The sequence below is a fragment of the Xiphophorus hellerii genome, chromosome 13 (assembly GCF_003331165.1).
Source record: "Xiphophorus hellerii strain 12219 chromosome 13, Xiphophorus_hellerii-4.1, whole genome shotgun sequence".
Classification (NCBI taxonomy): domain Eukaryota; kingdom Metazoa; phylum Chordata; class Actinopteri; order Cyprinodontiformes; family Poeciliidae; genus Xiphophorus; species Xiphophorus hellerii.
Window position 1 is genome coordinate 28,618,502 of NC_045684.1, and position 144,179 is coordinate 28,762,680.

General features: G+C 40.4%; 5 protein-coding genes across 8 annotated transcripts; 3 read left to right on the forward strand and 2 right to left on the reverse strand.

The window, feature by feature from the left end:
• Nucleotides 1-5,504: 5,504 nt before the first annotated feature.
• On the reverse strand, nucleotides 5,505-25,187 carry LOC116731750 (palmitoyltransferase ZDHHC18-like). Of its 2 annotated transcripts, XM_032581583.1 has the most exons (9): nucleotides 24,688-25,187; nucleotides 21,038-21,198; nucleotides 19,438-19,587; nucleotides 19,109-19,246; nucleotides 17,826-17,877; nucleotides 17,451-17,553; nucleotides 16,510-16,619; nucleotides 14,878-14,980; nucleotides 5,505-8,316 (listed from the first exon to the last, which is right to left on the reverse strand). In XM_032581583.1, the coding sequence occupies exons 1-9, from the start codon at nucleotides 24,942-24,944 to the stop codon at nucleotides 7,957-7,959; spliced, it is 1,434 nt and encodes a 477-aa protein (XP_032437474.1). In that variant the 5' UTR covers nucleotides 24,945-25,187; the 3' UTR covers nucleotides 5,505-7,956. The 2 variants fall into 2 exon arrangements, with proteins under 2 accessions (XP_032437474.1, XP_032437475.1); XM_032581584.1 differs by lacking the exon at nucleotides 19,109-19,246.
• A 1,227-nt stretch (nucleotides 25,188-26,414) lies between these two features.
• On the forward strand, nucleotides 26,415-34,255 carry kdf1b (keratinocyte differentiation factor 1b). Of its 3 annotated transcripts, none has more exons than XM_032581685.1 (4): nucleotides 26,415-26,624; nucleotides 28,202-29,097; nucleotides 29,189-29,275; nucleotides 33,346-34,255. In XM_032581685.1, the coding sequence occupies exons 2-4, from the start codon at nucleotides 28,212-28,214 to the stop codon at nucleotides 33,438-33,440; spliced, it is 1,068 nt and encodes a 355-aa protein (XP_032437576.1). In that variant the 5' UTR covers nucleotides 26,415-26,624; nucleotides 28,202-28,211; the 3' UTR covers nucleotides 33,441-34,255. The 3 variants fall into 3 exon arrangements, with proteins under 3 accessions (XP_032437576.1, XP_032437578.1, XP_032437577.1); XM_032581687.1 differs by having other exon boundaries at nucleotides 28,206-29,097; XM_032581686.1 differs by lacking the exon at nucleotides 26,415-26,624 and adding an exon at nucleotides 26,638-26,902.
• Nucleotides 34,256-47,501: 13,246 nt separating this feature from the next.
• Nucleotides 47,502-80,711, forward strand: LOC116731986 (uncharacterized). The gene is made up of 25 exons (XM_032581934.1): nucleotides 47,502-47,566; nucleotides 47,677-47,806; nucleotides 48,890-49,048; nucleotides 50,000-50,137; nucleotides 53,304-53,455; nucleotides 54,236-54,339; nucleotides 56,078-56,267; nucleotides 60,050-60,181; nucleotides 60,251-60,394; nucleotides 63,451-63,586; nucleotides 63,885-64,035; nucleotides 64,157-64,293; nucleotides 64,446-64,557; nucleotides 66,620-66,683; nucleotides 69,243-69,446; nucleotides 69,531-69,676; nucleotides 70,979-71,097; nucleotides 71,675-71,796; nucleotides 71,875-71,972; nucleotides 74,622-74,758; nucleotides 75,052-75,176; nucleotides 75,296-75,441; nucleotides 76,995-77,097; nucleotides 78,045-78,181; nucleotides 78,817-80,711. The coding sequence occupies exons 2-25, from the start codon at nucleotides 47,677-47,679 to the stop codon at nucleotides 78,938-78,940; spliced, it is 3,210 nt and encodes a 1,069-aa protein (XP_032437825.1). The 5' UTR covers nucleotides 47,502-47,566; the 3' UTR covers nucleotides 78,941-80,711.
• Nucleotides 80,712-83,525: 2,814 nt separating this feature from the next.
• Nucleotides 83,526-89,236, forward strand: nudc (nudC nuclear distribution protein). Its single transcript, XM_032581632.1, has 8 exons — nucleotides 83,526-83,724; nucleotides 84,833-84,910; nucleotides 85,616-85,828; nucleotides 85,921-85,998; nucleotides 87,230-87,343; nucleotides 87,506-87,784; nucleotides 87,896-88,014; nucleotides 88,949-89,236. Exons 1-8 carry the CDS (start codon nucleotides 83,650-83,652, stop codon nucleotides 88,998-89,000), a joined length of 1,008 nt encoding a protein of 335 aa, XP_032437523.1. The 5' UTR covers nucleotides 83,526-83,649; the 3' UTR covers nucleotides 89,001-89,236.
• An 8,187-nt stretch (nucleotides 89,237-97,423) lies between these two features.
• On the reverse strand, nucleotides 97,424-100,906 carry tbxta (T-box transcription factor Ta). The gene is made up of 8 exons (XM_032580116.1): nucleotides 100,601-100,906; nucleotides 100,139-100,403; nucleotides 99,435-99,569; nucleotides 99,279-99,340; nucleotides 98,985-99,046; nucleotides 98,696-98,869; nucleotides 98,467-98,590; nucleotides 97,424-98,369 (listed from the first exon to the last, which is right to left on the reverse strand). Exons 1-8 carry the CDS (start codon nucleotides 100,783-100,785, stop codon nucleotides 98,111-98,113), a joined length of 1,266 nt encoding a protein of 421 aa, XP_032436007.1. The 5' UTR covers nucleotides 100,786-100,906; the 3' UTR covers nucleotides 97,424-98,110.
• Between the last annotated feature and the right edge of the window lie 43,273 nt (nucleotides 100,907-144,179).

Consider the following 144,179-nt stretch of genomic DNA (forward strand, 5'->3'; position numbering starts at 1 on the left):
AGACTGAAATAAGAAAATACTAACAACAAACACAAAACAGCACATTCAGGCAGAGGAAACACTTTTTCACATCAGTTTTTCTGTTTTAAATTTGACATAAATACATTATTCCATACTGACAATATAGGTAATATGTACAGTATAACACGACAGCATACATGCAATGACAATAAATAGTGTTTTCTGTGTTTTAATGATCTTCAAACGGTCCAACAGTTGTTTGTTTCTAACAACATTAGAAACAAGAAGTCCCACTCAGACGTAAACTGTAGGTGTGTGTCTGTGTCTCATCTGGTTTTTGGTTAAAATATGTTTATTTTTCTTTATTATATTGGATAAAGTGTCCAGAAATTTTAACTCATGTAAAAGTAGCAATGCCTCATAATAATATTACTCAGGCAAAAGTAAAATTACCCATGAAAGTTATTCAAGTAAATCTAATCGAGCAAATGTAACATCTCTGGACACAAGCTAACTAACTGAGTTAGTTGAATTATGACTTCTTTCTAATTTCCTCCTAAATAAATCTGGTTTCATTACATTCACAGATCTTTGCATCTTTCTTGTTCTATATTTTCATTGTTTTACTTATTTATTTGTTTGAGCAGTTTATTGGTTTCATATTTCTTTCATCTTTTACTTTGTAGTTCAATTGGGTGTTACTTAGCTTAGTGAGTTTGTTGATTAAAGTAAACTGTAAGGCTGAATTGTTAAACTCATACACTGGAGAGAAGTTGAGTTTATTCCACACGTATATAATGTCTTGGGCTTATACCTTCATCTGTTGTTATTTTAACACCTAAGCCTTATCAGGTATGTATTATAAACAATAACTGAGACTGAATGTTTTATGATTTTTCTGATAATGTGGCGGTACTCCGACTTGGTCAGATGGGTTTTACGCCAGTGGGTCAGCGAGGGAACATGTTCTGCTCAGCAATGTTAGAATCATGGCAGCAAACTGACCAGAAACAAAAACTGCAGGTTTTTTTTCTAAACAAACCAAGTAAGTTGCATAATGTTGCATGTTGGATGCATCTAATCTTAGCTAAGTGATGGTTAGGGTGGACAAGAACGTGTTGTTTAGTTTTGCTCACACAGCAAAACCAAAAACATTCAATAGTCCATAAAATGATCAACAGTAACATCACAGTCCTGTATGAAAATGCATAATATTGCCAAGGCATTAATGACACATGTGCACTTCTAAGACCTTGTGACTATGCTGGTATGAAATAATGAATACATGAATGAATCTACCCGTATGCGCACCATTTAACCCGAGAACAATCCTCACAGTAACTCAAAACCCTCAAAGGTCAGCAAACCTGTTACAGTGTAGAAAAGTTATGGTTATTAATACCAAAGATCGTCTGAGAAACAATCTAGAGCACAGGTGTCAAACTCCAGTTCTCAAGGGCCGCTGTCCTGCAACTTTTAGATGTGCCTCTGCTGCACCACACCTGAACAGGATAACTAGGTCATTAGCAAGGCTCTGGAGAACTGATCTACACAAGGAGGAGGTAATTAAGCCATTTCATTCCAGTGTTTTGTACCTGTGGCACATCTAAAAACTGCAGGACTGCGGCCCTTGAGTTTGACAACCCTGGTCTAGAGAATTCTTTGTCATGGGATTAAAAACAGTCACCAGTGACCCGAAGTGAAGGAGAAGAACGAGTCTCTCCAGTTTCAATGCTCTTTAGCGACCCAGTAATACCTTCATCGTCACTTACTGTAATGTGAGAATGTTACACCGCATTACAAAAGAAAATGTTCTTCAGATGACAAAGCAGAATAGCTGTGTAAGGCTATTCCAGGAAGGTATCGTTCGCACAGGAATACACACTACGGGAAAACAGAACGTTTCTCATGATGTTGTTGCAGTTCGATCACGCACAACATTTACACTCTTGCTCATTTTTCAAGTGATCGTAAGATTCATTGTGCAGTCACTGTGAGAGGTTTTGCTAGAGACAAGTTTTGCTCTGCCAGCTTCTCATTTCCTCGTAGGTGTTAAAGTATTACGGGATGGATCGAAGGACACCCAAAACCTTTTTGTCACAATACAGTGTTGAATGTTGTAAACTGAACCCTCCACACTCCCACCTCCACCAATGAACTATGGCATCAACACAGTTAACCTACTGCCTCAGGTTAACTCAGAGAAAGATGAGGCATTCAGACGTATTTCCCGTTTGGACTCGGTGTGCCAGAGCCAGAGGTGACTGGCTGTGGTTCAAGGCCAGCTTCCTCTCAGTTTGTCAACTCTTCTCTCTGCTTATTTGTGATTGATGTTTGAAATTTTGATCTCTGTGAGAGCTAAAAAGACACCAGCTATGCAAACTAGACGAAGTAAAGACATTAAAATCTATGTCCGTCAAGTATCGTCTGTTAAGATTGGAAATCTTTAAACCCGTCTGTAAATTTACCTTTGATGTTCCAAAAAACCCAAGTGCTCAATGCCTCTGATTCTAAATGAGTGTAAGTCACATTGATTATATGTTATCAGTGCCATAGAATGAACGCTGAATGTAGGGTGATGAAAAGTTTCAACCTGAAGCCCAGACAAATGTCCCACTTATTAGGGGGAGAGTAGGGATCCTCCCTGACAACAGCACACTGTTTTCTGACCTCTGACCTCATCAACAAAGTATTTTTGTTGAATGTGTTTTTCCTTTTCTCTGACCAAAACCTAAAAGAGAGTTGTGTGTACAAATCCTGCAGTTTCTGAAAAACTCCAAACAACTATGCTTCAACTATATGCGGTGCATCTGGAAAGTATTCACAGCACTTCTTTTTTTTTTTTTTCACATTTTGTTACAATACAGCTTTATTCCAAAATGCAGCAAAACAATCGTTCTACTAAGTTCTACACACAAATACCCTGTTACTATGACAGCATGAAAAGATTTTTGGAAATTTATAAAAAATTGGCACGGTCTCCAGACTTCCCATTAACATAAAGTATTCACACCCTTTATTGAATTCCAGTAATTCCAGCCTCAACATCATCTTGAATATGATGCCACAAACCTTGATAGCCAGCAGTGTCAATGGTCTATGGAGGATGGCAACAACAGAGGAGCTTGGAGACTGTAGATCTGTGGCACTGGTGCTGGAACCTCGGTGACCAGCGACAAAGGAATTCTGAGTCTGAAGTTTGACGGCGCAGCATGGAGACTGCTGGCTGGCTATTCAGGTTGTCTGAAGGCCAGCTGGGGAGAAAGTCAGATGGCCACTGGTGGAAGACGATGAATTCAGGTGATGACTATCCATGGAGGGAGAAGGGACCCTCCTAGAGGTCAACAGTGGAGGACGAATACGATGGTGTTGAGGACATCGGTGAAGGAAGCCTTGAGACCAATCTAGGCAGTGATTGAGGAAGCCTGGAGACTATGTTGACGACTGAGGAATCTTGAAGGCCAGCCAAGTGGAGAGTAGGTCTCCAAGTGTAGCCTAGGATCTGAGGACCCGCAATGGAGCTCAGGAGCCCTGGAGATGAGGAAAGCCTTGGAGGGGCCCTAGAGAACGGAAACTACAAGGAAGTTTTACATGCTGGAACCTGTGTAGGCTCTAAAGAGGCTAAGGTCCACCAGGAAGTTCTGCAGTTTAGGGCCCCTGGTAGAGCTCCTCAAAGACTGCTGAGCTGCTGCCAGTTGAGAGGCTGCTGGTTCTACTGCCACCTGCGTTGGGCAGCTGAGCAGCCACTTTGGGCGGCTGAAATCCTGCTGCTGCAGCTGAAGGAAAAGAAACGGGGACCGAAGTACCTTGATACCAATGTGGCGAAGATTTAAGACAGAGGAGGACGTCGGGTCAAGGAGTGGAGAAGTTGGATGGTATTCTGATGGTAATAGTAAGGATGGATCACGGAGTGGAAGTTGTCCTATAGGATGCCATTGGCCAGTATTAAAAAGTTAAAAAAAATCTGTCCTGTCCCCATAGAAAGTGCTCCAGATTGCACTCATTTAGCTGGGGAGGAGCTTCTACTGTTTCTGGGGCTGACAGCTGAACTGCAGCTGTTTCTGGAAGCTGAGGAACCATAATCTGGAGGCGTAGCGAGGGCTTAATAGGCCTGAGGTGGGTGGATAAGTATTTTCTTCTGATTAAATCTAAAAGCTACATTTTAAACATTGTCCTGGCAGCTGGTGGCAGCCGTGGACGGTGTAGTCAGGAATGGTATGCCGCTGATTAGTAGCTCAGCTTGCACAGACTTGAGGCCAGTAGTCTTGGCTATTGCTTCTGAGGTTTAGGAGGCGTTTTGTTTGGTACCTGGATGGTTAGCCACCCATCACCAGGGAAGGGTTCTACCTGACAGAGAAGGACAGGAGAGAAGAGGTGCACACAGCGCGCTCCTGAGTCAAACTGCCTGCTCTGCGTTCACACTGAAAGAGGCACATCATGCGTGTGTGTTTGGGACATGGGGGCAGAGAGAGGAGTGTTGTCACGAAAAATTTAAAAAATTTGCGGCACCAGTAATATAGGCTTTTGTATCCAGAAATTGACCTCACATTATACACTGTAAAAAAAATAATTTAAAAAAGGGGCCATTTTATTTCCTAAAAGGGAACAATGGCAGGTGCTCTTGCACCACCTAGTGTCTATTTGTGCATCTCACTGGTTGTGACACCTGAGTGTAATTCTGCACGATGGATGCATTGGTGCTGATACAAAATTTTGCAAATGGGAGAATCAGGAGGGAATGTGATTTCAGGGATGACAAAGATCTTCTGGCTCAAGATGATGAGCACTGAGCTATATGCTGACTCAGACTTCCTAGAGCAGGGGTCCCCAAATCCAGGCCTTGAGGGCTGGTGTCCAGAAACTTTTGGATGTGTCCCCAGTTCAACAAGCTTCAATCAAATAATTGAATTACAACCTCAGTGCAGTCAAGCTCTCTAGAGTCCTGCTAACGACCTGATTATTTGACTCAGCTGTGTGGAAGCGGAGACACGTCTCAATCCTGCAGGGCACCACACCTCTGAGGAAGATCCCTGTTCTAGAACATTCCTCTTGGATCTATTATTATGATTGGAAACACAGCTCTTTTGCACAATATTTTTACTTTTATATGTTTTTACAGCATAAGAAACACCTAACTTTGTTCAACCATCATCAATTTGTGCAATCCAATAAAGTTTGTGTTGGTGGACGCTGCCACTCGTTGCCTGGTTTCATACAGTCCATCCTGCAATCAAGGTCAGACTCTCACTTTTCTTCTGAGCCATCCAAGATAAGACCCATGTTCTCTAACTGGGTACAGTTAGAACTCCAGACAGTGTTTTGTTGAGACTTATTGTACAGGTTCCTGGAACAGGAGAAAAAAATGATGATCTATTTTATTTTAAAAATCAAACAGAAAGGTTCAAACATCTGGATGCCCAGAGGTTTAAATGCCTTAACAATCTACATGTTCCATGCCTGTTCCCTTACAGGATTGGTTTACTGCTGCCATCTGGTGGTAAATATTTAGTACTATGCTAACATAAAAGGCAGATTCATTGAACTGCAGTTTGCTTTCCTTGCTTTTATTGGAAGAGGAACATTGGCTTAAATAAGCCCACAGTTCATACAAAAAGGAAACATTACATTTCTACTTCTGAATGCGTTGCTTTCATTCACACTGAAGGTGCTGAGATGGGGCTTTCAACACAGACGAAGAGAGAAGTTCATGCATGTGTCTCAACAGCTTATTGTGCCAACATGACCAATGGGGTCATTGCATTTTTGTGCAGCTATTGCCATCGTACAGTGTCGCATAAAACTTGCTTTTCAAGAGAGCAAAAGTACAATTTTACAACCTGAGAACCAATCTCTCCGGGAAAACATAAAACAGATCTGTTAAAAGACACAAAATCAAATTATTTAAGAGATAAGTGTCAGGAACAGGTTTTGTTTTTGATAGACCAGAGTTGAAAGTGCAAGCAGGTATTTGTAAAAGGGGATGATAACAAATTGATGGGTCTGAGCTGCTTTGGCTCTACTTAAAAGGTGCTTTCATGTTTTAAGAGATGTAAATAAAGACGTTCTTATACAATAAAATACATGTTTAGTTATGACCATGCAGTTGCATTCTCTGTCATTTGTGTAGCACTGAAGGGGTCCAGTGCAGCTGATAAGACACATCTAACCCAGCAAGCTTAAAGGGAAAATCCACAAAAAACTCACGTCGTGCTATATTCACAATTTTCAACAAAACAGCCAGGTAGCATCAAAATGAACTATGACTGACATTATTCTGACTCGCAGACCTCTATAAGCCAGCTGGATGTTTATCATAGGTACGAGGAGATTAATGGTGGTCAACATAAAACCTGAAAACGAAGGAAAGAAATCAGAGCAGAGGTTAGCAGATCAATTCCAAGCTAATTTCCAATTCAGCTGTCATCAGTTACCATTTAAGTTGGAACCCAAAGAAAATGACACTATGGCAGGTTTGGTTCTATAGCATAAAATCAGGTTTGTCTGACTATCAATAATTACACCCCAGATGTCTAAAAATGCCTTTTGACTACACACAACTACATTTTAATTATCCCCAATTTACGACATCTGCCTAATAAGAATAATATTTCAAGATATCTTTAATTTTGGTTTGACGAGTCAAAATACCTTTCACAATATCTCAAATGTCACGCATCCGTAAAGTAGCTGTAAGGGATTACAGTCAAATGACTGTTTGACTGTAATTCAGTCAGAATTACATTTTTAGATTTCTTAATCAATTTTGAATTAATTTAGAAAACCCCCTTGTGGTGCCATTGAGCTGTCCAAAAAGGTGCCGGCAGAAAATTGGCAGAAAATACCATAACACAGAAAGGGTTCAGTGGTATTCAGTTCAGTTCAAAAATATTTACAGGATATGCGGAAAACGCAACAACAACAAAAATTGTTAACTTGAAGACTGCTTCAGAAATCTGCAAAGAATTTTCTATATTCTCCTCCAAGTAACACAATGCACGCAAAAATGGCTTTGAACAGAAAAACGTGCTTCTGTCAACCTTTTTTTTTCATTGTAATATTGAAATGTCAAAATGCTACATAAATCTGTCATTTTGACTGTAAAAAATGCTAATTCAAGGTATCTGAATTAGAAAAGCTGTCCAATTAAAGACATCTCTGATTCATTTGGAAATATCTTAAAAGGAATTTTAACTAGTCGAAATTATAGTTCTAGATATTTAAAATGTATTTTTGTCTTATTATTATTTGCTTTCAAAATACCTGGAATTTAAATTGCACTAGTGAATTTTTATATCTAAAACTACATTTAAGATATCTGGAATTATGTTGTCATTCAAAAATATCTTTAATTACAATTATGACTGGTCAGAACAAAAAGTGAGACAGCTTAAATTTATTTTTGGACTAGTAATAATTTAATTGTTCATATCTGAAATATATGTTTCAGATGTCAATCATTTAAAAAGATTACTTTTAGTTATCTTGAATTAAAGCTCCTTTACAAATTAATTGTATACACTAGTCAGGATGTAATTAGAGATGTCTCAAAAAGGTATTTCATCTAAAAAAAAAAAACCCAAAGAAGATAATTAGCGATATCATGATTTAAAAATATGTCTGGTCATAAAAAGAATTTCAGATATCTGGAATCAAACAGATTTTATGTTAAAACGGTTTGCCATGACGGTGGGGGCATTTTGAAGGGAGGTTCACTTAAAAGGTTGTAAGCAGTTCATTTCTTACTGGCAGTAGATAACTCTTGTTGCATTCATTTAGAATAAATCCACGTTTGTTGGTCCTAGAAGGGGCAAAGGTCAAAACAGGTTCAATCACTCCTCTGAGAAACGCCTTGAACATAGAACCACCCTTCTGCTAGATATGCAGCTTAACCTAAGAGCCATTAAAACCCCAGACATGCCTCCATTTCTGCTCTTGTGACATCTTAAAGCTTAAGTGTATAATATGCTTTCTGAACCCATATATAATCGGAGTCAGTCACTGCAGTGTGGCAAACTTGGCTCCTCGGTGGCCCCTGGCGGCAGAGCGATGGTTCCCGTCATGGGAGGAAGGGGTAAAGTGGTCGTCAAAGGTGGGGCTGGGAGTATGTGAAGAGGCTCGTTTGTGCTTGTGCAAGCGACTCTTGGTGGGGAGCGGAGGAGAAGTGCTCCCATAGGTCTTGGAGTTGTGGTGGGTGCCGCCACATCTCTGGGAGAGCTCCAGGGAGGGGTCGGAGTTCAGAGCCGAGATGCTTTCTGGGCAAGGAAGAGCTGTCTGAGGTTTCCCCTGAGGACACGAGGTGGCCAGAAGAGGAGTGAGAGCCGCCGACTCCAGCAAACCTTTAGGTCCCTGTACGCACTGTGGAGGGGGATGGAAACAAAAGTTAAGAATGAAGGCAAAAGCCAGCAAAACTTACAGGACAAACAACATAGCAATAAATTAGTTTGCAGAAAATAGAGACCTAATTTTAACCCTCTGATGCATGAATTATGAATCCCTGAGTCAAGATTTTTTTTAAATGTGTTTTTACTCTTCTTAGGGCATGAAAAAACAAATGTAAACTTTTTTTTTCAAAAATGTTATTTTTCCAGGAAGTTACAGAAATGTCCACTACAGTGGACTACATGCGATTCAGCACTCAACATAGAACAGTATGAACTTAACTGAAGAATAATTTCATCTGAGTTTGATCATAAATCCATGACCTCATATTCCATTGTGGGCTTTGAAAAGCACTTGAACATGCTTTCATACACTCTAACATTCTATAGCCCTTCTGTTAATCCAAACCAAGAGAACAATCTTCATCAAACAACTCCTCTTCTAACTTCTCTCCTAACTCATTTTCCTAACTCCTAGGCTATATGAAAATTGGCAAAGCATCCAGGGCACAGTGCCACATGGCACTGCATGCAGATGTATTTGGTCTTCCTTGTGCATGCAGCATCGTGGCATCTGTTTGCATTTTTGACTTGAGTGAGCTCGGGCCAGTGATTTCCTGCGCTGAACCTGACTTCACTGGGTACTTTGGTCACTGCTCTGCACTTTGCTGGAGGTGGGGCTCCACTGGGTCTTCCTTTTCTTTTTTGCTGACCAGAGCCAGAATTGATCAGTGCACGGGCCACAGAAGCTTTGAAGATAAGGAGATTCATCTTTTCCAACCCAGACATCAGGTAGAGTCGCCAGGCATTTACAACCGTCACATCCAAAAAATGAAAGAACACTCTGATGTACCACCGCTTGTTTCTACGTCTGTGGGGATACATTGCCACACACTGGTCAACGAGATCCACCCCACCCATGTGTTGGTTATAAAGGGCCACCGAGTAGGGTCTTTGGACACTGATCTTGGCTTGTTCTTTCTTCAGCCATCTTTGGGCCGTGTCTTCAGGGGACTGACCTGCACAGGTCGATGCCATGTGGATGACTGAGCTGTCAAGCCAACGTGTGACAGTGATGTTACTGTTTGTGCTGACAACAGAGCAGGCTCCTCTGCCTTCTTTTTTCAGTTGTTTTTCACTCTTAAGTTTCTGACTTGCTCCTTTCAATCTGTTTGTTCTGCATGTACCTGTGCCATAGATGCCAAGGTCTTGCAAGGCCTCAAGGAGTGGAATGCTGCAGAAGAAGTTGTCAAAAAACACCTTGTGGTTTTTGTGCTTTATGTCATCACAAAGGCGCATCACAACATCTCCAGCCATTCCCAAACTACTGCTCTGACCCCTAATTGCTGAGCCCTGGTATATTTCAAATTTGTACATATAACCTGAGGACCCTGCCCTGACCCACACTTTCACACCCCAGGGTTTGGGCTTTTTGGGTATGTATTGCTTGATTGACAGTTGGCCTTTGAAGGGAATGATTTGCTCATCAATTGATTGGAATTCTTCAGGGTTTGCTGCCATCAGGAATGTTTTCTGAAGTGTACTTAGCACTGGTGCTAATTTAAAGAGCCTGTCTGTGTTTGCTGGCTGGTGGGTATAGTTATCCACAAAGTGCAGATGACGCAGAATTTGCTCATATCTGTTTACAGACATAGCATCTGCAATTATTCCAAGACGAAGGCCTTCCTCACTGGACCAGTACATCCGTGTCCTAGGATACCGAATGTACCCCATGACCATGTTGATCCCTAGAAAAATTTGCATTTCTTCCCTTGTCACTGCCAGATTTTCTTTCCCTTTCTGCAGCGCATACATGTTGGTGTTATGCACTATCACATCAATGAGATCTAAGGGAAACAAATACCTAAAGAAATCAATTGGTTCTCTTCCATCAACATTTACTCTACTTTCTCCTAGAAAAGGTGGAAAGTCTCCATCAAAGTTATTGTCTTGGACTTTCCAGACATATTTGCGGGGTTGAGTGCAGGTATGGCCCTTGTGAACATTTCTCTGAGCAGGTACCATGTGGACATTTTCCTCAGCTCCCTCATCTTGCTGACCTCCATCTGCATCCTGTCCTTCATCATCCTGGCCCTCATCATCTTGACTTTCAGCATCCTGACTGTCTGCATCTCCTTCATCATCCGTATCTCCAATATTTCTAGTGTTCTCTGGCAGCCATTCCTCATCACTGCTGTCACTATACTCATCATCAGAGGAGTCAGAGGGAATTTCCTCGACTATTCTATAGTGTTCCTTATTCTTTGCTGCACTTGTGGTCTAAAAGTATGAGAAAATTATAATTTTAGTAATACAAACTACAAATGATCTGCATAAAAAATTATATTTTTAAAATTAACATAGATATACTCAAAATGAATTTAATTGCAAGCAAAACAGTTATAATGAAAGATAAATCAACTACATGACTCATGTTAAAAATATAGTCAGCAATGCATGATGTCCACTGTGGTGGACACATGGTTAATCGCAATTTCCTACTTACGTGAAATAAAATTTTCCAAACTAAGTTAATAATATTGTTACCTAGATGCTCCTGCATGTCAGCATATTTTTTTTACCTCTAGGATTCTCCGAGAATAGAAGGATTGAGAGGATATTCCAGGAGTGGTCATTGACTGTGTCTGTCTGCCGGCCATCTTGGACTCCGATGACATTAACTTGTAGTTACAACAACTTGCCACTGAATTAACCTCAGTGGAGGGGAGCAGTAGAGAGCATTCTAAGGACTGATATGCAATACCACCGTAGAAGCCACTGCATTTAGGAGACAATGACTTCTAAACAGCTGTCCACTGTAGTGACCGCTATGCACCAGAGGGTTAATACGGGCAGTTAGGTCTCTGTAGGACCGCTGTCAGAACTTGGTTCACACTGCAAGTCTTGTCTGTTTCTGGTGAGAGTTGGACTAAAGTTACTCTTTGTCACTGATTCTCTTCATAGATTTTATGGACAAAATTTCTAGGTGTTGTGGGAATCCATTTTGGTGGCCTCAGGATTGTGTCTCTGCTCTTTGCTGATGATTTGGTTCTGTTGGCTTCATCATGTTGTGATCTACAACTTTCACTGGAGCGGTTCATAGCTCAGTGTGAACTGATGAGGATCAGTGCCTCCAAATCTGAGGACATGGTCTTGAGTTGGAAAAGGGTAGAGTGCCTTCAGCAGGTCAGGGAAAACGTCCTACCTCAAGTGAAGGAGTTTAAGTATCTTGTGTTCTTGTTCATGAATGAAGGAAAAATAGTGCGGTTGATCGAAAGGTAGATTGCCACTGCCTCTGCAGTGATATGGGTGTTATGCCGGCCTGTTGTGGTGAAGAAAGAGTAGAGTCAAAAGGCAAATCAACGGTTGACTGCCTGCTCTCATCTATGGTCACCAGCTTAATATCGGGTGAGAAGCTTGAACATCCTGGAGGGACACAGAGTCGAGCCACTGCTTCTCTACATCGAGAGGAGCTAGTGGAGGTGGTTTGGGCATCTGGTTAGGACACCTCTTGGACTCCATACTTATAGAAGGCGTCCAAGAGCCCACCTGGGTCTCCTTCAGGTGGGCACATCCCACCTGGAGGAGAACCAAAGGAAGACCCAGGACACACTGGAGAGACTATGTTTCTCGGCTGGCATGAAGGAGTTGGACCAAGTGACTGGAGAGAGGGATGTCTGGGTCTCACTGCTTAGGCTGCTACATCCACAACCTGACCTCATATCATATAAGTGGGTGGGCAAGAGGGTGGGCGTGGGGGCAGGTGGACGGACGGACGGACGGATGGAAAGCCTGACATCACTGTCTTCTTGCATTGGTATCGGTTGTGCCAGAATGTCAAAATGAGCGCACAGAAATTTAAGGTAAAGGGTTCTTATGCAGGTAAGATGACTTAAGGATGTCCAAGAGTGTCCAGCAAGGTCCAAGACTGTCTCCTAATGAGAAGAGTGCTGCATCTTGCCACCTGGGTAGAGCTTGGTGGTTGGGAGTGTATCTACATACACATGGAGGCAGAAACTTTGAGACAAAATTGAGCTTTTGTCTAGGCCAAAAAGCTACATTTTGGTTTCATTTGTCCAATGTTGTCTGACAGATAAGATTTTGTCTTGGAGCAAAAAAGCAAAACAGAAGAAACCTGTGAAGGGGCAAATACTTTTACAGTGCAACATGTAAAATGCTGAAGGTTCATGCTCCTATTCATGGATTGCTGGTGGACAAGCATGCAGGGCAGCCGGGGAAACACAGAGAGACATCAACAGGTACCGGATCAACATGCTTCCCCTCCCTCTATCTGAACATGCTTACCATGCTCAAGTCTCGTCATTTCTGCTCTAAAAGCAGCTTATTAGCCAGCGCAGGACACTGCAAAGTCCAGACACGACTCCTCCTGACGATGGAAATGGGATACAGGCACAGAGACACACCACAGACACAACAGTGAGTTGGGGCGCTGCTGAAGACACACAAACCAGGTGTGGACCGAAGGTCAGCTGCATGGTGGAAATGTTTAGTCTGAACGGTGAGGAAGGACCAACGGAACGGGGAGGGGAGCATAGAAGGAATGTGACAGGTCTGGGGTCTCACTTATAACGGTGGAGTACAAACAAAATGGGGACTAAACCTGGTACGAAGGTTGTGATGTAAAATATCGGTATCAGTATCGGTATCGACGGTAAGCTCAATACTTTAGTTTAGGACTCCCTCTTGAAATGTTTTTTTGTTTTTGTATTGTAGTTTCTCAACTCTACTTCAAAAATTTTTTTTGCTGTGACTTGCTCTGATGTCCGCACTTTATTTAGAAAACAACGCACATAAATGATTTTCGTTTCTACAATAAAAAAGAAGCTTCAGCTTAAAAAATTTGCTAATTTGTGACATGTAATCAAATGAAGTTTATCAAACTAACTTTATTTACATTTTCTGTATGATGTAAATATGTCATTAAAGTATTTTGTAGACACTTATAAACTTTATTTAAATTCTATCGTAGGTTTTAAAAAGCATAATTAAAAAAAACAACACAAAAACGTCTAACAGTCAGAAGTCTGATGACATATCAAGCTCAAGTAAAAGTTATTGGTATTGATATCGATGACACTGTAGTCACTTGATATTGGATTGATACAAAAATATGCTGCATCACACACCTCTACTGCATACTCTAATAAGGCAAATGTTGAATAATTGTGCTAGATTTTATTTAAGAACATCAAAATAAGAGAGTGAGCTTTCTGGATTTGTATTTGTAAAAAAGTTGAAAACCAGGTATTTTTTTCCCTTCCACTTTACATGTTTTCTGTGGTGTTGGTTTATCACATAAACTCCCAATTAAATACATTATTTGTGGTTGTATTGTAGCACAAGGAAATGTGAAAATGCCTCGGGGATGTGAATACTTCTGCAAGGGACAGTACATTCACTCAACCACAACAGGGAAAAAAACTACAGAAATGGCTTGAAAGGCGTTCCTCTACCGTAAACAAAAGCCCACCTTCAAATGCCAAAAAGCAGCTGTCTGATACCAAAGTAGACTGAAACTGTGCCTAAGGTGCAGAAACTACTATAAACAAAAGTTCCTAACAAGCCTCAGAAATCCTTTTGTATCCACCTCTGATCTGTTAGAACAAGGAAACAACAAAGGAAGCTAAAGTTTTCCCTTCTTACGATGCCTGAACTTTCTGAAAATACTCCAAACAATTAAAATACACAATAGCAGGGTTTCCATTGACAATATAATTACACAATTTGACGTTTCGAAAATGAATTTGCTTAATGGAAACACGGCCATTGCAGAAAAAAAACCAAAAACGTTTTGGCACAACTACGAGATGAGGTTTTTTGGCTGTATGGAATTTCTTTTATTTCGCAAAACTGCAATGGAAATACAATTTTTTTTTTTGCATCACACGAGTCACATGACGAACAGCCAGATGTTGCCGCGCAAACCACGAAGAAGAAGGCGACAGGAAGTCGTCAGAGGATGACGTCACAGCATGTTTTCCAGTGACATCGCGTGAACAAACTTATTCACATGTGATTGTAATTGCGTTTCTTCATAAATGGAAACACCGCAGTTGCAGAATTGTGTTTTTTCTACATTAACGGTATCCTGACAAAGTTTTACAAGCATCTGTAATGGAAACCCAGCTACAGAAGGATTTTAAACAACCATCAGGAACAATGAAGTACAGCAACTTCTGTGCATTTACTAAGTGACAAACAGTGCCTTTCTATGACGCAAGTCTGGCTGAAATACAAGTGGCTGCCGTTGATAATAAGACTGTAGAGAAGCATCAAGCCCACATCCAGTTGAAATCCCGATGAATATTGACTAGTGACAGCAGTTTGAATACAGCACAGAGGGGAGGAACCTCCACAGGACACTGGAAGACAGACAGACAGACAGAGACCGCTTTGGGACAACAGCAGGCAGCAAGGCTTCACACAGGCAGGGCTGCAGGTTTGGGTTGATTCAGGAGCAGGGAAAAATCAGCGGAAGATTCCTGCAAGTCAAGGACCAGATGGATGATCCTCCTACCACGTTTCTATCACTTTTAGTGTTTGGATTGGGCAGCTCCAAGTCCACGCCGCGCGCCCTGGCTGGCTCATCCGCGGGCAGGAAGCCTCGTCTGTCGATCAAGCTTTAAAACCAGAAAGAAAAAAGAAACTAATTAGGGTTAAGTGCATTTTCCATTTTAGAGTAAACCTCTTGTATCGTGGGTATTCTTAGTAAGGAATACGTTCTGGTGAAGATGTGTACGGAACAAAGAAAAACGCTCCGAACGGGAAGATTGAGAGAGGAAACCAGATGTTTACGTACGCTGTATGAAACTTTTTTATCCTCCTTGTCTGACATTTTATCAGACTAAACTTTCTCCTTTTTTAGGTCAGTAAGGTTCATCAAAACTATTTTTTATTTACCAAATGCCAGAGTAGTGATGTAATATGAAAATTATTGGCTTATTAAGGCGACATTGAAGTCACTGTTGATTTGGCAAGCTGTGGCTTTCAAGAGACTAAAATAATTGAACAAGCCCTCTTTTTTTGAAGAATTAAACACCTGATGGCCAAATCCATGGCCACACTCTGATGTCAGTAACTCTTTTTTTATGCACAGTTTATTTTTCATATAAACACAACAACACTTTAGTTTCAATAAAAACATTTATTAGTTGATTTGAATGCATTTGTTCTATTTGTTAGCGCGCACATTTAGTTAGCATATGTATTTATATCAACTTAAAGTTAATTTTGTTTGCTTAAGATTAATTCTGTTTGTTTCCCACCGGTTCTTACCTGCCTTGGAGTTGCCAGACAAAGGATGGGGGCCAGGGCTCAGCAGGCTTACATGCTGATTGGACTGCACCACTAGTTCCTGCTGGCAGGGGGAATTTGTAGTTTCTTTCTTTAGATAAGTTTTGTATTTAAGTAAATATTAGTATTTAAAGTTTAATATTTTTGATTTTCAGTTTTGGGTCTTTAGTTTAGCCAAACTTAGCTGTACTATTATTTGTTTTGTGTTATTTGTAATTGTATTCTGTTTAGTTACCCCTATTGTGTCTTAATTGGTCTGATCAGCCAGTATATAAACCCCTGTGTGTCATTTCTTTGTTAGGTCAGTTATGTTTGTTTGTGCAGCCAGTTTGTTTACATGTTTTGCCTGAGTTCAGTTTTGTTTCTTTGACCTCTTTTATGAGCTCAGTTTATCTTTGTCATTTATAATCTTTGGGTTGAAATAAAAAACCCTATTTTTCTAATATGTCCTGTGACTCCTCCTGTTTTTAACTCGGTCCATCACAACACCAAATAATTAACGCCACAGCGTTAATTATTTGTTAATTATTTGTTAGTTATGATGTTAGTTATGAGTTATGAATCCACTGATCTAATCTAACCTCATCATAATATGAACGATCAACAGGATGCTGCATCAGGTGTGGATTGCTCGACCACACTGCGCTGTCTATAGAAATACATTTAATTTGCTGGCTGACAGCTCAAGCTGCAAACAGCAAACCGCTAAATGACCAAATGGAAACTATAAAACTAAGAATTAGAGAGTTTTTTTATAACCTCTCCAAAAAATACTACTTTAGCAAATCCTGCATCCTGACAAGGATTTAATACAAATAATGTCAGTTCAACCATCTTTGAAGCTTTAGAGACTGACCTGGGTGGCATGGGCGCACAGAGAACTGAACAGCAGTTAATAAAAATGTTTTTATGACTGTATGGGTTGGTTACAGCGTCTCCACTCTTCCCCGACCAGGAGCCTTTAATCTGAAAAATACATAAAAATACATGGTTACACACTAGTCATTTATTTTAAGCAGATATTATAATGGTTTACATTACGTAACAACTACACCCACAATTTCACATCCCACATCTGTGTCTATGAGCTTTTGGCATCTCTGCTGCCAAAACTAAATCCACCCGGTGTAGAGATCACAGGCTGTAGAAGTCCTGTTCCCTAGGATTTTATGTCTACACTTGGCAAACTGCAAAAGTCAATGACTGACTGGGGGTAAGCTCAACCCACATATGGAGGCCTTAGTCCTCGATGCGGACGTCACAGGTTCGAGTCCCGGCCTTCACCCCCTCTTTCGTTACCCACTTTTCTGTCAATTCGCTAACAAATAAAACATTACAAAAACATAACAAACAAAACCTTCAAGGAGCAGAGGAATAAAATGAAAAATTAAAGACGAAAGAAAAAACAAGCAAACAATAACAGACAATGTTAATGAATGATGGGAGAAGAGAGGAAGAAAGGATTGGATGTAGAAGGACAGGAGAAAGGAAGGAAAGGCAAGTTGGCCACAAGAGAGGGATGAAAGAGACAAAGAATGAAAGAAATTCAGGAAATAACAAACAGAGGAGTAAAGAAAGTATGTATGGTCACAATTTAGACCAAAGGGATATGGAAAAATAAATGGAAATGTAAAAATCTTTTCCTATTTATCCAAACATGGAAAACACTCAAATCAAATGCCTGAAACCACAGTTTTACATTTGTTATTATTTTTGTTATATTGACATTTGCACTAGTCTAACTTTCATCCCCTCACACTGAGCAATAGCACATACTCTGATGTTTAGTGTACTTACGTCTTCATTGGTGGTCAGATTGGAAGCAACAAGGTATGTATGGAAGCCCGAGAGGCCCAAGATAGACCAGACTGAGAAGAAGCATATAGCCAACTCCACTGCAGTAAACGAGTGGGTCAAGGAAAACGTCATAGGAGGTTCAAATGATCCACTGAGGAGTTTCCTTTTCTTTGGTACATAAATGCCGTAACTGATTTACTTATTGAAGCTGGTCATGATTTAACATTGTGTCAGATTCTGAGTCATAAAAGATGAAACTATCCGAACGTAGGAATCAGAAGATTTTATACAGCCTTTTCCAGCTTTACTGACTTATCATCAGTTGAGTCAGCATGAAACAGATGGCAGGGAAAATGAAACCCCACGAAAGGATATCTGCCAGGACTCTCCTGAAGGGCAAACATCAGGCCCTTTCCTCCTTTGGCCCCTAAAACAAAAAGCACAAACTATTGTATTCACAGACCTGATAGTGGAAAATAATCCTGAGCCTGAACTTTTTTCCACGCCCAGGAGGCAACGCACTTTTACACATAACACAGAATAGTATATAAAAATAACCCTTTTAACCCTCGGGTGGTTTCTGGGTTTGCGGGCTCCTGGGCCCAGATGGTTTTTGTGTATAACATAGATGTTGCCAAGAGGCGGTCTAAGCATAAGCCCTGGGAGAACATGTTGAAAAAAATCCCCTTAAATGTTAAGATTCTGGTGAATTGTGTGAATGCAAACAGACAACATTCTGACAGGACATGAACAAACCTAACGTGAGCCTGAATTACATTAGATTCTTTGGGCGGAGCCCGAGGCTTTAGGGGTCCCTGAGCTCCTGGGGCCCTGGCCATAAATCCCAGTTAAGTTCAGTAATCCGTCCCTGCTTTTAACTAGTCTCTTCACTGCCTGCCTACTGCTCTTACCATGTGTTCACAACGATTAGAGCTGTAAAACTGCCAGAAGTAATTCACTTTTAATGAACTAAAATGATGGTAAGACTTTATTTAATGGGGGCGACATGAGATGAATCAGGAACATTAATGAAACTATTAATGGTGTCAATGGGTGTTTGTATCCCAAGCAATTTTAGCTTTTCAAAGAGAGCCCATGTGACTGCAGGATGTCTTTTAGTTGCATTTGCAAGGTTGTCAAGATGCTGTCTTCGAGAAATTGGAGCGGTACATTAAAAATTCTGACATTGTTCATTTTAGCTCCTAAGAACTGTTGTTAATGAGAAGCTTGTTGAGATGATGAGCTGAAAGTGGAGGGTTGGAAGGAGTAAGGTCTTCTTAAAGAGACAGAGCCCCAATTCTCAAATTACAAAGTCATATTTCTTTTCACATAATGATTGATATATAGAGCATTTTTATAACAACTGAAGGTAACAGTTACTTGATTGTGGTGTTATGTATGTACCTAGAACATACTTAACACCACTCCTTCAAAACTGAAACCCTAAATCATGCACAGATATCAACATGTTCTTACAGTTCATGGCTGGGCCATTGCTAGTGCTGGATTCACATCTTCCCCATTCTAGGTAACAATGATCTACTGTATGTTGGAAAGTGAATCGTGTCATATGGTGCCAATGTGAGACCAGAGAGTCCTCCATTCAGGTGGTGTTCGTGGGATTCCAGACGGCTGAAGAAAGAAAAAGTCGCTCTTACTCAAAGCCAGATGTGTGGTCACACATCCGAAGATGAATGCCGTCAGGAGAGACAGGGACACGATGAAGCTGTAGAAGAACCGGTAGTTGCGCTTTCCGACACAGTTCCCCACCCAAGGACAGTGATGGTCGAAACGCTCTGCGAGTTCAGGAAAATGTGATGAGATTTGACTGGAAAAGTACGAGAACAGCCCACATCAACCTTCCAGAACATGCTCTCTGTTAACGGAACATGTGGAGCCGTGCTCGATCCAACACTGTGAACCCTCTTTTGTTATAGACAGCTGATAAAATGTCTCGTGGTGTCTAGCGAGTGTATCCACAGCTCACCCACACAGTTGTCACACAGGCTGCAGTGGGACGTGCGAGGAGGCCGGAACATCTTGCAGGTGAAGCAGTACTTGAGCTTGATCACCTGCTGGTTGATGAGGACCTCCTTGGTGCGCGGCGGAGGCCGATAGCTGGTGTTCCCCGTGTCATCTATGGAGAGAGGCATCGCTTTTTTTTTTAACATGATTCTCTTTGATGCCCCAACTCACATCAGATGCCCTTACACAGCTGATCAGACCTCTTCCTGGGGATACGTACTGATATGGATACAAAAAGTTAGAGTTCTTGCTCCTTGTCACCTCATGGTTCTTTCCCTCCTAGAACAGGGAGTCCGGACTTTCTGTCACGTGGGCCAAAATCATCGAGGCAATAGTACAAAACTAAAATCAAGCAAATAAAGTTGTCTGATTATGTTTGTCTGTTGTTGTTCTTTCTTTTCGTTTTTTGTAAGGGATGTTATTCATCATAGATCCAAAACCCAAAAAGATTTTAGGTAAATTCATTCATCATTGACAAAATTCTTAGTGGGCTTGCAATTTTCACCAGTCGTCGCAACTTCTCTGCAAATCCGACCAATCGCCTTCATGTTTTCTGTTTTCCCTTCTTTTCTGACCAATCACAGAAAAGATTGGTCAGACCAATCTTGGCTCAGGTTATTCACCATCCCCCTGAACCCCCGACTAATTTAACTTCTTGTTTCATGACGTCTCTTGAAAGCCGAAGCTGAGTGATGAAAGCATGTGTGACGCTAAAATGGTAATATTTATCCTTTTCATTTTCTGCAAAAACCATAATATATTCTGCTTGATTTGTTTCTACCCCGTAAACAGTTCATGTTAACCTGAATGATCGATATGGAATTCTTCTTTTGCACTTTGACCCTTCTTCAGAACATGATTTTACCTGTATAAGATGCTATTTCTATTTCAAGAACTTGTAAATGGTATTTGCACTTTAAACATTAACCATGGTAAAATCCTGTCTTTTTTGGGAAGGTTGGGTGTAACAATTTTCACTCTTTTGTAAGACCATCTTAAGGCAAAAACAAAGTATTAAGAAAATTGCAACTTTGACCATAACTTTTGTAAAAAGGTGCCACAAATTCAGTCATTTTAAGCCGCAACTAAAACATTGCATCCTGGAGGGACTGACTATGTAAAGAAATGAAAGAAAATGAATGAACATAGCTTAAATTTCTGAGTAAAAGTTTCCCGCTTGTGGCATAATCTTAAAATAACTTGAACAAAAGTAGCACAGTTGAATAAGATAGCCATCTTACATCACTGCTGGCTAAACTTTGGTCCTGTGTAGGAGGCTCCGAGGCGCACAGGAACAGAACTTTGGGGGTTTTTGACAACAAACTGGAGAACTACTAACACATGTGAAGAGCATGGAGCAAAGAAACTGGAAGAGGGCTGAATAATTTAACATTGCAATTAAACAGCTGTATATGAAGTTGACTTGACATTTATGACGCCTTAGGAAGCCACTTAAAAGCCATTGTGCCAAACGTCCTCCATATTTGACAGCATAAACTGTTCATCTAAAGGCGGCGATGTGTCAAGAGGCCGCTAAAGATCCAAGAGACTTCGTTTCTTACCAATCTGTCTCTCTATGTCCGCGGCCTCCTCTGGAGTGGCTCGAGGCAGGATGCCGGGGTCGGTGAAACTGGTCTGGAGCAGCGTGATGAGCACGAACACAAACAGGGCCCCTCCGACAGCAGGAATACATCTGGTCAGGTGTTTGACCAGGAACGGGCAGCTGTGACAATCAGACACACACACAGAGGGAGAGGAGGGATTATAAAGAGACTGACCTCAACCAGAGCTGGAAACGGATCAGCACTGTGACTTACAGATGATCTGCTCTCATTTAATAACTCTGGCTTTTAATTACCGTCTGAAGCCCTGTGAGACAGAACACACTTTCCACCATGTGGTCGCAGAGAGAATAGCAGCGTTTGTTTTGTTACTGAATTGCTTAGAGTTGGTTTACAACACTGGTGGCAGCCAGGAGAAGCATCATCATTTGAAGGGAAGAAGCAGGAAGTACGTAATCTCTGGGTGCAGTTTCACTTTGGTAGAAAAAAATGAAGGACCTCTCACATTTCAGGCATGTGCGGGTGGTTTAATAATTCAAAACGACTCAAATTTAAGAAGTGTAAATCATAAGAGATGGTTTCAGACTTCTTCTTTAAAGTTGTTGTTCTTTGGTGTATTTTTTTTCACTAACAAATGCACACTGTCAATAAATACATAATGAATTATAGAATTTGTTTGGAGGGGTAGTCAAAATCAAAAGTCCTGGAAAAGCACATTAAAGAAAAAACAGATTATTCTGCTTTCTATGTGTTTGGGTTGATGACATCACAAGAGGCATATGAGCTGAGGGATGAATACAAGGTACGATCAGGCCTGTCGTGATATCAAATTTTGCTTGTTGATAAATCGTTCCAGAAGTTATTGCGAAAAACAATAATTCTGTTGTTTTTAGACCATTTGCACGTGTTTTGTTGATAATGGCATAATAATGCAAATTCGCTAAACTTTTATCTTGTTAAGAGCACTTAACACTGAAACTGGAAGACATTTTAAGTATCCACAATAAAACACAACAGCCAAAAACAATGCTTAAAAATAAAATAAAAGCCACACACAACTGAAACGATAAATAAAATGGTCATGAAGTCTCTGAACAAAACAGCCCTTCAAAATCCATTGATCATCGGAATGGAAGTTATCAAGCTTATTTTAATTTAACATGAAATTAATTGGCTACTCGATTTATTGTTTATTATGGCAGGCTTATGAAAGATGAGTGACTTTTGATTATTGGTGTAACGACACCCAGGACTCCCTAGACAAGACACGATATTGAGTTCATGGCAACAAGATGTGACGAGATTTCAACATTACTTTATAGAAAACTTCAAAGAGCTAACATAAAATAACCAGTATTTTATGTTAGCAGTATTTTAATGTACTGTAAAATAACCAGTACATTAACTTAAGCGAATCCCTGAAGATTTTAGGTTTGACGGAGTCCAAATAAGGTTCCCAATGAGGAAAAAATCTGTCTACGAGTGTGAAACGCATTTCTATAATTCTAATGGCATTAAGTCAGCCCCTTCCTTGTCATGTTCTGTGTTTTCTGTGTATTTATTTAGAGTTTTCTCTGTCCCCGAGTCTTCGTGTTGTCCTGTCTTCCCCTTGATTGTTCCCAGGTCTCGTTCTGTGATTACCCGCTGAGTATTTAACTCCACCTGTGTTCCTTGTTCCTCGTCGGGTCCTTGTCAATTCAGCGTCTAATGTGCGTTCAGTCCTTTGTGTTCCAGTCGTGTTAACGGTTGCTACCGGCGTCGAGCCCTGGCTTCTGCTCGGCCGTGCTGCCCGTTGCTGGACTGTGTTTATGCACTATTAAAATCACTATTCATTCTTACCTGGGTCTACAGCGTTTGCCTCACCACCTCAACACCCGCAACTCATGACATTCCACTGGTTTACTGCATCAAGCAGAGGCACAACATTGTGTTTTGAGGTGTATGCAGACATTACATTATAGGTATGGGCCTCTGTTATTGATCACATCACATCATTTACACATGCACAAACAGCTGTTAAATACAGAAAATGTGACTAGAAATATTGGCGCCCCCTGCAGCGCAGCGCCCCTATTTGCATGTAGTGCATATCCTTTTTTTTTTTTTCTTTTTTTGAGGCACTGGCATCAGGATACTTTTTTCTTGCAGCAAAAGTCAGTCTGGAATATAATTATTTTTAATCATTCGATGTCATATTTTTTATCAGTATGGACAACGATCAATTTGACCTCATATTGCTAATATTGTCTGAATTTCACAATTTGTATTAGACCTGTAAGCACGACCAAAAACAATGTTTGAAAATCGCAATTTATCGCAAACACCCATGACTCACAGGACAGATCAGATCAGAACCAATTAAATAGTGTTTGCAGTTTGGTGAAATTTGCTTCCTTTGAAGATTTTTCGTTGTATTTCCCGAGTTTTCTGGACAATCTTCTTTCTAAAACATGTTTTATTTCTGTTCAGTCTCCCTGAAACCCATGCAGTGTTTTTACTTATGAATACAACAATTTCCTGCAGCTTTATGGAAAACAAACAAACAAACAAACAAAAATACTTTGATTAAAAACTTGCAAAAAAAAAAAAAAGAAGATCAAAATAACTCCTGGTGCGATGTCACCACAGGAAAGGGCACGTGATACTTCGCTTTAGGAGGGAAAATGATCTAGAGCGGCGGTTTTCAAAGTGTGAGGCGCGCCTCCCCTAGGGGGCGCCAGAGCACTTTAGGGGAGGCGCGGTGCGAGGGAAAAAATAAACCGGAAAAGAAGCTTAACCGGATTCGCGCATCAAAAGCACAAGCACGTTGTTCCCACTAAAACTAAGGTGAGCTGAACAGTAATGTTGCCAATGTGTTGCCATGTTGCCAATTTAGTTAAAATCATAAATAAAATGAGTTACACATGATTCAGGACTGTGATAGAAAACGAAAGGGTGCGCATAGCGTGCGTAATTGTTTTTTCCTTTGTATGCCTCCGCTCTTTCATACAGCACGCTCTTTTAGCTCCAGATAAATTGTTTAGATGAGCCACAAAAAGAGCTCCACGATTTTGCAACTGTTTAGGTTTTTGATTTATTTTTTAATTTCAAGGAAATGTGCAACATTTACAGATGTGTTCCAAAGATCTGATCAAAATGTTTTTGTTAAGATGTGAAAACACTGTTGGTATCTCAAACATTAAACTCAGAATCTCAGATGTAACGTTTGTTTGAGAAAACGGTTGAAAAATGAGTTTGGGGTTGTTCTTATCATTAGAAAAATGAAAAAAGGGCATATTTGCCATACAAAGGCCCTGATAAAATAATTAAAATGGGAGGAAATGTTTTTAAAATGTTCATGTGTTAAATTTCATTCAGATAAAGTGTCATTTTAAAAGATGAGATGGTTCTAAAATAAAAGCAATTAGAAGGTGTTTGGTAGTGGCATTTGTTTGTGTGTGGGTTGATTATTGGGGGGGGCGCAGCAGGCATTGTGCTCCTTGGAGGGGGGCTCACCCTTTCATACTTTGAAAACCTCTGATCCAGAGTAAATGTTTGTTATTGAAACAAAATAAACTCTGATAATGATGTGCGCTCTTTAGACGTCAGATTAATTTGACCAAACTTCAGTCGCTTTAAATGTACGGAACAGAGTGGAAAACACAACTCACTCAAATATGAAAAATAACCCGCTCGTGACGAGGATAAGGCCCAGCGTGAGGGGAAAGACCCCACTCTGACGGGCCATCATAATCCGTCCATCGCAGAAGAAGCGGTTCTTCCCGGGGAAAACTTCCCACTTTCTCCTGGGTGTCATCGGCTCCTTCCTCCCGTCACCGCCGACAGCCAGGTGTTGGTGAGGCGGGGAGCTCTGGCTGGGCGTCGGCAGCGCCTTCGGGTCGATCTGCTGATACTCACGGCTTTTCATGGTTTCTAAAGCAGAGTGGGAGCTCTGTCCCGATTAGGGCACCGAGCGACACCATCACCAGATCCCGACCAGTCTGCTGAGGTGGACGGCCGTCACGAGCGTCGTCGTTCCACGGATAGAGCAAGCTAGTGATACCTCTCTGTGGATGGGCAATAAATCAGTGTGTGACTCCGGGCTGCAAATAATGTCATTTTTAACCTCCATGCCGCTTCATTAACGATTCTTTTCCGTTTACAGGAAGACTGAATCCCAGCTAGAGCGATAATCCGCTGCCCATCGTTAGCTTAGCTCTTCCACTCAGCAGCGCGGCCAGTTCATCCAGCTGTGTCCTGATTTACTGAACATCACTGAGCATCACTGAGCAACACTGAGCAACACTGAGCAACACTGAGCAACACTGAGCAACACTGAGCATCACTGAGCAACACTGAGCATCACTGAGCAACATCCGCGCTGCTGGCTGCACAGCTTCCCACACCTGCTAACCTGCAGCACTTCTTGGTCTCGACGTGTATAGATGACACTCAACATAAAAACCTAAGTGGCTCTCAATTCTTTCCAGTAAGACCTCGAAACCTTTTTTTTTTTATAACCTAATGGCTTAACAGTGGGAATTGCGGCTCATTTTCGAGATCCATATCATGTGACTCGGCTCTTCTAAAAGAACTGCTTCGCCAAACGACTCTTCGTGTCTTTTTTTTTCTTTTAAAAGCGAAAGCGTTTCTGTATCTGTGAGAGGGGCTAACATAAAGTATTTTGCAGCATAATTATGAGTCACCTGATAACTAAGTAGAGTCCGTCGTTGTTTAATTTAATCTCAGTTTAAAGCAATATGTTCTGTGAAGCCCTCGAAAGAACACTAGTGAACAAAACAAAATAAATATTGAACGTAGTCTCTTCCAGAAACTGATGTGCAGATATAAAACTCTCTAAAATTAGATATTTGTCGTTAGCGAGCTTATGTCGCTAAAATAACATGCGAGCTTCTGCTGTGTTACGAATAATTGTTTAAACATTATAATGGTTTTAAACTAGTTTTAAAATTGTATAATTTTATACCTCATTATTCTAAGATATTTTAAAACTAGAATGTTTCTTGTTTTAAGAAGCCATTGCTGTATTTATTTATTTATCTGTTTTTTTGTTTTCAGTTTCTTTTTTCACGGCATGTCTAAGTATAACCCAAGCATATCAACAGCATAATAAAAACTCCCCGAATGTTGTTACGGCTTTCCGGAAATGTCAGTCCATAAATGGAGTTTCAAAATAAACTTGCATCAATTTGAATGGTAGGATGCGCCCCTGAAACTTATTTTTTTTGTCTTTAAAAAGCTTATTTCCTGCACGTTCATACATCTATATATATATATAGGCATACATGAGCGGCTACGTGTGCATTAGAATCCACAGAGTTTGTCATTTTACCTGAGTTTTATTTTCTAAAGCCACTTCTAACCGGAAGTCCAGACTCCGGTTTCAGCTTACCTGGTTCGCTTCCTGTACCTTGACGCTCAGGTACACGGATTTCCCCCAAACTTTCCTTAAACTTTCATTTTGGAGTGTTTTGGACCCAATTCCTTGTCACAGATGGATTAAAACATACATGTTGACTTGTTGGCACAGGGAAAGCCGTGATTTTGGGGGGAGTCGACTTGTGGACGCAGCGTACTCTGGCTATAGGTGAGAAGTTTGTAATGGAGGAAGAGACGCAATGACAAGTCGCCATGAACATGAAAACAATATTGATACACGCTCAAAAAAGTGACTGCGAGCGAATGTCTCCAGTACCTTAACCTATTGTTAACTGAATTAGTAATTAGGCTACATAAAACAGCGAAACGTTTTCGTTGAGTGGACGAGATTAAAGCGACGTTGCTTTGAGAGCCGTAAACAGTCGTCGTCGTAGAGGACGTCAGCACTGAGAACAGACTGCTCAACTACTGGTGACCGTATACAGGGTAATTCATCCAGAATATTATAGTATTAATAATTTTAATAACCTTATTTTTATCTTTAAACATAATTGACAATATTCCAAGTTTCCATATCTAAGCTAATGCCAGTTGTACCACATAACTTTACTATTCAATCTTATTAACATCATTATTATACTAATTAATCAAACTACAAAAAGTATCATAATAATAATAATAATTATTGTTGTTGTTATTTTGGTTGTAGATGCCCGATTATTTATTTTATAATGATAACAATTAAGTCAAAGTGCATTATTGTTACTTTATTATAATTTCTTATGTTGTTAATAATATTGTTATCATTATTAATATTATATTATTATAAATCACCTTATGTAGGCTAACACCACCAATAACACATAACGTGTTCACTGTTATTATTGTCACCTTTTTGAAATGATAGCTATACTAATTATTAATATTACTGACAAGAATTACTTCTAATTCTATTATTATTATTATTATTATTATTAATAATAAAATGATTATTATACCAATTAGCCACATTATAAAAATATTAATATCATTGTTGTTGCTATTCCATATTACAAGCCTGTAGAGGCTTGTAGTTAATTATTTTTTACTAATATTATTATTAGTAGTAATAGTAGTACTGCAGTAGTACTAGCAGTATTAACATTAGTGTAATAAAATATTGCTATTACGAATAGTAGCTTGTGTGTTGGTGCATCTACTGATATAATTTTTGAATATTACTACAATAGCTAGACTAAAATTATCACCAAAATAAATAATTTGACTTTTATCACAAGTTGCCATAGATAAGCTAATGCATTGCAGTGAGACAATGATAATAATAACAATAAAGATGATAATAATAATACAAATGATGAATATTGTCAGGATTATTATTAATGCTATTATTATTATTAATATGAATGCAGCTCAGTTAATGTTTGTTTTGACTTTATTTGTGCCTTACTCAGCACTGTTATTATTGTCTTGGCTACGCACTTCTCAGTTGTGACCAAACTGAATGAGTTGTTTATCATTGTGGAATACTCCATGACATCACACAGATAATCGGATGTATGAATGGGTGATTGTCTCTCACCAGGTGCATCATCCATGAAACCTGTTGGGCCACATTACCTGCCTGCCTGTAATAGTGGATTCGTTTGTTTGTTTGTTTTTTTAAAGACAGATGCCCTCATGTGGTTTAATGGGATTTGATATTCTGCCTGACAGAGGGATAATATTGTATAACCATTTTTAATGTAACCCCTCTGTTGTGCTTCTTTTCTCGTTGGATTCTTGCAGCTAGTTAGTCATGTCTGCTGGCACCAGTGACAGTCTGAGGCGCATAGAGAGGCAAGTGTCTTTTACCGAGGAGCGGTGTGTGGACCCGGTGGAGGATAGGCAGCCAACCCCACAGCCAAAGCCAGTCCACAAAGGCCGCCTTAAAGATGCTAATGGGAACGAGTCTGAGACCATCGACTTCGTTCCCAGTGTAGCCGAACCTTCATCTGCAGCATCGAGCTGCAATCCCTGCTCTTCTCCAAAGAGCTGTAAAACCTTCGTGTGCACCGTAATCACCTTCGGACTGTATAAGGTGTGCCAGCGCTGCATCCACGCTCCGCGTTTGGCACCGAACGAGAGCTCCCCAGATGAGCCAGAAAAGATCAGCCTCCGAGGCGTTAACCCAGACAACAACAAAGAAGAGGCTGACACCGAATGGTCAGACTTTCGCATTAACGGAGTCAAAGTAGTCGGTCCGAAAGATGATTTAGATTACGACGTCAAATCTTCACCATATGCGCCACTGCCTGCTCAAACCCCATCAGAGTTTGCCTCCCTGCATGACTCTGTGTCATTCCATGACTGGGAGGACGGCGATGAGAACGTGGACTCCCTGATCACCAAGAAGCTACTGGAGCTGTACTCTGAGTATCAAATCGAAGAGCTGGCCAGGTGCACCTCAGACTCTGTGTTTCTGAGGAAGAGCAAAGCCATCACCCAACTCATCAACTCCCTGGCAGAGGAGCACAAAATGGACGAGCAGGAAGCGGAGTGCCGGTTGGTGCGGGGCATCATCCGCATCAGCACTCGGAAGAGCCCGAAGAAGCGGCCGCCCATTCCCAGGATGGAGAGGACGATGTCGGACAGTGGGCACGAGACCATGATTGGGAGTGGCTCCTTTCCCTCAAGCAACAACAGTAAGTTGGGCAGCTTTCTCTCCTTCATCCTCGCCGATGTAATACCTACTGGTGTCAGAGAAAAGTGTTTGGTTGTTTTCTTTTCCTCAAGACGACTACAAGTCAAATCCCAACATCCAAATATCCGACTTGACTTCCACTGACAAGTTTGCCAGAAACATGTGGAGGAAGAATGGAGGTAAGGGTTATGTTTTATTCATTTTTAATACCTAAATATCTGCAATATTTGCATTTATTAGAGGGAAAAAGAGAAAGGTGTGACTGTAATTTAATAATTCTCAGCATGATGTGTAAGTAAGCGCATTTTACCAGACCCTGTTGAGAAAACTCTTCAATAAGGAAGATGTTGCTTACAGAAACACTTAAAGTTAGCAATTTAAGTATCAATGAGATGTTATTTAAAACGAAAAGCTTTATGTAACAGGGGAGGTACTTAACCCCCAAGAGCTGCAAAGGATAAGTGGACACGGCTCTGGAAGGTCACAGCTGCCTCAAACAGACACTAGGCACCAACTCAACAGTGACAACTCTCAAAAAGCTACAGGAGATCTTCAGTGAAGCGCAGGAACAGCAGCCCGCTTCCCCCAAACGACAGAGGGGCTATCCATCAGTGGCTTGGTCACTGAGTAGGCCAAGCCTGGAACCGGGTCCCTGTGGTGGCCCATTTCCTCCACAGACCCACCCACAGCAAAACCACACAGCAGTACACAAGCGAGACTCACCTCTAGACCCACCAACATGGCAGACAGGCACCAGCCCCCCCGCTGTAGGCGAAACTCAGAACGAACAAGTTAGTAAGAATACATTAACACCCTAATGTGTTAGTGGTGAGCTAGCCCTGGGAGGGTCGGATGGGTGGGATGCCCACTAGAGCCCAGCTTAGCCCCCCGTGACTGCGAGGTCCATCATTCCACACCCCAAGATGTGACCAATGTGTGGTGTTGCCTGTGTTGCGGAGGAGGGGGTGGTGTTGAGGCACTGATGCCTGATTCCCAACTGACAGTCCCACCTGGGCACATATCACCACAGCAACTACTTTGACTAGGGACCCATTAAAGCAGGGGAGCCAAACTCATTTTTGTTTTGTGCCAAATCAAGATCATGAATGCTCTTAAAGGGCCGGTTGTGCCAGAATGTGTTGATAAAACTTGTTCGCAAACTGTTAAAATATCAATTCTTAAAATTAAAAAATATATTATTGAACATCTTTTCAGTCCCTCCAGGAATGTGTGATACTTTTTGTGATTTTTTTTTTTGTAATAAAAATGAAAGTATTTGTAAATATTTGCACTTATTACTGACTGTAAATGGGACCTTTTATATAGATCGTGGGCTGTAATCTGACATTAACTAAGGATGAGGCTGTCAGGTTTTGTGGTGTGAGTGGTGGTGAGGCAGAGGCAGCAAACCCAGGTAGCGATAAAGTAGATGATTTAATAAGATGCAAATCCAAAAGTCCAGGACACAGAGAAGCAGAGAGCAATGATCACAACAGGTGACAACTGGAAACTAGACAGACACGACGAGGAACAAAGAACACAGGTGGGGTTAAATACACAGAGGGTAATCAAAGAGACAAGAAACACCTGGGAACAATCAAGGGGAGACAATACAATACGGAGACTAAGAGACACAGAAACTCAAAATAAACACAGATACGGAACAGATCCTGACAGAGGCAGCTGTTTAGTACAAGCTTTTGACAATTTTTGAGAAAAATCTGCAATAAACTCCCAGTTATGTATTAGCGCAAAAAAGTGAAATTTTGCGTGAATTTCCACAATAATTCTCAAGAAACTGGAGGGACTGATTGATATAATTTGGCAGTAAACATATAAAAACTGCATTGAGTTGATTGATAACAAATAAATTGATAGCACGGTAACTCAGGATCCAAAAAATTTTAACATACGTCTGTTTTGTTTTATCTCAGGTCTTGTCTTATTGATTTTAGTGAATGATGTTTGTCGATTTGTTTAACAATGTGGTCCAACTAATATGATTTTAGATGTGCTTTAAAGATCACTGACTCAAACAGCATACCAAATATTTTTGCACATTCAGAGTATTTTACACTCTTCGGCGTTTCACATAAATGTATAACTTATTGTCATACTTATGACTGATCATGAATCTATTTCGATTAAGACAATAAACAGGGTTAACTTTCATGACCTCTTCTGTGTTCACTAAATGTAAGAGTGTAATGCAGCTGCACATATCTTTAATATCAACACAGCAACAACAAAACCAGCCTGAACAGTTTGCATGCGCAGGCTCACATAAGAAGCATTAAATAATTTGTGACTTTACAGACTGCTGTGTCAGCAGAAAAGGTGTTAGCCTTTAAAATTTTGCTGGAATAAAACACCTGAGTCATGCCTGGCAGGCTCCTGCTGTTTACTACACAGCTGCACTGTAAACATACACTGCGTAACAGAAAGTGAACAAAGGGCAAACTGCTGGAGGGCTCGCCTCGGGTGCTGGTAATTCAGTGATCAGCATTATGCTAATAAAATAAAATCTAATATGTGTTTTATTGATCAGGAGTTCTCTCAAAAACCTTATTAAAAATGTCAGTAGAAAGAGACACAGATTGTCTTCTGCTGAGAAGAAAACATGAAAATGTTTATGTGGAAAGAGTCTGTGTAGGACAGGGGTCTCAAACTCAATTTACCCGGGGGCCGCTGGAGGTAGAGTCTGGGTGAGGCTGGGCCGCATTCACACACACGGTCTCCTCAGCAGAACCTTTCTGATTGCCTATTACCATATTTGGCCGTAGTCAGGCGCTGTAACAGCCGTAATTGTGTAGTGTCTCTTTAAGATACTCTAGTGTTGCTAATGATGTCAGAAATATGCGCCACGGCTTCTCTGTAGAGAGCGTGGGAGAAACGTGCTAGACGGACATGTTAGCTCCCTAACGTTTTAGTAATGTTACGGGTTGTTTGGACGCTGCTCAATTTTCATGTCTGATAATATAGCAGCTGTTCAACCGGCTTTGTAAGGTTGGTGAAGAGCGTATTTATTAAAGGACAACACTGGGGAATTCCCAGTACCAGTGTGGTTGGGAGTTTTTGACCGTCCTGACGAATCTGCCGCCTCCTCTCCTCTCCTCCCTTAAACACAACCCAAGCGTTACAGCGCCTAACCTTAATTACGTTACACTGATCAGCAACTTCCGGGTCTAGACTGGATGCTGAAGCACGTGAAGCGGGCCGCGGAAATTGCGCATGTACCGCATGCAAATAATGACAAATAGAAAATGCAAATAGGCCCGGCCGATGTCCCGCCCCCGAGAGCAATATACTCCACCGTGATTGGTAAGTTCGTTCAGCTCCGCACACAACACTGAAAAGTGCCAATTATATCAAACTCGCGGGTCGCACTAACACTAAACTTTCATATTAAGGCGGGGGCCACAAACTATCGTCCTGAGGGTCGCAGTTGGCCCGCAGGCCGCGAGTTTGAGACCCCTGGTGTAGGATATTCATGGTGCATTCACAGTTTAGCAACGTTTTTACTTTTGTGTGGGTTATCATTCAGAGCTAAATGACCCAGAGCACCAAACCAGCAATAATTACAGGAAAACATATTTGCTGAAATATGTATAATATTGAACAATACAAACTACAGGCTATTACTTAAGTAAAACCAATTTCCGTATTGTTTTTATAGTTGCTACATAAATAATGGTAAATCTCTTCCTGTTCATGGCTGCTGCCTCTGTTGGGGAAATATAAGATATCAAACTTGTCAATTTTTTTACCGTATATTTACTGTTCATCAGCTGATGTTACTTTCAAATAGTTAAAATAATATGACATACTGAAATGCCTCTCTGCATTTCAAATTCCAAATAATTTCTTTAGCTTGTTACTCCAATAAAGTTAAAATCAGTAGCCATAATAACACTGGTATGATGGAAGCTAATTACAAATTATGCTAATGATATTTGGTATGTGACATGCTTAGAAATGGTAAAGCATCTGGTGTTGACATGTTGGTATGGAGGGCCCAAAAAAAAGAAAAGAAAAAGAAAAAAATCTGCTTTGGGCCTCAGAAAGGCTCGGGCCGGCCCTGGCTGAAAACCTTAATGTTCTGAGAGGCAGATTAAGAACATCACAACTCCCCAGGATCAATACTCAAATTCTAATTCTGTAAGTCAGAATGAAACAGATTGACATTCACTTAAGGTTGACAGTGTTTATTTATTTATTTATTTATTTATTTGTGGTTCTGGTCTACTAGATCCCACTTCAAGTTCTCCATCAACCTACTCGCCCTCTCACTCAGAGATGGAGTCTTCAGGTGTGCCACTGCTACACGCTTCGGTGAGGACATGAAGCAGCGGGACGGATCAACCCGGTTGCCTCTCTCAGGTCACGCACTGGGTGTTGGAAGGACGACTTTACTTGCACTGGAGTCTGGCTGAGCCGAGCTCCTTTGACAGGAAGGAGAAAATGTGAAGGCTGGAATTATGTGAAGGCTACAGTGAACTCAGGGTTCTGCATGCAGATATTTATGAATGTAAATATTGTATCTGTGCATTTGAAGGATCACCTAATTGGGACTTCGTCTGTAAAACAGTTGTTAATTTTTTTTATGACAATTAACCATCTGCTTGTTTGTGAAGAGCTTGAGGCTCTACAGTTTGATTTTGTCCTTTACCCGTCCCTTGTTACGCAGTTCACAGTTTTTTCTTTGCTTTTTGTTTGTTTGTTTTGTTAGTACACATTTCACCATATCTTTACCTTCATAGAGTCGATTTTAATTCATTTTAATTATTGCTTTCTTTGTTTATGAATGACATTCTTAGTTTTCTTGATTTAATTTGTGTTAGAGGCATTTTAATGGTCATAATGTCAATAGTCTAAGAGATGAAGAATTTGTTGAAGATCTTTTCAAATATTTAAAAGTGATATCAGTATAAGTAAGAATCAAAATTACATCACTTTTGGATTAATTAAAAAATTTTAATCATGGCCAACCATTAATTTATTCTCATTTTTTATGGTATCCTGTACAAAAACATTTAAATCCTCTTGTCAATTACTAACAGTGCAATAGAAATACTATATTAGACACACACCTCTTTAGTGTGTTAATCACAAGTCAGCACCTCATTCTGTGGTTAAAGTTGTTTTCAACAGTTGACAGACCAATATCCTACCCTGTCTGCCGTTTTTCAGAGTAATATGCTAAGCCAGGGGTGGGCAATCCTGGTCCTCGAGGGCCGGTGTCCTGCAACTCTTAGATGTCTCCCTGGTCCAACATCCAACAGCTGAATCACCTCCTAAGTGCAGTCAAGTTCTCTAGAGTCCTGCTAATGACCTCATTAATTGACTCAAGTGCGTTGCAGTAGAGATACATCTAAAAGTTGCAGGACACCAACCCTCCAGGCCTGGAGTTGCCCACCCCTGTGCTAAGCTAACATGCTGGAACTCCATTTCTTTTTCTGGAACTTGAATGTCTGTATTTTGTAAGTAATATATAATGATTAAAACACACATAAAACAATACTTCATGTTCAGAGAGATTGCAGTATGCAATGTACACTGACTGGCCAAAAAAAAAGTCGCCACCAAAAAATGGTCACACTCTCTAATATTTTGTTGGACCGCCTTTAGCTTTGATTACAGCCCGCATTCGCTGTGGCATTGTTTCAATAAGCTTCTGCAGTGTCACAAGATTTATTTCCATCCAGTGTTGCATTAATCTTTCACCAAGATCTTGTATTGATGATGGGAGAGTCTGACCACTGCGCAAAGCCTTCTCCAGCACATCCCAAAGATTCTCAATGGGGTTAAGGTCTGGACTCTGTGGTGGCCAATCCATGTGTGAAAAAGATGTCTCATGCTCCCTGAACCACTCTTTCACAATGTGAGCCCCATGAATCCTGGCATTGTCATCTTGGAATATGCCCGTTCCATTTGGGAAGACAAAATCCATTGATGGAATAACCTGGTCATTCAGTATATTCAGGTAGTCAGCTGACCTCATTCTTTGGGCACACAATGTTGCTGAACCTAGACCTGACCAACTGCAGCAACCCCAGATCATAGCACTGCCCCCACAGGCTTGTAAGGTAGGCACTAGGCATGATGGGTGCATCACTTCACCTGCCTCTCTTCTTACCCTGATGCGCCCATCACTCTGGAACAGGGTAAATCTGGACTCATCAGACCACATGACCCTCTTCCATTCCTCCAGAGTCCAATCTTTATGCTCCCTAGCAAACTGAAGCCTTTTTTTCTGGTTAGCCTTACTGATTAGAGCTTTTCTTACGGCTACACAGCTGTTCAATCCCAACCCCTTGAGTTCCCTTCGCATTGTGCTTGTGGAAATGCTTTTGCGTTCACAATTAAACATACTCCTGAGTTCTGTTGTTGTTTTTCTTCGATTTGATTTGACCAAACGTTTAAGTAATCGCCGATCACGATCATTCAGGATTTTTTTCCGACCACATTTCTTCCTGGAAGACGATGGTTCCCCACCATCCTTCCAGTTTTTAATGATGCGTTGGACAGTTCTTAACCCAATTCTAGTAGTTTCTGCAATCTCCTTAGATGTTTTCTCTGCTTGATGCATGCCAATGATTTGACCCTTCTTAAACAGACTAACGTCTTTTCCACGACCACAGGATGTGTCTTTTGCCATGGTTGTTTAAGAAATGAGGAGTTACTCATTGCATCAGCTGGGGTTAAATAACTTGTTGCCAGCTGAAAGATAATGGCCTATGCAGTACTTATCCAATAGGAGGCTTGTACCTATTTGCTTAGTTAAATCCAGGTGGCGACTTTTTTTTTGGCCAGCCAGTGTATTATAATATGAAGCTCATATTTAACAGGTAGCTCTTGCTTGTTAAGGGGAAACCTCAAATCTCTCAAATTCTCACTTTCTGCCTTTTGCAAAACTTCTCTCCCTTAAACAGCAAATGTTTTCTGATGTTCCTCTGTTGAGGAGGTGAATAATTAAAAAAACAATCAAACTTCGTGTCAATATTAATATTAAAAGTGTAGAAGTGTAACAGCCCAGTCTATCTTCTTAGGCTTTTTTCAGTTCTGTGTGTGAAATTAATGGTTATTCTTGGTTTTCTTGTATTTTAAATGTTTGATGTTTTTCTTGCATTAGTCATGTTGTCATAAGTAAATGTAAAACTAGCTCTGATTTTTCCTTTAAAAGCACAAAATGGAACTGAGTTGATTAACTTTTACTTGATTGCATCATATTTGAGAGTGTATTGAATTATATCTTCGTTTTCAATCTCTTCTTGAAAACGAAGATATTGAAAATGAGTCTTTTCAATGTCATCTCATTGGAGATAAAGAAGTATATAAATAAAAGGATTGTAAAACTAATTGGAATTTGAACTGAGCATTCTTTTGTTGTCACTTAACATATGACCACAAGAGGGAGACATGCAACAGTTTATAGGAAAAGTTCCACAGAAAAGGCCACATTATACTCATGTGGTCTTAAAGTGCCTGTGACATATCTTTTTATGAGTAAAACATATATATGTGTGAATTCAATAACATATTTTAAAATGTAAGTTCCATAAGCACTGATTTTTATTTTTTAACTAGATTAAATAGTTTAACCCGAAGTCTGAGATGCTCAGTAACGGCAGACGTCTGCCATCCGGTGACCCACCAGAACCGCGCACACGGTATAAAAACAAATAAATAAATAAAAACTCAGCCGGGATCCAAACGACCGTTGTTAGAACTACTTGTGGGATCAAACTCCGCTCATTCATTTTTAGCTTACAGAAAAAGCGCCAAGCCGACAAACTTAAACTGACTAGTAACATTTAGGCTTTTACGTGCCCACCCCCACAGACTCGCTAGTACAAGATGTTGACACAAGTTTTTTTTTTTTCTTTCCACAATTTTGCTAATAGTAAAGAAGGCTAGATAACAAAAATTCCATAAGTTTTTTTTTTTTCTTAAAGGAAAATCTCAAGTTACGCAGAGTGGGTACAGCTGCAGGCGCTGCTGCACTCCGATAATATCCTGCAGGCATCTTCGCATAATTCTGAACTTTAACCCTAGAAATGAGTTTTACACATAAAGCAATTTATTTTAAACCTGATTATAATTCACTTTAAAGAAATATATATTGTAACACTACGATGTGAATTGAATCGGTGTTACCATAAAATAAGAGGTCGTGGATGGAGAAAGAGCAGAACGCTGAGAGGGAATAGCGTAGCTGTCCAGACTTTTATTTAACCTTCATTTTAACAGAACAGAACCCGTCTCGGGCACACATAAAAATAACCAACGAAAAAGAAAGAAACGACTCCTCTTAAAGGCACAGCACAATTCCTTAACTATGGATCAACTGTAGTAACTGATCTTGTATAGGCTATAACCACATTAATTCAAAAGGAAAAATAAATCATCTTACAATATCTAAAAATAAACAAATGTTATTTCAAGGTAAAAACATTTAATTGAATAATTTTTTGGCAGTGCTGCCTAATGACAATGGCTAATTTTAGAACTTGCTCCGCGGGCGACTGACAAGGTCCCCTCGGGCGACCGGGTGCTCGCGGGCACCGTGTTGGTGACCCCTGCTTTACATTATCGAATATTTCTATTAAACACATAAATATATGTGTCGCTTTGTCTTAAAGTTTAAGTTTATGCCTCTGGCATAACTTAACATTTATTTAAGTTATGCCAGAGGCACATAAACTAAAGCACATGTGAGAAATATGTGATCACATGTGATCCCATGTTGAATAAACCATGGATCACATGAACAAAATACTTTATCACATGTGGTCACATGGGAACCACAAGTGAATTTCATGGAATTTTTTTGTAAGGGATGTCCGGCTTTGGAGGCAGAGGGTCGCCAGCCATGACAGCTAGAGCTGTCTGACTTTCCCACTCTGCTTCCTGCTGCAGCTCCACCAACCCCAGGGACGGGAGATAGGCGGACCAGTCTTCCAGCGCCAGGAGAAGCCTGATGGCGACCCCGAGGCGTCTATATGCGAAATATGGTTCCACCACGATCTCAACATAGTCCTTTGTTGTTGTTTTTAATTCTTCCAAAAGTGCTGGGTCCATAATGATGTACTTCTTTTTGCATACCTCCGGGGGCGATTCTAGGATCTGACTTTTAGGGGTGCTTAGCCCCCAGCAAGACTAAGACCCATGAGAAGATATTCGTTGGTGTGGTTTTCTAAATCTGTTTATTTATATACATTCACAAACAAAATTAAGACATGTTGTCAGTAATTCATAGACTAAACAATATTAATTTTACTCAAACATATACTTATAAAGAGTAAAATCAGAAAAACTTTACATTTTTCCCACTGTATAAACTCAGTTTGAAACATAATCAGACCACATCATACCTCCCAACATCTGCTAATATTAATGAGACACAAGCAGCTGTGGAGTGACACAGTCCTAGTGGGGTCTGCTCTGACAGAAATTAAAATAAAATCTACTTAAAACTATTTTACTAAATGCATAGGATTAATAAACCTAAAACCAGTTTATTATCAAGGTAGACGTTCAGGTTAATGACTATAGAAAATGAATCCTTAACCTGAACTTTATTTGAAAATCATACTTAGAAATTTCATTACCCTTATTTTTATCTGAACGTTATGCGGCTGTTGGCCTTTTTCTTTAAATATGAATGTCTGTCCATCTATGGAAAAGCAGACATTATGAGTCAGGATTTTATTATTTCAGTTCACAGTTCATGAAGTGACTCACTTCATAAACTGTGAACTATCATAGTTTCAGTACCAAACACCTTTCTGTTCACACAGAAACAGCCTAACATTCTGTGCTGTTCTTTAGTTTTACCTTATTTAAGTGACTCCAGAGAGATTTGGGAAATTAATTACAAAACAACACAACAGTCACTAATCAAACTTCAAAAAAGACCAATAAGAGTAATTAACAAGGCTAAGGACCAGGATCAGACTAACACATTATTTATCCAAATATTTTACACATATACAACTCTTCAAATAAATAAAGCCAATGCTGTGCTCAATTTCATTCATAAATATAAAAATAATTCTAAATTAATTAAGTATTGCCCATTATAAAAAATCACTAAGCATAATATTTTGCATTGCAAATTGTCATCTGAATTAAGGTGCTGATGATACAAGTCTGGTGTCTGGTTCCTTATATATATATATATATATATATATATATATATATATATCTATATATATATCTATATATATATATATATATATATATATATATATATATATATATATATCTCTGGCGGATATATATATATATCCGCGGTCTACGAGGAGTTGGTGTTTGGCTCCTCTGCTATTTACACCGATACCTTTCTGTGCCGTGCTCATGTGTTTATCCATGTGTTTGCTTATCTTGGCCGCTATGATGCCTGACATGAGCTTCCATGTTGTGGAGAGGCAGGTTATTGGTCGGTAGTTGGGTGGGACTGGACCCTTTGATGGATCCTTCTGGATTAGGATTGTCCGCCCTTCAGTTAACCATTCAGGGTGAGTCCCACTTTGTAGCAGCTGGTTCATTTGGTCTGCCAGTCGCTCATGGAGGGCAGTGAGTTTCTTTAGCCAGTAGGCATGGATCATGTCAGGCCCTGGTGCTGTCCAGTTTTTCATACCTGAGACTCTTTCTTGGACATCTGTCACAGTGATGGTTACCAAGGCTTGTTATTAAGCAGTTGCCCGAGACTGCAAAACCCGACACACCAACCTGTGCATGGCTTGGATTGATTACAAGAAAGCCTATGACTCAATGCCGCATACTTGGATCATTGAATGCTTAGAGATGTATAACATCAACAGGACTCTGAGAGCCTTCATTGCAAACTCGATGAAGCTGTGGAAAACCACCCTTGAAGCCAACTACAAACCACTTGCACAAGTGTCCATCAAATGTGGCATATACCAAGGAGATGCTCTGTCCCCGCTACTGTTCTGCATAGGCCTGAACCCCCTCAGCCAAATTATCAACAAGACTGGCTACGGATACCGACTCAAAAAAAATGGGGCCAACATCAGTCACCTTCTCTACATGGATGACATCAAGCTGTATGCCAAGAGTGAGCGAGACATCGACTCACTGATCCACACCACCAGGATCTACAGCACGGACATTGGGATGTCATTCGGACTAGAGAAGTGTGGTCGGCTGATCACCAAGAGGGGGAAGGTCATCCGCACAGAAGGGGTCTCACTCCCAGAAGGAACAATAGCAGACATAGAGGACAGTTACAAGTACCTAGGTATACCACAAGCAAATGGCAACCTCGATGAGGTCACAAGGAAAGGAGCCACAGCTAAATACCTCCAACGAATAAGGCAAGTCCTGAGAAGCCAGCTCAATGGCAAGAACAAAATCCGTGCGATAAACAGCTATGCCCTGCCAGTAATCAGATACCCTGCTGGAATAATTAGCTGGCCAAAGGAGGAGATAAAAGCCACTGATATTAAGACTAGAAAACTACTAACAATGCATGGAGGGTTCCATCCCAAATCCAGCACCCTGAGACTGTACACGAGCCGCAAGGAAGGAGGCAGAGGACTAGTGAGTGTGAGAACCACAGTCCAGGACGAAACAACTAAGATCCATAAATACATCAGGGACAAAGCCTCAACAGACAATGTGCTCAGTGAATATCTCAGACAACAGGGAACAGAGGTTGAGGTGCCAGAGATACCATCATGGCAGGACAAGCCCCTACATGGGATGTACCACCAGCAAATAACCCAAGTGGCTGATATCAGTAAATCCTACCAATGGCTGGAAAAAGCTGGACTCAAGGACAGCACAGAGGCCCTCATCCTGGCCACCCAGGAACAGGCCCTAAACACCAGAGCAATAGAGGCCCAGATCTACCACACCAGACAAGACCCAAGGTGTAGGTTGTGCAAGGAGGCCCCTGAGACAGTCCAGCACATAACAGCAGGGTGCAAGATACTGGCAGGGAAAGCGTACATGGAACGACATAACCAAGTTGCAGGCATAGTGTACAGAAACATCTGTGCAGAATATGGACTGGAAACCCCGAGATCAAAGTGGGAAACACCCCCAAAGGTGACGGAGAACGCCAGAGCTAAGATCCTGTGGGACTTCCAGATCCAGACAGACAAAATGGTAATGGCGAACCAACCAGACATTGTCGTAGTGGATAAACAACAGAAGAAAGCCGTTGTGATAGATGTAGCAATACCAAGCGACTGCAACATCAGGAAAAAGGAGCACGAGAAACTAGAGAAATACCAGGGCCTCAGGGAGGAACTGGAGAGGGCCTGGAAGGTGAAGACCACAGTGGTGCCTGTGGTCATCGGGGCCCTCGGGGCAGTCACCCCCAAACTGGACCAATGGCTACAACAGATCCCAGGAACAACATCAGACATCTCAGTCCAGAAATGTGCAGTCCTTGGCACAGCCAAGATACTGCGCAGAACCCTCAAGCTCCCAGGCCTCTGGTAGAGGACCCGAGCTCAGAGGATAAGAACCACCCGCGGTGGGTGAGAAGGGAATTTATATATATATATATATATATATAGAGAGAGAGAGAGAGAGAGAGAGAAGCTGGTTCTAGACCAAATTTACCACAGGGGCCATTGTAGTCAGTGTTTTTATGGAGACACTTTAAAAAATAATTTAACAAAAACAGATTCATATTTCATCCTTTAATAATGTGAGCCAAAGAGCCACTTGTGTCTCCAGAGATTCAGGTTGCAGATCCCTGATTTAGTAGATGGAAAGTGTGATCCTATCTACAGCAGTTAAAAGAGCAGTACCATAATTTTTAATTAATTAAATTATTTTTTATTAAAATTATTTTCATGTATTTTTAATAATACCTTAAAAAGAAAATTGTGAAGAAAAAATATCTACCACTGAATATTTAAAAAAGACATTTATTTAGTATAATTGGTGAGAGGCTGGATGTCCGTTTTGTTCTTCCTGAAGTCGATCACCAGCTCCTTTGTTTTGGAGGTGTTGAGGAGCAGGTTATTGACTTTGCACCACTCTGACAGCCGCTTCACCTCATCCCTGTACTCCAGCTCCCCCTTCCCACCTGAGATGAGACCAACAACAGTCGTGTCATCTGCAAACTTTATGATCTTGTTGCTGAAGTGGTTGGAGACACAGTCATGAGTGTAGAGGGTGTAGAGAAGTGGGCTGAGCACGCAACCCTGTGGCGATCCGGTGTTCAGGCTCAGAGCAGTGGAGGTGTGGGGGCCCAGTCTGACCCTCTGGGAGCGACCTGTTAGGAAGTCCAGGATCCAACTGCAGGTGGCTGATGGGAGCCCAAGGTTTGCTAGCTTGGACACCAGACGTTGGGGAAGTATGGTATTAAATGCTGAGCTGAAGTCCACGAAGAGCATTCTGACGTAGCTGCCCTGCTTCTCTAAGTGGGTCAGGGCAGCATGAAGTGCAGTGGATACAGCGTCCTCTGTGGACCTCTTTGCTTTGTAGGCAAATTGGAGAGGGTCCAGCTCCGCAGGCAGGCCAGCGAGGATGTGACTCCGCACCAGTCTCTCGAAGCACTTCATGATGATCGGTGTGAGTGCCACTGGGCGGTAGTCGTTCAGGGTGTTGATGTTGGTTCTTTTCGGCAGGGGGACAATGGTAGAGGACTTTAGGCAGGGAGGGACAGTGGCTTGAGACAGGGACTGGTTAAAAATCTTTGTGAAGATTCCAGCCAGTTGGTCTGCACAGTCTTTAAGCACCCGTCCCGACACACCGTCAGGTCCCGCAGCCTTCCTTGGGTTCACCTTCCTCATCACCTGCCTCACCTCACACTCCTCTACTGTGAGAGCAGAGCTGCTGTGGACAGGCAGCTGTGATGGAGCTGTGGTAGGTGTCGCCTCAAAGCGGGCAAAGAAGATATTCATCTCCTCTGCCAGGGAAGTGGTTCCCTCCGTGCATGGCTGGTTGCTGGATCTGTAGCTTGTAATGTGCTGAACACCCTGCCACACCTGCCTCGTGTTGTTGCTCCTGAGCTGCTTCTCTATTCTCCCTCTGTATGATGAACCGGCTCTGGCCTGCATGTCTGATGTATTTTTGCTTAGCATGTTTTCTCTACATTGATAGGAAGTCAGATTATCCAAACTGGTAAACCACATTAATAAAATATTAGTGAAATAATACATGAAATGACCACTGGACAATTATTCATAAAATATATCAACATTTTTTAATAAAACACACAGAAAGTAATGTAATGTAGGAAATATTTATGTATTTACTGTTAATCTATTCGTATGATTTGTTCTTTAAATGGCCACTTATTTTGGCTAATGCTATTATTTATTAAATATCATCCAAACTCAACATCCTAAGGAAAGAATCAGACCGCAATAGTCAGCTAAAATCACAATAAGAAACTTAATCAATCATAACTAAATGTTCGGTACCATGTCAGCCTCAGGAGATGACTGAGGATGAAGAGACGCTGATATCTGGTTCTTTAGGTTCTGCGGTTCCTCTCCTGATCCATTCTGTCTGATATACAGCAGCACACTGCGCCACGACGGACACTTTTTTTTTGGTCTTTCTATGTCCACAGTTTCCATCCTCTCTGAAATTGTTCAGCTTATAATGCGCGTCTTTTCACTCACGTCTGTATTTTTAAAACCGTTTTTTTTTCTTCCTCTAAGGACAGTGAATCGGGTCGAGGACGTTTTAAAAAGACGCGGGTTGATAGCAGCTCACCGCGGCTGCGTAGTGTCCGTCTCTAGGCAACCGTGACGTTCAGCGTCGGTCCGTAGCGTTCTGGGGTCCTTTAGCTCCCGCCACGACAATTTAGCTGACCTTAATATTTCCTGTGTTTTATTTTGGTCATTATTGTTTAACTTAGTGATGGACACTGGGCGGGCTGGTAGAGCTTGAGAGAGGTTTTGTTGAGGATTGCTGGCCGGAGAGAGAAACGTTTGTTGGTTAAAGTGACGGAGGTGTATTTTGGAGTTACTTGTAGGTTACTTTAAACAAGGAAGTGCGATGGATGAATTAGATGCCTCAGATAATTGTAGTATGAATAGTGATTACTGTATTGTAAAAGAAGTGCAAAAACAGGACACTGGCAAACAGTGAACCGAGGAAATAAGAAAAGGAAAGAATTTGAATCTGATGAAGAAAAAAGAGGAAAATAAAGGAATAAAATAAAAGGAATGAAATTAAAGTGATTCTTAGATTCCAGAACCCATGGGCTATGAATCCTTTAAAAATAAGTGAGGCAATATATAAAATAGTAGGTGAGGTGAAAGCAGTCAAAACGTTAAGAGATGGTAATCTATTGGTGTTATGCAGAGATAGAGATCAGGTGCAGGGACTAATGAGATGCAAGACAAGATGGCGTCGTCAAGATGGCGCCGGCGCAGCTGGTTGCCTGCAGACTCAGCTCCCGTCGTGTGTGTTTGTCTGTGTATATTTGCTGTAACCGATTAAGGATCCGTGCTTAAAGAACCCATGGATCATCAGTTAAGCTTTCCACAATGGCTGGATGTGGTTCTGTCGCTGTTCTTTGCGTTCTTCTGCTACTTTTTCTACTCTTTGTTACGGAGAACCTCGCCGAACGGAGTAGCGCCATTGTTTACTCGCGTGAACAGCTGATTGCGCTGTGTAAGCCTCTGCTGCTGCCCGGAGACAGGCCTGTGGTCCCAGAAGAGTTACGGAGGAGACGCCGGGGCTGCAGGTCTGGAGTTAAACGGAGGGAGAAGAGGAGACGGCACAAACCAGCGGTACCGGCGATTACTGTGGGGAACGTGAGGTCTTTGGGGAATAAGACGGACGAACTCACGGCGCTGGTTAGGATCCAGAAGGAGTACAGGGAGAGCAGTATCTTCTGCTTCACGGAGACCTGGCTACACTCGCTTATTCCGGACTACAGCGTGGAGGTCCCTGGATTTTCCTTGGTGAGGGGGGACAGGGACTTTTCCAAGAGTCGGAAGAAGAAGGGCGGCGGGATTGCACTTTATGTGAGTGAGAGGTGGTGTAATCCCGGTCATGTTAACGTGAAGGAACAGATTTGTAGAAATGCGTAGCCTACTGATAGTGATGTACCGGTGAACTTTTCCTTACTACTAAAGTCATGCTAAGCTAGCTAAACGTTAACTGAATGCTGGCCGATTTTACAGTTTGAAGGCATTATCTTGAGCCCTACAGCTCCCAAAACTAATTAGTGCGGATTTGATGGTTCGATGCTTCACAACTTGAATTTCACGTTGGCTATTTTTTTAAGGGAGGGCACAACACACGGCAGCTGTTTTTTTCCAGTCAAAATTAAAGTTGAGGACCGTTATAATAAAATGGCCATTTCTCCACCCTCCCTCCATGTCTGGAGCGCGTGCAGTCGACAGCGGCAGATGTGTGAGCTAGCTATTATGATGACATTCTTCCAGTTAGAATATTTAAATTGACCTGTTACTGTTTTTAACACTGCGTGATTTTTCTTTTAATTGCAAAGAGAATCATAGTTTTATCAACTGAAGTGTTTTTTTAGCCTGACACAGGATAGTCACCAAACAACGTCACGTTATGCTGCTTTATTTATCAGATCACCCCATGTCATTCTGGTCAATTACATACTAATGTAAAAGTAGGACTCTTCTGTGTGTGTACTTAAAATGTAGTCAAGATCATAGGAGCTTTGTTTTATTAATTTTTGCAATTTGTTCGAGGCCAGTGTCCAGTGAAGCTCAGATGAGGAATAAATGGGGCAACACATCAGAACAGTCAGAGACCTCACCACCTTCAGCACTGGAGAAGGAAAACTCCCCTCCTGAGCATCAGCACCTACAGCACCTTCACCTGTGGTTACTGGCACATATAAGAAGACCCCTATACAAGCCACCAATGCCAACGTGTGTGAGTGTGTTCTAACCATCCTTGAAGACCTTAAGGAGACTCGGAGGGATCACAGTCGAATGCTACAGTCTCGCCTGAAACAACGTGAAGGACCAGTCGCTGAGGTTCTGTTTTCCCTCTCTGGACTGGCACTGATGGTATTAAACCCGTTTCTACACATCTGGTTTCGACACATTTATTGTCTGGGCCTAATTTGTGATAAATCTCTATGGTGTCATGCTCAGATGTTAAAAGTTGTTTCTGGTTCTCAAACGGAAGTAAATAAATTGTTTTATGTACATATATACTTGCCTTAGAAGTCTTGATTCATAGCTACAAGTTTACTTTAGTATGCAGTTATGTCTTAGAAAATTATATGAGATTGACATATGACCTCATATTCATTGTGAAAAGTGAATAATATGAAGAAATTGGACATTTTCATGGTAAAAAAAAGTGGTCCCATTATTTTATAATTGTATATATGTTCAACTGCTTTCTGCAATGGCTGGATGTGGTTCTGTCGCTGTTCTTTGCGTTCTTTTGCTACTTTTTCTACTCTTTGTTACGGAGAACCTCGCCGAACGGAGTAGCGCCATTGTTTACTCGCGTGAACAGCTGATTGCGCTGTGTAAGCCTCTGCTGCTGCCCGGAGACAGGCCTGTGGTCCCAGAAGAGTTACGGAGGAGACGCCGGGGCTGCAGGTCTGGAGTTAAACGGAGGGAGAAGAGGAGACGGCACAAACCAGCGGTACCGGCGATTATTGTGGGGAACGTGAGGTCTTTGGGGAATAAGACAGACAAACTCACGGCGCTGGTTAGGATCCAGAAGGAGTACAGGGAGTGCAGTATCTTCTGCTTCACGGAGACCTGGCTACACTCGCTTATTCCGGACTACAGCGTGGAGGTCCCTGGATTTTCCCCTTTTATAATTGTATATATGTTCAACTGTTTCACACGTGTTGCAAATGTGTATACCATGTGATCCACATGGGTTTCACATATCTTATGTATCCATATGTAGCACATGTGATACACATGATGAAAATACTTTTCATCACATGTTCAAATACTATGCTGCTATCTGTTTATGTGCAATCAAACTACCTACAAAATCCTTGCATCCCACAAGCTTCGACGCGAGGCTTTTTCTGACACACCTTGAAGTCTGGCTTCAGATGTCCCATCACTAGGCGTGAGCGACATCAAAGCCTAACAATATTACTTTTCACAAACTTGGTTCAGAAAAATATTCTTAGCTTGTAAAGGAGACAATCAGTAGTTGCTGCACACAATTTCTTTCAGTTAAAAATATTTGGGCTTTTGTTTAGCCAAACTCTTTCTGCAGGTAAGACAACAGTTAATTTCTTTTTCAAATGTGTATAATACAATCAAGTTTTTTTTATACATTCTTAGAAATAATAGAATGACTGATGTGTGTATATACAGGAATTACCAGAGCCAAACAAGACTTTTCTCCACAGGGAAAGAATTATCTGTAGTGTGGAGAGCTGTATTCTAATACTTTTAGGTTTCGTTTCCTGATAACTGCCACACCCTCTGATTTCAATAAAAGCCAGAAACAGAAAGTAAAAGCCAACATAACTCGGTGATCCTGAATGCATAACGGTAAGAATCGAATTGCTTAAACTTGACAAAACACTTGGATTCTCAAAAAAAAATTCTAATTTACAGAGAACGTCGCAAACAATTTTGGTTTGTGTCTCAATACTTTTTAGATGAGTGCGACTTACAACCTGCTTGCTAATCACCGACTGGAAGCTTACTACAACAAATTTCTAGAGTTAGGAGTGAAAGATGAACGGGACTTCGTTGATAGTGTTACAGAAGAAGATCTAACTAACCTTGGTAAGAAGCAATATTTTTTTATTTTTGGCTACACACTAAAGTTTTATAAAATCCATGGACTAATAAACATAAGTTCAACATACACTAAAAGATTCAGATCAATGTTTGATTCACAGAGTATCTGTAATTATTAACCTCACTCTTTGAAGGTTGTAAAACAGGTTAAAAGTCTAAAATGTCCCTTATCTCCTGACATTTGTCCTCTTTTTGTCAGAATTCTACTTTACTTTCTCTTTTGGTTCTTAGAATTGGGTTGCGTTACAGAAAAAAAACACCACGTTCAATTTGCTCTGTTCTGTTGTCAGATAACAAGGAAGCATTAAGCAGAATTTTCGCCACTATAAACAAAAATATGTTAAGATCACTGTTTTTTTTCTTTTTTATTAAATGTGATAACAAAGATAAAATCCTCATACAACAACAACACTTTTCACATTAGTTTACAATATCTGTGTGACTTGATATATTTATTACATATGTAATTGTTAGTCAAAGCAAAACCAAGAGTGGTACAATTTCTTAGTTGTTCTTTTTCACTGCTGTGTCTACATACAGTAGATAATGCGTTCCAAAACTTTTTCCAACAAGCTGGAACCTGTGTGTGTCTTTGTTTTTCTCAAACTGATAAACCAATATTACTGGAACTCTGACAATTTGTTGGCAAAGAGCAATGAGAAGGAGCAAGAGGCAAGTTTAGAGTGAAACCTCAAGTTGTTGCTATGCAATGTATAAAATTCAACTCCAAAATACTATTTTGATCCCTAAACGTTGTAACTCATTGACTAATATATTATTATTATTCATATTATAATATATAATATACAGAATGAGAAGATGTTTTTTTTATTAACTTTGAAGCATCTATTTATTTTTGGGTTTTTGATCATTTAGCTCTGACCGATAACCCATGCAAACATAAAAACGTTGCTAAATTGTGAATGGATGCATCCTGCAAAAATAATTAATAATGCCCAGTGTCTACCAATTGGATCACATAGCGCAAATGGTATAGCAAAAAGAAATATATCAGAAATATGTGTAATGTTTTATTAAACAAATAAATACATTTGTATTTTCCCACAGGATTAACGCAAGTGGAAAAGAACCGTTTTACTAAATTGCGGAATGAGGTTTCCAGAGTCAGAGCCCCAGTCCAGTCTGTTCCATCTGTCCAAAAGTCGTTACAAGCATTTTCTTTGATGTATACATATCCCAAATGTCCTGAACCGAAACGCATCACAGGTGAGAAATTTGCATGTTTTGTGGCTTTTAAGTTAAAAAGGCATGCCAAAGTCAGAGTTTTTCTATGTGTCAATAGGTCATTAGGCAGTTTTAGTAAGTTACAAAATACTGTAAAAGCACTCAGAAAATAATACAGTAGTATAAATCTTTATTTCAGGACAAAAAACTGTCTGTTTCATGTAAAAAATAAAATATAAAATATAGCAAATCATCAATTGAAGAGAAACACATCCATCACAATGCAAACAGACAATTATTTAAAATTTTAAAATCAGTGTATTGATATAAAAATACAAATTATATCATGGAAAAATATCATTTGTACTGTTGAACACTTGAGTATTTTCAAAAGTGCTTCAGTACTTTCACTTGAGCAAACCTTGGAGGAAGCAACTTTGACTTGTTCTTAAGTAAAATCTGACAATGAGTATCAATACTTTTACTCAAGTAAAGTTGAGAACTTTGTCCACCTGTTTACTTCTTTTCTTCTTCATGTATAAAAATCTTGGCAAAAGCAGATTTACATTTAGATCTTTAAAAAAAAGATCTAAAACCAACTCTAGATCAGTTCTGTCATTTATCAACAATTCACAATCAATCACGTAACTCAGATTTCCAAAACTGTTCAATCTTTTGCATGTGTTTTAAGACTCTAACACTAACATTGATATATTACAAATTAAGATCAATATTGCTTTTTGAATAAGTGTGGAGAGAATGCACCAACTCCAAATTTACAAATAACTGTGAATTTTAGTTACAAATTGTGTATTCTGAAATATAATTTATATAATACATAAACAAGCAGGTATATACTGTATGTTTTTATAACATAATTTAGTTGATATTCAGACAATTTAATGAGTTAATCAACTAAAATCAAAGTGATGTACATGCCAATGCAGTTAAAATATAATCTAAGACATTTATTTATTTATTTATTAACTGCAGATATGGATCCAACTCAAAACACTGTTGAAGACTTGATGCTGAGGATACTTCACAATGAAGGTATCGACCAATCCCGCAATGTCTGTCTCTTTACACGGGATGGAATGCCTCTGACAGACGATCCCTTCTTCAACAAATGTAAGTTTATGTAAGGTTGGATTTAACAGTCACCAATAATACACATTTTAAAGCAGGAGAACCCGAGTCCAGTCATTGACTGCACCATCCTACAGCTTTTAGATGCATCTGTCTGAAGGTCTGGTAACGGGTCATTCATTTGATTCAGTTGTGTTGGAGAAGGGCTGCATGTAAAAGCTGCAGAATTGTAGCTCATGAGGACTGGATTTCTGAAAACATCCTTCACCCCAAATATATAAAGGAGCTCTGCCCACTTCATTATTAATAGACGAGCATGTTTGGTCAGCTGGTTTTACAACTGTATATGCTGTACAATGGCTGCTGGAAAAGACAAGTGTTAGGTGGGTTGTGCAGGAGGCCCTGCTTCTGCTTATGGGTCTGACTCTGCAAACAGAGTTTTAACAACTGTGATGTTACAACTTGCATGAACGTGGCACAGCCCTAAAAAAGTTCCCTCTGAAGGGAGTTCAAAATAGAACTAAAATATTGTTATATATACGTATATATATATATATATATATATATATATATATATATATATATATATAACATATATATACACTGCTCAAAAAAATAAAGGGAACACTTAAACAACACAATATAACTCCAAGTAAATCAAACTTCTGTGAAATCAAACTGTCCACTTAGGAAGCAACACTGATGGACAATCAATTTCACCTGCTGTTGTGCAAATGGAATAGACAACAGGTGGAAATTATTGGCAATTAGCAAGACACACTCAATAAAGGAGTGGTTCTGCAGTTGGGACCACAGACCACTTCTCAGTACCTATGCTGTCTGGCTGATGTTTTGGTCAGTTTTGAATGTTGGTGGTGCTTTCACACTCGTGGTAGCATGAGACGGACTCCACAACCCACACAAGTGGCTCAGGTAGTGCAGCTCATCCAGGATGGCACATCAATGCGAGCTGTGGCAAGAAGGTTTGCTGTGTCTGTCAGCGTAGTGTCCAGAGGCTGGAGGCGCTACCAGGAGACAGGCCAGTACACCAGGAGACGTGGAGGAGGCCGTAGGAGGGCAACAACCCAGCAGCAGGACCGCTACCTCCGCCTTTGTGCAAGAAGGAACAGGAGGAGCACTGCCAGAGCCCTGCAAAATGACCTCCAGCAGGCCACAAATGTGCATGTGTCTGCACAAACGGTTAGAAACCGACTCCATGAGGATGGTATGAGGGCCCGACGTCCACAGATGGGGGTTGTGCTCATAGCTCAACACCGTGCAGGACGCTTGGCATTTGCCAGAGAACACCAGGATTGGCAAATTCGCCACTGGCGCCTTGTGCTCTTCACAGATGAAAGCAGGTTCACACTGAGCACATGTAACAGACGTGACAGAGTCTGGAGACGCCGTGGAGAGCAGTCTGCTGCCTGCAACATCCTTCAGCATGACCGGTTTGGCAGTGGGTCAGTAATGGTGTGGGGTGGCATTTCTTTGGAGGGCCGCACAGCCCTCCATGTGGTCACCAGAGGTAGCCTGACTGCCATTAGGTACCGAGATGAGATCCTCAGACCCCTTGTGAGACCATATGCTGGTGCGGTTGGCCCTGGGTTCCTCCTAATGCAGGACAATGCTAGACCTCATGTGGCTGGAGTGTGTCAGCAGTTCCTGCAAGATGAAGGCATTGAAGCTATGGACTGGCCAGCCCGTTCCCCAGACCTGAATCCGATTGAGCACATCTGGGACATCATGTCTCGCTCCATCCACCAACGTCACGTTGCACCACAGACTGTCCAGGAGTTGGCGGATGCTTTAGTCCAGGTCTGGGAGGAGATCCCTCAGGAGACCATCCGCCACCTCATCAGGAGCATGCCCAGGCGTTGTAGGGAGGTCATACAGGCACGTGGAGGCCACACACAATACTGAGCCTCATTTTGACTTGTTTTAAGGACATTACATTAAAGTTGGATCAGCGTGTAGTGTTATTTCACTTTAATTTTGTGTGTGGCTCCAAATCCAGGCCTCCATTGGTTAATAAATTTGATTTCCATTGATGATTTTTGTGTGATTTTGTTGTCAGCACATTCAACTTTGTACAGAACAAAGTATTCAATGAGAATATTTCTTTCATTCAGATCTAGGATGTGTTATTTGAGTGTTCCCTTTATTTTTTGAGCAGTGTATATATATATATATATATATATATATGAAACAAAATATATAACTAAGTAGATGAAATCTCATTATCTGGAAATGATTTTGTGCAAAAATAGGTAATGAACTTTTACAGACATTTCCTAAGTTTAAAAGGAAGCATAATAGGTCACATTGTATATCCATCCATCCATCCATCCATTTTCTAACACCCTTGTCCCTATTGGGGTCAGGAGGTGCTGGTGTCCATCTCCAGCGGACGTTCTGGGCGAGAGGAGGGGTCACCCTGGACAGGTCGCCAGTCTGTCGCAGGGCAACACAGAGACAGACAGGACAAACAACCCACGCCCACACACACACACACACACACTCACACCTAGGGAGAATTTAGAGACACCAATTAACCTGACAGTCATGTAATTTTGGAGAGAACCTACTTATGCACAGGGAGAACATGCAAACTCCATGCAGAAAGACCCCGGGCCGGGAATCAAACCCAGGACCAGTTGGTAGAACTGTTGCCTTGCACTGTGCAGCCCCCAGATTGTATGCATTAAGAAAATATTACCATATGCCAACTAAAAGGTAGGTAAGCCGGTTAAGGAAGGTAGAATTGCGAGAAAACAATAATAATAATAATAATAGTTGCATGGTGACGCAGTTGTCATGGTCCTGGTTTTGCATCTCCATGTCCTAGCCTGGAGTTGGATCTTCATAGAAAGGTGAGGGAAAGGAAAAAACTGAGGAATGAACTGAATACAAGAAGCAAAACTTGACAATCCTAAAAAAGCAAGACCTAAAGATTATGGTAATAAGTACTAATAACAATTCTCCAAGGTTGAATCTTCCCAGTGTAGGAAAAATAATTTCTGAGTCCATGGAAAATTTTCTACGCAGATATTATATATATATTATCATTAGATAGCAGTAAAGTGCTTTCAGTGGCATTTCTTAGATGTATGCATTAAGGATGGAATTGAAATTTTGCACAATAGTCTACAAAGATCAATATCAAGGGTATCTTGATTTTATTAATCCTTTTGTTTTTCTTTTACAGGGTCATTACAGGACAGACACATTAAAAGTGGGGATAAGATTTATGCAATTTTTACACCAAAGCAAAACTTGAGACAAGCTCCTGCAAATATCCAGCAGCCAAATCCTGAGACCAGTGGAACAGACAGAGTAAAATGTCATGTCATGCTCAAGGTCAGTTCAATGTGAATCAGAATGTCCCAAAGTTGAAAGGGAGCGAAAGGTGGCTAATAACAAAAACAAATCATCACACCGAACTCTGTTTATGTCTGCTTCGTTTGGGCCAACGTTGGAGGGTTCTGGGCACACCTGCATTACAATCACATCTATTCTCACATAGAACATTTATACTCAAATCTGTCCATGTATGTGGATGTAGCATTCTCAACCAGTCCAGCTACAACCTCTCAACATTTGGTTAGATGAGTGTTTACAGCAGTTTAGTGATTGTTATTCCACATCTGTTCTGTTTCTTTTCTTTTGTCTTGTCTTATTTCTATTTGGGATAGGGATTGGTTGCAAACTGATGTTTCAGACTAATGACTTGAATTGGGCTGTTTTGTATTTTTGGTAAAGACCACTTGTACCTGTTGAGCCTGATGTGTTAAACCACATGTGAAAATTCCTAAATAAAAATGGAAAGAAAAAAATTAACTAGTTAATGAGTTCTAAATGTTTTATAAGAGCTGTCAGTTTATTAAAATATGATGTAACAGGTAGAACATGGGTTCATTTCTCATGTCTGATGTTTTTGTGTTTATCATTGCTCATGTTATTTATTTCTTCATAGTAGTTTAGTGTTTCATCAGTTGTGAGAAACTACATGTAAAATGTTGGTTGGCTATGTTGTTTTGTCAACAGTAAAATAATTTTGAGGTTTTTTGCTCTGAGCTCATAGCTTGTTTTTTTATAACACAATATTATGTCATATTTAATGTCCAAAAACATCTGCAGGGGGATTATGAGCTATCAGTGGACATGGAAAAAGACACAATGAATGGTTTGAAGAACAAGCTTGGAAATGAGTGTGGAATTCCATCTAATGTCCTACAATACAGGTGAGCTTTATTTTATTTTGGTATTTGGGAGAGTTGATTAAATTTTCCTTTCCTGTCCTTCTTTCTTTCTCTCTGTTATTCTGTCCGACTTTCTCCATCTGCTTGTTTCTGCCTTCCTTTCCGTTTCTCTTTTTTTCTTATTATTGTTTTTCTGTTGGTCTAATTGGCTGTCTCTTTCCACCCAACTGTTTCTCTCTGTCTGTGTTTTAGCAGAGAAGATTTTGTAATTTACAAATTTGGTAAATTTTGTGTAAATTTACCAAAATATTCTCAAATTGTCATGTCTACATATGGAATTCTATCATTTTATTTTGATGTTAAGATATCAAGTAGCTTAAAGTATTTTAACAAAAAGTCTTAACTGCCATTTTATACCACATGGAGTCGAATTAATAAATAAAAAAAATCCATATTTCATTTCAAAAATACCAAAAATATTCTCAAATGGCATATGGAAAAATATCCTTTTATTTCCATGACACTGGATCAAAAGCTTTCTCAACGAAAGATTATTGGCATTCTCTCAATGACCAGCTAAATTCAAGAAATAAAAAAAATCAGATTTTATCATAGAAATCATATCACCATATGTATATGTAGAATACTATGGCTCTGATATACATCTCTGTGTGTAATTAATCAGGTACCAAGTTGATAGCATGAGCAAACCTGATGTACAATCAGGCAAACAGGATTGTGTCAGTAAAATGATCAACATAGCAGGCGTCATAAATTTAACATACCTGTCTTCATGAACATGCAAAGTACATGCTGATCATCAGAAAGTGCCAAATACTGGGATGTAATAATTTACCACCCTCAATATGATTTATTAAACCAGAACCAGATTGCACCTGCAAACTGGCATGCAAAACTCCATGTGGTGACCAGGAAGTATAGATGTAACACATTACTTGTCAAATATTTGAAACATTAAAATATATATAAAAAATAAAAAAATAAAAACACTAAAATATAGATTCAAAATATCCCCCAGCAATGCTTATATTGAGCAGCAGGATTTTTGATAAATTCCATCACACCCTCATCCTATCACCATGATGCTCTGCAGGAGGACATCTTTATAGCCCAGAATAGGTGATGCAGATTATAATTGTCTGCTGCATATTCCACAAACTGTGTAGGCAAAAGATATCTGCGTGGGACATATTATTACAGCCATACTACTGAGAATCTTTATGTAATTAAACCAAAAAGAAAAACACCAAGACTAAATTAAAATATTGTGCCACGTCACTTAACACAACTGAACAGTAACAGTCACCAGAGATCAGAAAACCAGCATGGAACCAAAGAGATATAGAAGATAAAACCAATAAAAAGAAATGTCCTGGGTACAAATATAACCCTATTGTACCTATGGAGGAATTTAAAGACACCTTTAAATTCCTCCATCTATGATCAGGATTTTATAAAACTATCCCTATTAGGGTCTAAATGTTTGTTCTTTTATTATGAAATATGATAGAGATCTACACTGGTGCAGTAACTGTTGTGCTAGCTAGCACTAAAATATTTGTGGTTGCGTTATGAACAGTTTTGAGAAATGATAACTGTTTTTCCATAACTCTTTAGCAGCTTGGTCCATTGATGTGCTGCTCTGTTGTGGGGGAGGAATTGTAGCGCAGGGGAGGTCAGTCTGTCTGTCTGTCTATATATCCATCATGTCTGTCTAATATTGCTGCTGTTTCTTTGTCCTTTATCACAACAATGTTAGAGGTGAAGGTGGCCCTGTGGACACACTGAAGAGTTGTGGAATTACAGAGGAGTCAACAGTATACTTCTCACTGTCATCATTTTCTGCTGACGAACAAGCTGCCAATGAATTCTTCATCAATGATGTTGAGCCTGCAGTCCAGCAAACTCCCTTAGGAATGAGTTCTTTGCTTTCATCACTCTATATAATTGTAAGTAATATGTTTTTATTATGGTTAAAACTATAAATAATTTAAACCATTATTTATACTGTGAACATACCAAACAATGCTGTCTAGACAAAAACCCATGCTCTGCTATGTACTCACATATTTTCATTATTTTTACTCAGTCATTGACCTCTACATGTACAAAAATGTTTTCCAGCAGAACATTGTGGTATTGTTAAATACTCCAAAAACTTTTTTTTTTCAAATAAGGGACAAGTTAAATGGAATCATAACTCCACTTTTTATTCAAGCTTGAGTGTTGAATAAATCATGTAAAGTGACAAGTTGTTGCCATTGAATAATACAAAATATTTATTTCAAATTATGACATTACTGAACCATTTTATTAGAGTTTTTGCTAAGATTACAAGGGAGCTTGAAAAGACCATAAAATAGTTTTTTGTGATCTGATTTGTGTTTTTCTATATTATTTTTCATGTAAGTCATGGTACATCAAGTTTCTTCAAGAAAATTACAAAGGCTAGTGGTATTTTTTTTAATGCCTTCACATGTTTTGTTTAGAAAGTGGTTAATTTATTTATTTATTCTCCATTTATTTGATCTAAATTCAATTTTTAATTTTTAAAATATTACCAAGAGACTTCTTGTCTTTATGTCGACTCATAATGCAGCATCCATCCATCCATCCATCCATCCATCTTCTTCCACTTATCCGGAGTCGGGTCGCGGGGGTAGCAGCTTCAGAAGGGAGGCCCAGACTTCCCTCTCCCCGGCCACTTCTTCCAGCTCCTCCGGGGGAATCCCAAGGCATTCCCAGGCCAGCCCAGAGACATAGTCCCTCCAGCGTGTCCTGGGTCTTCCCCGGGGCCTCCTCCCGGTGGGATGTGGCCCGAACACCTCACCAGGGAGGCGTCCAGGAGGCATCCTGACCAGATGCCCGAGCCATCCCAACTGGCTCCTCTCGATGTGAAGGAGCAGCGGCTCTACTCTGAGTCCCTCCCGGATGACTGAGCTTCTCACCCTATCTCTAAGGGAGAGCCCAGCCACCCTACGGAGAAAACCCATTTCGGCCGCTTGTATCCGCGATCTCGTTCTTTCGGTCACGACCCAAAGCTCATGACCATAGATGAGGGTGGGAACGTAGATCGACCGGTAAATTGAGAGCTTCGCTTTTTGGCTCAGCTCTCTCTTCATCACGACGGACCGGTACAACGCCCGCTTGACGGCAGATGCTGCGCCAATCCGCCTGTCGATCTCCCGCTCCCTTCTTCCCTCATTCGTGAACAAGATCCCAAGATACTTGAACTCCTCCACTTGGGGCAGGACACCCGACCCGGAGAAGGTACTCTACCCGGACCAGACTCTGATACCAGTCATACAGGGACCTGACAGCCCGTATCAGAGTGCCTGGTATCCCATACTCCCGGAGAACCCCCCACAGGGCTCCCCAAGGGACACGGTCAAACGCCTTCTCCAAGTCCACAAAACACATGTAGACCGGTTGGGCGAACTCCCATGCACCCTCCAGGACCCTGCTGAGGGTGTAGAGCTGGTCCAGTGTTCCACGACCAGGACGAAAACCACACTGCTCTTCCTGAATCCGAGGTTCGACTATCCGACGGACCCTCCTCTCCAGGACCCCTGAATAGACCTTGCCAGGGAGGCTTAAGAGTGTGACCTCCCTGTAATTGGAGCACACCCTCTGGTCCCCCTTTTTGAACAGGGGTACCACCACCCCAGTCTGCCAATCCAGGGGAACTGCCCCCGATGTCCATGCAATATTGCAGAGTCGGGTCAGCCAACACAACCCTACAACCTCCAGAGCCTTAAGGAACTCCGGGCGGATCTCATCCACCCCTGGAGCCTTGCCACCGAGGAGCTTTTTAACCACCTCGGCGACCTCGTCCCCAGAGATTAGAGAGCCCAACCCAGAGTCCCCAGGCTCAGCTTCCTCAATGGAAGGCATGTTGATGGGATTGAGGAGGTCTTTGAAGTACTCTGCCCACCGGCCCACAATGTCCCGAGTAAACAGTGTTGTAAACTGTAAACAGTGTTGGTGCTGTACTGCCCCCCCCCCCCCCCCCCCCGAGACGGCGGATGGTGGACCAGAATCACCTCGAAGCCGTGCGGAAGTCTTTCTCCATGGCTTCTCCACACTCCTCCCACGCCAGAGTTTTTGCCTCAGCAACCACCCGGGCTGCATGGTGCTTTGCCCGGTACCCATCAGCTGCTTCCGGAGTCCCACAGGCCAAAAAGGCCCGATAGGACTCCTTCTGCAGCGTGACAGCATCCCTCACTGAAGGTGTCCACCAAGAAGGTTCGAGGGTTGCCGCCGCGACAGGCACCGACAACCTTGTGGCCACAGCTCTGATAAACTGCCTCGACAATGGAGGCACGGAACATGGTCCACTCAGACTCGATGTCCTCCACCTCCCCCGGAACGTGTTCGAAGTTCTGCCGGAGATGGGAGTTAAAGCCGGCAGCCGTTCCCTGCAGACCCTCACAACATGTTTGGGCCTGCCAGGTCTGACCGGCATCCTCCCCCGCCACTGGAGCCAACTCACCACCAGGTAGTGGTCAGTGGACGGCTCCGCACCTCTCTTCACCCGAGTGTCCAAGACATACAGCCGCAGATCCGATGAAACGATGACAAAGTCGATCATCGAACTGCGGCCTAGGGTGTCCTGGTGCCAAGTGCACATATGGACACCCTTATGCTTGAACATGATGTTCGTTATGGACAATCCGTGACAAGCACAGAAGTCCAACAACAGAACACCCCTCGAGTTCAGATCTGGGGGGTTGTTCCTCCCAACCACGCCCCTCCAGGTCTCACTGTCTTTGCCCACGTGAGAGTTGAAGTCCCCCAGCAGAACAAGGGAGTCCCCAAGAGGGGCACTCTCCAGTACCCCCTCTAAGGACTCTAAGAAGGGTGGGTAATCTGAACTGTCATTCGGCCCATAAGCACAAACGACAGTCAGGACCCGTCCCCCTACCTGTAGGCGGAGGGAGGCTACCCTCTCATTTACCAGGGTAAACCCCAACATACCGAGATGGGGAGCAACAAGTATGCCCACTCCTGCCTGACGCCTCTCACCGTGGGCAACTCCAGAGTGGAAGTATGTACAGCCCCTCTCAAAGAGACTGGTTCCAGAACCAGAGCCATGCGTCGAGGTGAGACCGACTGTTTCTATCCGGAACCTCTCTCACACACTAGCTCTGGCTCCTTCCCCACCAGAGAGGTGACATTCCATGTCCCAAGAGCCAGCTTCTACAACCGAGAATCGGACTGCCAGGGTCCCCTCCCTTGGCCGCCACCCATCACACACTGCACCCGACCCCTTTGGCCACTCTCACGGATGGTGGGCCCATGGGATGGGGGACCCATGTTTCCTCTTCGGGATGAGCCCGGCTGGGCTCCATGGGAAAAAGCCCGGCCACCAGGCGCTTGCCATCGTGCCCCCCCTCCAGGCCTGGCTCCAGAGTGGGGCCCCGGTGACCTGCGTCCGGGCAAGGGAACACCAAGTCCAATGTTGTTGTTCGTCATCGGGGTCTTCGGGCTGCGCTTTGTCTGGTCCCTCACCTAGGACCTGTCCGCCTTGGGTGACCCTAACAGGGGCATGAAGCCCCACAAAGCATAGCTCCTAGGATCATTGGGACACTCAAACCCCTCCACCACGATAAGGTGGCAGCCCAAGGAGGGGGCTCCTTGGGCTGTCTATATGTCTGCTCACAATGCAGCATTCAGCAGTGATTTTTAATTTGTTTTTTAATAAATTTAAGTGATTTTGTTTCTATTCTAGAAATCAAAATTTCCTGTGGATTCTGTGAAGAAACTCATTAGTTACATACGCAAACTAACTGGATGCAGCCCTCTGGCCCAAAGTTTATATCAGTTACTCTGTAAGAATGAGCCTATATCCAGAAATCAAAAGGTAAACTATAGATTCACTGCAGTATTGATATAAAATATTTTGAAGTAACATCTCTTTTACCTGATGTAGATTGCTGCAGTTGAAGGATTGTACATCCTATTCAGAGCGCTGTTGCCAGGTCTTGGAGCAAAACAAGATGGAAAGATCATTGAAGACCAAGACGTCTTTGAGCATTCAACCTACTGTTGGGCCTACCTCTTCTCTGAAGCACAGGTAACTGAAATTATTCATCAGAAAATATAGATTTTTAATCAAATTAAAGATATGACATTTGATATTTCAAATATTGGCATCAAACATTCTGTCATGTTGGGGTTTAGGTTTCTAGCCCACATGCAGAACACCACAGGAGACAAAGAATCAGTTGAAGAATATTTATTGTAAAACAATAACCCAGTAAAGATGTTGGCGTGGTTAGGGTCCAAACTGGGGGGGGGGGGGGGGGGGGGGGGGGATGCTGCTGACTGTGGCTCACTGCAGAACAGCGAAAAGGAAATGGTGAGTTCAATGACAGCTGGGAAACAGGATGTGCGAGGACGGAAAATCAGTTCTTACTTTCTGGTAGATATAGTCTTGGATTGAGAGGGTGGATACTGCGGGTTCCGGATGGGCAGCAGAACTGAGCGAGGTCCAAAGGCTGGGAGATGGCAGTGGAGGGCAGACAGGTAAGTTTTGGATTCGACGGTGATGGAGGGAAGGGTCCGACAGCCAGCCGGAGGAAGTGAAACTGGAGAATCTTGAGATCCGATAGATGAGGAGGAAATGGGAACTCGGGCAACCTGTGGGTATCACCCACGGCGTCATGAGGAGGGCTTAATCCAAAAGCCACAACGGAAGTCTCTCAGGGAGGATCCAGGGAATGACTCGAGAGGAAACACCTGAAGAGCACAGAGAACAAAACGACGAATTACTTGAGAGGGAACTCAGAGGAAATGAACTCGGAGACTGACTCCGAGGGGCTCAGAGTACCGTTTTGGCGAAAACACTCCAGCGTCGAAGTGCTGGCTGTCAGCGTCTTTTCACCTCCAGCTGATGATGAGAAGATCATAGTCAGGTGTGCAGAACTACAGGCACGCCTCCCCTGGGAAACCAGCCTCTGGCGCTATCTGGTGGACAGCCCGTGAACCACCAAGAGGATCCAAAAATAAAGAAAAAACAGAACAAAAACCCTGGAACCCGACACATTCTGCTTATGAAAATCTGTTTTTCAATAGATACAAATTTCTACAGTGAATGAAAAATAACTACATCAGAAATGTCAAACTCATTTTCATTTTGGGTCATGGCAAGATCACAAATGTCTTCAAGGGATCAGTTTGGAAACATTCAAACTTAATATATTGATATTTCTACCCATAAACAAACAGTTAAAATATTAATAAATAGCAATCTCTGCATGAATACTTCTTAAGATTAAATAATACTGAATATTTTGCTACAATCTTTGCTTCACCTGGTGTCACCCTTAAGGTGAGCTATGTGGAGCCCAGCGCTGAATGTCACTGTGTATCCATTCCATTTCTATGACTTGCAACACTTGATCATTTTCTACGTTAAAGACTGTTTTATACTGCTTTATTCCAGATCTCATTATTTCTCAAGGTAATAACACTGAGGAGTTTTGGTCGGGTCACAGAACTGGTAAACAGACCTGGGTGGTTCACAGAGTGTAAATGGGTGAACAACAACAAAGATACTTTTGCAAAGGGTAGGCCTGTCGCGATAAACGGTAAATCAATTAATCGTACGATAAATTAAAACTATCCACGTCATTTTAATTATCGGCATTATCTCTCTTCCGGCCTTTTTCTCTTTCTGTTAATGACACCGAATGAAAAAAGGCTCAACTCCGGTGCTCTCCACTGACCCTCCCTTCCTCATTTTACTTAATGTAAAACCCAGCGTGCATGACATGATCTTAGAGCTGTCGGCCGATTGTCGGCCCATTTTCAAAACCTGACAGACCACACATTAGCCGACAGAAATCCTAGGTATAACGATTCGATCGGTTCGTTCCTGCCGTGTGGTGTCCAACAATGGGCACAAAATAATGGCTACAAGTTCAGTGAACTAATTTTAAAACCAGGCATTAATCAATGCTTTACTACAATCTACCTGCAATGCATGTTGCTAGTGTCAGCGTAAAGTCCTGACTGAATGAAAATCATTATAACCTATTTACGTCACGTTAACGAAGAACAGCTGAAAAGTTACCGGGTTTATCAACTGCTGTAGCAATTTCGCTCCAACTCCTCCTCTTGTCATTTCTATATTCTTTGCATGTTGAATAAACATTAATGTTGTTTCCACATATCATCTCCTGGACTTGCCGTGTCAGCTGTTTGGGATTCCCCTCCATAATTTCCCCTCAGAAAGCATGGAGGGGAATCCGCGCTTTCTGATTGGCTGCCTGTCACATTCAACAGGCTGCTAAAGCTCCCAGTCGGGTAAAACCCCTGATTTAGAGCGGAGCGGCAACGATGATCTACCGTCACACACCACACAATCTTAGAAAGACCAACGATCTAAGATTGTTGTAAGGGGAAAAATAGGTGCAAAAAATCATGTAGTGTGAACTATTGATTTTCTATTGATGTGCCCATCTTCTCTATTTAAATCTAATTATTACTGAAGGGCAATATAATATACAGACTTCATAATCTGCACTATTTTGATTGAATGCAGTATTTATTTCCACTTTGGCTTTATGTTGTTTAGTTTTTTTTTCAAGTGCGTTTTTTGTTAATGGAGACTGAGAATCCATTTTATTTTTGTTTTTGGTTGTTTTGTTTATTTTGTTTAACAGTTTCAGTGTTTAGTGTTCTTTTGAAAATAAAGTGTATCTATCTTTGGCAGGAAATCGCATGCATTATTACGTCATTTCCATTAAATCAGTGTAAAAATGTCTTCAAACAATATTATTGTTTATCGCAATAATTTTTGAGACAATTAATCGTTGAGCAAAATTTGCTATCATGACAGGCCTAGCAAAGGGTATAGCCTAAAAACTTCTAACTACCAAATAATTGATGTCAATAGACAAGTATTTTTCATTTATTTATTTTTTTACAATTAAAGCAAAAACCAAACTGACACAAGTGAGAAAGAACCACACAGGGAAGTTTTAAGCTTCAGGGTATTTAAGGCCAAAAAGACAAGCTAAAGACCCACTGCTAACTGTAAAATAAAAAGACTGCAAAAAGGTAAAGCACAAACCTGTGGCAAAAGTTTAGTTACCATAACCCTGTGTCTCCTATTGATTTGTTTAGAAACAGACATCAGAACATGAGAACTACGCACCATATATCTTGAAGAGTGAGAACGGCACCCGTCTCTGTGAGCCAGTCACTGTACCTGGAGTACCAGCAGTCATGGAAAGAGCAACTGTTCTGCAAATGATAAAAGGCAAGACATGTTTTTGGTGATATATTCTAAATAATATTAAGGAAATAAAATATATGCAGATTAAAGCAATCTAAATCATTATAGGTGAGGATTACTTGTGAAAATATTAATAATAAACAATTGAACAGTTGTTTATCTCAACATCTAGGAGTATAGTATTCACAATCAAAAGATTTTGTAGCCACAAAAAAAGAAAAAGAAAGGAAAAAGTGTTCATTTCTAAGAAAAAGATATATTTGTGTTAAAGTGCTTGAACAAAAACTGTAAATTTTTATTTACAGTTATTATTATTTTGCAGATGAAGAGAAGATTCCAAACTGCACTGAGAAGGTTTTGAAAGTCACTTCCCTAAAAAGAGCCACTGACATTGAGAAAATTCTGCTCAGTGTTCATCCGTCAGTAACAACCTACCATTTTTGGATTTCTCATGACAGTGTGATTGGACAGAAGTATGTACTGTTTTCTGATGAAAAGTGATATTATATTCTTTACATAACTACATTTTTGCCAGTCTACTTTATATGTAAATAAACAGTTGCTTCCCCATTAAGATGTGAGTCTGTATTCCAGCTTTAACATAAATACTGGGAAGACTTTTGGAAGCATGGCAGAGGATCTAAAGGGTTTCCCACAACTCCATGTGACCCCCCCACTGCGTCTGAAAGACTTAGGATGTCAAGATCCATGTCTTGTTTTCCTGAAGAAAGGTATAACATGTAATATAGTAAAATTATGTATATAAAAATTAGCTCCAGTTTTAAAATACTTAAGTTTCTATACTTACTGATCCAGCAATCATTAACTATGCAATGACTGCCGCTGATGGTTATTTAATGCTGTTTATTTTTTCCTTGTACAGACAATCTTGGTGTTTATCTCAATAAAAATAAGATGCAACCAGAAACCATAGATGTGCGTGACTGCATGGCTGGCAAAACCAAACAACTGGATGTGAATGTGCTGGCAGCTGAGTGAGTAATAAGCAGTCCATACACAATAGAACCGGACATAGATTCACATTTTTATTGTTTTTAGTTCCTCCAATTTGAGCCAAATTTCAAATAATTTTGCATTTAATACAAAACAATTGCATAAACAAAAATATTATCAAAAGCTGTTAAGTTCCTAGTAAAATATACAGAAGAAAATATTGAGTTTGGATGTAATTTGGTTCAGATGTAGATGAGTGATGTACATGTTTTAGCTGGCATGTCTAGAGTGAGGAGCAGGGAGCACAAGTAGTGGTAACTGTTGAGAGACATTATTACAGTCAGTTGTGGAGCAACTCATACCACAGCCAGTACGAACAGTGAGTAAAAGGTCCAAAGGCTCAGTAAGCAGACAAAACATAATTTCAGTCTGCCAGTGGTTATTAATGTTTTCTTGTTTGTCCGCAAGGCATCCTCCCTGTCTGTCCCCCCTTTTCCCCTAACCTTTCACCTACCATCTACCTCCAATACAACATCAGTGATCTTTAATTGCAGTTACACCTTTTACACCATTTCAAGTTCAATGTCAAAATCACATTTATAACTTCTTTAGCTTCTCTGATTTAGCATTCATTTATAATTTTATGATAACCATAACTTATTAATTACTCTTATAATCTCAATGTGTTATTACAGATGTTTTCTGAAAAGAAACCAAGAATAATCCATGATTCTAATTAATTAATATCAAAGTTACAGTTACTTGTTTTACTTGTAAGCATACCCACAAATGTAAGTGTAAGTATTATTACAAGTAAGCCAATATTAATATAAGTATTTTACTTAGAATCTTACCCAATTACTCAAAATGTTTAGATTTCATTCTTAAAAACGTTCATGCTTTGAAATAAGGAATAGTCTCAACTATTTTTATACATCTGCAGGCTGGAAACTTACTTCCTCTTTTTTTCCAGGAAACCTTCTCTTCCTCTTTCATGACTCTCTCTCTGCTTTAATTCTACTTCTTTTTTCTATCTAATCATAAGAAATCATAGTCCGACAAAGTTTGCAGGAGACAAAAACAACACACACAACCAGATTGATTTTTATTGAAGTTTAACTCTACTGTTGGGCCTAGATGTCACTTGTGTGATTAATTTCATAGATAACTATTTATTGTTACTGTTAAACTAAAATCTCCAGCATGGGGAAGTGGGATGATCTCGGGTTTTCTTGACACAGTGGAGCCAGCTTTATTCCCACAACTGACTCAGCCTTTCTTATCAGTTTAAGACTATTTGAGTCTTTCAATTTCATTGCAGTGTGGCGACAAAACTTTGTTTTATTTCAATCAATCAGTTTTATTCATAAAGCACCGTTCATGCTGGAGGCAGCTCACTGGAGGCACAAGTGGAGGGCTGTTTCTGGGAGGATTGTGTATCTCTGCCTGAACTCGGTTTGAACCATCCAAAGTCATAGTCCACAGGTGCAAATTCCAGAGTTGTGAAACAAATTAAAACTGCTGGGAAACTCTCTCTGTCTCTCTCTGTCCTCTTTGTAGAGGGCTGGTGGATATTAAAAGTGATGTACTTTCATCTTTTCTTCACTCCCGTGACCAAAGAGTCACGCTGGTCATTTTCTTTCTCTCTGACCATTGAATAAAATAGTAATCAAAATTCATTTTTGATTGACTCAGTGTTTCACCTTAAATATGATTTATTAATCTCCATAACATCAGTACTCCACTGCAATTAATATGGAACTAGCCACTGATGACTGATAGAACATGAATACCACACTGCAGATATTAAAATACCTTATTATTGTAATTCTATCATTCCATTCATGATGCTACAATTAGGTCACTGATGACTGTTTTGGACACGCATGTTAGTTTTTAGGACTGCATGTGAGCTAGACACTCAGATCCAGAATAACCTGGGTCAGTGTTTCCAATCTATATACTGATAAAGAATTATGAGTCTAACGTCTCCATTGATTTTTGACCCATAGAAACTAAACATTAAGGATGAAAAAGAAAGAATAAAATGTGGTATAATAATATATTCTGTATAAATATCTAAGCTTTTCCTTTGTAATGCAGAATTGGTGACTCCAGAGATGACCAATCATTGGTTACAACCAGGACTCCAGTGGAGGCTATACAGGTATTTGTAGTACTTGATGAGTCCTGCATTGATTTTAAAATGAACGTGGTTGTTGTGCTAGATCGGATTTGATTAGAACCAGTACAGCTGTTCATAAATATCTTTAGTCTGTAAAATTGTTGCTCTGAGAAAGAAGGTGCACAAAAACAATATTTGATATTTTTTTAAAATTCAGATTGTAATTTTAGTGGCATTACTGTTACTATTTGTATTAGCTGTTTCCCATTGTAAACACTCTTAAAGATTGAATTTTTTAACATACTCATCAAAACATAATGTAATTCTTACACGGTTCCTTCTGATTTACTGTATGTGCACTTCTTTCTGTAAAACGGTGAGCTAAATTTTAACTAGATAGCACAAGAAAATTCAGTGTTTTTTTGTTGTTTTTTTTAATTAAACATACCTGTCTGAGGAAAAATAAACACCTGTGAGCCTAAACCTTTTATGTGTTCCGTTGGTAGAAAGTTTTGGCATGAGCAATTATAGTTACCTCAAGATCAACCAGTTGATGGGAAAGAGTGTTTTCGTATTTAGAGAAAACACACTTTATATTTGCTATTTGTGATAGACAGAAAGTAGTGGATAATTGTGTGATAGAAGGAAAAAAGTACATGTTTTTGAAGTTTTTATTTTTTTACAAATAAAAATATGAAAAGTGTGGTGAACAGCTATATTCAACCCTCTGAGTCAAAAATGTTGACTTGCAGCTTTCAGCTGTAACATAAGAAAATGCTGAAAGATAAAGGTGATGTTAATACTTTTCAGATGCTCTGTAGTTAACTAAAAAGTTCAATAATGAAATTATTCATACATGGAGAACATAAAAGATGTCAGTGATGTGGTATTTGATGAACAGTGGAGAAAGGTAAAGGTAATTTTATTTATATAGCACATTTTCAGCAACAAGGCAATACAAAATGTTTTACAGAAATTAAAAGGAAATACAAACAATATAACAAATCAAAGAAACAAACAAAAAAAGAAAAAGAATCTAATGTTGAGCTAAAGTATGTAAGCTAGGTGCTCCTATTCAGGGTTGGTTGATAAGTATAAGTAAGTATCCTCTGGCCTAATTCCTTTTCTGGTTTAGAAGAATAGGAGTCTAAAAAGTAGTTGCTAAGGTAGTTTTTCTGGCTTCCAAGTTATAATCCCTGTTCTGGTTTCTAGATAAGTATAAGTAAGTATTCCCTGGACTTTCTAAGTGTGCTCTAAATTAGTAAAAGCAATGAGTACTCCACAGTTTCTAAGTAATAATAAAAACTAAGTGTTCCTGTTCTGGAAGAATTTTTTCTGGATTCTAAGTTCATTCTAATTCCTTTTCTGGGTTGCAATAATAGAAGTCTCTGCATAATAATCTAAAAATGTATCTAATATTGGTCTAAATAATGAGGACTGTACAGTTTCTAAAAAATAAGCTAAAGAGTGACAAATAAACTGAGTCTGTTTGTTTGTTCTAATTTCTTTTCTGGGTTAAAAGTGAATACTCCACAGTTTCTAACAAAATAAAAGAAAAAGATTTAAGGACTCATTAGGGCACATGGCAACATTCAGACAAAACAAAGGGCAAAACAAAGACATGAGTGAAGGCGATGATATCATGGGGGCTCAGCCTCCCGGCAGAAGTCCGATAAAATGTTGTTATCAAGGAATGTGCTTGGGAGCGCTCAGCTCCACAGCTGCATGGATAACAGGAGGGGGTGAGATGGGAAGGAGTATTATGTTTACATATCTTCAAGGAGATTGAAATATGCAGCCCTTCCAAGGCAACATGGGGAAAACCAATTCAGATACAGAATGTCTTAGGTCGGATCGATTATAAATTTCAGTCTTCTGATCTATATCAGTTCCCAATCATCCAAATGAGTTTGGTCGTTCTACTCAGCCAAAACTATCAACTTCTCCAAGATCGATTCCTTTCTATTAGTGAGTTTTATTGTCCTCAGCTGGGCTGCGAGTCCCAGCAAGACTCGCATCCAACTTGCGTCTCTGTCCACACCAACAGTCTGAGTGTTCGCTAGTTGGGCCAAGTCCGTTACAAATTTGTCGATAAGCCAGATATCCGCAAGCTCCAAACAGCAGAAATCCTGTTATCATGAATAAATCCAGGGTGAATCCATCCCACCGGGTGTGTCCCCACAGGACAAGAGGACTCTCAGTCTTCTCGTCGAGAAAATTTGATCAATTGTGTTGAGAGACCGGTTGACCAGATCCATAATTTGTAGATTTGGAGGATGTGCTAAGAAAGGCTCCAAAAATATAGAAAACCACAGGACAAAAGCAGGGCAGTCATGGGCAGGGAGGGAGCAGAGGAAAAAAGCGTCGGCCTTCACCGAGAGCAAGAGAGGGAAAAAAAAGAATCCCTAATAAAACTTCTTTTATGACTTCACACAACCTTTAAAGAGTCGATATGTGATTAAATCAGTTTGAAGCAGAAAAACTCTAATAAGAAGGAATAAAGTGAACTTAAGACTTTTTTCTTGACTGTCATGTACTGTATATGATTTAATTGATCAGCTTTAAAATCTGTTTCACAATCTGTAACTTTTATTTTACCAGATACTGATAGACACAAGCTCATCAATGTCGGAAACATGCTATGGAAGTGTGGACATCCAAAAGATCCATGCTGTAGCCGAGCTTTTTGACAATTTTGCATCACGCACTATGGCTTATGACTTCCATCATATCATTGGCCTTGTGACATTTTCATCAGATGTAAAAACAGTGCACACATTTACAGAAACACTGGAGAAGTTCAAGGTAAGACGTTAGAATTGTCTTTATATGCATATCTGGGTCTAAATTTTAAGTTATTTGAAAAATAACAGTTAAATCTTTGTTTAGGAACATGTGCGAAACCTCAAACCATCTGGACAGACCGTGCTGTATGATGCTCTTGACCATGGAAGGCTGGAGCTGGAAAAAGTGAAAAAGATGTTTCCAGAATGTAGACTTCGCATTCTGTGTCTCACAGATGGAATTGATGTTGGGTAAATTCTAATTACATTTTTTTGTTTAACTGTAAAATCAGAGCTAATTGATTTTACAATTAGCTCTCATTGGATTTTGTAATGCCATTACAAAATCCAATTAGCATTTTTGGAAATCCTGGACAATGTACTACAATGATCTCGAAAAAGAAAAAAAAAAGGAAAGAAAATCGGGGCCAAATCATAAAAAGAATATACATTACAAAGGAGTAGAAAAAAAAGCACCTCATGGTGTTAAAATTAAGTGCTTAAAATGACAGGGAAAATAATAATTAAAGACGTGATTTATCATTTGGTTCAGTTGTATTATTGCAATGTCACTGATTTGTGCTTCCAGATCAATCAAATGTTTCCATATACTGTATATAAAAATGCTATATATGCCATGAAGCTAGTAGTAAGGCAACCTGGGTCATGATTGGCAACAAAAATAAGATAATTAACACAAACATCTCAAATTAAAAAAGAAAAATAAATTTATTTGGTGTTTAAGAATGTAAAGCTCAGTGATTTAATATCATGCATGAATAAATATCATGAAAAAGTTTAATATTTCTCTTACTCATCTCAAAAAGTTTATTTCTTGTGGCCCAGGAAACCTTTGCAAGTGTTTTGATTTATTTAGCTGGTAATGAGTTTCCAACTTTTTCACAGTATTCTAATTTGTGAGACAAATTTTACTTTTTTTTTTTAAATTTTACATTTAGCTATAATCACTAAAATTACAAGAAAAGAAGATTTAAAATATTTAATTCTGTGTGACTGATGTAAGCTACAAAATACATTGAACTTTTTCATGATGTTGTTTTGAGATTTATCTGAATGTTGCAACCAGGAGAAAGGAGAGAAAGGGCTTCCAAATATGCTTTCATAACTCTCTGCAACTCTCATCTCTAAATGCACCAACAACTAACTGATTATCTTGGATTAAGCTTTTAAAGGGAAAACAATGTATAAGAATGCCATGACATAAAGTCATCCAAGGTTTAGTTTAAAGCTTAGATCAGGGGTCACCAACCTTTTTGAGACTGGGAGCTACTTCATGGGTTCAGAGTAATTTTATGTATGTAATTTTAGAAAATACTTGATTGGTATGACCATATTAGTTTAGATGTTCTTTATAATAAGAGAGAAGTTCTATAAAAACTTTTCATTATTATTCCTTCAAGTCCAGCAGCCACATTGATGGTATTGGAGTTAAAAGCTCAGGTAGTTTTGCTCTGCCTGTGGGATAATTACATAAGAATGCACAGAACTCATTGCATGATGTCTTTAATAACAAATATGAATCTTTTCAAACAGATCCGTCAAAAAGTCTGCTGATGTTGCAGCAGACTTAATAAAGTCCAACATAATAGTGGATTCGATTCTGCTTGGAAAAGTGGCAAATAACATCCTTCATGGAATCAGCATTGCAACAGGTAGTCTTATGTAAATAAGCATACTCTCTCTGTACATATATAAATGCTGTAAACATTGTATTTTTAGCATGATTCTAATTTTATTTTGACCAAATATCCTTAGTAACTAGTTCTTCCAGTTTACTTTTTTGTCTTTCATACTTGAATTAATTTTGGTACTAACAAAAGTCAATAAATGGAAATTCATTTATATTTTACTTTCAAAATGAGTTTTCTCTTATAAATACTCCTTTTCTCTAAGGTAAGATTTTGAGTCTTCCCTGAAACAATGGAAAATTACAGATGGTTCAAATTTGGTATCATAGACCTAGGATATGAATCTCATTTTGAAAGCAGCAATGTCCAATAGGCCTGAACATGTCAGACCAGCATTCTTTGACATCTCTATAGAGTACAAAGAAACTGAGAAAAGCACATCAACATGAAAGTGTGCAGTGGAATAAGCCACAGAAAATCATATGATTGAGTAATTATGTAGTTTTATTTTGTATTTTGTTCCACATTATTTCTGAACTTTTTCATGATGTACAATAATTTTGTGGACTTATTTATTTATGGTTTTATTTTTCACTTTTAGGGGGGTGCTGCTTCAAACCAGAAACGAGCAAAGATGGTCTCAAGATTTTTGAGACTGAAACTGTTCTGTCTTTGGTGATTAGGAAGCCCAGAAGCAAAGCTGACCCATCATCTATCACTGAGGTTAAGAGACTTCCTCTGCAAAACAAAAATCTGACTGAACACTGCAAAAATAATTACTTTGTTATTCACTTTTTACAGAGTTCTTTGAATGACTTCTTTGCTACAAATGGCTACGATTCACTTCCTGAGGCTGTATTACCAAGTCAGCTGCAAAAAAAAGTGACTGTGACCCAGAAGTAAGTGACAATATTTACCTGTTAGTCTTTAATAAATTTACAAATCAAAAGGTGATAGCGTCTCCTTCTGTACTCCTATAAAATGTATACACACACACACATGCACACACATGCACGATATAGGGCAGAAACAATTGATCAGATATTATGATAAATCAATTATTTAATTAATGGTCAACTAATTTAGTCACTGCTTAATCATTAAGTGCAGCATACAGACTGTAAAGCAGGCCATATATACAGTATATATACAGTACAGACCAAAAGTTTGGACACACCTTCTAATTCAATGGGTTTTCTTTATTTTCATGACTATTTATAAGGCAATAAATCCCACTTATTAACCTGACAGGGCAGGTTGACCTATGAAGTGAAACCACTTCAGGTGACTACCTGTTGAAGCTCATCAAGAAAATGCAGAGTGTGTGCAAAGCAGTAATCACAGCAAAAGGTTGCTACTTTGAAGAAACTAGAATATAAGGGCTATTTTCAGTTGTTTTACACTTTTTTGTTTAGTGCATATTTCCACATGTGTTATTCATAGTTTTGATGCCTTCAGTGTGAATCTACAATGTCAATAGTCATGAAAATAAAGGAAACTCATTGAATTAAAAGGTGTGTCCAAACTTTTGGTCTGTACTGTATATATATATATTTATATACACTGCTCAAAAAACTAAAGGGAACACTCAAATAACACATCCTAGATCTGAATGAAAGAAATATTCTCATTGAATACTTTGTTCTGTACAAAGTTGAATGTGCTGACAACAAAATCACACAAAAATCATCAATGGAAATCAAATTTATTAACCAATGGAGGCCTGGATTTGGAGCCACACACAAAATTAAAGTGAAATAACACTACACGCTGATCCAACTTTAATGTAATGTCCTTAAAACAAGTCAAAATGAGGCTCAGTATTGTGTGTGGCCTCCACGTGCCTGTATGACCTCCCTACAACGCCTGGGCATGCTCCTGATGAGGTGGCGGATGGTCTCCTGAGGGATCTCCTCCCAGACCTGGACTAAAGCATCCGCCAACTCCTGGACAGTCTGTGGTGCAACGTGACGTTGGTGGATGGAGCGAGACATGATGTCCCAGATGTGCTCAATCGGATTCAGGTCTGGGGAACGGGCTGGCCAGTCCATAGCTTCAATGCCTTCATCTTGCAGGAACTGCTGACACACTCCAGCCACATGAGGTCTAGCATTGTCCTGCATTAGGAGGAACCCAGGGCCAACCGCACCAGCATATGGTCTCACAAGGGGTCTGAGGATCTCATCTCGGTACCTAATGGCAGTCAGGCTACCTCTAGTGAGCACATGGAGGGCTGTGCGGCCCTCCAAAGAAATGCCACCCCACACCATTACTGACCCACTGCCAAACCGGTCATGCTGAAGGATGTTGCAGGCAGCAGACCGCTCTCCACGGCGTCTCCAGACTCTGTGAGGTTTGTTACATGTGCTCAGTGTGAACCTGCTTTCATCTGTGAAGAGCACAAGGCGCCAGTGGCGAATTTGCCAATCCTGGTGTTCTCTGGCAAATGCCAAGCGTCCTGCACGGTGTTGGGCTGTGAGCACAACCCCCATCTGTGGACGTCGGGCCCTCATACCATCCTCATGGAGTCGGTTTCTAACCGTTTGTGCAGACACATGCACATTTGTGGCCTGCTGGAGGTCATTTTGCAGGGCTCTGGCAGTGCTCCTCCTGTTCCTTCTTGCACAAAGGCGGAGGTAGCGGTCCTGCTGCTGGGTTGTTGCCCTCCTACGGCCTCCTCCACGTCTCCTGGTGTACTGGCCTGTCTCCTGGTAGCGCCTCCAGCCTCTGGACACTACGCTGACAGACACAGCAAACCTTCTTGCCACAGCTCGCATTGATGTGCCATCCTGGATGAGCTGCACTACCTGAGCCACTTGTGTGGGTTGTGGAGTCCGTCTCATGCTACCACGAGTGTGAAAGCACCACCAACATTCAAAACTGACCAAAACATCAGCCAGACAGCATAGGTACTGAGAAGTGGTCTGTGGTCCCAACTGCAGAACCACTCCTTTATTGAGTGTGTCTTGCTAATTGCCAATAATTTCCACCTGTTGTCTATTCCATTTGCACAACAGCAGGTGAAATTGATTGTCAATCAGTGTTGCTTCCTAAGTGGACAGTTTGATTTCACAGAAGTTTGATTTACTTGGAGTTATATTGTGTTGCTTAAGTGTTCCCTTTATTTTTTTGAGCAGTGTATATATATTTATGAACCTGAACAACAAACCAGTTAGAAATACAAGGTGACGCCAGGTTTTTCACCATGAGCTGAAAAATTTATTCTTTTCAGCTCATTTAAATCTAAACCAGACAACAAAACTAAAAAATGCTTGACAAAAAATATTTGATCCCCTTCAAGCAAGCAGCTTTATGTAATGATTGAAGATAGACAAGGAAACCGTTATTTAAATATGTTTTTAAACCAAACTGCAGGACATTCCCACAGTATCCACATAGAAATAGGCAAACTCCATACTGAAAGGTTGTAGTGGAGATTAAATCTCAGGACCTTCTCAACAGTATCAACAAGTGTTAAATTATGCAGCTCCTGGAAATGTCAACATAAAATTTACCAAGCATTTTGCTTATTCCTTATCTTGTCAAAGTGCTCTCAAAAAGAGGATTGCGGAGGCCAAAGATGGTCGCTTCATGGAGAAAGACAGACGCATCATGGAGGAGCTGAAGGGTCTTCACTGCGAACCACATCCCTACATTAATATCTTTCCATCGGAATCTGACTTCAGTAGGACAAAGTTTCAAAGTTATACTCTCTCTGTGTACATGAACCCGTGGTTCATATATATATATACAGTATATACTGTATATATATATATATATATATATATATATATATATCTTTTGAAGACTTATGACTGGGAAATCTCTTGAATTGGTATCTGAAGCAAACAGTTGTAATTGTTATCCTAAACAAAGTTGAAGCAAAGACTTCTATAGTTTAAAAAAAAACTCCTATCTCTTAATTAACTGAAACAAACATTTTGTTTTATTATTTTAATAGTTTTTTCTGCTTTGCAGCTTTCTGGAAGATTGTCTTGGAGGGCCCTCCTGACACTCCATATGAGAAAGGAACATTTGAGCTTTATTGTCAGTTTGGCACTGAATACCCAGTGAAGCCTCCAACAGTTCGCTTTGTGACTCCAGTATCCTGTCAAAGAAGCAGGACATGTTTAATCATTGCTGTTTAATTTGCATATGTAAATTATTTTTATGCATAAATAGTCTTAATATTTGTGCAGTTATTTCCTTAATTTAATTAAAGATATATCACTGCAACATCAACAACGTGGGGCGAATCTGCCACAATATTCTTGATCGGAACTACAATTCTCTAATCACCATGAGAGAAATTCTTGAAGCTGTGTTCGGACTGCTGATGCATCCTGAACCAGAGGATCCACTGGACAGGTAACATTACTGCTCACATTACAGCTACATAGTGTTCTCTGTGTTGAAACTGGCAGACAACAGTCTGCTGCAGAGGAACAGTATCTTCCCATAGGATTGTGAAGGTTTGTTTGTTCCTATTTAACTGACATCACTTTATTCAGAGCCCTTTGCTGAGTATTTTAGAGAAGTAATACAGACTTCAGTCCAAGCTAAACTACATCATTTAGGAGGCGTCTTCCCTGCCAAACTGACAAATGAAATGAATTGTGTGTAGAAAAAAGTGAGTGTGACCTGTGACCTGTCCATGGCATGCCTTAAGAATTGTGTGAGAGAGGGTTTGTTTGCCCCCTTACAAACTTTTCTGTCTTTTGGAACATTATAAAATTGTTTTCAAATAACGATTTAATTCATTAAGGGAATTTAAAAAACGACCCTGGTGCTCTGGAGGAAATAATTGTGTCCTAAAACTCACTAGTTTAGGACACAAACTAGTTGTTGCTGCTAAGGGTGCAGTGCTACCCTTAGCAGCAACAACTGACATCAGGAGTTTTCAGCAACTGGCATTGAACCTTCAACTTCACCACTGAGGAATTATTGCCCATTCTTCTTGGCAGAAATGTTTTTATTCAGCCACATTAGAGGGTGTTTTGAGTATGAACAGTGTATTTAATGTTATGCAACAATATCTGCATTGGATTTATGTCCAGACTTTGACTAGGTCACTCAGAAATTTCATTTAGTTTTTCTTTGGTTATGCTGAGGTCGCCTTGTCACTCAGGTGGTCTTCCTGTGGTTCATTATTCTGCTGCATAGTCAAAGTGTGACCTGGTTTAAGTTACTGTAATGATGGCTAGACATTCTAGTCCAGGATGTGACTGAGAGCAAAACTTAAATTTACAATTATGGCAATTCAAGAAGTAAATCAGCCCACTGTCTTAAATCACCACCATATTGTGGGACGTATGACATGTTCTGTTTCTGAAAAGTGTTTTATCTCTGTTACCTTCTTTTTGTACTCTACCAGCTGTTATAATGGTCAAACGCAAATTGAGACGTTTCTAGGCCACTAAATAAGTTGGATGTAAGTTAAATGAACCTAAACCATATTGACCAGAAGTATTTCATCATATCCAGTACCATACAGAACAGAGGAGCATGTCAGCATTGGGGGTTCATCAAAAACATTACATCTCCTAAACTGACACAAGGAAAGTGGCATTTGAACGTTCCTTGCTTTCCAAGGAACGTTCTATGCTTTGAATGGATCGAAACATAGAGAACCATTGTTCCAAACCATACAGACTAAATAATGTTAGGAAAAAATGAACAAGATTCTTTAAATAACTGTGTTTTTTATTTATTTATTTGGTCTTTCTAAATTTGAAATCTGTAAAATTATTTGTAATGCCACTGTCATCAATGTCAGACATATAATGCTTTGGTCATTGCATTACAATTTTCAAACTGTAAGTGTATTCTGTAACATGAAACATAGGCTACATACATTCTCCAATAATGCAAAATACTCATCTGTAAATTCTTACAAATATATGTATTGTTTTCTATTGAAGCATTCTGGCAGAGGAATACAGAACCAATAAGGAATCATATGATCAAGAAGCCAGAAAAAAAACTGAAGAAGCTGCAGGAGAATCACTGGAGTCTAAGGAGAAGGTAAATTATTATTCTTTGTGTTGTGCTGCAAGGCAAAGGAGAGAAAAACCAAACCTTATAATCACTGTGCATTGTGATTAGAGCACATTATAGTGTGTTTTAATGTGTTGTCAGGATCTGCAAATATTGTTATATATGGCTAAAAAATGAAACATTTTAAAGCACAACCACTCTGAGTAACAAGACATTTGTGAACTAAATGTCTCACTTTCAAACAACAATCCCAACATAAATACAGCAAATGTGAAGTTTGGGTGACATTTAGCCAGTGTAGATGGTGTGTTGTGATTGGAGGTGGGAGAGTTACTATAATATTTATTAATGCACGTCTGTTTAATAAACTTAGTCCTCAACCCAGTCCTCTACACTCTAGTGGTGAGCTTTCAGGGTAGGAGAAAACCTTACGTATTCCTTGATACAAAAAAGGAAAAAAAGAATTTAAAAAATCTAGATTGTCTGACAACGCTCTTTTCAAATGTATTGAAATTATCACCATTTCAAGGCATTTGAAATACTTATCTGTATTTTTAGAATGTGTGATGAGTTTGTTTATGAGTTTTCTAGTAGACTAGCTAGACTTACAGTCATCAGGGAAAAAGTAAATCAATCAGACGTCCTTGTGTGCTTTCATCTTGCTTCCATGTGAATATTTATTTAAGATTCCCTCAATATTAATATCCCACAGTGCTAACAGAATATCTGTGAGGCAGATGAGTAAAAGATCTTCCAGTAACTACTTAACAGCTTCCTGTCTGGTTTCGCAATAAGATTCCAACATAAAAACATTTCAAGTTCAAAATAAACATATTTTCATCTGAGTCTCTTAAAATATCCTACTCAATAAAAACAGGGAGGACCATGTTTAATATAAATTAAATCTTTTTAGATCATTTATTTATTTAGCAAAATGACATGCTTATAATTTGCTGCCTCTTTATATTTTAAAGAAATTAGTGGAGGAAGAGAAACCGTTCATACCTCCACATCTCATCTGTCCACTGAGCAAGAAAATATACACTGATCCAGTGAAAACAAATCGCGGAGCAGTGTATGAACGAAGAGCCATTGAAAAACATCTGAAAATGTGAGTAAGATACATACAGTGTCTGAAACACATTGAAGAGTTTGAGTTGTATTTTTACCTTCTGTACAGTGAACATTTTAAAACTTTGTTTGTCTCCTGAGAGTGCTGGTGCATGTGGGTCAGAAGTCAGTATAAAAACATTTCAACTAAAGTCTCACAGTCTTGAGTTCTTAGGCCACAAGTCCTACAATGAGTCTGAAGTTCTATTTTTCAACTTAAGAAATCGGATCTCAAATGTAAATTGCTGCCATCTTATTATTTTATCTAGTAAATAGAAAAGATCTGTGGTTTCTGTCATCGGGTGTCATCTGTGCTCACTAGTCATGGAGAATCTAAAACCAATAGTTCCTGCTCTAATTTGCATAAACTGTAATCAAAATGGGTGGATTTTTGGGGGATAAATGCATACATAATAACTTAAATTAGCACTGAGGTTTTGCTCTTTAAGTGTATTTTGAGAGGCAGCATTTACTTAGAGAACAGTTTCACAGTTGGGTGGAAGCATGAACCCAGATGACCTGTATGTTTGTGTCTTAATAACTAAGAGTCTGACCTTGAACAGGACAGGGAAGGTACAAAAAAAGTTAAGAATAGTACTTTGTAGAATTTGTCAATGACTGTGTACTCTTTTACAGGCGCAACTGGGATCCATTTGGTGGACCAAAGGTTCTTCTTAGAAGAACTGATCTAAAGCCAGACCGAGAAATGAAGTCCAGGGTGAAAGCACATCGTACAAGACAACTTGAGACAAGCGTTTAACCAAATAACTTCAATCACATCACTGCAGTCCCTGTGTATACTTTAACATAGATTCTCACCTTTCTGTGAGTAGAATATCTTCTTGTTTGTCTTTCAAACAAGAGGACTATTAAGGTCACATAAGTCAATGACATAAGCATCACAAACACTGGCTTATATTTTGTCTCATTATTGTATGTTAAGGCAATAAACAGTTAAGACCAAAATCATTCACACATCTATCATATGGATTCAAATTCATTTAATTTAAACAAGAAGATGGTTTGAGATGGGATAGGAAATGAAACAGACATCTCCCAAAAGACAATAAACCAAAGTAAAATTAGCCTTTATATTGAAAAAATCTGTTTGGTTTTCATTGCATCTTATTTAAAAAATGACATGCCAGAAATGTGTGCTATTAATCAGTGGAAAAATCTTCATTGTCATTTCAGAAATCAAAAAGCATTTTGCCTGTTTCCTCTGGTTTTATGTTTATATTTGGTGATAATCTTCAAGTCTTTGAAAGCCCCTTGGCTTCTGCTCCATCCACAAATTCAAAAACTGTATTACTGTATAACTAACAACCAGATTATTTTCAATTGTAATGTGTGTCAATAATTTTTTACCTAAATGTATAAGGGAAATATTGTTAAGAACTGTTAACAACTAGTAAGTGAGAATTTATTTCTATTGGATATCTAATCAGTGTTTTGTTTCATTTAAAAATCTTTTTCCAGAAATGGCACAACTTTTAGACATTGTTTAGGAAAAATCTTTTTTATTTTCGGGAGTGAGCGAAACACTGAATCAATCAAAGAAATGCGCATTTGTATTTAGATATTTTATTTAGAAATTCAGAGTAAGTATCAGAGATCAGCAAGAGAGAAGTGAAACTTAAAACATACAATTCTCCTTTTATATCTTATCAGTCATGTACACGGTGTCTTCCACCCATTTCTCTCCTGTAGGGAGTTTCTCTGAGTTTCTCCCGTCTCTGGTGAATTGGTAATTCTGTTCCTAAATCAAATCTGGTTCAAAGGAACTTTGGTTGGAAAGAGAAGAAAAACCATTTTCACTGAAACCTCGTTCATCAGTTCCATAAGTATAACACCTGCTCAGAAACCTTCATTATCAGTTCATTCTTCCCAGTAAATAAGCAAAAGTTTTATTTTCCAAGACAACATATATTTTGGTAAAGAGTAAAACTACATTACTTTAAAAACATTGGACACTTAGTCAGTTGTATTTCATACCTAATTGTTGCTGTATGTAGATATGTATTTCAGAGTGCTAGGCACAAAATAGTTGCCAACAGCAACATATCATACAAATATGCAACATGCAAATCTAATTTCCTAGTTAAAAGATTTTCACATTGTTGCATCTAATGTCTCATTACTTATTAACAGCAACCATAGTAAGCAGTTATAGACTGGTTATCAGCAATAACGTGACATGGGAAACCTGTGGTGAAATTAATATAGCTTTTATTTACTTACTGTTTTTAATCTGATGTGTTATTCAAGCATGAAATTAATTTATTCTAATCCTATTGCCAACATAAATAGTTTGTTTTCTTGCTAAACTGATTACTATTTGTGTTTGATATAATGTTCTTGGGTCAATTAAAATGTAATGGTTGAAAATATAGGGCTTTTTGTTGCATTTTTCACATTCAAAAGGTTGCTTTTAATCAATGACTGTGGTCAAATATTTTACTGGTTACATATTAAATCTGGAACAAATGAATTGTTTTTGTAATTTGAATAAAAATGTATTTGGTCTAGAATCTCCTTGCTTGCTTTTTTCCCCTTTCACAAACACACACACAGACCGGCACTTTGTTACTTTTGCAATCAGAAAAAAGTATTATTATTAAAACCAATGTTTAACTAATGTAAAAGTCGGTTGAACTTAAACCTTAATTTTTGTTTACTCTGAAAATCTTGTTTCAAAGCACAATGACTTGTTTCCATTTTCCAAAATAAAGTTACGACATCACTTCTGAGTGCAGTGGTCTAGAGGTGGACATCCCTGCTGCACAGAAGGTCCATCAGGAAGCAGAACTGCAAGCTTTGAAGGATGAAAATTATTTTGTGTACATATTATTTCTAACATTGTCAATGTGTTGAGTATATTTTCTATTCATATTGCAACTCACTTGATTAGAAAAAGTTGGATTTTTGGGGGGGAAATTATCATTGGGCGACACCAAACGCCCAATATATATATATATATAAAATTCCCTTCTCACCCACCGCGGGTGGTTCTTATCCTCTGAGCTCGGGTCCTCTACCAGAGGCCTGGGAGCTTGAGGGTTCTGCGCAGTATCTTGGCTGTGCCAAGGACTGCACATTTCTGGACTGAGATGTCTGATGTTGTTCCTGGGATCTGTTGTAGCCATTGGTCCAGTTTGGGGGTGACTGCCCCGAGGGCCCCGATGACCACAGGCACCACTGTGGTCTTCACCTTCCAGGCCCTCTCCAGTTCCTCCCTGAGGCCCTGGTATTTCTCTAGTTTCTCGTGCTCCTTTTTCCTGATGTTGCAGTCGCTTGGTATTGCTACATCTATCACAACGGCTTTCCTCTGTTGTTTATCCACTACGACAATGTCTGGTTGGTTCGCCATTACCATTTTGTCTGTCTGGATCTGGAAGTCCCACAGGATCTTAGCTCTGGCGTTCTCCGTCACCTTTGGGGGTGTTTCCCACTTTGATCTCGGGGTTTCCAGTCCATATTCTGCACAGATGTTTCTGTACACTATGCCTGCAACTTGGTTATGTCGTTCCATGTACGCTTTCCCTGCCAGTATCTTGCACCCTGCTGTTATGTGCTGGACTGTCTCAGGGGCCTCCTTGCACAACCTACACCTTGGGTCTTGTCTGGTGTGGTAGATCTGGGCCTCTATTGCTCTGGTGTTTAGGGCCTGTTCCTGGGCGGCCAGGATGAGGGCCTCTGTGCTGTCCTTGAGTCCAGCTTTTTCCAGCCATTGGTAGGATTTACTGATATCAGCCACTTGGGTTATTTGCTGGTGGTACATCCCATGTAGGGGCTTGTCCTGCCATGATGGTATCTCTGGCACCTCAACCTCTGTTCCCTGTTGTCTGAGACATTCACTGAGCACATTGTCTGTTGAGGCTTTGTCCCTGATGTATTTATGGATCTTAGTTGTTTCGTCCTGGACTGTGGTTCTCACACTCACTAGTCCTCTGCCTCCTTCCTTGCGGCTCGTGTACAGTCTCAGGGTGCTGGATTTGGGATGGAACCCTCCATGCATTGTTAGTAGTTTTCTAGTCTTAATATCCGTGGCTTTTATCTCCTCCTTTGGCCAGCTAATTATTCCAGCAGGGTATCTGATTACTGGCAGGGCATAGCTGTTTATCGCACGGATTTTGTTCTTGCCATTGAGCTGGCTTCTCAGGACTTGCCTTATTCGTTGGAGGTATTTAGCTGTGGCTCCTTTCCTTGTGACCTCATCGAGGTTGCCATTTGCTTGTGGTATACCTAGGTACTTGTAACTGTCCTCTATGTCTGCTATTGTTCCTTCTGGGAGTGAGACCCCTTCTGTGCGGATGACCTTCCCCCTCTTGGTGATCAGCCGACCACACTTCTCTAGTCCGAATGACATCCCAATGTCCGTGCTGTAGATCCTGGTGGTGTGGATCAGTGAGTCGATGTCTCGCTCACTCTTGGCATACAGCTTGATGTCATCCATGTAGAGAAGGTGGCTGATGTTGGCCCCATTTTTGAGTCGGTATCCGTAGCCAGTCTTGTTGATAATTTGGCTGAGGGGGTTCAGGCCTATGCAGAACAGTAGCGGGGACAGAGCATCTCCTTGGTATATGCCACATTTGATGGACACTTGTGCAAGTGGTTTGCAGTTGGCTTCAAGGGTGGTTTTCCACAGCCTCATCGAGTTTGCAATGAAGGCTCTCAGAGTCCTGTTGATGTTATACATCTCTAAGCATTCAATGATCCAAGTATGCGGCATTGAGTCATAGGCTTTCTTGTAATCAATCCAAGCCATGCACAGGTTGGTGTGTCGGGTTTTGTAGTCTCGGGCAACTGTGCGGTCTACGAGGAGTTGGTGTTTGGCTCCTCTACTATTTACACCGATACCTTTCTGTGCCGTGCTCATGTGTTTATCCATGTGTTTGCTTATCTTGGCCGCTATGATGCCTGACATGAGCTTCCATGTTGTGGAGAGGCAGGTTATTGGTCGGTAGTTGGGTGGGACTGGACCCTTTGATGGATCCTTCTGGATTAGGATTGTCCGCCCTTCAGTTAACCATTCAGGGTGAGTCCCACTTTGTAGCAGCTGGTTCATTTGGCCTGCCAGTCGCTCATGGAGGGCAGTGAGTTTCTTTAGCCAGTAGGCATGGATCATGTCAGGTATATATATATATATATATATATATATATATATATATATATATATATATATATAGATAGATAGATAGATAGATAGATAGATAGATTCTCTAGAAAATTATGTTTTACTTGGGTCCTTTACTCCGCCCCGAACAAATACTCTCAATCAATTGGATGATTGTCCTTGTCAGTTAAAATACGCCCTTCTGATTGGCCAAACTAGCCTAGGCGGGGTTAGTTTCCAGGAAGTGAGTCGCGTGACAACAGGTTCAGGCAAGAGCGCATCTTTAGGGTTATTTTAACTTGATTTGTTACTCGCGCACTTAACGATAAGCTAAGTGTTTCACCTCTAGCGATATGGGGGAAGAAGAAGAAAAGTATGACGGTATGTTGCTCGTCATGGCTCAGCAACACGAAGGAGGAGTACAGGAGGTAAACCAGCGTGCTGCTAATATCTGATGCTATGATGCTAATAGGCTAAGACACGTTTCGACCTGAACTGGCAGAAATACTGAGGCGTTTAAATTAATCGCCTGTCATACAATGTAAATATTAATACCACATTGATATTGGGACGCGTTAAACAATAACCACCAGCTCTTTGTGGTCAGTTCTTCGTACCAATGGCTACAAAATTAGATTAGCCCTTGAAATCATTCAGACGGTACAAACTGTGAATGTAAGGTTGATAATCCAGTAGCTGTGCATGTTAGTGTGATGCTGCTGTTCTGGACCGTCAGGGTCTGGAGACCGATGTTTCTATAAGGGTCCGTTATTTTTATCAGCAAATATCAGTGGATTCCTGAAGTATTGATGTCATTTGAACTTTTTCACATTTTGTCATGACAATCAAAAACTGTTTGGTTTTGGATCTTATTTGATAAACCAACACAAATTATGGATATGCTCTTCATATGATTATATGTTTTAGTTTTTTAGTAAATGAAAAAATACATATGTGGACTATATCAGTGTTCAGAATATTTGTATTTTTTATAGCTTCAATTAAAGGTAAAAATGTTCTGGTTATGATTCTACCGGCGCCAATGTTTTGACTGCAATTTTTTATTGAGATCTAGACTTTAACTGGGCCGTTTTGATAAACATGCTTTTATCTTAACCATTCAATTTTAGCTCTCAGTCCTTACTTAGTAGACAACACTAAGTCAAAATGGTTCAAAACTCTAGTTTTCCTTCCACTGACTTTGTCATCCAGTAGAAAGAGAGAAAACAGAAGACTAACCATGCAAATTGAAATGATTGGGTTTGTTTTACTTAATTGTGCAATTAATCGATTTATTGATTATTGCAATAGGCTTAGCTGTAATGTGTGGAAAGGTTTTATGAGTTTGAATACTTTTACAATGTGTATAAATGTAGGACACACGTGTTCCTAATTTCCAGAGAGTGAAAATGTGTCACACTGTGGCTATAACGACACTGCACTCCTACAGACTTAAAGTACTGAAGAACAACCTTTCATGCTCTTTCTGTGTACGAGAAAATTAATAATACATGTGTTTTTTTTACCCGCCAACAGCTAGTAAATACGTTTTTCAGTTTCCTCCGACGCAAGACGGATTTCTTCATAGGCGGAGATCAAGGAGCTGCAGAGAAGGTAAGAAAGATGGGATGGAACTGTTGCTAAAAAGAGAAATGAAATAAAGAATAAAAAAATAAAGTCATTATAAGTGCATATAAAATTTAGATGAGCACATGCATACAAATAGTATTGGACCAATAGCAGTGAGGGGGTAAAGTAGTTGGATAATAAACGAGCAGAATATCTAAATGTTTATTAGAAAACATTTGAACATCCTCTGATCTCATTAGGTATAATTGCAAGAAAGAAATGATCATTTTCCTTGATTTAAAGCAGGAAAATTATCACATTAAAACAAAAATATTCTGTGATATTATAAAGTAAAAGTTGGTAGATGCAAAAAAAAAACCTTATTCAGTTTTCTGAGATCATACAATCACATCCTACTTTAACTCTATTTTGTATCAGTTATGATAATGATAACTGTCTTTTTTTAGTTTTAATATCACTTGACTACATGTCTCATTCTGGAGAATTGATCTTTTGAACCTACATCTGCTGTTAATACCTGAGTTTCATAAGTGTGGGTCAATGAAGGAAATGTCTATTTCCTAACAGACATCTCTTGTTAATGTATTGATTTAAAAAATGTTTACCAAACCAAACTGCGGGTTTGGTAACTTGTCCCACCTCCACTCTCTAGTTTCTGGTACCATTTGGTCAGACTTAACCCTACGAACGTGTTCACCTGTCCAATGTTGACTCCTGCGTCACTTCCAGCTGGTTAAAGACTCCTTCGAGCACCACAGCAAGCTGGCGCTGAAGGCCCACAGAGAGAAACAAATGAAACAGGAGAAGGAGAAGGAGGAGAAAGCAGAAAGAAGTGCCAAGCTCGCCGAGGAGAAGAAGAAGAAGAAGAAGAATGAGGACGGTCCAAGAATTCAGGAGCTGACGGACGAGGAGGCCGAGAAGCTACAGTCTGAGCTGGACAAGGTCTGACCTGCCCGCTTCCACCGAGGCTTCTTTTGCAACCAAACCACTGCCAGAAGTGATTGACTTGTTTGTTGTGGTTTTATATGTGATAGAAGAAGAAGAAGGAAGAGGAGGAGAAGACAAAGAAGGACACAGGAGGTGAAGAAAAGAGCTCTGACAAAGAGAAGGGGGTGAGTGAACCGGTTGGCACTTTGGAGCGCTGCACTGCTTCACGTAAAATCAATGAACATTTCAGAAATTTAAATGCATTTAAAACAACAAAACGAGTAATAAAACAGAAGTCTCAGAATCATGTCATAGTCAAGGAATAAAAGTGTTGAGGAATTTTAAAAGTGGACATAAAGGAGCGTCTAGTGTCAGAGTGTCCACTCATCCTTAAAAAGTTTTGTTTTTTTAAGGATTCATGGACTAAAATTAAGGCATTTTAAAAGAGTCACGTTTGCCTTAAATAAATACATTAATCACAAATGTTGTGGCAGGACTAGCTAATCTCATATTTTCTTTGTACTGTAGTTCTTTGTTTCACTTTTTCTTGTGGGACTTTTTTGTCAAACGTTTGTCACCAGCAGACATCTTTCTTTATTTAGTTTGAGGCCGCGGCTAATTAGCTGCTAACATACCCTAGCTAGCTGGATGGCTTTTGGACAGCGTCTGTCTTCACCATTCGCTCACTTCTGCTACCAGCCCATACGGCGCTACATGAATTCTGTGTAGAAACGCTTGGCATTGTGGGTATCAGTATTGGATCGATGCCGGCGTGATAAGATCGATACTTTCAGATTTGCTCTTGAAATTGTATTTTATTTTTCTCTTCTAGTTTCTCAACTCTCTCTCAGATCATTAGTTTTTTGTATTTTATTTAGAAAATAATTCACTAAGATTTGTATTGTTTTTCTACCGTTTGTGTATATTGTGTTAATACGTTATTATTAAGGTATTTTTTTAGACACCTATAAGCTGTGTCTAAAGTGTTGTAGGTTTTAACAAAATGAATTCAAAGGAAAAACCATAAAAACGTCTAGAGATCAGAAGTTTCATATATCACACTAAGTATTGGTGATAATGGTTCTGTGTTTACTTTGTTATTGGACTGATGCTAAAATATGCAGCATCACACACCTCTACTAAGAGCAGCATTTGAAAACTGAATTTGAAGGATGAGTGAAAACTAAAAGGACCAGTAATTAGTATCTTCAACTAAAGTAAGAATGTGAAAAGAGTTACGTGATTTTTCTTGTGTACATTTGTGGTGTTACAGATTTTACATCTCATTCATCATAGTCTTAAGGTCTTAAAAAGTCTTAAATGTGAGTTGCTGAAATGTTCAGAAACCCCGAGTATGCAACAGGAGATGGTTCCATAATGTGGAACGGCACTAAAAGCTGTTTCTCCTCCATCCAGTCCGACTCGGATGCAGAGGAGGACGAGAAGGACAAAGACAAACTGAAGCCCAACTCAGGAAACGGAGCAGACCTTCCTAACTACAAATGGACACAAACGCTGTCAGAAATCGATGTAAGTGTGTCTTTTGTGCTTGACTGTGTGTCACTGTTTCCTTTAGGACAATCAAAGGAAGTAGGGAGTGTGAATGTTAAACTTTTAGTTTAGGAGTCTGTTAAGAGAATGTGCTGAAAGTATGCTTCACTAGTTAGTGGATCTTTTTTTGGCTTGCTGCAGATTGCTGTGCCTTTCGACGTGAAGTTCCGCATCAAGGGCCGAGACGTGGTGGTGGACATTCAGCGTCGCTCCATCAAGGTCGGCCTGAAAGGCCACCCTCCTGTTATGGAAGGTCAGCTCTCCAGCGAGGTCAAGGTGGAGGAGAGTTCCTGGCTCATCGACGACGGCAAAGTGGTCACAGTCCACCTGGAGAAGATTAACAAAATGGAGTGGTGGAGCAGGATCGTTACCACGGACCCAGAGATCAACACCAAGAAAATCTGCCCCGAGAACTCAAAGGTAAAAACAGCAGTGCGCTGCGTTCTGTGCTGGGTGGTTTGTTGCTAAGCAACAGGGATCACAAACTGGTAACGCCGATCCTCTGCTGTTCTTCTGTTACCCGCTGAGCAGCTGTCGGACCTGGACGGAGAGACGCGTGGGATGGTGGAGAAGATGATGTACGACCAGAGGCAGAAGTCTATGGGACTGCCGACGTCCGAAGACCAGAAGAAACAAGACATTCTGAAGAAGTGAGTCCTCACCAGCTGGATTTAAACGCAAAACCTTGTCCATATTCTGCTGAAGTTTAAAATGCACAATTTTGCGATTTCTGTTTCCGTTAAAATTGTGACGCTATTAAAATCACACACTAATACGTTTGTTCACGCAAGTAGTCATTAAAAAGCATTCCGCGCTGTGATCCTCCTACCACTTCCTGTCGTCTTCTTCATCTTTTCCACCAGTAGTAACGTCCGGTTGTTGATCATGTGATGTGTGATGCTAAAAAAGTGTTTCCATAGCAGTTTGGCGAAATACGCTAGTTTCGACATGGCTGAAAAATCCACCTCTTTCTAGTAGCAAAACTTTTTATCAACAAATTGCAGTGGTTCCATTCAGAAAATGTATTTTCAAATTGTGCAATTTTAAGGTCAATGGAAACACAGCTACTGTTGGAGCGCTTCCAGTGTACAGTGGTGTAAAAAAATGTTTGCCTCTTTCCTGATTTTCTATTTTTTTAGCACATTTCAGAATGTTTGTGGTTTGATGGTTCAGAACATCAAATCCGTCCAAATATTAGCCAAAGACAACAAAATTAAACGCAAAATCCTTTTAATTAAAGGTGTTAATGAGGAAAAAAATCCAAACATGGCCCTGTATGAAAAAGTGATTCTGGAATGTTTGGGGGGTTTTTTCACTAATGCACTCTTTGGACTGTCATAGCTCAGAGTATTGTCAGCTGTGGAGACTTCTTTTAGTTTTCACAACCAAACAAACCTGCAATGATAAACTTGGAGTTTGATGGGAACAAAACCAAACATTCCACAAAGTTGACTTTGTTTTACTGAACTTGGAGGTCAGCTGTGTGACGTTTTCCCTCTGGGTCTGGTCTTCCCCCAATAACGTCTGAGAAGTGAGCTGTTTGTAAAAACAGTTTCCTAACGTGACGTTTCCCTCTTTCTGCAGGTTCATGGCCCAGCACCCAGAGATGGATTTCTCTAAAGCCAAATTCAGTTGAGAGTTGCTGTTGAAGTCCACTTCCTGCTTCCTGTTGCAGCCGTCGTGGAGCGCTGAAACATCATCTCTTTAATGGATGCGGTATATTTGACTTCCACGTCTTAAATGTTTAGATTCATGTGTTTGTTTTGCTGGAGAGTGTGTTTGATAAGCGTGAACACAGCGTTTCCTCTCTGCAACATGTCTGATATTTAAAGATATCTGCTTTTTTTTTAAATAAAGGAATTTAAACTCAAAGAGCTTTTAAAGTCTGTACTTCCTGTGGCCTTTTGTAGTTTTACCTACTAATAAATCTGAATGCTCAAACCAAGACGCATGGCAGTAAACTGTGTTTTATGTTTAAATTGTTTCCAAAAGCTAATTGGACATTTGTATGAGAGGAGATTCCACATGTAAGTAACACAGATAGAACTTTCTTTTCATGGGGAAATAGAAATTATCTGCAGGTGAGTGCAAAGGCCAGATATGAACACTTTTGGCCACCAGAGGGCAGTATTTTCCTACATGTCTTAAATTGAGCCTGTGTCAGATGGAGTGGTCTGGGATCAATGAAGTATTTTGGAAATGACTTTGAGTATTGAATTCAAATACTCAAACAGCCACGTGGCTGTTGTCTAATTTCAACAAGCACAAGATGGATTTGAAATAAGACAACATTATTTATGCAATATTTTAAATATAGTATCTTAACAAATTGAATGCGGAAAAATGTAGTGTAGTGTTTTTATGAAACTAAATACTTTAGATCAAAGGCATCCAATCTTTTGGCCACATGATCCAAATTCATTAAATCAAACTTGTGGGGTGCAGAAATCTGAGCTCCCTTTTCTATTTTTATTTTATTTATTTATTTTTACTAATTTTGTGCTTTTTTTTTTTTTTACCTGCTCAACCTTAAACTAAAACATCAAATATGAACACTAAAGAACATGTCAACCAGTCAGAGAAAGGCTATTGAAAAGAAAGGATGGATACAGATTAAGGAAGTGACTGTCCACTCCAGTTCACTTCAATCAATAATCAGGAAATGGAAGGAATGTGATTGACGTGTAAATCAGGCGAGATCAGACCTTCCTCACAACCTTACTGTAATTTTTAAAAAAGGTTTCTTTAAAAAAAATCCTGATTCATTTGACGAAGCTGAAGTTAGTTTCTAATTCCAGCTTCCGATTCGGGAAATGGCTAAAGGGCGACTCCACCTAATTTTTCACTACCTTACGCATCTTTACTCTAGTTAAAAAAAAACCTATACAGTTCAAACTTGGACTGGATTATTCTGCTCTAGTAGCAGAATATCTAAAACCATGTTTGGGATTTGTGAATTTTTTTCTGAATTGTCATTAAAGGACAATTTTTGTCCTTTTTTTCTAGTCACGCTAGAACTGCTCTAATTCCAAAACTACAACACCTCGACTCTTCAAACCTGAACTAGAATAATTTCTCAATTAATAGCAGAACATTTAAAACCATGGTTGGGATTTGTGAAACCTTTATCTGATTTGTGAAACTTGAATAAACTTCAGCTCTCTTTTTACCACTGAGAGCTCAACTTATCCACACATAGTACTTTAAATCTTTAAGGGTGAGGACATAGTGACGATGTGGACAATGAGGAGTAGCAGCATGCTAACACAGATCAGTGAAAACCCGGTCTCTCTTGCTCTCTCCAGTCACACTGGATATCATGAGCCTCTGCTAAATGCTACCTCACAGAGCTCCAGTTTGCAGACAAGTTTTGTCTGGTTGTGTGACCGTCCACGGCGCAGTGGACAGGGCATGTCAGGATGGTGAGAGGCTGTCACCATCACTGCAGCGACCGGAGGAACATACATTAGCTTATGCTGGCTAGCAACTCTTCCTAATGTGTGAAATTGCTCATGTAGTTCAAAAGCACTCCTCAAACAGCCAGCTCCTGAGCCTCTGGTGTTCAACCAGAGACTAGGTATCTGTGCAGGACGCAGGTTACCATGGTGAAACTGGAAACTTTAGACAGAGTGTGGCGTACAGCACACTTTTCGTTTGTCATTGTGGAAAAGATATTGAAACTGGATCTGCGTCAGAGTTCAATTGCACATTCACACCTCCCGAAACGAACCAGAGTTTGATTAAAGCGGACCAAGCGGAGCTGGTGTGAATGCACAATCGAACGTTGATACGGATCAAAAAGGAAACTCTAGTCCCGACCTCGGTCTCGCTTGAAGTGATCTCTTGTTTCGGTTTGAAAACATGCGACGCCAAGCAGACTGGAGACCGCTGAAAAAAAGCACCGCAGGGTATTCTGGGTAAACACAACCAAAACAAACGCGCGTGTCTAACGCTAGCGGGAGAAGTGACAGTGTGACAGTGTTTTAACAACGACTAAAGAGAAATCCTGTCTATCGCCACTTAATTTTTGCAAAGTAGAAAATTGCGCTCAGTGTCTTCTTCTGAGGTTTTTATAATATTTCCTTCAGTGATTCTTGGTGCAGCGCCACCACAGGCAAGGATGTGAACATGTTTACTAGGGGTTAGAGTTTTTCCCAAGTTTTCAAGAAGCGATCGCAAAAGCCAAAACTTTGAGAGGAGTAAATACTAGTTCTAGAGACGTAACATGACAAATAATGAAGTCCTGAAGAGCCCCAGTGACACTGAGACAGACTGAGGCCTTAAAATGGGATTTACTATATTTGGATGTTTTAATGGAAGTCCTTCATCAACATTTCCAATGAGCTGATGATATGAGCTACCAAGAACCTTAATTTCCCTTTGAGAAAAATAAATATCTTTGATTTTAATAAATTGAGAGCAGACTTTATGAACTTTTTGGTTCATTAAGACAATGAAGTATCAGATTTATTTGTTTTGCTTGCTTTCCAGAGGTTCTATTCAGAGCTGCAAATAAGTGTGAGGAAAGTCCAGGCTGGAGGCCCGGAGGGTTTTCTGTGGCTGGGCGGGGCGGCAGCAGGACTGCTCAGGGGCCGAGGGCACAGAGCAGCCAGAGTCTGCTCAGCTGAGAGCAATGTCTCACCCAGGTACCAGAATTTATTCATTAACAAAGACACACAGACATCAGAGGGTCAGAGATGAGGGTCCTGGTGCGGGCGAGGTGGGCAGTCTGCAAATACACCTCCCTGCAGCTGCAGCGACTGGCCGACTCGTTTTCCCTCCGTAAATCAACCAAAAGGCCCTGTGCACAATGTGACTCACCGTCACAATCACCATGTTTGCAGTTCTGTCCTCCACAGCAGGAATATCTGATGGAATATTCCTGGAAGCGAAGGGGAAGGGCGGTATAAGGCGGTGCGTCGGGGAACGGCGGCACAAAGACGGCGTTTTAGGTTTCAGACGCCGAATTCTGTTGCGATAAACCACAAATATTACATTCTGCAAAAACATTTCATTCCACATCGGCCCAACCCTGACTACTCCTGCTGTCCTCCACAGCTGGGTGCGATGACAGGCACACTCTGGATCGTGTGCTCAGGACACACACTTCCTAGGGTGCAGAGGCAACCGGTGAGCAAACGCTAACTGTCAATTACTGAAGGCCAACAGAGGCTGCAGGTTGAGGCGTACGGAGGAGATCTGGGTCTTCAGGTCAACACAAACTGGAACTGTGAGGACTGGAGGGCAGGCCTGGCGGGGCCCGGGGCCCGGGGCCCAGCAGGACCTGTTTACCGCTTTAGGTTGAGCAAAGACCGTCAGCAAACACAGCAACTGTTCATAAACACATGCAAATACACACACACACACACACACATGTCTACAAAGCGGTTTCAAATGAGCAACAAGAGATGAGTGAAGTAATCTGCTAATTATTTATTCCAGGGTAAATAGATACTCTAGGTTTTTTATCAACAGTTTGCACCAGGGCAGTGATTAAACAGTTTTTAAATGACCTCACATGTTGACGCCTGGTTTCCATGGACTTGCACCAACATTATTGGGGGGAAATTTGTAAAATTGTGTTTCTGGCAGAGCCACTGGGCCTGTGGTCAGAGGAGACTGCTAGGTTCCCTCTAGACGTTTCAGTCAGAGGCAGAAACATCTGGAACGTTGTTCCACTCACCGTAAGAGAACGTCGCATGTTTACCAGCTTTAAGAGGCAGTTAAGGAACTGGTTTAAACCCAGTCAACATCAGAATCCGCTACATCAAAAATGGCTCTGCTTTTCTTTGCTTATAAAATGTATCATGTATTGTAATTTTATTGTGTAATCGTAATTGATGATTGATTTTCATTTTGGTTTTAACAACTGCCAGAGAGGCTACCAATGAAAATTAGCTTATTTTAGTTAATTTTAGCACCATATAACACCTGACGTTATATGATGTTGATTAACCGAGAAATAAATCAAATTCAAACTTCTTTTTTTTAGGGACTCATGACATTATCAGCATTGTGTCGGTATCGACTGTCATTAGCTGTAAAATTTTATATCGGACATCGGCCAATCCGTCAAAAATAATTCACTGATATAAAAGGCCTTGTTTTTATATGACAAACCAGCGACAGTGATACCTGCTGCACAGCACAACTTCATAAGAAACTGTTAAGTAACTGATGTGCTTTTCACTTGTTGCTTGTGAACAGGTTGAGTTAATTTGGTGAAGATTTACAAATGTGCACTGTTTGAGTGTTGTCATTGTCTTAGAGAGCAGATGTCATGATTAAATTTGACATTAAACTTAATGCAAGTTGAAAGTGTTACGTCATTTCCAGCCTCCTTTTTACCATTTGCATTTGGTAGCAGGCTAAACTGACAAAGAGACTGCAGTGTTTTAATTCAACAGAAGAGAAAGTCATGTAGTTTCAGTAAGCAGGTATAGGGAACAAATATTGGTATTGATATTGGTATCGGTTATCGGCCAAATGAGTTTTAGTATATCGACATATCGGAAACAGAAGAAAAATACAACATCCTGCATCCCTACTTTTTTACCTTCTGACTAAGTAATTCAACTGTTGTATTTTTTTATCATATTATATCTAACAGATGAACAAAGAACACCACTGTACGTTGTGGAAGCTCAAAGGGACAATTTGCCTGAGCGTGAACTGCGGTGGAGTGGATAAGTTCATGACGGGACCTTTGCTCTGCCAGCTGCAGGTCACATTGCTGTTTCATTACTGTTTGCCTGTGGCCCTGTGACCCTCAAGTCTTCATTTGCACCTTGGTGAGGACCACTCCATCACCGATCCAAGCCTCCGTCAGCCTGGCACACAACCGTGCATCCACACCCAGACATCATGAGGGCACAGCCAGGCCTCAGGCATGAGCTGAATCAACCAAACGACTGGAAACTCAAATCATTTTTGAATTCTCGTCTCTCCTCAGGTAGTTGGCTCCTAATCTCAAAAGACGTTTTCGTTGGCTTATGAACACGCTACAAACACGACAAGAGACGTAAGTGCATAGAGTGACCTTAAACTCCAGCCTGTGGTTTAGATTATGTTGACCAAATAAAAGTTTGGACAGTCTTCTGAATTTGGTGTTCTGTCTGCCAGCGGTCAGGCTGACCTGCATGTTATTGTATCATTTCAGACACCATGTGCTGACGTTTCGGGTCCATGTTCTCCTACATGCGGATCTGAGCGCGCTGGCTGTACGTCGCACCAGAATGCAGATTGTGACAAAAGGGTGCCAGTGATTGCGACGCACTGTCCAAGCGGACTTCTGTAGCCGCACTCTTTCATTTCGGTCACATGTCGGAGAAGTCGTGTCCACTTAGCGCGGCCGTGCCGTCGGCGTTGTTTAAGGAGAGCTCATCAAGCGGGGGGGCCAAAAGTTTGGTGATTGAGGTTTGCTGCACAGGGGCAAAAGTGAGACTTGCGCCACGACACGAAAGCCTTGGGTTTTAAAATTAGGACAGGCGCTCGCTGCGGATCCCTTCAGCAGCTCCTGTTTAATCAAACCTGCTCTTCTCGTTTGAACGTTGACCTCAGGAGGCTTTTCTACACCTACTGGTCCCAGTGCAAGGTCAGGGTTTGTGCTGGAACTGGGTCTTAACTGGTTGTACAAAAACACATAAAAGCACCAGTTTGGTTTTCCACAGATGATTCTGCGCTAGAGTCAGGTTATCTCTCCAGCTGCGTTTACTTTATGAATGTGTGCAAAACTCTGTCGATATTCCACTGATGACACTCCCCCCCCCCCCCCCCCCCCCCCACGATTTTGCAATTGCTGTGTTGCTATTAAATAAGAAACCAAATAAAATCACACGTTAATAAGTTTGTTCACATGATAAGTAAAAAAATATGCCACGTCATCATCCTCCTACCACTTCCTGTTGTCTTTATTTTCGTGGCTTGTACCAGCAGCAACATCCTGTTGTTGATCATGTGACTGGTGTGACACGTAAAAAGTGCTTCCATTGCATTTTTGCGAAAGACGCTAATTTCGACATGGCCAAAACATCCACCTCACTCTAGTACCAAAACTTTTTATCTAAAAATGAGTTTTTTCGAAACTGGCGTGTTTCAATTAAGCAAATGTTTTTTTTGAAATGTCAAATTGTGCAATTATAAAATCAGCGGGAAAGAATCTACCTTCTTTCTGTAAATGTTTGATCTTCATCTTGTTATATTTTTGAATTTTTGTAGGGAATCCTCTGGTGGAATTACACACACATCATTTCAGTTGTGATATATGAACAATATTTTTGCATTATTTTAGGCCCTGGAGATACAAAAGGTTTGATGGTTCAGCTAAAAAAGAAAAAGAAAAACTGTAAATAAATTGACCTGTTTGAATATTATTGAATCATATTTTGACTAATTGATGGTCAATGTTAAAACAAATATCACAATCTTCTAAATGTTTCCCCCAATCATTTGGATGCACATTCTAAATCCTTGTTAAAATTCTTTCATTTCTTGCCAAGAAATGTATTTTGTTACAACGGACTTCTCCTTCTGCCCCCACAGTAAATATGTGGCTCACACAGAAATCTGTTATCCTGCCTTTGGATAAGCTGAGCATGATCTTAATCACAAATCAGACACATTTTTGACACTTTCTGGTCCCCTTGAGTCTTTTCTGCTTGGTCCCTAGGATTTTAGTTGTTTTTCTTTTTATTATTATTATTTTGTTTTATAGCTCTATTTATTCTTGCCTGCTTTTGTTTCTCCTCTCTTGATGGCTGAGGGGTGGCGTGGACTGGAGAGGATTGACACCCTGTTTCTCGTGCATGTGGGGTATTTTGTTGTAGTTTTTGTTTGTTTGTTTGTTTTTATGTGTGTATGTGTGTGGCGGCACAGGTTTCTTCTTTGTTCTTTGTATTGTAACGAATCTAAAATTAATTAAAATAATAAAAAATAATAAAAAAAACAAATACCACAAAGACATGAAACTTTAACTTTACGTTGTTCCAGCTCCATGTTTTTTTTATCGGTTATTGGTCTCCATCTGCTTACTAATGCGATTCCTTCTTTTGGTCCAACAGTCGGTCACCGACACTAAACCAGATTTACTACTGTAGCCTCGTCTCTGCTGTCTGAGTTAACTGCCACCAGTTCAGTACAAACACTTGTTCAGTAATAAAACCGACTTTGGGATAAAAAAAATAATAATACCCCAACGCATCTGAATTTCAACAGAAGAATAACTGCTATCTGTTGTGAAATCATACTTTGTTCATGGTGAATAAGAAACGCTTTTGTTTCTACTGCTCTGAGCTCTGAACAAGAAATGAAATCAAATAATGATTTTAGAACTTCGTTTGCTTTTGAATCTGTATGAACTTAAACTCATATGAAAAGATTCCAACTTTATATAGATGCAATTGAGTATTTATACATAAAATAAAACAGATTTAACTGAACTGGAATTTGTTATGTGAGACAAAGTGGAAATCTACGGAGCCATCTGAAGGCTGTGGGTAAAATCAGTCCTCACAATCTAAATCTACACAAAGACTGGGTTTGCAAATTAGCCTGTAGCTAGAAAACCTTCGTATGAAACAACAGCTGCTTTGTTTTTATCATGTAGCATTGTTTTCTGTGCTATCCTGGAACTGAATGGGATACTGTAAACTTGAACTGATCTGTAGAGAAGGCAGATATTGCCAACTGAAGGTGTACAACCTTTTTTTGACTCCAATTAAACACTAAATTCTTAAATTCAGTCAAAAAGTGTTTTAAAAAGTTTCAGTTCCAAGGTGTGTTACTTTTCAAGCTGCGTTTTAATCCCTTTTGAAATGTTTTCGTTTGAACAGATTTGCCTGATTTTCTGTTCACTTGTTCAGGATGAAACGTCAACCACATGTGGGAGAAGTGCTGAAGTTCTCAATCCACATCTCACTTCCACTAAAAAACTGCATTTTGTTGTTTTTTACCAGGGTGGGTACTCTTTCACAGTCACTGCATTTTGTTGCATTTGATTCGACTTAAAAATAGTTCCCAAAAAAGAAAAACAAAACAGACAAATACACATTTGAGAAAGCAGATATTTTTTTTAATTTATTATTAAATGACATAAATAAAAACTTGCAGCAAGTTCAAATAGAAATAGAGAGCTTATGTACAGGCGTGGGACTCGTTCTACTCCAGCAACACATTAATTTACTCTATATACACACATGTACATTTTCCTGTTAGTAGAACTTTTTTTTTTTTTTTTTTAAATCTTTTTGGGTTTAGAACAAAAACAAAATGTCAGAGAACATGATGGGAAATCATTTGGAAGCCTAAGAGCAAGTTTGCATCCAAAACCCGAAGCGCAGATCTGTGTACTGATGAAGTGAGTTTGCTCCTTCCCAAAAGTAGCATTGCCTCACTTGGCAATGGGCTACAGATTGCACAAACGACCCAGTCTGTGCCTGCTATGATTCAATAGGCAGGCCAATACTGAAAGGGTGCCAGAAGATCTCTTATTTCACTTAGAAGTCATGCCTAACAAACATCTTGCTGGCTGTTAGAAAGTAGATTGTTGTACTCATTGCACCGTGAGTCTCAAATTAGTCTATTTAAACATAACGTACAACCGTGATCTTGATCTGAGTTGTGTCTTTTTCAACAAACTGGAATAAATGATCCATTTTTATTTATTTTTTTTTTTTCACGAGAATCCTGGCAGGACATCCCTGTACCTTAGTCCGTACCACACATCAGAGCCAGACAGGAAGCAAGGCCTCAGTAGCTCTGAGCTACAGGCGCCCACGTCGCCGTGAGCCTGGCGATGGAGTTCTCGAACTGGGCGTCCCCGACTCCAACTTCGCTCAGGCTGGGCTCGTACATGGTGGACGGCGAGGAGACAGGTAGGGAGGAGGTCAAGCCCGTGTATGAGGAGCCCCTCAGGAACTGGGAGGTCAGACCTCCGGGTACAGAGCTGGAGGAGGAGCCCGAAGGGGTGAGTGAGGTGCCAGCTACCGACCAGAGGCTAGGGTACTGACTGTGGGCAAGATGAAGAAGTAAGTTGACTGATGCGGTCTCTTTAACTTCACTCGATCAAAATGTAGACGACAGAACGCAACGTTTAAGAGTCTCACCCAGAATTAGACGTGGAGTTGGTGGTGTGAGAAAGAGTGCCCATCCCTGTGGAGTTGGGAATCTGGAGGGCGGACCAGCTGTCGTGGGTCGGCAGAGTCCCAGAGTTGTTGTCCATGTAGTTGTCTGAAAAGGAAGTGAGAACAAGGAAGTGAAAGCAAACTCTCCTCTTTACGTCCCGACAGGGTTTAATCACAATGTTCTGTTGAGGGAATTCCAAGAAGGTTTTACTTGTGCTGGAGCTCCGGTGGGGGTAGTGGCTGGGGTACGGAGCCGCCCTGTGGCTCCTCAGGCTGGAGTAGCGCTCGCAGTACGAGCCAGATGGGTGGCTAGCTGTGCTGCTGAACTGAGGCGGGCTGTTGTTGGGGCAGATGGGACTCTGGCCTGGGAGGAACCAACCTCCAACTGCAGAAGAAAGACCAGCACAAAGCCATCAATCTTTAACATCTCGTTGATGTTCACTTTCAACTTTCTCGACATTTTGAAGACGTCGAGTCCGAAGAGACGACAAGAAACATACGTTGAGAATAGCCGGACTGTTGGCCGTCTGTACTGTGGTCGGACACGTCTTTATGGTCACTCCTGAAATGGAAATACACCGTCAGATCCTTCCTTGGATACAGCGCCAAACAAAGACATGACTATGTACAGACATCTATTGATAATATGAAAGACAAAGATTGAAATAAAACAGGTTTTTTTTTTACTCATGTCTACTAAACCATATTAAAACAAAGCCTTCATGTACTTCATGTGTTTGGGGAATTAGTTTCCAGACTTGTTGTTCTGTCATGTAAGGTAAAGCACTCTGTACCTTTCTTTGGCATCCAGAAAAGCTTTAGCAAAGGGATTGTGCTTTATCTTTAGAGCAGTGATCTGTGGAAAAGAACAAAGATGTCAGAACACCTCGCAATACATATGGTAGCATTGGGACAAACCTTTTTGGTTAATGGTTGTGGGCACAACGGACCTCTTCGTTCTGGTAGGCGGTAACGGCGATGAACTGGGTTTCTGGGAACGACTGGCTGCTGATCATCTTCTGGATTCCTCCGACCTTCACGATGTGGATCCTCGGCTCGTACTTGTGCAGAGAGTTCAGCATGATCTACGGAAACATCACAGTTGCTCGTCCGATATGGTTCGCAAAGTGTTTGTTAAATTGAAGCAAGGAAACCAATGTTATGTAAAAGTAATCAAAAATGTAAAAATTTTGATGAACAATTTTTCAGGTATGGCAACTTCTTATCAATTACTTTAATTCCTTGAAGACAATTACACTAGATGAAATACAGTGTTATGGTCAGTTGTTTCTGTGTCATTTTCTCTCTTTTCTCTTTGGGATAGTGACTGTTGATGCTTCAACCTGATGGCTTGAATTGTAGTTTTTTTTTAATACCACTTGTATTTGTAGATCTTAATATGCAAAACTACATGTCAAAGTTCTTAAATAAAAATGAGAGCAAAAAACTAGTGCCGATTTTTAAGGCACAAATTCTATGAGCATTTTCACGAAAAAAAAATCTGCAGTACATCAACTTGTTCAAAACTTTGAATCCCTATTGGGTAACATTTAGCGATTTTTAAAAATGATTATTATTTTTTATCACACCTGTAACAAATAAATTGTAATAAAAGTTTGTTGTTTCTTTGTTTCCATTTCTTTCCCCTCCTCACCTGTCCTCCGCCGTTCAGCTTGTTGGACAGCTTCACCTTACTGAAGGAGACGGGCGCCTTCATCCAATGCGCCCCGAAGTTGGGGGAGTCCGGGTGGATGTAGACGCAGCTGGGGCTCTGCGGCTCCGGCTTGCCGCCGGGGACCCACTCCCCGTTCACGTATTTCCAGCGGTTGTTGTCCGCCGCCACAAAGTCCAACAGCACCGAGTACATGGCGTTCGGGTCCAGGCCGGACACGCTGACCCGCAGGACCGGAAACATCCTCCTGCGGACACAGGTCAGGCCGGATGAGTTTCTCTAAACCGCTTAAGGTCTCTGAATGTTATATGTTGTGTTAGAATTTAAATAATAATAATAATAATAATAATAATAATAATAATAATAATAATAATAATAATAAAACAATGTTTGCATGAAGATTTTCCTCCAATCCCCGCCGCGGCCTGTGCTCTCCGGACCTACCTCCCAGTCTTGGTGACGATCATCTCGTTGGTCAACTCTTTAAACTTGCTCCACAGCTCCGCGTCCTCCAGCGTCAGCTTAATGTCCCGCTCCGTCACGTCTCCCTTCTCGCTGCCCTTCTGGAACTCGCTCTCCACGGCGCTGAGCAGATGCTCCAGCCGCTGGTCGGGGCTCGAAGAGCTCATATCCCCAAGTCAGGTCGGATGAAAAATATTTTTAGGAAAAAAAATTTTTAAAAAAAATACAAATCCCACGGGATGAGATAACCCCGCTCGCTCAGGCCCGAGTGCCACACCGGAGTGGAAGCCCCGGGGCCCTGTTCATTTAAGGGCCCCCAGGGACCTCATGGGGGCAGGGGGCGCGGGGCGTGGTTTGGTTTCAGCGCACACCTCGGATTTCTGACTCGGATTTCTGACGGCGTCCTTTAGACTCCACCCTGGCAGAACCCAGAGAGAGAGAGACCCGCTGGAAGGAGAAGTTTAGAGAAATGGATCCATTTTTACTGGGTGAGGATAAAATGAGGCTGTTTGGTCAACATGAAGCACCGAGAGCTCAGCTAACCTGTCTGAGTCTTCATGGAGCTGATGTGTCTCTGTGTGTGTTTTATATATGTGTGTCATTTCATTCAGTGAACAAATAGCTACACACTCCAAAAACACGAAATCTTACCAAGTTTTTTTTTGTTTTGTTTTGTTCTGGTTTTAGCTGCAAAAATCTTCACACACTTAAAATAAGAGTAAGCTAACTTACAAGTAACGTTTCAGCGAGATATAAGAGCTGAGTTATTGTTTAATTCTCTAATTGTGATCATTAAAGTGTTACTTGAATTATTTAATGATCACAGTCAGTGGAATAATCAGTGAATTAATTCACTGTCAGATTAATTCACTTATAAAATGTCAAATCCGTCTGTGGATCTTTCTATCACAATTCCTCTTAAGATTTACTGACTTAAATCAAACTTCTGCGTCTCACTGGAAAGTTACTTGTACATTAGTTTGTCTTATTTTTGGTTTCTCAAGATATTTGTACTAAAAACTGTAAAAGAAAAATAAATAAATACATACTTGGTAAGATTTTGTGTTTTTGCTGTGCATATGCTTATTTCAGCAAATAAACATTATGCGATCCGGCATGTTTGTCGGCTTACAAGTACCTTTTATAATTAATAAGAAAGACATTTTCAGTAAGCCCAAAAATTATACATTTCTGTATATATTTTTTATTGGTCTGATAATATTGAAAAAATATTAGCTATAAGTGGAAAATGATCATAACAGACAGAAAAAAGCCTGAAAACATTAGTCTGCGTAGATTCATGTGTTTCATGTTGAGTTACTGAAAAAATGTAACATTTTAATAAAATCTTGACATGTTGAATACAACCATATATTTATAATATTATTATTATTATTATTATTAAATGAGACGACAACGCTCTGTGACAATAGAAGGATGTAAATATTTGAGTTCCTGTCACTGCTTTATTCTCCACATCCGTTAAAATTTTCCCTTTTCAGGTTTTATGGTTCCATCTGCTGATATAATTACTGATACTGATATTTTCCCCAATCCTGCTCGTTGCATTTGTATTGAAAGAAAAATAACACAAAGTGATCATCTAAATATATTTTCATCACTGATGATCACAGCACCTCCTGTAAGTAATATTTTAAACCAACCATAATCTTTTAATAACATTTCCTGTCAGGTTTTATTGTAAAAGTTTTGGTTTCATTATTTTTATTTATGTATTTATTTGACTTCTGTTTTTTATGTTGCTCTGTTGTCCACATTTCGATCAAGTGAAGTGAAGCTTCTCCGGTTTGAGGCTCTTGCTGGATTCCTCCATATTTGTAGTTTCACTCTCAGCTCTCTGCTTTGTGAAACCTGGACAGGAAACTAATAAAATAAAAATGAATAAATCAAGATTTTCACATTAAAATACAACAAGAAAGTCTGAAGGAGGGAAAAATAACGAGATGGTTTTAAACATTGTAAACTTACTTTAACTTATTTTTATAACTTTCAAAAAAATCTTACACCTGTGTTACTTAGTTACACATTTAATGAACTTATTTTTACTCATCTGTAGTAACAGAATCAACCTTATATAACAAGATGCTTCAGATCCCTTTAATGGTGATAAAACTCCCTCCAGCCTGACTGTGGATTTATTTGTGGAAGTTTTTCCTCCTCTGTCGGTCAGGCGCCTCCATCCGACTCTGACCTTCTAACGAGGGCAGTGAAAGATCCAGACGGTTTTTATGAACCGTATGAAGATACACAGAAAAAACCGAAACAAATCTGCTCTTTTTCTTTCTTTTTTTTTTTTAGCAAACACAGAAAACAGAACAATATTTTCAGGCCTTCTCGCGAGGTTTTCAGTTAGAAATGCATTTCTCCGTGAGATTTAAGGCCATTCAGGAATGGCCTTCCACTCCTAAAGTAATCCCCATTTCCTTACATTTTTTTGGCCAACTTTCTTTGGAATGAGTTTGCAGTTGCAGATTTTGCGTGAGGGAATCTGGGATTTCTGGCTGAGAAGCCGCGTCACGCTGCCGCTCCTGCCGGCCTGCAGGCTGAAAGGTGTTCGTGCAAACAAAGGAAGGGAAGGAAGAGGCCTGTGCCTTTGAACCCAGCTGCATGTTTGTAAGTTGTGCTAATCTTTTGTTGCGTCAAATCCACATGAGAGGATTTGTGTTTGCAGAGCGAGGGCCGTTAGGGTGGCCCCCGTGTTCCCGTCGTGTGGAGGTGCGGAGGGCCCCGGCGGTCAGGCCCCGGGTCTGCATCACGGGCCTTCAGACGGCTCAGTCAGGCTTTGGTATTAGATGTTACAGTCACCAAAACGCTCAACAACAAAAAAAAAATCACCAAAGCTGCTAGCTACAGGGGCGATGTTGGAGTCAGATCTGAAATGATTCATCGGATTGATCGTGTTTAATCGATTATTAAAATGATTGTCAACTAATTTAGGGATCGTTTAATTGTTAACCGGAATACACAGAGTCAAAAAAAAAAACCACGGTCAATTGATGAAAGAATAATACACTCAGGGTGGCAATTAAGCCAAAACTCAACAAAATATATACAAGTTTAGCACTTCAGATAACAAAAATAGTAATAAAAAAAACTTTTTTATTTGTAAAAATCTTCTATCCAGAACTTCTGAAGTGGCAATTTTAGCTTCACTGGGTTTGAATTCTGCAACAACAATGCAAAAAAAAAAAAAGAGAAAGAAATCTCCAATTAAGTACCTTTTGCTGTCCAATTATTAATCAGTTAATCCATAAAACAATCAGCAGATCAGTCCTTCAGCGTATTGATCAGTCCTTCAGTGTATTGATCAGTCCTTCAGCGTATTGATCAGTCCTTCAGCGTATTGATCAGTCATTCAGCGTATTGATCAGTCCCGCAGGAAGAACTGAGCTGATGTTGATGGTAGAAGGATTCCTTTAGCTGCTTTAGATGCGTCCTTTGCTACAAATGATCAAGTGTTCACTAAAAGAATGCTTTTCTTGCATTTTAGGCAATTAAATGTTTTTTTTGTTTTTTAAAAGGAATTAAGTTATTATTTTTGATATTGCACAAAAAGCTTATGTGGTTAAATAAAACATAGTTTATTAGTTTATCATACCTTTTCCAGTATTATGTTTCCACACTTATTTGAAAACGTGCAACTTTTGATTACAAAACAAGTTTGAGAAACATTTTGAGAATAAATGTAGCAATGTTCGATTCTATTCTTTGTTCAACTCAAGAGAGCAGCTGTTTGTTTACAAGATTCGTATGAAAAATAATAAATGATGAATTAAATCTATGCCAGATCTCACTCAGTTCATTCTACCCTGTGGTTTCCTATTTATTATAGGCCAATATTTCTTTCCTAAAAGCTAAAGAGTTAATTAATTTTGAAAAATGAGCACAATCCCAAGTGAGGAATTACACTTGTAACACAGATAAAGATATAAATAATAATTTTTAAAAAGTTAGCAATTTGCAAACTAATAAACATAATATATTTTTATCAATATAATGCTAAATTAGTTAGGGGATTTTTATATATGTATATATATATATATATATATTTTTTTTTTACTTTATTATTGACATTTACCTACAGGGTTGTTTTTTTTCCTCAACTCTTTAGCTTTTTATTTCTTTCTTATTTCCTCCTATTTTTTGAACTCACTTGTGTTTAATATATTTAGAGGTCTTTTACTTTATTGTTTTCTTACCTTTATTTCCTTGTATTATGAGCTCTTCATTGTTTCCTAAGTTTTCATTTAGAACTTTGTACAAGCTTATCTAAAATATCTTGAGTTTTTATGTATGTGTGTGTTGGTGTGTGTGTGTGAATGTGTGTGTGTGTGTTTTATTTATGCTGCTCGTGGTGAAGGAGGCTTGTTTGTGTTAGCTGCCTTAGCAAATAAAGATTGATTAATCAGCTGTGGTGAATTTCTGCCTTATATTTTCCCATCAGCTCTAAACATGTTAGCTTAGATGTGCTACTTTAAGTTATATATAAGAAGCAGGAAGACATCTCTGTGGTATAAATATATATTTATTGTCTTGACTATATAAAGAGCATAAACAGAAAAAAAGTACAAAAACAATCAGCATGGCACTCTCTCCAATTCTGACCTTTTGTTTTCAAAGTTTTTTAAATATCATTTTATCAGTGTCTGAGCAGAAACCATGGCGAGGAATTGTTACTACTACTTTTCTCTGACAAACCTTTGAGGCCTTCACTGAACAGCTGGAGTAGATTTTGCTTACTGGGAAAGTGACTTTTAGAGAAGTTCGCTTGCACTGGAGTTTATTTAGGGAGGGCAGATCACGTTTCCAAGCCACCTTTATCAGATTTTATTTCCTTAAAGACTAAAATGTTATAATCCATCGACGTGGATTATGACATTTAATAGAACGCTACATACAGTAAAAGGCTAAGATTTCTGCATGGCCATCAGTAAAATCAGCTGATGGCCATTACATCTTCACACAGCCGATATGTTTTAATATCTGCTGTACTGAGTGTGATGCGTCCCAGAGTCGTCAGCAGCTTTTACGGCGTTTTTTTTTCCCTCTGAGGCTCCCGGGTTTCCATCACCTCCGCCTCGCCTGTCTGTGATGTACTTGGAATTGAGTGAGGGGCTCCGGAGCACGACTCCACTTTACTGCACCACTTCCTGTTCCACAGAGGCCGTAAATGTGAAGGGGTCCTCTCACACCTTGGCATCCCGTATCATTCAGCTGCCTCTTCCTTTTCATTTCCAACGAGACACAGAGAGTGTTAAAGAAGCGGCTGCATAAAGAACGTGACCCCCCCCCCCCCCCCCCGCCACCCAACCACCCACACACACACACACACACACACACGGCCCCCACAGACGCTCGACAGGAAGCCGCCTCGCGTCTTCAAATTAAGATCTGCTGCTCTGGTTGGGGATGGGTTGAAGAACAAACAGTTTATATCCTGGTATATAAAGTCCTTTGGCGCCAACACTGCAGACTTTGTCCAGGTACATTTACAATCAAGCGCAGCTACAAGAGCAGTTAGTGCAGGAGGCTGTAAAATACCACTTAGAAAAAGATATTTCATTTTCTGTTCAGGCTTCAAATTCTTGGAACTAATATGATATTGCTGAACTGTTCCAGGAAATTACAACGACTCAATCAGGCCATTATGGCAGTATGTGCCTGTCTAAAAACTCAGAATTTTTTAGATGAATTATCCAGAGAAAACTCAAGATATTTCAAAGTTTTTGAAACGCTGAAATATCTGAGTTATTTATTTATTTAAAAAAATTTCTGATTTATCTCAAAATTCCAGAGTTTTTTGATGGAAATTTATTCCTCCTCTTTTAAAAAAAAAAATCTACAATGGCCCTAATAGGAAATCACTTAAGATTACTAGATAATCAAAATTGCCTTGAATAATGTAAAGTTAATGTTTTTACATATGGTTGTTGTTAAAGATGTGACTTGCTTTTTTAGAAATGTTTTACTGTAAATCACACCACTTTTAGCTACACATTGAAATCCATCATAAATCATAAATCATGCATGTGGTCATAATGTTAACTGCAATTTTTTTTATTCCCTTCCATCGACCTGCTTGTACTCTACGGACTAAAACTAGACTCTTTGATTAAATCTGCTGTATTTCCGTGACGTATTCATGTTGATTAATATGCATTGTCCCCTTTATGCCCTTTATGAAATTTTTAAAAATAAAAGTCTTGTGTCATGTTTCTGTGTGGTCACAGCGTGGAACATCAAAACGCTCAACAATACATGAAACAACAGCAAACGGAGACGGAGCTTCTTCATCTCATATGGTGAGAGAATGTCTGCGCCGAAAAATATGAAGTTTGCTTGTAAAGTCTCTGGAGCCACACACACACACACACACCCACCCCCACACCCACACACACACACACACACACGCACACACACACAGTGACAGAAATACTACTGCCTGGTGAACTGTGGGTTAACGGGCCCAGTCCCTGCTCTGGCATTAACACACACTCACCTAGGTGAGAAATATTACAGAGGCCTGGTGCTTCACAAAGAGACAGTTATGGCGATGCATATTTTCCAGAGAAGCGTCGCTGGCCTAATCGAGTAAACACGCTGAGGAAGAAAAATCAGGCTTCAGAGCCTGCCTGGCTTATGACAGAGGCTGCAACGCAACAACTGCAAGGCAGGAGTGTTTGATACCAGGACAAAGTACGCAATTCTAGTCTGAATAATTCAATATTTCTAGCTGTTAAAAATTCTGTTGTTTAAATAACACTGACCCGAAATCTGAGCAATTACAAGTTTTTCACATTCACAAATCATGGATAGCAAGAAATGCAAATGAACCACAAAGAACTTTTCTACTGGTTTCCAAGGCAGATGAGTCATTTTAAAACTTTTCTGTCACACAACCTTTGGAGCTACAACTAATAAAAACTTTGTGAACAGAACAGGGCAACTAAAACTCTGCTTTCTTGATAAAATATCATTAATGGGAACATATTTAATGGATCAGCGTCTGCCTATCAACAATATGAGAAATAAAGATTGCAATGAGGACTGTTGCTTTCCCCAAACGTCTGCTGTACAGGAAAAGAGAGATTTGTGGAAGAAGAGGCTCATTTTCTTACTTCCTGCTCCAAAGTTATAAAACAATTAGCTTCAAAGGAAGAAACAGAAAAATTCATGTCATAGCTTCGACTAAAAGCTCTAGAAAAGTCTGCAGCTAGACCGCTGGAGGAACTGCAGGTGTCCTTTGCCTCCATGAAATTTCTCAGGTGAACTCGCAGCACGTTGTTCTGCTGAGGTTTTTCCATTTTTATGCACAAGAAAAAAAACGTCTGCAAGTCATGTTAGCAAAATCAGTAATACCTTCCTAAACATTTTCCTCCCTGCAAATAAACATAAGAAGGAGAGAAAGAGAACAACTTTCTTCTTCATAAAATGTAAACCAAACATGTTGGCGTCAGATTTTAGCAGTCGTAGGATTTCTCTTTAGACTTTGGCAAAAGACAACAAGCCATTTCGCTCGCTAGCGCTAGACTCCGCGTTTGTCTTGGTTATATTTACCCAGAATGCCCTGTTATATTTACCCAGAATGCCCTGCACTGTTGTCCGTTTCCGGCTTTCAGAGCGACCCCGGTCCACTTGTATCCTCATATGTATTTGAACCCAAACGATGTTTGTAGGCGGACCAAAGTTCACTTTTTGGGTCCAAATTAAGAGTTTGGTTAGGCATTCAAACCTCCCCTAATGAACCGGACTTTCTAGCATTTTCTGCTGTTTTTTGTTTGTTTTTTTTTGCTTGTTTGTCTTTTAGCAGCGGTGGCACAAGCAGAAAAACCTTTTACAGTATGCATTTGTGTATGTTACCCTACGTATTTCAATAAAAGTAAAACTATTTCTGTGTTCTTATCTCATGTTATTACATGGACGAGTGCAGACTGTATACTGTCTGTAGCTTTTTCTCTTGTTAAAGTTAGTGGGTGCAGCTAATAGAAGAATTTACAGTAGGTCTCCCTCTGTGACGGAGAGCAGCGCAGAGACCAGCTGTTTACGGTGTTTGGCGGGTTCCAGACTGAAAGCAGGAAGCAAGTTGATTTTCATATTGTTGGAACACATATTCCCTCTCTTTTTGGCTGAAGCCAAAATTTTCTCTCGATCTTGAAACTGAAGCAGTCAGATACAAAACAGGTCTGCTGGTGATACGAGGAAGTTCGTTCAATTTCACCCTGAGGCCGCCGAGCTGCTGCCTTTGGCTCCCACCTCCTCCACTATCAAGTTTGTCAAGAATTCCTTTGTCTTCTTTTAGTCCCACCACGTGAATATTACTCCTCCCGCTGTGATTTTTGAGTTGTTTGGCTTTGCTTTGGAGGAACATGCTATCACAATTTAGCTGCTTTGTCAGCTGTTTGAGCTCACCTGCTACATCCTCAGTGTCACTGATTTGATCCTTGGCCTCTGGTACTTTTGTCATCAGATTATCCAAAGTAGCTTCGGCTACAATTGGTAGAATTGGAAGAACTGCCATGGACTGAGCATCTATCATTTCACAAAGAGTTGAAATCATGTTGAGAGCTGCCAGGTCTGTCTCACCTTGGCTAATGTTAGCTTTAGCCACAACTTCTTTGCTAGCAGACGTTTTGCCATCTTTCTTATCTTTGTTTTGGCCGCCTTATGTTGATAAAATATAATCTTGAGTTTGTATGACCTCACCATTCTGGATTATTTGTACATGTGTATGAGTGTGAATCCTAACTCAACTAGTTTTATTATTTTTAATGTAGAACTGGAACTTGAGGTCATTCACAGATAAGTAGCCAATTAGCTTGTGCTTATTGAACCAACATTATTCAATAATGCTGAATAATGTTGGTACTCAGGCAGCCTAAGTACTCACAGTAATAGATGAGTTAAGAACCATGGCACTAAATCAAAGCATTTAGTTTTAATGTTTTATATTGTTTTAAACTTAATATAGAAATCAGAGTTTTTAAAATCTGTGTAGCTTAGCATCAACCACGTCAACATTCATCAGATAATGTGTTGAAGGTTTTGCGGTAATGTTTGTTAGTCTTCTTTAAAACATGCTTTGTTTTGGTTATTGTATCAATGTGACAGTGTTCTACTTTTTCATGTATCCAAAAGATAAAACATGAGAATGTTTCTTACAAGAGTATTGTTTGTTTTTATTATTTAAGTTTCTCTACCTACACGTGCTGATGTACAGTACAGACCAAAAGTTTGGACACACTTTCTCATTGAATTCATTGAGAAAGTGTGTCCAAACTTTTGGTCTGTACTGTATATGACCTTCCCATTAATGTCCTGTTATTTTTTATTAGTAAAAGAATATTTCCTTACTGGATGAGGCACCAAAAGTGGCTGCAGCCCGGAGACCCACATTCTGGTAAATCCGGCCCTGCATGCCACGGACATTTTTATGGATTGCAGTTTGTTTTGTACATTTGATATGATATGTTAATATTAGTTGTACTAACTATTAGTGTCCCATCCGTTTTCGAAGAACTAAAATGACATCGGCATTAAACAGTTTACAAAAAGACTCCCGCTGAAGTGAATCTAGATAACTGTTAAATATTTGATGTTGACTTTAACTGTAGCAGAAAATGGGAAGCAATATGTGTGTCTTCTGACACGCTCAGACGATCCCCCAGGATGTGGATTGAACCCTCAGCTTGGTCTGTCACGTTTGCGTTTTCACTTCATGTTCAGGAAATCTAAACTTTCCTCTTCTAATCAGCCCTCCCTTTGAAGGGGATACAAAGAATTAGTGGGGACAGTAATTACCCCCCCCCACACACACACACACACACACACACACACATACCCCGCTGGTCCCCCATCCCCATCTGGCCTCTGCCAGCCCTCTGGGTGCCCTGCAGTAGACCTCTGGACCTTTGGCATGCTAATGATAAGACGCTCAGCTTCGACACCAGCAGCCTGATGGAGGACTGGGTTAAAGTCACAGGGAAGATCCCGGGAAGGGAGTTCTGGTTTTCACTGAGGGGGCGACACTGACGTCCATCATATGAACCTTAGAAATATGGATACACTGGTTAAAGAAAGGAGTGGAATGAAACACAAAACAGGAATCCTTCATTTACTTTGACCGTTTTACGTATTGAAAATGTCATGGATCAACCACGTTCAATTTGTTTATGTCAGATTAAAAGTACTTTTTGAAAATAACCTTAAAGCAGAAACATGCTTTTCATTAATCCCACATTTCTGTATTAAAAATGTTTTTCTCTAAGCTGAAAATGGTCATAATTAACAGGAGATGAAGGCATGAAAACATCACTGGGTTGTATTTAGTGAATTTAGTGGGATTCAGTACATTCATTTGAATTTGACTGAACTGGATGACAGCAGGAGTGAAATAGAAGATATTTATTAAACACAGCACTAGCAGCAGGGGGTCAGTCAAAACTGAGCATCCATCATGTCAGAAAGAATTGAAGAATTATGAAGACAAGGGCTCACCTACAGAAACATTCATAGATTTCCCAGAAAAATCTTCAAAACATAAGATTTATTTGTATCAAATACGCTTTAAAAATATGAAAAAAAAAGCATTTGTTTCACTACTAAAATATTTCCCCATGACTGTACATCCTACCACACATTAAGTCCCGTGTTTTGCTGCTGTTGTGTGTCTGTAAAGTTTATCTGATCATATTTGAGGGGAAATGTTATAACCTTCCTAATCAGAGCTGCTCTATGGAGTTTTCCTATTTTTCTGGCTTCTCTCCTTTTTATTTTTTTTCCACCATCGGTCAGCGTTGTCTGTAAATATGAGCAGCTGAGGTCAGCAGACACTAGTGTGTGAGAAAACACTGCTAACCCTCCTGGCTGCACACCCCCTTCCAGCTGTGTGCACGTGCTTGAACACACACACACACACACACACGAACACCCGGCGCTGTATACTGAGATCCCACTTGTGTCTATCTCTCTCTGACGTAAAGTGGCCGATTGCCTCCGCCTGCACTGAGGAAGACATTAGTAAATATTGGCTGATCTGAGCGTTTCAGAGCGGATCATCAGAGCGGGGCCCCGCTGTCTGCTGCTGGGGAGGAAGGACAGGGCTGGGGGGCCAGTCTCCACCGACTAACACTAAGTGTTAAAGACAGAAGGATTAATGATAGGTGGAGGCCAGGAACGTTATTTACCCAGTCGCAGGAAGTGTGACTGCAGACCTCATCACCTTCTTTAGTCGGAGTTTCCTGTCTCTATAAATGCACAATTAAAATGAGATGCTCACACACCTCACTGTCACCCTCTGACACACGACTGATGAGCTGTCAGTATGTCACCTGCACTAATCCACACAAGCGCTAAGGAGCTGGTAGGTTTCCAGCTCCCCAAGTGGGATATAAAGTGTGTGGGGTTTGTTATTCATTCAAACCGGAACCGTTTTCAACTAGCAGTGCACAACACTCTAAATGCACCATCATCATAGTAATGGATGGCAGTGGCTGCATCATGCTGTGGGGGTGTCCCCTCTGGTCAGAACACTGAGGAGTACTGGGAGAAAACCTGCAAAAGACTGGAGACTGTGATGAAGGTCTGCCTTCCACTAAACATTTAGCCGCAGTTACAATAGAATGGATTTGTTTTCCTTTTCATTTGGGAAAAGTACAACTACTGTATGTGTTGTTTTCCTGGATGCATCACAGTGAAACATAGCGGTGGCTGTAAGGATGGCTTTCTTTCACAGGAACATAAGTGGTCAGAGTTGTGGAGAAGAGCTGAATGCAGGGTGATAAAGGAAGCAAACGTAAAAAAAAACAAACTTATTATCTCTATTATCGCTAACTCTTTATTATGCACTACTTTGTGTTGGTCTGTTACGTAACATCCCACAAACAATACACTAAGCAGTGTGGTTTTAATGAGGCAAAATGTGAGAACTTTAAAAGGTGTGAATTGTTTTGCATGTTGTCGGGTCTCCTGGAAGCAAAAACAGGAGGAGGGAAGCTAAAGATCTTAGCAAAGCAGAGTTTTTTCTTTAAAAGTTCTCTGTAAAGCAACTTTAGATGATTTTTTCCCCCCACTATCTCTCACTGCTTCTGCTTTCTCCTCTGTATCTCAGCAATTAGTCATGTCCCGCCATGCTAACGCTGCCTCTACAGACGTTCAGCGTCCCTGGAAGTTTAGCGTTAGCTTGGGTGAGTCAGGGTTAGCGTAAGCTTGCGTTATTTAGGTGTAGTATAAGTGTTAGTCTGTGTGACGTATTGTTAATGTCCGCATTAGCTTGCGTGGGTCAGGGGAAGCCTTAGCGTTATAGCTTGCGTGGGTCAGGGTTAGCTGTTAGGGTTAGCGTTAGCTCATGTGTGGCTGCAGAGAACGGACGGCTCTACAGATAGAGGAAGGTGGTGGAGAAGCTGCTTACACCTTAAACAGAGAGCTGGGGGTGTGTGGGGGTGTAGTTCTTTTACTGCCTTCCCACGCCAGTCAACACCACCAGCTGACTGGAAAGTGTTACCTGGAATATACTTTGTTGCCCCCCCTCCCCCAGTGTCCTGCTCCCCCACATCCCCTTCACCGGCAGACAGCCAATCTGGATGCAGGCTGAGTGGTCCAGGTGTACAAACAGCAAACTGTGGGGCCACATCAAAGGCTCCCATTAAAAGACAATAGAATCCCCCCCCATTCCCTTCCCACACCCCCTCCTCCAGAGACCAGCCATGGCTTTAAACACAGCAAACCCAAGTGCAGAGATTCCCTCTGCGGCTGGACGCTCCACCTTTCTGTTCTCCCCCTGATTGTCTGACCAGAATCACTTCTAGAACAGGAGATTCTTTAATGTTTAAAATCCTGCAGAAATTTAAAATCCTTGAACAAGTGTCAAGGTTTGAATTCTGAAAGTTTAGTTTCTGCATGTGTTTTAAGTTGCCAATATATGCTTTGTCAGTCTTTGATCTATTAAGCCTTGGGTTATCCAAACCAGCAATGAAATGCACTGTAAAACACTTGAGCTGCATTTAATTGTGTCTACTAACTTCCACTATTCAAGTCAGTGATGTCCAAACTTTTGCACTGCAGGCCAAAATCTGGTCATTGCCTACCTATGCAATTCCACTTGATTTTCATTTCTCCTCGTTGCTCCACCTGGGATTTCTCCCATTGACTTAGATTCCCCCGGAAGAATTTCAGCCAATGATGTCGACTTTCTGCCCTGTTTTAGAATCCTAGTCCCTGTAGTTTTAATCGATGGCAGCGGAGGAACAGAAGGAAGCTGTTCAGTCCATTTTGGCCACGCTTCCAAATATTGAACTAACATTAACAGCCATTTTGTTCTGATCGGCACTTGTCTCTTCACCAGAGAAGGATGGTTATTTACAGTGCAGATCATTTCCAGCTAGCATCTTAGCTTACTGGAAAATTAAATAAATCACGGCCAAACATTAGTGATTGGGTAAAATCCCCAATTTGGAAGAATTCAGTGGGCCAAAAATGTTCTTTTTTTTGCCCCAATTAAAAAGCAAAAATAATATGATTATGAATTCTTTCTCTTTCTCTTTTTACATGCATAATAAATTAAACATGTAACATTTTATATGATTACTTTCAATTTTGTTGGCCGTGAAAATGTCTTGTAGTTTATTACCAGCAACAAAATGAGAATTTTCTTCCAAAACATTGGCTGGGTTTGAACAAGTTTACTTTTTAGTAAAATGTGGTTGAAAGTTTGTGACATGATTTACTGCCAAACCAAAACAAAAGCAAAATAATAAAAGAAAAATGATTTCAATTCTACATAGCATTTTAGTTTTCAGAAGATTTCAACTTGCAATGGACAATCTCATTCTAAAAAACTGACAACATTTGTCAGAGGGACAAATTTATACCGTTTTCTGACCTGTGGTTGGCGGGACGGTGGGAGGCACACAAAATTATTCAAAGGGTCACAAATAGCTTAGGGCTATTCCTAGAACATCTACTTTAAGTAAAAACAATCTTGCAAGTTTTAGATTTTGAACTTAAATGATAAGCTTAAATTAGTAAGTTGTGTTAACTTTTTATTCATTTTGTAACATCTACAAGAATTGAGTAAACAATTTGTTTGTTTGTTTTTTTAAGTTCGCACTTCAAAAACAAATGTGAGAGAAGAAAAGGGCAAACAGTGGGGATTGTTTTTGTGTCCCGTGTTACACTGACCTGTCTCTTGTGCAATCAGTCATCAGGACAAAGTCTGTTCAAAGTGGATGTTCCTAAGCAGAACTTAAAGAGAACTGTTGTGTGCTGAAAAATCAATCAAGTCTTAGCAGAAATGTTGTGTTAATGGATGTGCATTATGAGTCAAAAATACCAGATACATATATGAAAGGAGCAGTGTTAGGTAAAGCTGTCTTTTTTTTTTTTTAGCTTCATATCATGTTATAATGATGTAATATACTTGGAGTGTTGCCTTGATTATTTCATGCATGTTTGAGAAATCCTTTAATCGCCATGGCAACCGTGGCAAACCCCTGGTTGGACCTAGCGCCGCCTTTGAGACTTAAATGCAATTTCCTTCAGAGTTTCTGCCTCACAGAGCAGAGCCTTTCCCCGGGACTTCCCAGCTCCTTCAGACTAGCCAACAGCAGTTAGCAAACACCTGGCAGAACTGCACATCTGCACAGCTCATTATAGGAGCTACTTCTCAGAGCAACGCTGGTAAAAACATTTTTAAAAGGTTCATAGAGGAGCCATGTTGTGATGACTTCCTGAAGGCGGAGTTTCAGAAAGAGCAGAAGTTTTTAAAGAGACAGAGACCCAACTTCAAGGCATTAAATTACAAAGTTACACGCCCACACACACATACGCCCACACACGCACGCACACACACACACACATACGCCCACACACGCACGCACACACACACATATATATATATATACTGTATATAGATACTATATATATATATATATATATATATATATATATATATATATATATATATATATTTGCATTTAGTTTTATAAAAATGAGCACTCATAACTCATAACGTGAGTGAACAAAAACTAAAAAAGGTGGGAAAGCTCCAGAGATTATAGTGGAGTCATGATTTGTTCTTATCTTTAGAAGCTGGAAGGCAGGAAGACATGAATCGTAGAGAGAGCCGTGGTCGGACGGTTGGACGGCGGGTGGCCTGGGAACGGCCTATCTGGGCCTATCAGACAGCAGCAGCCTCCAGCAGCCTGGAGCTTTGATGGGTCGCCTCTTTGTAGTTGGCCTGGAGATGGCTTGTTACTCAGTAAAAGTGAGGGCTAAATGGCTCCCTAACAGGAAGCAGTTTACACGGTGACGCTCAACCTGCCTGTGGCCCTCCATTGTCCTCGGCCCCATGTCCCACTTCATTACCATTTCCATAAGAAAGGAGCAGTAATTGCCCCTTTTCTTCTACTGCCCCTTCATCTTCAAGTGTCTTCTTTTTTACCCCTCCCCCCTCTCTTTCTTCTACCTTTCTTCTTTTAAAAAGTCTGTGACACCTGACTCTATAGCTATGTTTCTTTTTAACGTATTTAATCACCAAAAGTCTCAGTAGTAGAGCGGTTGGTTTGGTTAAAACATTTTATTAGTTTTTTTTCTCTTATTTTTATCTGTTTTAAAAGGTGGAACTGATGAAATTTGATTTAAAAACGTATTTCAAGAACCTAAAAAAGCCCAGAATGAGAGGAGCATTCACACTGGAGGTCCTGGTCCTTCTCTGACCTCTGACCCCTTCTGATTCTCCTCATGCTGTGCTAACAACATCACCTTGCAGAGGTTCTTAGATCTAATTTGTCCCCTTTTTGTCTCATTACAGTCACAGACATCTATGTGTTTTATTGGGATAAAAGTGCAGGTGAAATTAAAAAGATACGTTTACAAACATTTAACAAATAAATACGAAACAAAAACCGGAACTGGTTTTTGCCCATTCTTCTTTGCAAAATAGCTCTCAACATCAGTCACACTGAGAACAGCAATATTCAAGTGATGCCTCAAGTTATTTAGGTCTGGGCTTTGATTAGGCCATCACTATAAAAGATGTTCTGTGCACCCTGATGCATGTATGGCATGTTCTGTCATTTTTTTAAGATGAGATTTTGCCTCGCAAGTTTAAGTCTTCTTTAACATAAAATATTACGTACAACAGAAGGGGAAAAAAATCTCTTCTTTTCTATCTTACTTTCCACTTTAAAAAAATATAATGTATTAACTGCATCAGTCTCACTTCTGAGCCACCAGGATGAAAACGTGCGACAACACCAGTCCTTAAAACCCAGAATTTAGTCAGAATGACTTAACCGGGATTTAGGAATAATGTGGAAAAGAACAGCATGTGGAATCAACACCTGAGAGGATCCACACACACACACACACACACACACACACACACACACACGCCCTCACGCCTTCACACTGTGACCCGCTCCAGGCCCGACTGGCTTCACTTTGAACTTCCAAGGTGACAATCTGAATGCAGGAACAACAGAAGGAGTCCATGCAGAGGGGACGATGGGCGGCCTATCAAGTGCAGCCTGAACTGCTGCAGAAACATCAACAGGTTCGCCTGGCGAGACATCTCCATGACGATAGGGGGGACAGGGACGGGGAGGGGGGGGGGGTTGTTCTGCATGCTGCAAGTTACACTGAAAAAAGAAAACAGGTGATCCAACTAAAAAACAAAAGACTTACTTTGTTACTAGTAATCAAATAAGTTGATCCAAGTATCTAAGGTTGTTATGTTGGACAAATAAATTAAGTTTGACGAACTTAATTTAACAAATTAACTCAATTTTTTAAATTTGGAGATCCGTTCTCTGTTTTTCACCGTACACACCGCTTTAGCTGACGATTGAACATCAGGCATGTGTGTGTGTGTGTGTGTGTGGGGGGGGGGGTATGTCTTGCTTGTGTCCTGCATGCTGTCAGAGGAAGGGCTGATCTGCCCCCCCCCTCCCCAGCTGTGAGTTGAACCGTTTTAAACCGGGGCCCCATGTGGACCCATACAAAAGAGCCGGGTCCCAATCACCGTCTGCTCTTTTGTTGCAGGACGAGCCACCGAGGCTGGGAGCGGCTCCCACCTCCGCGGCGGGCTTCCGGTTTGACACGGCGTGGAGCTGCTTTTTCCCAGGTGGCAGTAAAGGTAGCAGGTACCTGCCGGAGCGTGTTACTGTGGGCAGTGTTTAACAAACCGTCACACTGATTCTGCTGCTCTGAAAAAATAAAACAGGTGATCCAACAACAACAACAAAAAGTTAATTTCATACAGTGAAGTTTATCCAAGTAAATATATTGAGTTTATTAAGTTGTTGTGTTAAACCAATGTATATAGATCAAGTTTGGCAAAACTTTATTTGACGACATGCAACATATTAACTCATTTTTTGGAAGTTGGAGCTCCGTTCTCTTTTTTCAGTAAGAATGTTATTTATTTATTAGTGTTATAAACAAACATAGCATTTATTTAAAGGCATATAGTTTGATTCAGTCGTAGTTATAATATGATACAATGGAACTGTTATTGCAGTCCAGACAGTTCTACCAAAATATTAGTTTGCAGGAATCTCTGGTCCCAGATGCTCACTGGAGAGCCTGATAAAAACTCAACACAATACAAGAAAATATATATTTTTAGTAATTTTACTTTTGATTCACCTCCATTTGCTTCAGTCACTCCTCCAGCCTTTAACCCTCCTGTTATGTTCGTTTCTAGGGTACAGCAAAAATGTTCGTGGGTCAATTTGACCCAGGGAGTGTTTAATCATGCAATAGTGTCAGAAACCAAAAAATTCCTCCAAAACATTTTTGTATCTGATTATTAACTCCAATACTAACCATTTCAATCAATATTTGTGCAATGATGTTTTATTATTTCTCAGAAATTAAGGATCAATGACGACAACCTGCTCATTTACTCATTTGGACATAAAAAATGGAATTTAGATTTTTAATGTCCACTGAAAAAAACCTAGACACAAAAAAACAATAATTTCCTTGAAGTTGACCTTTGGTAAATTATTTTATATTATACTTTTTTTTTTTTACCAAAGGGTGATCTTTATAATTGAACTTGAGACACACATACTGTTCTGGGTCAAATTGACCCGCTGATTAAAATCAAGATAAATGAGTCATGCAGAGAGTATTTATGTTTTTCTCCACTTCTGCTGAGTGTCCACTCAGTGTGGGTGGAGTTTGTCCACAGGAACAGAAAAGATTCCCGTCAAAGGTTGTGTGAACACCTGCTTTCTCGCAGTTTCCTAGTGAAGTAAAGAGAATAGTGAGAAAGTGGGCTTGTGTGTGTGTGGTTGCGTGTGTGGGTGAGTGTGTGTGTGGTGAAATATGGTTCATAACTGCAAGGAAACATATAGAATTGGACATTATAAAATCTTTTTTTGCACTTTAACCTGACTGCCGGGTCAAATTGACCCGAACAGTATCGATGTAAAAAGTAGACCTAGGGTTTGGTACAAATGTGTAAAATGAATAAATTTTCAACTTATGTCTAGAGTGCACCTATTAAGACAAATAGAAAACGTTTCATGCAAAAAAAATGCTTCTATTTATTTTTTTTTAATTTGTAAATTTTAAAACGGGTCAATTTGACCCGGAACATAACAGGAGGGTTAAATCAGCTTTGAATGTGATCAGATTTCCCACGGAAGGAAATACAGAAGCATCTCAATACTGCCACCTTCTGGTGACATTAAAAACATTTCCGCTCAATCAGGGGTCTTCAGCTCCCCACAAGGGAACATCCATTTTTTTCACACCTTTGCCCCCTGAATCATAATATAATTTAGAATTTAATCATATTTACTCAACAATTAGTGCATATGAAAGAAGCATTATACAGACAAGTAGAAGCAGAAGTATTGAACTAGATAAGCAAAAACAGCTAAAACCAATGACCAAAAAAAAGAACGAAGGTGTGTGAAAGAAAAGAAAAGCAATACAAATTAAAACGGGTACATTTAATTTCAAGTCAAAATAAAATCTAAACAAGTTTTGTCACAACCAAAAAAATGTATTATTTAACATTAGGATTTTTTCTTCTTCTTAACAGCTATTTAAAGATTGCTTTTTTCCTATTTTTTCTTGTTTTAGCCAATCTAAGCCTTTCAGATTTTGCACATTAACACTCAAAACGTTTTCAAACCCTATTTATTGGTTGCTTGTCTGTTTCAACGCTTTATTCCTTTTCAAAAAGGCATGCCACTTTAGAATATTTTTTGTGCAAAATTTGCAGCAATACTAATTATTTTTTAGTTTATCAGAAGAGAGGAGAAGTGCATAACATCTTCTATTCACATTAGTAAGTTTGTGGCCAATTGTGATAAAATGCAGCAAAACAGGATATAAACACATTGTTGCATGCCACTGTAGATTTAATTTGCATCTCTGCGTTTAAGCAGCCAAACACTGAGGATCTGCTGACAGTGGAGTTCAGAGCGTTTCGTTTAATCTGGAGGAAAAACAGAAAAACCCAGATGGACGTAATGCTGCTCCAATAAACCAAGATGACTAGTTCTGATCACCAGGACCTCCAGCTCTTTGTAAAACAAACACAAAAAAAAGCCACAGCTGCTGACAGTCCTTCAAGGTTTGGTGACGTCTCCATTGATCTTCTGTGATGATGTTTGTTACATCTGCACACGCGGCCTGTTTGAACTACAGAGCTCACACAGCTGCAGGAGTCTGGTGAGAGGAGCTGGTTCTGTCTGTGTGTGGTGGCGTTTAAATGTCACAGAGTCTCCCTCTGGTGGCTACAGAGGGAATCCCTCTGACATGGATGGGTTTAGAACTGCTGCTGGATTCCATATTTCTGCCCGTTTGGAACTTGATCGTAAGGGATTCCAGATAAGAAGTGCTAAATTGCTGGTGCAAAAGAAAAGAAAAGAAAATTCTCCAGGACTGAATGCCTAACCTTTCTGTGACAGGCTGGAATTAAAGGGGCAGTATGATGTAAAATCAACTTTTTTAAGTTTGCATCAAATTGTTTTATTCCCTCATCAAAAACATAGCTGGAGTGTTGCCTTGATTCTTTCATGCATGTTTGAGAAATCCTCTGATCTCCCATAGCAACCATTCAGCTGTGCAAAAACGCCCGGGTGGACTTAACCCCGCCTTCGAGGCACAGCTCCTCCTCAGAGCTGCAGTTTCCGAGCTTCTGCAATTCAAGTTGCTTAATTTGTGGAAGACGCAGCAAATGAAAACAATCTGTGCCACTTTTTCTGGGGTAAACAGACAGACGCTGTCCTGCAGGGCCTCCAGTTCTGCTGCCATAAAGTGGAGGTGCACTGGAATTATTAGTTCATCCTGCGGCTCAAAGTTGCCGTTATGGATTTCTTCCCCATCAACCTGCACACGCTTAATGACAAAACACAAATCCTACAGAAGACAACAGTAACACATGTCTGCGATGCTCCACTTTTGTTTCCCCTGCTTCTGTAGCCATGAGAATTACACAGAGAATCAAATTACGCATACAGCTTCGTGAACGATTGATATAAAGCAACAAACAGCAAGCAGCAAGTGAAGCTATGTTTTATTCATGAGGAGGTTAGATAAACAATACGATCTCAGCTGAGTCTGAGAACAGCAAACACGCTCCAGATGGTTGGAGGACTGCACTTTCTTTGCATTATTATTTGATCATTTGTATGATTTGTTTGCAGTGACTTGCAAAAGTATTCACACCCCTTCAGCATTTCCAAATTTCATCACATTGTGGCTCAAGACATCCATTTTTGATGGCCACAGTTTGATTTTGAGACACTGAGTTTTGGTTTTCTGTTAAAATCTTTGGTTGTTTTATAGTTTGATTTGATTCTAGTTTCATTATTTTGGGGTTAGTTTATTATTTTCAGTCTTGTTCCTGTTTTTCTTTATTTCAGTCCTTTCTTGGTAGTTGTTGTTTATTATATTCTTGTGTCTAGTTGTTCTTAGTTTGCTTTGTTGTTAAATTCATCTCCTAATCCCCTGTGCCTCCAATCAGCCCAGGTCCACTGTCTCAGCATTCAACCTCCCAGCACCTCTTTCTCAGTCACTCCTCGCTGGTTCCTTCCCTTACTTCCCTATGTCTCCTTGTTGGCTTTTTGTTTTGTATTACTTTTGTGTTTTTTGTACGTTTGCTTTTTCCATCTTTTTTTTTTCCATCGGACCGTCAAAATCACCTGCTGCCTCTCCCTCTCTGCATTTGGGAGAGGTAACGCAACATGACATTTTCTTTACCTGTTAGCTGTAATCATCAAAACTGCAAAAGATTTTTTTAAAAAGCTTGAAATATTTTACTTTATAAAATGACTGTTTCACTTTCTGAATGGTATGAAATATTACAAATATTATATTGCACATTATTATAATTATAATAATAATAATAATAATTATTATTATTATTATGATTACTATTATTATTATTATTATTATTGTACTCAGTATGGGGTATAGAATAAGACGTACAACATATTTTTATTTATTTTTGTATGTCGCTAAAAATAAAACAGTCATATCAAACCTAATGGGATAAACTAGTTTTCTCCCAATCGTCATTCCATAATGGTCAGAGTTGTGGAGTCCAACACTGAGCTACTGTCCCACCTGAGCTGTGGGTCTCTACAGCTCCTCCTCAGTTGCCGTGGGGATAACGCTGCAGGTGGACAGCCATGTCTTGATAAGTCTGCAGATGTGACATGCTCCTCATTTTGAGCTTTACTCCGAGAGATGTTGAAAGCTTGAAGTATTGTTTTAAGACTTATATCTCCTTCATATAGGCAAGTGGCTCTACTTAGATGGAATTGAAAGGATTTGATTTTATTTAGTGAACATTTAAACCAAAAAAAAGAAACATGTATCAGACTTCTTCCAGTATGAGAAAGGGTTGGTAGTTTGAACACTTCCAAAAGCTGTAAAGCATGTTGGCAGCAGTAGAGCAAAACTTTTCTCAGCACATCTCATTATGCTTCATAAAGTTTCGATAAGCGAGTCTGGTTCCGTGTCGGACCTCTCGTCCCTCCTCCTCGCTCTATAAATGGGACACTTTCATCTGCGCCGACGTCTTTCTCTCCCTCCAAACCATGACAAACAGACGCATTAGCTCCCTAATTGGTGAACTTTCAAATGAGATGCCTCACAGGCAACCGGGGTTGCCTCCTAGAAATAAAAGCCTCGGCCAATTTGCATTGGAGGTAATTGAATGGCCTGCGGCGAGGGAGAAGAGCGGACGTGCCACGCATCGCAGCCCAATCGGCTTCTCTCCGAGCCGAGCATGAAAAGCCATTTTCCAGCTCTGAATGTGGAGGGTTTGCTCTCTTATTCATGCAGATTCCACTTAGCATGGCTTTTCCCATCCTCCCTGACTCTGGTTTCTCCTGGGCCGGTTGATTGCTGTTGAATGAGATTTGTGTTGAGGAGCTCCGCATTCCTGGTAAATCATTCCTTTGTGTGGGAATCCTGGAAATGGTGGCTGTAGAATGGGGTCAGAGGTGGCATTGCGCATCTTTCACTTGTCGGTTTTTCACAGCACTTTTTTGGGGCCTGAAACTTTTCAAGGACCCAAACATCTTATGAAATTGTTTTAGCTCAGCTAAGAGACGTAAATAAAACGATGAAGTCAGGCAGTTAGCCAAGATGCCTAGAGCTTGTGTGAGAGCTAAATGTCGCTGACGTATGACTGTGAGTTAGGGTCAGTGTAGATAGAAAAATAGTAGGAAGTGTAAATTTCCGCCTGAAAACTTTTGAGATTGTCATAAATGTTCTAGAAAAAACACAGAAAGTTAAAATTTTGGAAACATTTCTGAGTTTAAAAAGTTGAACATTTATTGACTTTTCAATCTCAGCCGTTTCCAACTTTTTTCCACAAAATCCCTGAAATTAATTTCAAAATTTTGGCGGAAACGTACTCCTCCTCCTTTTTCTTTTTTTCTATGTACAATGGCCCTAATTCACTGCTGTATTGACACAATGAAACAACTAGCATGACTTCAAATATGAACTACTATCTTTTAATTCTGTGTATGCACAAGCTTTAAATAATATTTCTCACAGAATACTATAGATTCTATGGAATCTGAATGCGGGTTTCGTCTGTAGGAATGGGGTCACACGCCGGCGCCATCTTGTGACGTAAAAGGGGTTAGTCAAAATTTAAACAACTAATGCTGAGTACACAACAGTGGGGGACGTTTTGAGGGATTTATGTGCGGTTTTGGAGGAAGAAAGCAGATGGTAGTGATGAAGAAGAGGGAGCTGGTTCAAGTGAAGTACGGCAGCCATGTTTTTGGAGCCATATTGTTCAGAAAGCAAGAATGACTCCAACTGTTCTGGGGAAGACATGACAGTGAAGGTTTGGAGCTGGAAACCTGTCGCCTCCGAATCACTGAATGGTAACAAACTGATTTATGTACATAATATTTATTCATCTTTAATTTTTTGTTTAGTTCAAATAATCCCGTCACTTTGATGAGTGTTGAAAAGACATAAACCTCACAGGAATGCATGTTTGGATTGAATTCATATTGCCTGTGTGAAAAATGCACTGAGACAGCAGTCCCACGTCATGATACCTGCACGTGCAAATTGAATGCGGGGAGGCGGGAAATGTGGCGGGAAATGTGGCTCAGCCCGACGCCGCGAGTTCCTACCGCCCGTCAGTGTGACTTTAATACGGCCATATCTATTCATGCTGCATGGTAATGAATTTATACTGAGACACAGAAATGATATTTCCCTTTGTCTCTGTCTGTGAAACATCACCTTGTATTTTGCTGCATATTCGCATGTTATTAGAATATTGTTGACATAATGATGGACAGTTTGTGCTTGTCTGAGGTTTTCTACTGCAAAAAAACCAAACTGATCGAGGGTTTGATTTTTTTTCACGTTATAATACAACAGTGAAACCCATGGACAATTCTACAAAATATGTAAACCTCAACATTTAAAATGTTTTTTTCTCACTTTTATTCACTAGACAATAAATATCATATTTGTTTATCATAAATGTTATCAGGTCATATGTCATTAGTTTATTAAACTGATGTCCATGCCATTATTATCTGATAATAAATTTCACCATAATCCCCAGTTCTTAGGGGGGTTTTGTTGGTTTTTTATTGTTTTTTGTTGGGTTTTCTTCTTTCTTTTTTTTGCATCAGTCTCTTCCACAGAACAGCTACTGCTTCTGTCTTTTTCTTTTTGACAGAAACTTTTCTACTCGTTGCTGACTAAGCTAGCTTGAGGAGCTAAGCAGCTTGATGACACTAGCAGCCAATCAGAAAGATGGGCGTGGCAAATAGGATTTCAATGTTATTTGAATTCAAATTTCATAACAATGATTAAAAACAGGTTATTGAGTGAAAAATGTATGGAATTCAATTATTTTTTATTTGTGTACTTTTTTGTCATCTTCCCTCCAACTTTCTGAGAGGCTCCTCTAGCGCCCCCAGCTGGCCCCCACTTTGAAAGACACTGATCTAAAACAAAGAGTAATAATTAGCGCTTTTCTTATGAGTTTTATCTTTTATCCAGTTTGAGTTTTACTTTATTCTTAAGGTTTCTCTTCCTACAATCCTATTGTTTTCCATTTTGGGATAAAAAGAAGATATCACTGCCTATAGAGCTTTCCATCAGATTCCAGAATCATTTATAAGGTCTTCCCAAAAGCATAGACAAAATAGTTGTTTTTTTGGTTGTTTTTTGTTTGTTTGTTTGTTTGTTTGTTTTTTGTTGTCTAGGTTTTTTTTCCAGAGTCTACGTTATTTAGTTCAAGACACATTTTCGGGAAAGTGTTTCTTACCACAGTACAAGTAAACAAAACAATGTTATATGTATTTTCTGGCTCCTGTGCCTGTTCCTATCACAGGAAGGCCCCCTGATCAGGGTCTTTGTTCCATCCATCTGCATCTGCTTTGGCATCAAAACATAGAGACGGGAAACATACCCTACTCTTATTTATTTTTAGTCCCGTTCTCAAATGGGAATGAGAGCGATTACACTTCCAAGATTGACAATTTTACGCCGGCAAATTAAAAGAACCCTCTGAATTAGGGAGATAATTGCATGCAATCTCCCTTTAATGGCCCTGTCAGTGATTACTGGCTGCCTCGGCCGGCCCTATCAGTGGCAGGGGAGGGGAGCGTGCTGAAATGAAATGTCAATCATATTAGCATTAATGAGTAAATTAGCGCGAGTGGCTCATTGTCAGAGCGAATCAGTGCTGACGTGCCGCCCTCCAAACCGCTGAGTTAAAGCGCCGCTGCAAGGACGGAAGGATGAGCGAGGAGGGCAAAAATCTGAGCGAGGGAAAAGGGAGGAGGAACGGGGACAAAGAAATTACATGTGGCCACATGAGGCTGACAGCTTATGAGGTGTACAATTACCGTCTTCAACCAGGGAGGCAGATTTGTGTGGCAAAAAAGCAGGCGACAACAATTTCTCTTTATTTTCCCTGGGTTTTTTTTCTTTGTTTTTTGCCAAGCTGGGATTCACTGCAGCGTTGCTGATGTTAAAGACATGGAGAAGGCTTGGCGTGTGCTTCCCCAATATTTAATTAGGATTAGTCTCTTTGCTTTAGTCGTTGAGCATTTTTCAAAGACTTGTTTTAATTTATGATCAATGTGGAAACAATTAAGAGACCACTCCGTGGGACTGCGTCCACTAAATCCGTTATCAGTCTTTCACAAACTCTTTAAGTCAATATTCTGTTCTATCGTTTCGTACTCCTGTTGGTTCAGCCTAGTCAATGCTTAAGCCAGTGTCTAGAAGCTTCAACAGAATTGGCAGTACTGACATGCTGCTGCTTTGCTATGTAGGATGAGGCGATGCAGATACCAGCAGCAAGTCTTTGAGGAACAGAGTCATACAGTCAGTGTATTCCCTCCTGCTGCAGTCGGCCTTCGAGATTTGCGGTGTGTCAGTTGAGCCTCATGTTTTTAGGGAATAATGATCATAACCACCAGAGTGATACAGTCAATTGCAATGTTGCCTTGCATTAAGAAGGTCCTGCATTGGAATTCTTGCCTGGGGTCCCTGGATAGAGTCTGGATGTTCTGCCAATCCATGCTTAGGTTACAAACCTAAATGTTAGGTCATTTTGTTACTTTGAGTTGCCCTTCCAGTGCTCTGAGTGTTGGCATGCATGATTGATTGTCCTGTGTATTTTTTATGTTGCCCTGTCCACATAGTCCCAATAGCCTTTGGTGATAGGCACCAGCCCCCATAGAGATAAACTGGTTTAGACCAAGTATGGACTGCAATTTTGCATAAACAGGTCCTGGGTTTAAAGCCCAGCCAGGGGCCTTTCTGCATGGACTCCCCATACATGTGAATAGTTCTGTTTCTTGTCTGTCTCTGTATTACCTTGTGTCAGATTAGCGACCTGAGATGGCTGATCCCCTCCCTTCATCCATTGACCGCTTAAGATGGACCATAGCACGAGACCATCCCACGAGGATGATGGACGGACGGACGGACGGACGGACGGACGGACGGATGTCCACTGAAGGACTTCAGAATGATGTGAACAATTGAACATATGTCATGTTGTGAATTTCCTCTTTAGCATGCCATCAGTTTGGCAAAGGCCTGGTAAGTTTTCCTGGTACAGAAAAACTGTTTATCCACCGTCATCGGTGGCCATGCTAGCAACTCAGTTGTTAGAATGGCGTAGCAGAGAGCAATAGGGAGGCTGAGAGCAGAGCATTCACGAGCAGGATTGAAAGCACTAAGACCCACCTCCTGGCCCTGATTGGTTGTTTCTGACTGGGAGCGGTGTATTTCTGCACAGTAGGACTACAGGGAGAAGGTAATGAAGCACTCTGAATCTCGTTATTCTGTTCTGACCATTTTAATAAATATGTAAAAACATATTATTTATAAAAGTTGCATACTACAGCATTAATATAGCTTATTCAGCCTTTTTTCTTAATTTCATCAGGTTTCTCAAAATGAATATGAAACTATAGTAGGGACACAATGGCTTATTCTTATACATAATAGGATAAAAAAAATGCCTAATTTGAGCAACTCGTTGAAGAGAACCTGTCCTGAAGATCAAAGTGCCAGAGGTCCCATCACTCCCGTCCACCAGCCTTCAACTTTAGTCCGGACTGAGTTTGTCCCACTCCTCACTTTCAGTTTTAAGACATTTGAGATCTTTCTTGCATCCTCAGCCTGTTTAAAGTTACTCCACAACATCTTAATGAGCTCAGCATATGGGCTTTGAACCTCGTAGCTTCTTCCATTCTCTGTGAAGTTCTTGGTGGATTAACAGGAATGTCTGGGGTCATTATCATGTTGCAAGGGTCCAGATTTCACAGATACTCTCACATTTTCCTCAGGCAATCTCTGATCAATGGATCAGTCATCCTGAAATGAAGCATTCGCAAATATTTGGTCAAACTGATGTTAATTGTATGGGGTGCCACTTTAGACCAGGCTGTACATGTGAAATATTTTGCCCCTCATTAATTAAAATTACAATACATCCTGAAACCTTTGATTTCTTTTTATGGGGTATTTTTGGAACTGTTGACCTAATCTTTCCACACTTTCATCTTATCAGTGGAGTTTTAAACCTTCCTCATACACATTTACCCTGCTCTGCGCCCACAATTTTCCCACAGCCCCCCTGTGACCTGAGCGTAAATCAAAAAGAAATTCCTCCAGTTCAACAATTCATCTGACCACAGCCTTGTTAGCCAGGAGGACGGAGGAGAGGGAAGCGTGTGTCAATAAATCATCTGATGCCTGGCTGTATTTATGCCCACAGCAATGAGTTTAACGAGGAGAGCAGTCCTTGAAGCAATATCCTAAGTGGCACTTCATCCCTGTCTCCTTCCCCAGCACCCGCCTCCCTGCATCTCACCTCCTCATCCCTCACAAGGCTTCTGATTGTCAAGTGGCAGAGGATGCTTCAGTTTAAGCGTGCAGACTTGAGAGACAGAGAGAGAGAGAGAGGACGGGAAAAAAAAGACAACCCCGAATCACAAGCCACAGTCTGGGAGCTAAAAATTACCCTGTGAGACAGAGGCTTGGAGAACTTCATTTCCTTGTTCATAATTAAACTCCTCAACCTTAATCTGACCGTGCCTTTCTCCTGCTGGGGGCTTCCTGCAGCGCTTATTGAGCCCTACTTATTACGGGGATCAGAATCTATCTTCCACTTCAACTGCGGGTCACCCTATTCAATTATTACAGCCATTCATGGCCGACTAGGTGATGAAAGATCCTGGAGATTCTGGTTCGTTCCCAACGCAGACGGTTCATGGGAGGTGACTGGATTTTCTGAGAGACAGCATCTTCCGGGTGCGACATTACTGGAGGCGTACTGGGATGAAAAGAGTAGCCATAAAAAAGTAAGACGTTTCAAAGGAGTTCTCAACTGTCCTGCACTGCGCTATGCGCACCACTGGGTGGCAGTCCTGAGCCACCGCTCCTCCTTTCTGCTTCCTTTCCCACACTCAGCCACCCACTGCTGCTCTGAGGGTGCTGTTTGTTCTGTTTTCTCCTCACTCAGTCCTCACACTGAGATACAGAGTTTCTTCTTGTCTTGCTGTCAAAACAGAAAAAGATCTGAGTGAAATATTTAAAGAATAAAACAATAACTGTAACCCTCATCCCCTTCTGACTTGATTTTTTTTCTCTCTTTTTTGTCTTCCAGAGATTTATATCCCCAAACCAAACTGAATCAGTTTGTTTATTTTCATCATTTTTGAAAAGAGCGTCGCATGCAACAGACTGATTATGGTCTTAAAACCTCCAACATTCTCACACGTTCTTTGTGTTCTCCGTGAATGTCCTGAGTTTTGCTCCCTCCATCTTCTACGAAGAAGGGGGGAAAAAAGCATCCAGCATGATGCTGCCACCACCAAGAATAGGACAGTGCTGGGTTTCTGTCACACATGGTGTTTAATTTTTAGGATTGTTTGTGTTTAGAGGAGAGACCAGAAGAGTTCATCAATGAATTATGTCACTTAGGTTACAAAAAGAGTTACTGTACTACTGTGGAAAAATGATCATCCTAACTTTGCTCACTGACTGTATTTAGGTTATGTCCAGTTTTACAGTCCCTTTGAGACAAATTCATACCAAACTTTGCTACATTTTGCCCCATTAGTTATAGTATGAAACTTTTACAAAAATGTTTTTTAGATATTTGTTAAAACTGTCACCATGTCCTCATGTTAAAGTAAGAGACAGATCATCTGTGAAAAAATCAAGCTCCTCCCTGTCCTACTATTGTCATCTGAAGAAATCCACCGCTCAGTCAGAAACAACCAATCAGAGCCAGGAGGCGGGTCTTAGAGCTGACAGTCAACTTCGTGTACTCTATGCTAAATGTGCTAATGGTGGAGAAACAACTTACCATTACAGGAAAATCTTTTATGCACCTTCATTGGCAGCCATGCTAACTAGCTTTAGCATCCATGACGGTGTATTTCTGCAGATGGCGGTAGGACAGGACAGAAGAAGCAAACCCAGCTTTCCACCAACCAAAGGACTCCATTTCTGAATTCAACTCAATTCAAGAGAAGGATTCCCTGAATCAGAAAGATCCTGGAGCAACTCAGCAGCAACTCAGAAGAAGCTTCTGACAGAAGATGCTCTACCAGTCTCATAAACAGGAAGTGTAGGGTGGTCCAAAATGTTCTTGACATGTTGAAGCGTCTACTGAAAGGTAAAGCCGTTATCATCACGAGCCGCGACGCCTCGTGAACTGCACTTCAGATCAGAAAAAAGACATGACTCAAAGAGGATGAAGCTAGGAGAAGAGCTTATAAGAGGTGGGCAGGAGGTCAAGAGGAACAGGTGAAAGGTCACAGACAGGCAGGAAGAAGCCTCACCTGGATCTGTCTCTAAGTGCCGTTCATTGTAAAGTTGCAACTCAAAGTGCTTCATAGTTACGAAACGGAAGAGAACGGGGGGAGAGAACTCAGAAAGTGTTCTCGAATTAGACTAGCACTACTTCAACACATTTTCACCAAAGTAACAGCAAAAAGCAGCCGTCCAAGAAATGACTCAAGTAAGAGTACAGAAGTATTTGGTAAAAAGTCTACTTATTACTGAGTAACTGATCAAATTATCAATCATTTCATATTTAAAAATAATATCATCAGCTATGTGGAAATGTTGGTACTTTAAAGGCCGAAAAGGAAATTAAATTTTTATAAATAAAATGATGATAAAAGAAATGATAAAATGAGGCAAAAGAGAAAAAAAAAATAATTTCTGTCAATATAAATCTTGTGAAACTTTAACAAAACCTGCAAATGAGCGTGTGTGGTGAATTTTTGGTTAAAACAAGCTTGTTCTTTATTAATTGAAGTTACTGAAGGAGAGAATCCAGAAATTTTACTCAAGTACAAGTAGCGAAGTACATATTGCTATATTGCCTTTGAATACAGATATAATAACAGATTTAACCGTTTTTAAAAATAGTTTCTGCAATATTTGCACCACATTTTGACAAAGAATGAAACTAAAAGTAATAGTAATATGCTGTTATATCTGCTTTTCCTTCTTATTAGGTTGGAATCTACAGTGTTTTTAAAAAGTCTCCATCCTCTTTTTTTAAAATCTTTATTTAAAATCCTAAAAACGCTGGCTGTTTTTTACAAAAAGACAAGAAACTTCTACTTGTGGCTCTAACTAAGCGTCATTTTTCTGGCCTGAGAACAAAATGTCTCTTTAGGTTGTAAAGATCTAAACACACCTGGGATCATTTAGATATGTGTGTTAGTGACTCAATTAAATATAACTGAGATACTGACCATCCAGTCTCACTGAGTTTGAGCTATTTTGCAATGAATGGCCATCGTCGTAAAAACGTGTAATTTTCCTTCCGTTTCACATTTATGTTCTGACCTTTCTGTTTGTAAGAAGACCAAATGTGGAACAGTTTAAAGGGGCAGTGTTATGTGTTTTCCAGGCACTTAGTGCTATTTTAAAACAAAATGAAGTAAGTATGCTAACATCAGTTGCTAGAAACCTGCTATATATGTCAAATAGGACTTAAGATAAGTTTTGCTATTGACTTATTGGCTTGAAATTGGGCCTCTGTCGCTTTAAAAACTCCTGCTCTTTCTGAAACATCCGCCTTCAGGAAGTCATTACAAAATGGTTCCTCTATTAACCTTTTAATAACATTTCTGACCAGCTTTTCACTGAGACGTAGCTCGTATATAAATGCTCGCAGTTCCTCCAGGTTTTTGCTAATTGCTGCTGGCTAGTCTGAAGGAGCCAGTCTGAGCGGAAGCTCGGAAACATGGAAACTACAGCTGAGGAGGAGGAGCTGCGTCACGAAGGCGGAGCTAGTTACCATGGCAACAGATGAATCTAAAAGATTTCTCAAACATGCAAGAACAAATCAATGCAACACTCCAGGTATGATTATGATGAGGGATTACATTATAACATGATGTAAAGCTGAAAAAAATGTTGTTTTTTTTAACACTGTCCCTTTAAAAGGTGTAAATACTTTTGCAAGGCACTTGCAAAACCACTTCTTGTGGTCAGAAACTTTTGTGCAGCATCCCAGACAAAGGGGATTAGGATGTCATGACCTGCTTTACACTCAACACAAACAACAGTTTAGCTGTTGTTTTGTCTCCGACTGACAGGAAAGTTTTCTTATGCTAGCTAGTCCAAGTGTAGCAATAGAAACCTCAAATCCTCTTGAAGTGTATTCGCCTTCAGTCACTCTGCTTACTTATTTGTTCTTGTGTTCATTCTGATTTAAAAAAAAACCATATATATCAATCCAATTCCCAGGTTAGGCCATGTGTCAAATGAATTCAGTTTTTCCGGGCCGGGGGAACAGATGGCTGGTTTCATTCAGGACTCGGTAAAGTTCTGTTGCCAGGCAATGCTCTGGCTTAACCAAATCAGCGCTCATAAAGCGTTACTTAGGGGCGGCGAAATCTGGTTTTGCGCGCATTCTGACCAGTTGCTGACACACTGGTCATTAGGTTCCAACATGTTGACCTCCCAACCCCACAACTGGATAAGTTGTGGGGCTGAGATGCACAGCTGATGAGATCCAAGCATCCAGGAAGGAATGAGGTCTGTCACATGGAATCTTATGTGATAGCCCACCGGGTAGTAGGCAATACTCATGAGAATCTGAAAAGTGTGGTGTGATGTTTGCCCAGCAGAGTGGGGTAGTTGGGAGAGGCAGAGTGTACGGCTTTATTATTTATTTGACATTATGTTTAGAATTCCTAATTGCACTTTCTGAACCATTTGAAAGAAGGTTTGCTGCAGCTAATTTTAAAAATAAACTAAACTTAACACACTGTTTAATAAGTCGAATCATTTGGAATGTGTTCTTTGGGGAAAAGCTTTTAATTGGTTGGATTGAGAACATCTGGACAGCAGTTTTCCTGCCAGCAATTTTCAGTTGGATCTAGGTCTGGACTTTGACTGGGCCTGTCAAACACATGTACGCATTGATGTGTTTGCGTCCCACAAACACATCAATGCGTTGTGTTTACAGTGCGTCATGGTACATGAGAAATGTACCACTCATGGTAGCAGCATGTTCAGGAAGTCATCACAACATGGCTCCTCCATTAACCCTTTAGCAACATTTTTACCAGCATTAACCTGAGAAGTAGCTCCTACAATGTTTGCAGTTCCACCAGGTGTTTGCTAATTGGTGCTGGCTAGCTGAGTGGAGGAGTGCTGCTCTGTGAGGCAGAAGCTCGGAAATTGCAACTCAGAGGAGGAGCTACGTCCTTGAAGGCGGGGCTAGGTCCAACCAACCGTTTTGCACAGCTGATCAGTTGCTACGACAGACTACAGGATTTCTCAAACATACATAAAAGAATCAAGGCAACAGTCCTGGTACATTAACATAATGTAAAGCTCAAAAAAGTTGATTTTTCATTATGCTGCCCCTTTAGCAAATCTGGATGTATCCTGAACAAAGATGCCAAAGAGTTATCAAAGATAAGATATTAACTGTTTATAACCTTGTTTTTAAAAAATGGTTGGTCAAAAAAAAGAATCCCTAACACAAATTTAATTCACTCTTAAACTACTCCTTTCAAATGTTAAAATAACCTCATTCGTTAACAATGTATGTGATTTATAATATACAAATAAGTATCTTGTTCAATGAGATGCGTGTGAGCGGTTATTGTCCTCTTCTTCTTCTCTGCCAGTGTGATGGGCGTCTCTAACAGAATAATGTGGGCCTGCTTGGTTTATAGGGCTTTTCCTCTCTGTTCCCCGGCTGTGTCTGTCTCTCTCTCGCTCGTTGAGTCAAGGCGGGAGTTTACAGGAACAGCAGGCAGGCAGAGCCTCGTCACACCGCGGAACAACACAGGAATGTATTGTATGCGTTGCAAAGACAGGACAGCTGGGACGAAATAGTGCGTCAAGTTCCCCGAGTCTGACATGGGGCTATTTAAAATCATTCTCTTAACAGTGTCGTCAACAGAACTTAAAAAATAATTACGGTGGGGGGTTTTGGTTGTTTTCGACACTGCGGTGGAAACTTCGTTGCTTCGTGCTGTAAAACAACAGTCGCATACACTCGCACACAAGTGAACCGCGGAAGGATCCTGAAGGTTGCCAGTGAGTGCTGCGGAGCTGAAAGCACACAGTAAATTGAGGCTTCGGCTGCGTGGAAAACCCGGACTGGAGTTTGATTGTAATCTGAAGCAAAAGCACATTTTATAAGTAGGAAAACAAAGAAATTAAACCTGTAAAATAATCCCTGGTCTTCGAAATACATTTTAAAGAAGCAGTGGGGCAGAAAGTCTCACTTAGCTTCACAGTTTGTCATTTCCAGCTTCTGTTTTTTTAATAAGCAGCCTGTGGATGGAAGGAATAGTTGCTGTACTGTGACCTCTATGTAGACTTGACAGTCTGTGGCTCAGCAGTGAGACGCTTAGAGAGGGAAAGGAACTGGTTATACTGGTGGCTGGTAAAGTGGGGTACCTTCTTGTCGAGAACACAATTTGATTATTGCCCATGAAAATTGTCCATGAAAGGTGGAAGTGTGGTGGCTTTGAAGCCTGCAGTGTTCAAGTCAGACATGGTAAAACATTGTAGGAGCTAACAAAATGGCCCAAGATAATCAATAACTTTAGTAACTGCGTGCAGTTTTGCTAAATAGCGTTGTGAAAGGCCATATGTGTAATAACACGTGTTTACGTCTGTGCTATCTTTGGACCCAGATACAGTCGTACAAATTTAAACATTATATGCTGTGTGCCAGCTGGTGGCAGTTACCATACAACAAAATTCAGAACAAATCCCATAGTATGTATATATATATATATATATATATATATATATATATATATATATATAGAGAGAGAGAGAGAGAGAGAGAGAGAGAGAGAGAGAGAGAGAGAGAGAGAGAGAGAGAGGTATAGATATAGATATAGGACCTTCCCATCCCCAAAAACGTAGAGCCCTGGGCTACTGCCCTTGTAAGTCCTTGCTAAAGTCTGGCCTTGACCATCTATCTGCCTGGGAACATTCTTTATTAATCATGTCAATTTATATGAGAGAACAAGAGAGAAGAATTAGTCAATTTTAGAGTTTCATTGACAGGCAAATGAGAGAAAGATTGACAAAAATAAGAATAGTTGTTTACCATGACAAAATTAAAAAAGGAAGGGATGAAATAAAGGTAAACTGATTGATCAACACTCTTCAGGATATTTTTTAAGAGACAATTTCCCTTTGCTCCTTTCCAAACAAAGCAGTCTGCTTGATTTCATTTAAAATTCTGTAACACCTACGCTGTACCAGCAGGTGGCATAATGCCAACATTAATTATGTCAAAAAATATAAATTTTACTGTGAATGAAAGCAGTTTTACTCTTTATGCAGCATAGATTTCTAAATAGTTTTGTTTGCCTTGGATGCAACATTTTTAGAAACCAAAAGGAGCCATGTGTCACAGAATGTTTTGACTAGACTAGAGGGAGACTTTTCACACCTGCTTTAACAACCGATAATCAAAACCTGGAAAAAAAATGTCATTGAAAAAAATAGAATAATCAGCCTGCAAAATTTTTAAAAAGTATTTTTGTACAGGCAATGTATTAAACTGGAGAAAAGGCTAGCTAGCCCATTCCGAATAACCCATGTGAAATACTTCCACTGCTGTTTAGGTTCTGAAGCACAGAAAGTCAGCGTGTGCGTGTGCAACTCTGACCGTGGGCCTCATCTCCTCAGGAGGTAGAAGTACAACAGAAAACCTCTGTTGGGCGAACATCCATGTTAACGTGGACAGAGGCCTAATATTTTACAGCCTCCCCTGGAACGATGGCATTTCTCTCTCTGGACAGCATGGAACTATTCAGGAAGAGTGGCTAAAGAAACGTGCCGTCTGTTGAGTATCCCCCTGCTATTCCGGGTTCCTTTGGCTCCGCTGTGCGTTTGAAGCATCAAAGCACCGTTTGTGGGGCCTAAATGGAGATGATCTGCAGTTTAATCAAACTTTCTGGTGCCTCTGTGCTCGGTGTCACTTGCCAGGGGTTCCAAAGGATTGACATATTAACAAAAACAATCAGGAGACATCACCCCTTTAGGCTTCAACCCACCTTTTATCTATTTCTTTTAAAAATAAAAACCTTTTTATAAACTTCGCTTGAGGTGAATTTGGTTGAAATACAACCAAGAACATTTGTGTTCAGTTGAACTTTTTTTTAGCATGTCAGCAGAGAGAAAGATCCAGTCATTTTCCAAATCAGATGATCTGTAAAAACCCTGGTAAATCATCCAATCCAAACAAATTTATGGAGAATTGTGTGTACGTACTTTCACAGGTTCTATTGCTGGCCAACCACTTCTTATCAAGTGACACCACATCTTATAAGACGTTTGATGTAAAGGAAATGTTAGATGCTGCAGTTTTGATGTGAACTCCGTTGCTTAGCACATGTTTTATTGGTGCTGGGCTTCCCCCCCCCTGCACTCCTCCGGCTGGCCTGATAATTCCCCCTCTCTACCCAGGCCCTTTTCTTGACTGTCACGTCTGGTTGACACAAAGTGCTGCCACACGGATGGGGGGTTTCACCCCTCCTTTTGAAAGGCCCAGCTGTCAGCGGTTACATAATGGCAGAGACTTGTTGGGCTCGCCGGATGGCTTTGTGCGCCTGTCACTGAATGTGATTGTGGGCAAGATTAAGCGGCGGGTGAGAAGCCGCAGTTAAGGGTTCCTACCTGGTCTCCAGCAGAGATGACAGACGAAACAGAATCAGAGGGGATCGGAGAGGGCTTTAATGTTGCTCCGCAACAATCATATCTCCTTTACACGTTGCGCATAGCGCCGGCAAAACGGTGCTCATACTTAAAACCCTTCATGCTTTGAAGAATGCCAAAGTAAAGACCTCCGAGGGAGACGCTGAACTGCATCCACAGCCACAATTCATCTGAACTGATTCGATAACCAACTTTGTTCCATTGTCTTGTACACTTTTCTTTGCAGGATAGCGAGGGTTTCCGGTCCTAATCTCCAGCGGTCATCGGGTGACAGACAGGGTACACCCTAGGCAGGTTGCCGGTCCATCGCAGACCTTGTTCACCATCCATCCATTTTCCATTCCTGTGTAATCTTTTCAGACAGCGTGGGATAAATTTCCATTGTTATGTTGACGATACTCAACTATATTTATCCATAAAACCAGATGAATCCAATCAGTTAGGTAAACTACAGGCAAGACATAGAAACTTGGATGACTCCTCCAATTGTCTGTTTCTAAATTCTGGCATAACAGAAGTTGTCTTTGGACAAGAACCTCTCAAAAAGAAACTGCTTAGTCAGTCACTTGATCTGGACGGCATTACACTGGCCTACGATAATAAAGTAAAGAACCTCTGTGTTATTTTTGACCACATTTGGACAGGATTTGAAATATCCTGTCCATGAGTGATGCTGAAAAACTCGTCCACGCATTTGTTCCTTCGAGGTTGGACTAGTGTAAGAATTTACTATCTGAAAGTCCACAAAATGAAGTTAAATCCTTCAGCTGATCCAACACACAAATGTTCTGATGAAAATTAATTATTATTTTAGCTTCCCTTCACTGGCTTCCTGCTAAATTGATAATATCATGTATTTTCCATAGCACCATTTCATGCCACAATCAAGTAACTATGTTACCTTCAGCTGTTATGAAAATAATATATATCAAAAACAGCATAAAAGAAATGTGACTTTGCATCATAACCTTGATCTGCTGCTTTTAGAACCTCCTACCATGACAACCATACAACCATCCTTTGGAGCGTTGTAGTTTATTTGATAGAATAGAATAGAATAGAATAGAATAGAATAGAATAGAATAGAATAGAATAGAAGTACTTTATTCATCCCAGCAGGGAAATTACTTCGCAGTTACAGCATAGAGACAAGACACAATAACAACTACCACTGAGTAGTAGTTGTAGATAAAATAAAATAAAATAAAAAATATATATAAAATGCTATAAATTGTAAAAATATAAAATGCTGTTAATATAAAAAGCAACTTAAGAGCAGTCCTTGCAAGATTTAAAAAATGCAGATTTGTATATTTATATATACATATATACAGTATGTATATATAAATATATGTACAGCAAGTGTGCCACAGTGCAGTTGTGCAAAATCAGACTGATTAGTGCAGAACAATGATTTAGCTTTTATTGTACAGTGAGATGACATGTGGCAGGAAGGATTTCCTGTATCTGTCCCTACGACAGCGGAGCTGGAGCAGCCTATGTGAGAAGGTGCTCCGCTGTCTGTCCACTATGTGGTGGAGAGGGTGCTGTTTATTGTCTATAATAGACAGAACCTTCTTCAGTGTCCTCCTCTCCACCACAGTTTCCAGGGACTCCAGCCTTAGTCCCAGTACAGAGCCAGCTTTCCTGATGATTTTGTCCAGTCTATTAGAGTCGCTGGCTCTGATGCTGCTTCCCCAACACACAGCAGCAAAGAAGATGGCACCGGCAACAACACTGTGATGAGCTCAGCAGACTCACAGTTCCACCACATGTTTGCTAATGGCTGCTGCCGCTAGTCTGGAGGAGCTGGGTGGGGGGGCATGGGGCAGAGGGTGCTGGACTGGACACTGAAGCTCCAAGGTGGAGGTTAGGGTAAGTAGGCCGCACATTGTATGAGCAAGCATTAAGGCACCGCTAATGGTTCCTAGAATTTGTAAAAGTAGAACAATAGGCGGATCTTTTAGTTCCTCTCCTGTGGAGCCAAATCCCAGTTTTAGTCTGTGAGGCAGATGTCACGTCTACTTTTAAGACTAGGCTCAAAACGTTCCTTTTTGATAGCTGGAGCACAAATAGCAATTTCCCTAAAGCGGAGATCATGAATGTTTAGTATCTTTGTAGTGACGACTGTGTGTGCTTCCACTGTAATTTAGCTTAAACCATTAACATCAGACGTGGAGGGTGGCTGGGATGTCAATTTTTACTATGTGGAGACTTGATTTCCCAAGGGCCTTTTATGTTGATTCAAGGGACCATAGCATTGTTTACTCTTAAAGGCACATCTACTCACACGGAACATACATAAATGAGAAATTGGTTCATCAGAGACGAATATGGGCTTTTTATTTAATGCAGATACTGGAAGGACTCGTGAGGCGGAACAGAATCACTAAAATCACAGCGCCATGTAGTGCCCTGGCATAACAACTACAGCAGATTCAAAGTGTCTCGGCAGTCTCCTCTAAACATGGAACTTTTCCCCAATCGGCATCTGAAAATCCCGGCAGTTTCCAGGCGGAGGTCTCGCGTAGACGCAGCCCAATCGTCTTTGGATGAAACTCTGCTTCCACCTCCATCCCGTGTATTTCCCTTCAAAGTCCAGACCAGCTTTTTCCTCTCTCCCCCTGCTTATAACCAGAGAGCCAAGCCTTACATTAAATCTGTGTTTCTGCATAACCGGCCTTACATGTGTGCGTGTGTGTGCGTTTTCTTCCCCCCTCTCCGTCTCCTAGGCGCTCTTTCTATCTTGTTTTCTTTTCCTCTGTTATTTCTTTCGTTCTCAGTGGAAGCAGCACCAGATAGCGACAGATATCTACCTAACATGAATCCCCCCCCAACAGCAAATAAACAGAAATGCATAACAAAAAAGTGTCTTCTTCCCCTTGTCTCTTTCTCACATATACACACACACTCATAGGAAGGGGAAGGTTTTGTGTTCAGCGCCACAGTGCCATTTAAAACTGTGGCTATGGAAACCCCACTGCCCATAGTATGTGTTTAGGTTGCTAGCTCTGAGTGACAGATAAAGGCTCGCTGGGGGAGAGCTGCCTTTAAATGCATTGTTTTCTCCACCTCCTCCTCCTTTTTTTATTTCCTCTTAAAGTAGGCCTTTCTGCCAGGTTAAAATGAGTAACTTAAGCATTTTGCCCTTGCTTTTCAGCCATCCTGAACCACACTCTGCTGACGAAAATTAAACATTTCTGATGTCCCTGAATGTGTTGCTGGAGCTCTGATGGTCTCGTTTGGAACTGCATATGTGGCGCCGGCTTTGATCAAATTAAGCATTTCTCACAATCTCTTGAAAAGGCAGGCAGACATGTTTATTTTTAATTTTTAAGTTTCCTGAAAAGTACGCTATAATACCTGTTTATCAGCTACACTTTTTGAATATTTTCACATTTTCTCACGTCACGGCCATAAATGGTGATGTATTTGGCTGTGATTGTATGTTATATACTAATGCAGAAGCAGTGCATACCTGTGAGGTGGGAAAAAATTCTACAACTGCCACAGATTCTCAGTCGGATTTGGGTCGAGACTTTGGACTAACACATAAATTCTTTGATCTAAACCATTTTAGAGGAGAATCAATGTATTATGTTAACATGAGTTGTTATAAAAATGCTACATGTATCAAATATGACTTAAACAAAATTTTACTTTGTAATTTAGCACCTTGAAATTGCACCTCTATCTCTTTAAAAACTCCTGCTCTTTCTGAAACTCCGCCTTCAGGAAGTCATCACAACATGGCTCCTCTATTAACCCTCTGACAACATTTTAACAACAGAGAAGTAGCTCCTATAATGAGCTCAGCAGTTCTATCAAGTGTTTGCTAATTGCTGTTGGCTAGTCTGAAGGAGCGGAGTGGGGGAATCAGAAGGGGTGTGCGGCTCTGTGAGGCAGAAGCTCCGCCTTGAAGGAGGAGCTAGGTCCACTCAGGTGTAAATAAGCTCCTCCTTATGGATCTTCTTAAGGAAAACAAAACCTGCCATAACTACCTGGGTCCAGTTCCTCTGTAAAGTTCGACCTCTGTTATTTTTCAGGGCTTCCATCAAACAAATACAACATTATTATTCTGACAGCACTTTATGGGATGAGTTCTAGTTCTGCCTTACACTCCCCCCCGTTAGAGTTCATGTGTCGTACTTTATTTGTTTCCTCATTTTAATTCCAAACTAAATCTGTTGTCTTTGTGAGCCTTAACTTTCCACCACTAAATAAGGAGAAACGACTGAAAAATTCTGAATTATTGGTCGCTCTCATTCAAGGGTGAAAGGGCTCCACAACACATTTGTGGCCATCAACAGGTCCATCTGCCACCTCCGTGTTTCACTGTGAGCATGTTGTGTTGCACCGTTCATAGTATTTCACATTTTGAGCAAAAACGTTTCACTGTGTACTTGTCTGATGCACTTTCTTCCTATTTGTTAGCTATTTGTTAGCAGCAAATAGCTAACGGGACTTCTAAAGGGTTCTTTTCCACAACGGACCAGTCAGTCAAACATATGAAATCCCAATCAAACATGAGTTTTGTGGTCGCAAAAGCTGAATAAACAATAAATCGCCTAGCACTTACCTCAGCTTTTTACTATCCGTGCGCATTAAAAGATGTGTGTTTTATTTATTTGTTTTTTTGTTCTTATCTCAAATAAGTCTGCACAGCCAGAACCCCCAACCCTGCCGAGGTTAAACAGGCACCTACCCTGTTATTTATTGATTCTAATTCTTGTGCCTTGACTCAAACAGAAGCTGAGAGCTTTTTAATTAATCACTTTCAGTTTTGCAATGCTTCAGCAACCCAATGCTAGAGCTGTGTTTGGGCCAGTTATTTTTTTTTTTTTTTGAAGAAGAAGAAGACAAGCCATACTACAGAGACACATGCCAAACAAAACCCCTTGGTTGGCACCGGGATGCAGACGTCATGCCTTTGCCAGCCTTCGCTCCAAAGAGCCTGTGCCAACCTTTTATAAATGCCCTATTTGGCATAAGATGAGCCTAGCAGTGTCTCTTAAGGTTCTAGTTCAAACACCCTCTTCAAATGTGAGCCCGTTCCAAGTCCTAAACGATCCAAATGATGCGTTCCAAATTGTAAGCTCTCGTATCACATTCGGAGGAAACGGCGGATTATGTTTTATCAACTCGACTGGCAACAGACGGAGAAAAAAAACAAACAAACTGGAAAGTCATATGCACGGCCTCATTTTACTTTATTGTCACACATTACGGAGCGTTTTTGTCTCCTAATCCCGGAGTCGTCCTCTCCTGCCAGCAAAACAAGGAGGTAGCAGCTGCAGCACATCAGCCCCGGTGGTTTGTTTTTCCAGTCTTTCAAGCGCCGAGGTGTTTTGCCCGGGATAATGGCAAAAAGAGCAATTAAATCTGAATGTCCTCCCTTTTCAAAAGCATTACAATGCAAAGATTTGAGCTCTGACCCCCCACCCAGTGCCACCCTGATCGTCAGCCTTCCCCTGGAGGACGACACGAAGCAACAAGGAATAATGTCAGCCCTCCAAGGCCTTGTGGCCTGGTGTCTTGCCGTCTCCCCCACGGCGTTGAGATAAAGTTTTGTTTTCACTCTTGACCGGTGGGTCCCCACAGCCCCAGTCACAACCAAGTGCCTGTCCCATCATGGATAGGTTCAAAAGTTGATTCCTGAAGTGAGGCACATCCACCAAGTTCTACAATGCTAGAACATGCTGAGACAATGGTAAACAGTAACAAAGTCTCATTACGCTGCAAAAACCCAACTCTGATGACGCAGTTTAAGTTGGCTCTGGCTGACCCGATGTCTCCTCTGATTGGCCGATATGATTTACGAATATATCTCCTGTAACTGTTCATATCCGTCGCTGCCATGAAAAGTAAAAAGTTAACGGCAATAGTAGCTCTTTTTACAGGTTTCATGGAGAAACACGTGTTGTACAGGGAAAATATGATTGTGTTTTTATTTTTGTTGTGCTTTGCATGCTTGGGGTTTGTTTTTCTTTTTTTTCCCGTTAACAATCCAAACGCACTAGACTGAAGGTGCTTGTCTAGGGAGGCGGAGCGCACTAATTGGCCGCCGATACAGGTGTCAGCAGAGGCTGATTAAAGCCAAAATAAAAGGAGCCTGAATGGAAGGAGGGGGAGGAACAAACAACCTGTTTCCGTAGGCTACAGAAACCGACACGCTGCGGAGCGAGGGGAAGACGGAATCTGCACGTCAGGCGCAGAAGACCGGGAGCTAGATAAACGGCCCAGTACAGAGGATTAGGGCAGAGGAGAACCTCTGCCCGCGCCTGTAAGTAGCGCTCTATTTTGATCAGAGAGTAGCCATTAGCAGGAAGTACGTCTTCCGGCGGAGTTTTGGTGCGGGGATGCTGGCGCTTTCCTGCTCTTTCTTTTAGCTGGATCGGGCGGAAGAGGGGCGTTGCACGCCGAAGAGTGGAGCGGTGCTGGAGCATCGTCCCGTCAGCTGGGGATTGGCGACGGAGTGCGCTGCAGACGGATTACCTCCACCAGAAGCAACCTAAGAAGCGGAGCCCAGCCTGTGGCCTCGGATTGGTGACTTTTAGACAATTACTGAGCCCTGGATTTTATTGAGGACAAGAGGGCGGTTTTATTGTGCCACTATTCGTGACTTTTATTATTTTTTGGTAATAAAATACCTTGCGCCTGATCGCTTTGCCGTTTGGGTTTTTGAGTTGTTTGCTCTCCCTTGTACCAAGGACAGAGTGTGGGGCCATATTGGCTGTCAACATTATTTTGGCGCTGTGAGCAGGGTACAAGCAGGGAGCAACACTCTTCCCAAAAGTAAGAGCACAACATGATGATGCCAGTCTTCCCTGGTGCACCTTGGGTACCCAAGTACAAAGGGATTGAAAGTGAACTAAAATATGAGGACTGGAAAGAACAAGTGCACGGACTTTTAAATGCTCAAGAATTAGTAGAGGCAAGAAAAGTGGACATTTTAATAGGGGCCTTAGCTGGGGAAGCGAAGCAACAGGTTAATGTTTTAGATGAGGGTGAGCGAGATCGGGTCCGTAAGATTTTTAATTATTTGGACTCATTGTATGGTGATAATACTCCGGTTGCTGTGTTAAGGTCACAATTTTTTGGTTGCATTCAGAAACCTGATGAATCTGTAAAGTCCTTTACTTTAAGGTTGAGAGAACTGTGCTGCAGGTTGAGGCAGCGCAGCCCTGATGATGCACCTACTGACGCAAACTTGCAAACTTATTGGACCAGATGCTACTTGGCCTGCGTGAAGGTCCCCTGTCCCACACACTCAGAGCCTATGTGCGACACAATCCTGGAGAGGATTTTGTCGCTGTTCATCGAGAGG

Coding starts and splice junctions, on each gene's coding strand:
- tbxta (XM_032580116.1), bottom strand. CDS start 100,785: ATGAGCTCTTCGAGCCCCGACCAGCGGCTGGAGCATCTGCTCAGCGCC. Junction 99,570..100,138: donor AGCTGAACGGCGGAGGACAG/GTGAGGAGGGGA, acceptor ATGTTTCCGTAG/ATCATGCTGAACTCTCTGCA. Junction 98,591..98,695: donor CCACCGGAGCTCCAGCACAA/GTAAAACCTTCT, acceptor CTTCCTTTTCAG/ACAACTACATGGACAACAAC.
- LOC116731986 (XM_032581934.1), top strand. CDS start 47,677: ATGAGTGCGACTTACAACCTGCTTGCTAATCACCGACTGGAAGCTTAC. Junction 54,340..56,077: donor TCTAATGTCCTACAATACAG/GTGAGCTTTATT, acceptor CAACAATGTTAG/AGGTGAAGGTGGCCCTGTGG. Junction 69,677..70,978: donor ACAGATGGAATTGATGTTGG/GTAAATTCTAAT, acceptor CTTTTCAAACAG/ATCCGTCAAAAAGTCTGCTG.
- kdf1b (XM_032581685.1), top strand. CDS start 28,212: ATGTCTGCTGGCACCAGTGACAGTCTGAGGCGCATAGAGAGGCAAGTG. Junction 29,098..29,188: donor CTTTCCCTCAAGCAACAACA/GTAAGTTGGGCA, acceptor CTTTTCCTCAAG/ACGACTACAAGTCAAATCCC. Junction 29,276..33,345: donor CATGTGGAGGAAGAATGGAG/GTAAGGGTTATG, acceptor CTGGTCTACTAG/ATCCCACTTCAAGTTCTCCA.
- LOC116731750 (XM_032581583.1), bottom strand. CDS start 24,944: ATGAAAAGCCGTGAGTATCAGCAGATCGACCCGAAGGCGCTGCCGACG. Junction 19,588..21,037: donor GGACATAGAGAGACAGATTG/GTAAGAAACGAA, acceptor CTCTCTCCATAG/ATGACACGGGGAACACCAGC. Junction 17,878..19,108: donor GACCACACATCTGGCTTTGA/GTAAGAGCGACT, acceptor TTTTTGTTTTAG/GGGCCAAAGGAGGAAAGGGC.
- nudc (XM_032581632.1), top strand. CDS start 83,650: ATGGGGGAAGAAGAAGAAAAGTATGACGGTATGTTGCTCGTCATGGCT. Junction 85,999..87,229: donor GCTCTGACAAAGAGAAGGGG/GTGAGTGAACCG, acceptor TCCTCCATCCAG/TCCGACTCGGATGCAGAGGA. Junction 88,015..88,948: donor AAACAAGACATTCTGAAGAA/GTGAGTCCTCAC, acceptor CTCTTTCTGCAG/GTTCATGGCCCAGCACCCAG.